Consider the following 144,179-nt stretch of genomic DNA (forward strand, 5'->3'; position numbering starts at 1 on the left):
TTTGACTTGACTTAACTGTTCAGGGGTCCTTTACCTTTACCCAGAAATGGAGAAATGTGCATCTGAAGTCTAATCTAGTTCTATTCTGTGCTCCAAAGCCAGTGTGATGCATATTATTTTATGTAGAGAAAAACCAATAAGCCCGCAAAAACAATCAATCTTTTAAAAGAAAATAACTCTATCAGGTTCATGTTGTCTTCACTTTCAAGCAGTTAATCAAAACGTTCATTGATTTCAGCGTTTCATTAAAAAAGCTGTCACTTGGAATGCTGTATTCCTCTCCACACAGGACCACAAATGCAAAAAAGGAAAAACTAGGCTGAAACCTTAGTTTGTCATTGTGGTTTAAAACTCATGGGGGTTGAGCGCACAAGTTTATTTATCACAATTGTATCTCACTCCTCTTGGGGCTACTTTCATGGGCTTGCCCTATTTGATCCTCACAACAATACTGTGAAGCAGCTTCAGCTGAGAGGCAGTGCCATGCTCAAAACCCACCTAGTGATCTTTATGATAGTGAAGGGATTTGTGAAACCCCTTGTGATATAGTGGTTAGAGCTTTGGACACAAAAAATATGAGTCATGTCTGGCTGAAGTGTTCGTTCTAGCCTTCTGGCACCCCAGTTTTCTATGTACAGTGGTACCTTGGTTTAAGAACAGCTTAGTTTATGAGCAACTTGGATTAAGAACGCTGCAAACCCGGAAGTAGGTGTTTTGGTTTGTGAACTTTGCCTTGGAATCAGAACATGTTTTGCTTTCTGTTGAGTCTGTTCCATTTGTAAATTGAGTCCCCCTTTGCTATGGGAAAGCACACCTTTGTTTAAGAATGCTTTGGTTTAAGAAGGGATTTCCTTAATAGATTAAGTTTCGTAAACCAAGGTAAAGGTAAAGAGACCCCTGACCATTAGGTCCAGTCGTGGCCGACTCTGGTGTTGTGGTGCTCATCTCGCTTTATTGGCTGAGGGAGCCAGTGTACAGCTCCCTGGCCATGTGGCCAGCATGACTAAGCAGCTTTTGGCGAACCAGACCAGCGCACGGAAACGCCGTTTACCTTCCCGCCAGAATGGTACCTATTTATCTACTTGCACTTTGATGTGCTTTCGAACTGCTAGGTTGGCAAGAGCTGGGACTGAGCGACGGGAGCTCACCCCGTCGCGGGGATTCGAACCGCCGACCTTCTGATCGGCAAGTCCTAGGCTCTGTGAGTACCACTGTACATAAGTACCTGAAGGACTGTCTCTTTCTGTACCTAACTAGACCCTGATAACAACTTCCGAGGTTCTTCTTCATGTGCCTCCTCCACAAGAGGTTCAGAGGGTAGCAACTTGAGAGCGGGCCTTTTCTGCAGTGACTCCCCATTTGTGAAATGCTCTCCCCAAAGAAATTTGGCTGGCACCTTCATTATACACCTTAAGGTGCCAGGCAAAAATATTCCTGTTTAACTAGGCCTTTGGCTGAAGGACATCTGATGCCCTTTTAAAATGTGTTGGGGAGGGGGCATTATTAGGTTGTTCTTGTTTTTGTTTTTATTATGTATATTGTGTTTTCATATTATGATTTTATCATGTGAACTGCCCTGAGACCTGTGGGTATTATTATTTTAACAATAATGCAGTCATACCTTGGTTCTCAAAGGGAATCCATCCCAGAAGTTCGTTAGACTTCTGAAAACGTTTGAAAACCAAGGCGCAGCTTCCGATTGGCTGCAGGAAGCTCCTGCAGCCAATCAAAAGCTGAGGAAGCCACGTCGGATATTTGGGTTCCAAAGAATGTTCGCAAACCAGAACACTCACTTCCGGGTTTGTGGCGTCCGGGAGTCAAAATGTTGGAGTCACAAGGCATTCGAGAACCAAGTTACAGCTGTAATAATAATAATGCTTTCAGTTGTAGTCAACATTAGTCACACTCAGAAAAGATATTAAGAATGTTAAGATATTATTATTATTTATTTGTTCCCTGCCCATCTGGCTGGGTTTCCCCAGCCACTCTGGGCAGCTTCCAAAAAAGATTAAAAATACATTAAAATGCCACACATTAAAAACTATCCTGAACAGGGCTGCCTTCAGGTGTCTTCTAAATGTCAGGTAGTTGTTTATCTCTTTGACATCTGATGGGAGGGCGTTCCACAGGGTGGGCGCCAATACCGAGAAGGCCCTCTGCCTGGTTCCCTGTAGCTTTGCTTCTCGCAGTGAGGGAACCGCCAGAAGGCTCTTGGCGCTAGACCTCAGCGTCTGGGCAGAACGGTGGGGGTGGAGACTTAATTAATGGGCATGACTAAATTAGGACAATTCAAGTAGAAATTATTTGGACACACTGGCGGAGGAAGAGGTGTGCAGGGGGAGCGCACCGCCCCCGGCAGCGTGATCCCAGTGGGGTGCCATTGCGGCTGCCCCCCCCACTCACGCTGGGCGCCACACCCCTATGGACGGCACACCACGCCCCCAGGATGTGCACCACGCCCCTACTGGCGGCGCGCCCCGCCCCCGGGACTCACACCAGCCCCACCCCCACCTGCTCTCCACCCCCCGGTGCTGGAGCATGAAGCTCCGCCACTGTTTGGACACAGACTTTTATTGGAGTAGCAAGATTCTCACTCATATGATAGTGCTGATTTTGCAGCCTTCCCCTAAATAACTTGAAAGAGAGTAGGACAACAAAAGTTCAAATAACCAGAAATGTTACATTCATTTGCTGCTTGAGAAAGGTTTTTTTTTTTCAGTTTAGTTTAGTTTTTTTATCAGCTGGGATAAAGATACGCTCAAAGGTTGCTTGCATGTTTTGTGGGCCTTGGTGTTCATGATGTTTGTGAACAGAGTTTCTAAATTAGTCCTTGTAAATATAATTAGTAACTTTAATTAGAGAGACCATTCTCCTGAATAATCATAGGGTGAATGCTATTCTCACACAGTATGTCTGCCCTACTTTTGGCTCATATAATGCTTATCACAAGAGCTCTCCCCTTTAAGCACTATTACACAGTGTTCTATTATTCAGGGAAATCATAGTCCAGCTGGAGGACCCAGTTTTCAGCACACAGGTTGCATGGCTCCCCTGCCCCTGTTCACTATTTCTCAAAACACCTTACCATATTTTTCACTCTATAGGACGCACCAGACCATAAGACGCACCTAGTTTTTGGAGGAGGAAAACAAGAAAAAAATTATTGGCTATCACAGAAGCCAGAACAGCAAGAGGGATCGCTGCGCAGCGAAAGCAATGATCCCTCTTGCTGTTCTGGCTTCTGGGATAGCTACACAGCCTGCATTCGCTCCATAAGATGCACACACATTTCCCCTTACCTTTTAGGAGGGGAAAAGTGCATCTTATAGATCAAAAAATACGGTATCTTCCCACCACATCTTTCCCAGCTGCTCATGTGCTGATCGAGCTATTGCAGCGTCACTTCCCTGTGGAAGTCCAAATGGCAGAGCATATCCGTCTCTAATGGTTACTTTATGTGATGGAGTACATCAGTGGTCATAAAGCTAGTATTTGAGTAGGTAATGACTGCTTCATCAAAACCTCTTATTTTTTAAAAAAGCCTGGACATCTATCTGGTAACATTAGCCAAAGCACAAGTATAGGTGGGCAGGGTGTGAACCCATAAGGCACAGAATGCAATTTAAAAATAAGATTGAATTTATTGAAGGAAATTAAAATTAAAATGGAAGGAAAAGTTAAGAATAACAGGGAAATTGTAATAATCACAATTCTATACACTATTTATCAGGTGAGGAGGGTCCTCAGGTAAATGTTCTTGATTGTGATAAAACTTTGACTATAACCAAAAGATGTGACCTTTGAATCTTGCTCAAAACCAGCTGGAAGTTCTCCCCAGTGAAATGGAGAGAGACAGCCCATTTATTAGTGGTGCTTGGATTTATTTATTTTTTCATTCTCTCAAGCTCTTCATGAACAGTTGTAGACTTTTGGTTCTTGCATGGAGAATGTCTGGTGAATCCATCTATGAATTTTGGACCAATGTGAAGTAACCAATCAGCTTAATTCAAAATACAGTGAGCAAAAGACTGCTGGAGACTTTTGTTCCTTCCTCAGAAATAACCGGCAACACACCCACCCACCATTTTGACACCTGCAAATAAAGTAGAGAATTTGGGGAGACAAATTGCACTTAGCCATACCTTACAATGAGCTTCTCTCACACTCATTATATCAGTTGTATGTAAGGGGGCGTGCAGAGGAAAGTCTTAATAGGTTAAAACAGGTTAAAAATGGTTAAAATTCATGCCTAGCATTAATTTTTCAGAAAAATTCATGCCTAGCATTAATTTTTCAGAGCACAACTAACACCCATTGCCACCACTCCTTGGGTGCTTTCAGATAGTAGTAGAAAACCACGTCCAGATGAGACAAATCATCTCCTAACACCTCTGTGTTAATTCCATAGTTCCTGTGGTATTTGCACAGCTCTCTCTATTTGGGTCATGGGCCTTTTCATAAGTCTCCATTCATGACAGTATGTTTCCAGGGCAACCAGAGGCAACACAGTCATAAATCCTGAGGTTGACCCATAAACAAACAATGCAGCAACCACAGATAGAATCTGCAGGAAGATGTGCTCAAGAACAGTCAGGTTAACATATTGCCCCAGGCCATTCCATGTGAGGCAGCTATTTGGTTAATCAACTGACCGTATTTTTTAATGAGAAGCTCCGAAAGCTCCTCCTAAAATCTGTCCTTTCATGTCAACTTTTTCCTTGCTCTAGGTCCTTCTCCCTATATACTGTATCAAGAAAGGCACCTTTTCTCATCTGACACTGTTCATTTTTTCACACAACGAACTAGGCCGGCTTCAGCGGGATCATCTCCTCTTCATCGCAATCTGGTAGTGCTAGAAAATACAATATCATGACATAATGGCGCCAGGCGAGCCTCTCTGGGGAGGACATTCCACAATCAGGGAGCCACCGCAGAAAAGGCCTGTTCTCTTGTTGCCACCCTCTGAACATCTCAGAGAAAGGTCTCAGATGAAAAGAACAGAGTCTGGGTCAGTTTATCCTGGGAGAGGGGTAGAGTAGTTGCTTTGGGAAACGATAATCAGTCATCCGCACAACATGACTCTAGTCTGAACTTTAAAAAGGTAAACGTAATGCTGGTGGTCAACAAAATAATAATAATAATAATAATAATTTATTTATACCCCGCCCATCTGGCTGAGTTTCCCCAGCCACTCTGGGCGGCTCCCAATCAGTATTAAAAACAATACAGCATTACATATTAAAAACATCCCTGAACAGGGCTGCCTTAAGATGTCTTCTGAACGTCAGGTAATTCTTTATCTCTTTGACATCTGATGGGAGGGCGTTCCACAGGGCGGGCGCCACTACCGAGAAGGCCCTCTGTCTGGTTCCCTGTAGCCTCACTTCTCGCAATGAGGGAACCGCCAGAAGGCCCTCGGTGCTGGATCTCAGTGTCCGGGCTGAACGATGGGGGTGGAGACGCTCCTTCAGGTATACAGGACCGAGGCCGTTTAGGGCTTTAAAGGTCAGCACCAACACTTTGAATCGTGCTCGGAAACGTACTGGGAGCCAATGCAGATCTCTCAGAACCGGTGTTATGTGGTCCCGGCGGCCACTCCCAGTCACCAGTCTAGTTGCTGCATTCTGGATTAATTGCAGTTTCCGGGTCATCTTCAAAGGTAGCCCCACGTAGAGCGCATTGCAGTAGTCCAAGCGTGAGATAACTAGAGCATGCACCACTCTGGCGAGACAGTCCGCGGGGAGGTAGGGTCTTAGCCTGCGTACCAGGTGGAGCTGGTAGACAGCTGCCCTGGACACAGAGTTAATCTGCGCCTCCATGGACAGCTGTGAGTCCAAAATGACTCCCAGGCTGCGCACCTGGTCCTTCAGGGGCACCGTTACCCCATTCAGGACCAGGGAATCCTCCACACCTGCCCGCCTCCTGTCCCCCAAAAACAGTACTTCTGTCTTGTCAGGATTCAACCTCAATCTGTTAGCCGCCATCCAACCTCCAACCGCCTCCAGGCACTCACACAGGACCTTCACCGCCTTCACTGGTTCTGATTTAAAGGAGAGGTAGAGCTGGGTGTCATCTGCATACTGATGAACACCCAGTCCAAACCCCCTGATGATCTCTCCCAGCGGCTTCATATAGATATTAAAAAGCATGGGGGAGAGGACAGAACCCTGAGGCACCCCACAAGTGAGAGCCCAGGGGTCTGAACACTCACCCCCCACCACCACCTTCTGGACACGGCCCAGGAGGAAGGAGCGGAACCACTGTATAACAGTGCCCCCAGCTCCCAGCCCCTCTAGACGGTCCAGAAGGATGTTATGGTCGATGGTGTCAAAGGCCGCTGAGAGATCCAGCAGAACTAGGAAACAGCTCTCACCTTTGTCCCTAGCCCGCCGGAGATCATCAACCAGCGCGACCAAGGCAGTTTCAGTCCCATGGTGAGGCCTGAATCCCGATTGGAAGGGATCCAAATGGTCCGTTTCCTCCAGGCGTGCTTGGAGTTGTTCAGCAACCACCCGCTCAATCACCTTGCCCAAGAATGGCAGATTTGAGACTGGGCGATAGTTGGCCAAATTGGCCGGGTCTAAAGATGTTTTTTTAAGAAGCGGTTTAGTGACCGCCTCTTTCAGCGGGTCTGGGAAGGCTCCCTCACAGAGGGAAGCATTCACCACCCCGCAGATCCCATCGCCCAGCCCTTCCCAGCTCGCTTTTATCAGCCAGGATGGGCAAGGATCAAAGAGACAGGTGGTCGGTTTCACTCGTCCAAGCAGCCTGTCCACATCCTCGGAGGTAACAGATTGGAATTGATCCCATGTAACAGGACCAGACAGAACTCTAGCACTCTCCCGCCCTGGCCCTGCTCCCACGGTGGAGTCTACCTCCTTCTGAATCTGAGCGATTTTATCTGCAAAAAACTTTGCAAAAGCATTGCAGGAGATCTTGGGGTCCCTACCAGGCCCCGGTGGTACAGGTGGTTCTGATAGATTGCGAACCACCTGAAAAAGTCTCCTGCTGCTGTTTTCTGCAGATGCAATGGAGGCGGTGAAGAAGGCCCTCTTCGCCGTCGCCATTGCCACTTGGTAGGCTCGACGTTGAGCTCTAACCCGTGTCCGGTCTGATTCAGAATGAGTTTTCCGCCACCGGCGCTCTAGCCGTCTCAACGATTGTTTCATCACCCTCAGCTCCGGGGAAAACCACGGGGCTGTCCGGGCTCCATGCAATCGGAGAGGGCGCTTCGGAGCCAGACAGTCAATAGCCCTGGTTAACTCCGCATTCCAGCGGGCCACCAGGGAATCAGCTGAAAGGCCATCAACTTGGGATAAAGCATCCCCTACCACTCTCTGGAAGCCAATTGGATCCATTAAGTGGCGGGGGCGGACCATCCGAATCGGTCCCACCTCCCTGCGGAGGGGAAGGGTTGCGGAGAAGTCCAGTTGCACCAGGAAGTGATCTGACCATGGCACTTCTTTTGTTTCGCTTTTAGTTAATGTCAGATCACCAGCATCCGTAGAGGTAAACACCAGGTCTAAGGCATGTCCGTGGCTATGAGTTGGGCCAGACTTATTCAGGGACAGCCCCATGGAGGCCATGCTTTCCACGAAGTCCCGAGCGGCCCCTTGTAAGGTCGTGTCGGCATGGATGTTAAAATCCCCCAGGACAACCAAGCTAGGTGTCTCCAGGAGCATATCCGCCATGACCTGAAGCAGCTCGGGCAAGGAATCCTTGGTGCAGCGGGGAGGTCGGTACACCAATAGGAATCCTGTACTGCCCCTATTGCCCAACTTCCAGAACATGCACTCAGAAAACTGGGTCTTCCCAATAGGACGCCTGGTGCAGACTAATGACTTCCTAAAAATCACTGCAACCCCCCCTCCCCGCCCACATGACCTGGGTTGCTGTGCGTAAGAGAAACCTGGTGGGCAAGCAGCGGCAAGGACAGGCCCATCTGCTGAACCAAAAGAGGTTCAACGACTCTCTCAAGGCAAATCTTTAAAAATGTAGTATAAACACTGACAACTGGGAAACACTGGCTTGCGAGCGCTCCAATTGGAGAACAGCCTTTACCAAAGGTGTAGTGGGTTTTGAAGACGCTCGAACTCAGGACAAAATGGAGAAACATGCTAAGGGGAAGGCACGTTTGGCAAAGCCTCACTGTGATCAACTCCCGCCTGGAAACCTATGTCCCCACTGTGGAAGGACGTGTGGATCCAGAATTGGCCTCCACAGTCACTTACAGACTCACTTTTAAAACTGTGTTTATGGAAGACAATCTTACTCGGCTACAAGTGATCGCCAAAAAAGAAGAACTGGGAGAGGCGATCCTTAAGGTATTGAGGTCCAGAGCCATGTAAGGCTTTACAGATCAACACCAGCACTTTAAACTGGACCTGGAAACTAATCAACAGCCAGTGCAGATGTGCCAGGGTTGGTGTTACATGCTCAAACTGCCTTGTTCTGGCCATTGCATTTTTCACCAGCTGAAGTTTCCGAACCATCTTCAGAGGCAGCCCCACGTATAACACAAGGCAGCAATCCAACCTAGAGGTTACCAGAGCATAGGCTACAGAAGTCAGGCTATCCCTGCCCAGATGTGGCACAGCTGGGTCACCAGCTGAAGCTGATAGAAGGCATTCTGTGCCACCAAGGCCACCTGGGCTTCAAGTGACAGAAGTGGATCCAGGAGCGCCCCCAAGCTATGTACTTGCTCCTTTACCATCCTTCATGGCCCATTTGGAAATTAGTGTGAGGGTCAAGTCTGCATCTGTATTGGAATTGCTTGTAAGATGTTTTTATTATTTCTTCACTTATTGTTTGCCACACTGGGTTCCTGTGGGAGAAAGGGCGGTATAGAAATACAGTGGTACCTCGGGTTACATACGCTTCAGGTTACATACGCTTTGGGTTACAGACTCCGCTAACCCAGAAATAGTGCTTCAGGTTAAGAAGAAGAAGAAGAGGAGTTTGGATTTGATATCCCGCCTTTCACTCCCTTTAAGGAGTCTCAAAGCGGCTAACATTCTCCTTTCCCTTCCTCCCCCACAACAAATGCTCTGTGAGGTGAGTGGGGCTGAGAGACTTCAGAGAAGTGTGACTGGCGCAAGGTCACCCAGCAGTTGCATTTGGAGGAGCGGAGACTCGAACCCGGTTCCCCAGATTACGAGACTACCGCTCTTAACCACTACACCACACTGTAGTAAGAACTTTGCTTCAGAATGAGAACAGAAATCGTGCTCCGGCAGCGCGGCAGCAGCAGGAGGCCCCATTAGCTAAAGTGGTGCTTCAGGTTAAGAACAGTTTCAGGTTAAGTACGGACCTCCGGAATGAAATAAGTACTTAACCCGAGGTACCACTGTATAAGGATGGTATAGAAATATAAGAAATAAATAAAGTAGAAGAAATGTAGAATTGTGCCCCGAATATTCTGCCCAACTGAATTCTCACCTGTTGAATCGAGTTACGTTAGAAACATGCACATAAACAATTGTGAACTTAAGAAGGGACAAATTAGGCAAATCTACCCAATGTTAGTAGTAGTTCGTGGAAAACAAATCTCTCCATCGCTCTCACACTGTGTGGGAGAGGAAAATGAGAGTGAGATTGTATGCTGACTACTGAGTCATTGCTTTGGTTTGAAAATTATTTTTGAGCTAATAATGTTTGATCAAAACAAAATAAAAAAATTCCTTCCAGTAGCACCTTAAAGACCAACTGAGTTAGTTCTAGGTATGAGCTTTCGTGGTATCTGAAGAAGTGTGCATGCACACGAAAGCTCATACCTAGAACTAACTCAGTTGGTCTTTAAGGTGCTACTGGAAGGAATTTTTTTATTTTGTTTTGACCATGGCAGACCAACACGGCTACCTATCTGTAACTGAATGTTTGATCAGTAGGTGTTGAGTAATGGTTTGACTTTGCAAACGCTTGGAGTAAAGCAATATGCATGTAAGTTTAATGGTAATTTACCAAGTGGAAAAGAAAACAGAAGTACAACGATTCTGTAATTATCTCAGGCTATAACCCTAAAAGCATTTACTTGAAAGTTAGTCCCTTTGAGGCCCGTGGCTCTTATTTCAGAATACAGGCAGCAAGTTTACACTATTTATGCACATTCGATATGTGCACGACCATGTATACACACGCATTCCACTGAACTCAGGAAACCGATGACCAGGAAACACCATAAAGATGTCACCAATTATATGTGATTTCACAGACACACACATTGCCTCAAAACAGGGGGCTGCCTGTATGCATTTATAGGATTGTGGTGTAAAAGTATAATGATATGCCTTTGGAATGAACTTAGAATCGTTTTTATTGGATGTAAAAACTGTAAATGGAAAATGACATTTGCAGAAGTGCTGTTAAACATTTCTTCGCGAACATATAGTCTGTAATAAGCCTTGTGATAATGCAAGATTTCTGGAGTGTATTATTGTTTGCAGGCGTTTCTGTTGCACTTAAGGGTGTTCAAAGTGCCTTGCCATTTTTGCCCAACAGCTCTGTGAAGCAGGACAAATGGTATGAGAATAACTTCCACCAAGTCATTATCACAATAGATATTGGCCTTTTCTTGGCATACACTAAGAACTTACAAAGAAACCAGATTGATCAGACCAAAAACCCATCTAGTCCAGCATTCTGTTCTTCTGGTGACTAATCAGATGCCCATAAGCAGGATTGAAGGTAACAACACTCTTCTGTACAGTGGTACCTTGGGTTACATACGCTTCAGGTTACAGACCTCGCTAACCCAGAAATAGTACCTCGGGTTGAGAACTTTGCTTCAGGATGAGAACAGAAATTGTGCTCCGGCGACGCAGCAGCAGCAGGAGGCCACATTAGCTAAAGTGGTGCTTCAGGTTAAGAACAGTTTCAGGTTAAGTACAAACCTCCGGAGCAAATTAAGTACTTAACCCGAGGTACCACTGTATCTGCAGTCTACTCACCTAGAAGAAAGCCCAACTGAGTTCGGTAAGGCTGGTTGAAGGCTGGTAATCTCCTTTGGGGGGAGGGTTTATAACTTTTTTTTATAAAAAGAGAGGACTTGTTTCCCTGTCTTATCGAACTTGTACCCATCAAAAGGCATTTATTCAAGCTCCTTTTTCTCTGATCAGCATCGCATAGAGATGATACGCTCTTTGATTATTCCCTTTTCACTAAATGCAAATCAAGATCTTCCATTAAAATCCACTCTGCACAGAGTGTGTGTTCTAAAGTGTTCCATTTAGTTCCAGATCACTGTGCCCTTTGGGTTATAAACATTCTGTAAAATGTATTTCAAACCTTACGTGGGTACAGACAGAGTGCTGCCTGCGTAGCACTGCTAGTGGCATTGTAAGAAATATTCACGATAGCACATAATCATTGTTATAACTGTCAATTTTCATTAAGCTCTTTACTTGTGCAAAAAGGAAGGTTTATTTCTGACGTATTATAAGGGAAAGGGAAGCAATAGTGTATAAAAACAGCGGCTCTGGGTATGTTTGGCAAAAAGTATTCAGCATTTGCAAAGGCAGCACTATAAAGGTAAAAGGACCCCGGACCATTAGGTCCAGTCGTGACCGACTCCAGGGTTGCAGCGCTCATCTCGCTTTATTGGCCAAGGGAGCCAGCATACAGCTTCCGGGTCATGTGGCCAGCATGACTAAGCCGCTTCTGGCAAACCAGAGCAGCACACGGAAACGCCATTTACCTTCCCGCCGGAGCGGTACCTATTTATCTACTTGCACTTTGACATGCTTTCGAACTGCTAGGTTGGCAGGAGCAGGGACCGAGCAACGGGAGCTCACCCCGTCGCGGGGATTCGAACCACCAACCTTCTGATCGGCAAGTCCTAGGCTCTGTGGTTTAACCCACAGCGCCACCCACATCCCTTAAGACAGCACTATAGTGTTGTTCTAAAAAGTTTCGTTTAAAAACACATGATGTAAACTGATGAAACCACTAGCAGCAGATGTGCTCCTTTATTCCTTTCACATACTGAAAATGTAACGTGCATTTACCATATATTTTGAATCATCCCTGCACAACTCAGCAAGTGGCATGCAGTTCCACTGGCTGTGAATGGGAGCAACCAGCACCTTGATAAACCTTGCTTGCCTACGACTGGAGGACTGATATGCACCTGACAGCCTATGATCCAAGGCTTGTGGACTTTATTCAGCTTGCTAGATCACTAGTCAAGCTTGATGGATACCTGTCAACTGTCCAAATCTGACCAGGACATCCTGGAATTACAGAAGCCATGAGTTGCCTTGCCCTCGCATGAAGTCTTGGGTTTACAATTTTGGGAGAGGGGAGACTGCGGCACTGGGGAGAGGGTACGCTGGTGAGGCCCCCTAGACTTAGAGGCCTGAGTTGCCCTGCCCTCGCATGAAGTCTTGGGTTTGCAATTTTGGGAGAGGGGAGACTGCCCGCTGGGGAGCAGGAGGGGTGGCGAGGCCCCCTAGTTTTAGAGGCCGTAGGCTTCAGCCTACTTAGCCTATACAGCGGTACCTCGGGTTAAGTACTTAATTTGTTCCAGAGGTCTGTTCTTAATCTGAAACTGTTCTTAACCTGAAGCACCACTTTAGCTAATGGGGCCTCCCACTGCCGCCACGCCACTGGAGCATGATTCCTGTTCTCATCCTGAAGCAAAGTTCTTAACCCGAGGTAATATTTCTGGGTTAGCAGAATATGTAACCTGAAGCGTATGTAACCTGAGGTACCACTATACATAAATCCAGCACTGCCCTCACCTCCATCCAGACGAGCAAGGAGCATTATCAGAGCTCAAGGACGTATTCTAGCCCAATGGTTGCCATTTATTTGATTTTGAATTGATTTTAGAATGAATTGATTTTAGAATGCTGTGTTACTTTTATGGTTGTTAGCAGCTCTGAGCCCGCCTTCGGCTGGGGAGGGCGGGATATAAATTATTATTATTATTATTATTATTATTATTATTATTATTATTATTCCAGCCAGGTGAAAACAGTGGCATAATACGACTTGTCGAGGCAGTAGCTCAGTTGGTACAGCATGAGATTCTTAATCTCAGGGTTGTGGGTTCGAGTCCCAGCTTGGGCAACAGATTCCTGCATTGCAGGGGATTGAATAGATGATCCTTTTAGTGCCTTCCAACTCTACAGTTCTATGATTCTACTTTAAAGATATAGTGCAGGCGGGGTGCTGATTTTGCATGCTTCCTCTCTTCACTTTCCTTCCATTCTTCTGTGTCAATTTATGGATTGAAGCCCCTTGCGGGGTAGGGACCTTTCATCTTTAACTCTGTGATGCATCATAGAAAGGTAAAGGTAAAGGGACCCCTGACCCTTAGGTCCAGTCATGGCCGACTCTGGGGTTGCGGCACTCATCTCGCTTTATTGGCCGAGGGAGCCGGCGTACAGCTTCCGGGTCATGTGGCCAGCATGACTAAGCCACTTCTGGCGAACCAGAGCAGCGCACGGAAACGTCGTTTACCTTCCCGCCGGAGCAGTACCTATTTATCTACTTGCACTTTGATGTGATTTCGAACTGCTAGGTTGGCAGGAGCAGGGACTGAGCAGCGGGAGCTCACCCCGTCACGGGGATTCAAACCGCCAACCTTCTGATCCACAAGTCCTAAACTCTGTGGTTTAACCCACAGCGCCATCCGTGTCCCTTTGTAAAGCATCATACACAATTGCAATTCTTTTTTTAAAAAAACCTCAACTTTTTAGCACCAGCTACATGCTACACACTATGCAGATTACTGTAATTGCCTTTATGTCACAGGTAGGTAGCCGTGTTGGTCTGCGGTAGTCAAAACAAAATAAAAAATTCCCGGCCCGAAGGTGTTAAAGAAGGACCAAACATTTTTCATGTATGCAACAACGGCAGCAAGGATACTCATCGCTAAGAACTGGAAGACTCAAGAACTACCCACACTGGAAGAGTGGCAGATGCAACTGATGGACTATATGGAACTAGCTGAGATGACTGGCAGAATCCGAGACCTGGGAGAGGAGAGGGTTGAAGAAGATTGGAAGAAATTCAAGATTTATTAAAAAATATACTGTAATTTGGTTGAATGCTAAGAAAGGATGCTAGATCATAAATAATTGTGCACCACTAAATTAGTGAGAATTAAGATGATAAGTAAATTTGAGAAAAAACTATAAACTTTTTGGAGAACTTATAGATTATATTTAAATGAATTTGACATAAGAGTGTAAACAAGATGATAAATTGCTGACAAGAATTGGCAATGATGTAAATGGGAGCGGGAGGCGCGAGGGAGTCCAAAGATGTTATGAAAAGATGTTATGATATATGTTATACTGTTTTTTTTATTTTTGCATTTATGTTTGAAAAATCCAAATAAAATATTATTTAAAAAAAAAAAATTCCTTCCAGTAGCACCTTAGAGACCATCTAAGTTTGTTATTGGTATGAGCTTTCGTGTGCATACACAATGTTTGTCCAGAAGGAAGTCTCACAGAAATCAGTGAGCTTTCCTCCCAGGTAACTGTGGTAGGGACTTCAGAAAGTTGCTTAAGCTGCAACTCTCTATTCATATACCTGGGAGTAAGTCCCACTGAGCTTAATGAGGTTTCCCTGATGTTGGGAAAGATGGAGGGCACAAGGAGAAGGGGATGACAGAGGACGAGATGGTTGGACAGCGTTCTTGAAGCTACCAGCATGAGTTTGACCAAACTGTGGGAGGCACTGGAAGACAGGAGTGCCTGGCGTGCTCTGGTCCATGGAGTCACGAAGAGTTGGACATGACTAAACGACTAAACAACAACGGGTGGTAGGGACTTCAGAAATTTGCTTAAGCTGCAACTCTCTATTCATATACCTGGGAGTAAGTCCCACTGAGCTTAATGAGGTTTACATTTGAATAGATGCATATTAAGGTTGCACTGTTAATTGCTGTAATGTCAAAATGCACAGGTTATTAAGATTTCCGTGCGCCCATGGATTTCTCAGCAAGCCGCCCACTGTTTCTCTGCTCCTCTGTGCAGATTTAGGTTGTTGTTGTTGTGAATTGGAGCAGAAGGGAACCCTGCATAGGTGTCCATCGTAAGCCTTTGAAATGTTCCACAGATATATCTCTGCAGCAGCTGTTGCAGTCTTTGTAACGTTATTAGCCTGTGACTCAGAGGGATTTTTGTATTAGTGGATTCTGGCACGTAGCACAGCCCCAATAATTTCCAAGACCGGGGAAATCACTCCCGCTAAAGAAATGAGGAGGTATAGTGTGTAGATGAATCGACCAGACAGAAAATAGTCTGCACAAGCCATTTTACAAGATTGGTGTCATTTTCAAGCCCGTGGAGGCACACGCCGCAGAAGAATGAGTAAGTTTTCATCTGTCTAGGCACACCAGACTTGGCTGCAGTTGAAAACACCGCATATGCAACCAGTCTGAGATTTTTAGGAGGGCGATTTTTGTCTCTAAAGCTTATTTGTGTAATTGTGTCAAAGCAGGGGATGTTTCTCTCATAACCTAGTTTGTAAAATTATGGCTGCAATCCTGTACCCACTTACCTGGGAGTAAACACCACTGAAAACAACAGGACTTACTTTTGAGTAGACAGCATGCAAAGGACAAGGGGCAGACAGCAACAAATTTGTGTGTTCCTCTTCCTGATATGCTTCAAATAGATCTCTAAAACGTCTTCATGTTCAAGTTTTTAATTATGTCTTTATGGATTACTATGTACTACTTTGTACCTTGGAAGCTGACTTGATGTATTTTATGAATGTGTAATAAATAAACGTCAGCATTTTCCAAGTGTTAACTAAGCTTCTGATTGTCAGGGAGGTTTGGAGACTTTTAAAACCGTAACATTTTTTAGGATTAATCACAAATATTCCAGTGAGACAGCCACTTCCCGGATAACAGAGTCTACCCCCTCTGTAGTACATGTTTTGCATGTACAGTGGTACCTCAGGTTAAGTACTTAATTCATTCCGGAGGTCCGTACTTAACCTGAAACTGTTCTTAACCTGAAGCACCACTTTAGCTAATGGGACCTCCTGCTGCCGCTGCACCGCCGGAGCACGACTTCTGTTCTCATCCTGAAGCAAAGTTCTTAACCCAAGGTAATATTTCTGGGTTAGCGGAGTCTGTAACCTGAAGCGTATGTAACCTGAAGCGTATGTAACCTGAGGTACCACTGTACTGTAATATGTAGCTATACAAGTAGCCCAGGACAACAAAGTCCAATTGCATACCCTCTACATTACTCTATTTCTACCTCCCTAAAATGTTGGATTTATGTTACATTTCAAATCGTATTACAACTACTCGGTTAGACAGGTGATACCAATAACTTATAGGCACCATAAATCACTTTGGAGGGTCCTTACTCAATGCATTTGACGGAACATTTCTTTTCAAACATATTTTTTCATAACTGGCAAAAGCTATATATGTCACACCAGAAGAAAAGTGCTTTCATCTTTTATGTATGTACAATATAAATTTGGTCTGCCCTGCATGAAGCTTATTTAAAAGATGGTTTCAAACACGTTGAGCTCACGTTAGAACTTATGCAATAATTCACGGATGTTCAGCCTGATCCTAGCCATATTAACCCTGATCATTCTCATTTGGACTTATTTCCAGGTAAGTTTATCTTGGATTGCATCCAAGGCCTAGTTGTGTCATTAGGCAGTAGATACTGGAGGGCAAAGAGCAATGACTAGATGCTGAGGGGACAGAGTTGCATGAACCCCAAGACTCATCCTTTGTCCCCATCACCACCACTGAAGTAAGATTCAGTCCTGAGGCCAGTCAGCATTTGTAAGTGGAGTAGGAGTTGTGTCTCCTTCTCTTCCACCTTGGGCAACAATATGGCATGTGCAGGCTCTGAATTTGCATCCTGAAAACTTTTTAAAGCCTAGATACCACGGTGTGCTGGTATGCGTATATGGACATGAATTATAGTGACAGCCCACATACTCATATTTTCAAGATCACAAATGTTTCTGTTTCCTTTTTTTAAAAAAGTAATCTTTATTGGTTAATAATAATAATAATAATAATACTTTATTATTTCTACCCCGTCCATCTGCCTGGGTTTCCCCAGCCACTCTGGACGGCTTTCAACAGAACATTAAAAGCAGAATAAAACTTCAAACATTAGAAACTTCCCTAAACAGGGCTTGCCTTCAGGTGTCTTCTAAAAGTCAGAAAGTTGTTTATTTCCTTGACATCTGATGGAAGGGCATTCCACACAGCAGGTGCCACTACCGAGAAGATTCCCTGTAACCTCATTTCTCGCAGTGAGGGAACCACCAGAAGGCCCTCAGCGCTGGACCTCAGTGTGCAGGCTGAATGATGGGGGTGGAGATGCTCCTTCAGGTGTATTGGGCCGAGGTTGTTTAGGGCTTTAAAGTTCAGCACCAACACTTTGAATCAATGCATAAAACGAAACAAAAGAAGCACGAAACATCTCTTACAAACAAAAAAACAATAGAACAATACATCACAAATTCACAACCATCAACTTGCAATGCTTCAAATGTTGCTGTTTCCATCCAGTTCTGAGACACTCGTTTTTAAGATCTGGCATACGTTAAATGTGTTTCCTCATGCCATCGACATTCTCGGCGAAGGCGATGAGAAGGCATAGCTATCTTGAAACACGCTGCCCAAGAGCAGAACGGTATGCGGAGGCCTGATCAGGGATAAGAATCTGTCCCTAGATCACTGAGATCTTTGTTCTCTCCCTTTGCTCATTTGTACTCTGGCAGATTCATATTACAACGACACATTCTTCTCCTCTCCCAGTAGAACTCTCTCCATAATTCCAGCTGCAACTGGAGAGAAGAGACATTATATAACAGAGAACTCATTCATGGATGGTTGTTCAGTGGAATCGTGTTGTCTTAATGTAAAACAATTTGACAGTAAGCTGTCACTAAAGAAGAAGTGTCGAAAAGGTAGAGCTTTGTGCCAAAGGCTGCTTGAAATTCTCCACCCTATTTGTGAACAGAGGAATTGGGGGACCACTTCAGGAAATCTCTCCATGGGGAGAAGGGTGTGGCTTGGAGAGCCAGTGTGGTGTAGTGGTTAAGAGCGGTAGTCTTGTAATCTGGGGAATGGGGTTCGTGTCTCCTCTCCTCCACGTGCAGCTGCTGGGTGACCTTGGGCTAGTCACACTTCTCTGAAGTCTCTCAGCCCCACTCACCTCACAGAGTGTTTGTTGTGGGGGAGGAAGGGAAAGGAGAATGTTAGCCGCTTTGAGACTCCTTCGAGTAGTGATAAAGCGGGATATCAAATCCAAACTCTTCTTCAAATCCAATAACAATAGAACAGGATTGTTGTGGCTGCCACAGAGGAGCTACTGTGTGGCAGCCTGGCAACCATTCACATCCTCCGCAATGCCACAGAACTAATTTTGTTCCAGGGTATTGGTGGAGAATTGTCAGAGAAAGTTCAGCAGTTGCCTTCCTTTTCTAGGAGAGAAAAAAAGGGGGGGTCAGAATTTTTCTCATAAAAACATGTCTTCTGAGAAAGCGTGTTCTCCTTCATGGAGAGCACGTGTTGCGGTGGGGGCCGCCAGGACACTCCAAAGTTGGGGGGCGGGCTAATTGATCGTTGGCCACTGATGCGATTGGGGCTTCCCTTGTTGTTGGGAAGAAGTTAATGTTGCCATTTATTGATTGACAGCCAGAAATAGTAAAACTCCTTGCACGAGGCTAGGGCTTCCTCTTTTCGCCCGTGCATTGGATTGCCCGTCCCTGCCTCCCTAGAATAGGGTTGTTTGCTTTGACCTTGCTATGCCTGTCATGGGGTCGTCTGCTCTTGGGGCAGGGGCCTGGTAGGAATTTTGTCCATCTGGCTGATTGGCTGGGGCCATTTGGTTTTTGCCTACTGCGTAGCAAATCGTCACAACTTGTAAGGTTCGCGGTTAGGCATTGGTTTATGGTTTGGTTGGTTGAGGGGCATGAATTGGCTGTGCCTGCCCCTCTAATGCTGCTGCTGCAAGGGATTCCGTTAAAGGAATTGGGAGCTAACTATTGCTTGTCCACTCGGACAAGGGGGCTCGGGCCATAGCAATGAGCTCCTGGTTGCATTTGGGGTGAGGGCAGGTTCCCTGCTCCGCGTAACCCCCAAGTGTATTCCCCCATTCTGACTTTCGCATCGTGCGGAATGTCAGTCTGTCCCCCATGGTGGGGGCAGATAGTCACAACCAATGCCTACGCAACCACTCACAAATTTGTATTTTAATAAAGTTGTGGCCAAAATTATGCCAAACATCTTAAACAAAAATTTCTGTGTGATGTGTGAGTTATTGGGGTGGACCTGGGGACCTCGATACGCAAATGTTGACCTTGAAAGAAAAGACAAGACTGGGAGAACTGACATGTAAATGGGAAAGACCCATTGCTGTATCAACGGAGTATTAGATAAAAGTATTTCAAATGCATGTTAACTGAGGTAGTGTAGGGGACAGGATGCTAAGAGATCAATAGAGGCTATGATGCTGACCTCTGCAGGAGGTATTTAATTCAATTTTCAAAAAGTCACCTAAGCAAAAACAACGCCATTGTAGATATAGGATAATGACACTTGACTCTGCAGATAGATTTGACAAATGGCATCAGCCTAACGCTGTGCGGCGTCCATATTAGCTGAATTAAGAGCAGCCATGATGTTTCCAGAACACAAAGATTACTTGCAAAGACACAGAGGCTCTGTCTTCTCCCTTTCCAAAAGAAGAAACCCATTATTGCTGAAGCATGACTGGTGGAACTGCTATCTGTCTAGGGTGAAAACAAGTCAGAGGGAAAACAGCCAATGAATTGCTTCTGAAAGAGCGTAGTCACTTTTCTGCTCAAAGAACAGCAGAGGCAGCAGCTGCCATGAGTCTGGCATTCTGTTCACTAGGACAATGCATTTTATCTCTTTAGCTTTTTGCAAAAGATTTGTGATAAACTCTGGCTCCCAGGGGCACCAACCTGAATAAAATATTGGGGGGGGGGGGTTAGGTAAGCCCTGCCCCGCATAATCAATCACATGATGAGGCACACACACACCATTTGAAAGGCAATGCCCGTCAACTTTTTGGGGGAACTACCCCCTCAAATATTTTATGGGGTGGGGGCGAAGACCCCTCAGCCCCTAGGAGTTGGCTCCTATGCTAGAGCCCTGAATAGAAACATAGACTAGAAACCTGCGGCCAATGACATGGATAGTTGGTTTAAGCCAACCTTCAGCAATCTGGTATCTACAACTCCCCCAGTCACTACAGCCAGTTGTGACTGATGCAGTTGAACTAGGTAGAGGGCCTTCTCGGTGGTTATTATTATTATTATTATTATTATTATTATTATTATTATTATTACAGTGGTACCTCGGGTTACATACACTTCATGTTACATACGCTTCAGGATACAGACTCCGCTAACCCAGAAATATTACCTCGGGTTAAGAACTTTGCTTCAGGATGAGAACATAAATCGTGCTCTGGCGGCGAGGCGGAGGCAGGAGGCCCCATTAGCTAAAGTGGTGCTTCAGGTTAAGAACAGTTTCAGGTTAAGAACGGACCTCCGGAACGAATTAAGTACTTAACCCAAGGTACCACTGCAGCAGCATTATTATTATTATTATTATTATTATTATTATTATTATTTCTATACCCCGCCAAACTGGCTGGGTTTCCCTAGTCACTCTGGGTGCCTCCCAATAGAATATTAAAAACATGATAAAACATCGAACATTAAAAGCTTCCCTAAACAGGACTGCCTTCAGATGTCTTCTAAAGGTCAGGTAAAGTCATACCTCGGGTTAAATATGCTTCAGATTGAGCGTTTTCAGGTTGTGTTCCGTGGTGACCCGGAAGTAACGGAACGGGTTACTTCCGGGTTTCGCCACTCGCGCATGCGCAGATGCTCAAAATGACCACGCACATGCACAGAAGCGGCAAATCGCGACTCGCACACGCACAGACGTGGGGTGCGTTCTGCTCAGGGTGCGAACAGGGCTTCGGAACGGATCCCATTTGCATCCAGAGGTACCACTGTAGTTGTTTATTTCCTTGACATCTGGTGGGAGGGTGTTCCACAGGGCAGGTGCCACTACTGAGAAGGCCCTCTGCCTGGTTCCCTATAACCTCACTTCTCGCAGTGAGGGAACGGCCAGAAGGCCCTCGGCGCTGGACCTCAGTGTCTGGGCTGAACGATGGAAGTGGAGATGCTCCTTCAGGTATATTGGGCCAAGGCCGTTTAGGGCTTTATAGGTCAGCACCAACACTTTGAATTGAGCTCGGAAACATACTGGGTGCCAATGTAGGTCTTTCAGGACTGGTGTTATATGGTCTCAGCGGCCACTCCCAGTCACCAGTCTAGCTGTCACATTCTGGATTAGTTGTAGTGGCAACATCCCTTCCATCAGATGTTCCAGAATTCACCAGGCTGTAGTTCTGGCACCTCTCAGGTGGGTGCTATTGCCATTATAAAAGAACAAGGGAGGCGGTCGTGGTGAGCTCAGCCACCTCTTTTTCTCAAAAAATAGCACTGGCTACTGGCCATTATGAACCAGGCCTAAGAAAGACATGCTAGAAAGAACATGTGTTGTAAATGAAGTAAGGGAGGACAGAACTCTACAAAACTGATTCTGAAGCATTTGATTGAAAATCATTGAAAATCATTAGGTGATGATGTAGCTAATGTAGTAATTGTGTGACTGGCTAAGCAGACAGTGTCTTTTACTACGATACAGATATATGAACTAAAGTGGAAAGGGAGTCGGGTATACATTTTGTCCTATGTTCCAAAACCACGGAATGGGACGCTAGAACCTATAACCTTTCTAAATACATAAAAGACTGAGGACTCAGCTACATTGGCAAAGAAAAAACGCTTTACATGTGTTGATTATGCATTCTAACACAGCGACACCAGATGGCGCCGTGGAGTTCCGTTACCCGATTTCTCGTGCAAAGTTTTGCAACACGTTTAACTGAAATGCTTCCTTGATGTGTCTAGATCTAGCCTGGGTTTTGCACTACCCAAAACTGGTCATCATATTTGCACGTGCCATTTTGTCAGAGCACCAGATGGGAGAAACTGATTGTGTTCATATCTCTCCCTCTTCCTTAAAAGCAAGAACTATCAAGCGCTGGAAAGTGACATGTTAGTGTATCAGTGATGAACTAATCAGTCATGCCATCAAACAATACTAGGTTTTGTTTTACCAGGCTACTCTAGATGCCTACCAGGCTTATCAATCTACTCAGTTAGATCTATTAGAGTTGTCAGATGTCACAGAAAGGAAAGCAGAAAGGCCGTGACTTATCTTTGAAGATATAGCAGTTCTTTCACCTCTGAAAGTAAGTTGGTGGACTGATGTAGCGGCTTGTATAACACTGATTTATTTATATTCCTCCCGTCTTTGAACGTGAGTCATCAGAAAGCAGTTAATCACAAGCTAGGGGTTCTCATCTTATCTCCAAGAAAGTGGCATAACATACTTACTGCAGCACACAAAAGCCACATAAACGTGCAAAAACAGTCTGAGGGTGAAATCAATTTAGTTTATTCTGTTTAATTAGTTTGACATCTCTGCTTCACACTTCCCCTTAAGCAAGAAACTATGACAACAGATTAAAGCCAAGGTCCCATTTTCCAACAGATCATAATTTGCATAATATATCGTTTTTACATCGAGAGAAGACTTTGGTCCTGGTGTAAACAAGCAAACTAGAGAAAGTTAGTTACCATAAATGTGTTTTTCATACAATTGTTTGTGCTTAAACATGTAATATATATATGAACACAAATTACAAGGTCTCATGGTACTCTAAAATGCATGGTTGTTGTTGTTGTTTTTTAAAAAAATCAATATGCCCCCAAATTAGATTTCCTGTTTTGCCATTAAACATGGAAATAAAATTTTATTCTGGCATATACATGATTCATGGTATTCCTCTGATTAAATTATTGTAAGAAACCAAGATGCTGATCAAAAGCACATGCTTACTAGATGATGCATACGAGCAAATTAACCCTTTGCATTCTTGTAGCAATAATAAATCATTGTATTGTTCAAGCCACCTTATCCGCAGGAATAGGATTTACCTTAGCTCAAGTGGGAAATTTGCCAGTTCAGTGGTTCCTCTAAACAGCTGCCACTGGCAGGGTTTTAAATTTAGACATGACAAATGCTCTCCTCTGAGTGTGGCCCAGCTGCTGCTCAGAGACACAGTCTGAGTATGCACCAGGTAGTCTCTGGATGATGGAATCAGAGCGCTAGATTGAACCAGAAGGCTGTTTAGTCTGATCCCATCACAAAGCACGTCCATCACCGCCACTGCCCTCCACAGATCGGACAGGTAACATTTTACAATCATTGTTCTCCTCACCTCCCTTCTAATAATAAGTATGACCTGTAGATCTGAATCATGTTGAGATCTATGAGCCTCTCTTGGATATTAAAGTAGAAGTGAGGAAGAAGCAATAATTGCTTGCATTCCTTTGAGAAATCTGAACCAGCTCAAAATGTACCGTATAACTACATGGGTGCTAAGCATGGGTGCTAAAAGGGTGAGCCACACTCTGGACATCAAAAAAGTCTTTACAACATACGCTAAAACATTTTTGTTTAGGCAAGCCTCTCCAGACATGTAGAATGTTGACATGGATCTTAAGTGGATTTTAAATGTTTTTTGAATATTTTAACTACAGTTGTTTTTAACTTTTCTTTACTGATATTACAACCAAGCAAGCTGAAATTTTGTGAAGTAAATAAATAAATAGATCGCAGTCATTCTAGTTGCCAGGAGATCAGTGACTGTTGATATTCATGTGTGATGAATATTGTCAAGAGATACACCAGTGAATGTTGACAGTCACCTACATGCAACATTCATGTGCACATATATATGAAAAATGGACAAATACATCTTTTTCACAAAATTAATTTGGGAGTGTTGGGACTCACATGTGAATGTCAACATTTCCCAAATTTTGAATATCTGCAGCAGATATACAGTGGTACCTCAGGTTTCATACGCTTCAGGTTACATACGCTTCAGGTTACTCCACTAACCCAGAAATAGTACCTCGGGTTAAGAACTTTGCTTCAGGATGAGAACAGAAATCGTGCTCTGGTGGCGTAGCAGCAGCGGGAGGCCCCATTAGCTAAAGTGGTGCTTCAGGTTAAGAACAGTTTCAGGTTAAGAATGGACCTCCAGAACGAATTAAGTACTTAACCTGAGGTACCACTGTAGTATCACTCATTCTCATAGCGATCTTTGGGGATTAGCGCCGGCAGAAATGGAGTCCAGATGGAGCCGCTGATAAACATGGTTTGCAGAAATATTAAAAAATTACGATGTGAGAATACATAATGTAGGGGAAGCAACAGCAGCCCTGTGAGGTTTGAGCGTGTCCAGGAGCCACAGAATTTTGAGTATTGTTTGGTTTAAAAAAAGGAAACAGAAAACAAAGAGAAGAAATGGGAGGCCCAGCTTGAGTTCCTTCCAGATTATAGCATCCTCTAAGAACGGTCTGGCAGGAACTCTTAAATAGGAGCATTACAGCCGGGAGGTGAAGATACTTGGCAACATTTTGTTACTGGCCCCACTTCTCCCCTTACATGAGAAACAAATATATGTCACATTGATTTAGTCTCCTCACCTCCCAGGTACCCTTTTCCTATTTCCTGCTAGGGACTGTAACAAATAATCACACACAATGCTAACATCTGTGGAGCGGCTAGACACAGAAGCACAGCCGAGCTGAGAATACTGCAGCCTAATGATGCAGAGAATAACCTATTATTTTCCGGCAGCAGGCTGCTACTAGCAGGTTTTCTGGCGTAAGGCCTGGGTGGAATTCACTTACCTTTCTAAACCGCAAACCTACATTTCACATTTGTGTAGCACACAACTTCTCCTTTCGTGATAACTGGGGATTATTTTTGAAACAAACCCAAGGTCTGCAAAACCACCCCAGTGTCAGTGCGTAATCTTTCACCTGGCACAGAATGTCACGTCAGAACTATTTCCCTTCACCGCAGAACATGCAAAGATATCTCTCTCATATCTAGTCCTGCCACTGAGATTCTGTCATATGGTGTGCTTAGCATATTCTGTTAAGAAAAGCATTTCCTTTCATTTAGAGAAAATGCAAGACATTCAAGTTTCAGTTGTGAAGGTCACAATGTTAGCCTTTGTCAGGCATATCTGAGTGTGATGACCTTCTCAGAACAATAGCGGTTATATTTGTTTCTATTTATTCCACTTCAGTTTGGCAGGCAATAGTTTGTGTTTTAATGGTATAACCGCCAAACACTGTGGAATCAAGAAGCCCTGCAGAATGAAAATTCTGTAGCAGCATTTATTTTAAAAACCTTACCAGAGCCCTCTATGCTTAAATTAGAAATGTTTTATTTTACGCCTCTGACATTGTGAATCGGCTTTTCTTTGCCTTTTAACCATTGTGCAAATTGTCAGAGCTAGTGTCAAAATAAGTCAGAAAGCAAAATGCTGCTGATGTTTCTCCCCCAGAGGAAACTATAGCTTGATCTTCCTTCTTTTTCTTATCTTGTAGGGGAAGAGGGCTTGATTTCACACTGATGTAGATTTGTCAATGTGTGGCAATCTGGGTGTTAGCTCACAGCTCTGTGGTTGAAAAGTCTGGATGAAACAAAGTGCTGAAGAAAGACTTATTTCCATAAACATAATGCTCAGAGTAATTGTTTAAAAGCCTTCTGTTAGCCGAGCTCTCACAATGACTAGTGGTCAACGCTATGCATATGTGTTGGGGGAGATTTAAATGGCTGTGTCTTTTTTAAAAGAAACTCAATTTAACGTTGTGTTAAAGAATCGAAATTAAAAATCAACTCGCAAACCAGGTTGACTTAAAAATGGTCATAAAAATAATTTACTTTTTGCTCATTTGTTTTGTTGGAGGTTTCTGAACCCATTTCAATAGGTTTACTCTGAGTAAAACTCGGATGAATATCATCCAATGGGTCTACTCTGAGTAAAACCCAGTTGAACGCTGCCCATTAAGTTCCATGAATGATACATGGCAAGAAATACAGTTAATTGTTGAGGGAGAGGGGATAATTGACCAAATAAGTTTTTAAAGCAAATATTAAAAGCAAACTCAGGTGTTGTATGCAGCTACAAGAAAACAGATGTTAGTGGTCAAATCAGCAAGAAATAATGTGTAGAAGATCAATAAAGTATTTATATTATCACCCATTGCCCCCCTCAACTTACGAACTTTGTTAAACAAATTTGATCCATCACTATAGACGTATGCATTTATAAGAGGCAGGATAAGTAGTGGGTAAATTAGTTAACTCAACCACAAGCTTAGCCAAACCACAAAAATTAGTGTAAGCTTATTCAACCCAATTTCAGAACATAACGCAAACATAGTTTCTCTGAGAAGAACCTGTGGTTCAGCATCTGTTCAGTTATACTGTATGGTAACTATAAATAATTATCCTAGACTAGTTCCAACTGCAAGTGCTGAACCAAACAGATACAGAGGACTCAACGGAGTAGCATGCAAAGCTACCAATCGTAAGTGTTCAAAATAGTTGGCTAATGTAATAAGAGGTGACAGCCATTTAGCTTCAGGCATACTTGGATGAAGCTGCTTATCCAGACCCATTTCAATTTGACTGCAGATGTGGTTTTGGTCACTTTGGTTGATTAGCTGTGTTGGAAGGAGAACAAGGAATATGTGACCCCGCTAATTTTCCTTTACCAGCCGCTTTTGATGCTTTCCTTCTGAACAGGCTCCATGGGCAGAAGTTAGAGGCGCTGTTACAGTTGCGCTCCTGCATACAGGACCAGTTTCAGAGAGCAGAAGTTTGAATTAGGGTTTTAAGGTTGGGTGTGATGTGACCTAGAGGGAAAACGAACAGAAACAGCAAAATAGGGTTAATAGAAAGATATTTAGCTCTCCCAGAAGCAGAGCGTCTCTGCAAATGTGGTAGGCAGGAACCTGATACGTTGGAGCATATTTTCTTTTCGTGTGATTTTGGCATTTATGCCAGAAGACAATTGTTAGAGGCCTTACAACTTAACAGGCTCGGTTCTATGCCGCCAACGGTTCAGGACCTGCTCTCGGGCAGGAATGATCAAATTATTTTAATAGTGGCTAAATTTTTGAGTGCTGTCCATGTGGAAAGACTGGGCCATTATAGAGAGATTTAGTGGTTCTTGATTGGTCGGTGATGTGGTAGTGTTATACTGTATTATTTATGCAAATTGTTATGCCAAATTCGTATTTTCCACAATCTGTATATGGTGTTTGTTTTATAATGTGTGGTTTGCTATGACTAATAAAGGATTGAGTGATTGATTGATTGATTGATTGATTGAGCAAAATAGGGTAAGTTCACCACAAGGTGCTTTTAAATAATAAAGTCGGGGAGGGGCGGAGAGAAACAGGAAAGAATGGGGGGGAATTCAACAGTATAGAAAGTCTTTTGCTTCTGAAATTCTTCAGATGTTCTGTCTGTCTAAGCATCTGACTCTACCTCAATGCCCCTAAAGGCATGATGTTTCCACATACCTAACCATGCCAAAGTAATGTGCGGGGCTTCTTTTCAGCCAGAACTCATTGGAACTGGGTTCCAGCACCTCTTTTGTGTGTTCCTGCCCCTCTGAAGTGCTGAGGTGCCATTTGGGGCTGTGTGTTGGAGGCTGGCAGCAGGCAAAAGAAGAGAAGTCCTTGCCCTAAAAATATCAAAACTCAACAGCTATGGCTGGTTGCTCCCCCTAAACAAAGCTCAACAACTTACCTCTTTTTCTAGGCAAAAAAAGCCCTGGTAACATGTGAAGTAAATCAACTATTGCTGAAGCTATGTGAAGTACCAGCTACACAGAAGTTATTTTCAGTGGCAGCTATGTTACTGTGGTCTGAGTATAAGCTTTCGAGTTCCCATGTTCACCACTAGTTGTGTGCATATGTTTGTGAGTGATCTCTTCCCCTACCATGTTTTGTTTTTGGTTTTTGGTTTTTTGCTTTGTTTGCCCATGATTAAGAGTTCTGAAGAACTCAAAAGCTTGCAGTTTTTCCACATCTTGGCTGACCAAATAAAGGTATTGTCCTAATGTTTTGTTTGCTTGCTTGCTGAATTTCTCTCATGGACCAACACAGCTGTTTTTCCTTTTTGTGTGTTTGGAAAGTGTTGATTTTAGGCATTCAGCTTCGGAATCCTGATCTGAAGGAAGACTATCTTGTATTACCTGAAGATGAGACTTTATCCTCTAATGGAACATTCCATAAAACTGCTAAGTAAACCTACCCAGTGTGGTTTATATTGACATTTCTACCAAGCACTCCACCTAAATTTAATCTCTTGTCTGTGTTGCCACAAGGGCTACTTGGTTTCTCTGTTTTCATTTTGTCAATCTCCAAAGAAACCTGGGCGTTTCTCCTAAACTCCTGGGCAATGACCGGTTTCTATATTTGCATAGAAAAGACAACAGCCATTGTGTGTTTTTACGTTCCAGCTTTCCAAGAGCTGATAGTAAATAGCACCCAATAGAGCCTCATTTAAAAGTCTGCTTCATCTCTTACTCTATGTTAAAACGGATGAGAAGCACACAGAGATGGCTTGACTACCTGCAATATTTTATTTTCTCCCCTGACGTAGGCACAGTATTGCTTTAATGCAGATTTTGAAATTTAACATAGGTCAAATATCTTTCTACTTTTTATTTCCATGATTGGGGGGGTCAGCTGCCCGCCCCCCTGCCTAAACCCATGACAGATGGCTATGGTCTCGAAAGTGGGTAGAGCACGAGACGCTTAAATCTCAGGGTCGTGGATTCGAATCCCACGTTGGACAGATGCTTCCTGCACTGAAATCCACAACCACCCGCTTTCCTCTCCTCCTCCTCCTATTGTCAAGCGAAGGGGTCCGCCTCAAGACGCGGCTCGTTCCATTCTTACCCAGTTTTTTTGGGGGGGGAGGCGATCAGAGAAAGGCTGGCACGAAAGGCGCGAACGAGGCAAGCCGCCCCACCCCCCACCCCGTTTCGATCTGCCGGGAATGGAAGGCAGGCCTTCATCCGTGGACGAAGCGGCGCCTGACGCGGGCCTGGTGTTGTCAGGAGGGAGGGGATGAACAAGAGCCACCTCCCGCGGAACGCCAGTTGGTACGTTCCAGGGCAGCTGAGCGGGGGGGGGGGGGAGAGCAGCAGCAACGAGAGAGGGAGCGTCGCGCGCCCGCTGTCAGTTGGCCCGAGCGGCGGGCGCGAGAGGGGTGTCGTCGCGCAGGTTCGCGGAGCTCTCGCGACTGCAGGCGTCGCTCTGGTGTCACAAGAGATCTCCTCCCCCCTGCCCCCGATATCTCCCGTTTTTTCATTCCCCCCCAACGGTGGTGTTTCGGTTTGTTTTGTTTTCCCCCTCTCGCTTCTTCTTCTTCTTTTTTTTTTTTTTGCGCAAGGCGAAAGGAGGGAACCGTGAGGGAGCTTTTGTGAGGGAGAAGAAGGGAGACCCGAGTCGCAGGCGGGCAGGCTTGTTGGCTCGCTGCCCTGAGAGGACGGCTGAGGCGCGATGCCCGTCGTGCAGAAAACCGTCTCCGAGCTGCGGTTCAGGGCGGAGGGTGAGTGGGGCTGCTCCGGCGGCTTTTTCTGCGTGTGAGGAGGGAAGGGAAGCGGGAGGGTTGGCGGCTCTCTTGTCATTTTACGGACCCAAACATCCCGAGTCCGTGCAATAAGAGACAAGGGAGCCTTTCGTGCTAATGGGGAAGGGATTCCTCGGCAGCCCCTCGTCCCACGCCCCCCCCCCCTTCTTGCTGCTCTTTTCTTCCGTTTTCGGAGGAAGGCGCTCTCTGTATTCCCCCGCCTTCCCCAGAAGCGCCCCTCACGGTTCCCCGGAAGCACCCCACCGCCTCGCCTGCTCCCATCTGGTTTTACCCACATATATTTCACCCCATTCCTGTCAGTAGAAGAAATGTTATAGAAAGGGAGCAAGGGGTGCCAACTTGAATAAAATGTAGGGGGTGGGGGCAAAGGTAAGCTCCGCCCCACATAATCCATCTCACTCACACACCATTTGAATGACAGTGTCCACCAACTTGGAGGGGGCCCAACCCCCCCTTCAAATGTTTTATTGGGGGAAGGGCTGAAGGGACCCCGGCCCCTAGGAGTGGGCTCCTATGAGAGGGAAAGAGAAGAGCCTTTTTTATCTAGCACCCCAACCCACACCCACACAAACCAGTTTAATTCTAGAACTACAGCCACATCACCTTGCCAACAAAGGTCCGTATAGTTAAAGCTATGGTTTTCCCAGTAGTAATGTATGGAAGTGAGAGCTGGACCATCAAGAAGGCTGATTGCCGAAGAATCGATGCTCTTGAATTATGGTGCTGGAGGAGACTCCTGAGAGTCCCATGGACTGCAAGAAGATCAAACGTATCCATTCTTAAGGAAATCAGCCCTGAGTGCTCACTGGAAGGACAGATCCTGAAGCTGAGGCTCCAATACTTTGGCCACCTCATGAGAAGAGAAGACTCCCTGGAAAAGACCCTGATGTTGGGAGAGATGGAGGGCACAAGGAGAAGGGGATGACAGAGGACGAGATGGTTGGACAGTGTTCTCAAAGCTAGCAGCATGAGTTTGACCAAACTGCGGGAGGCAGTGGAAGACAGGAGTGCCTGGCGTGCTCTGGTCCAGGGGGTCACGAAGAGTCGGACACGACTAAACGACTAAACAACAACACAGCCACTCCGCATAGAATCATAGCATCACAGTATTGTAGAGTTGGAAGGGAGCCCTGAGGGTCATCTAGTCCAACCTCCTGCAATTGGGGGGGGGGTTGAACCCATGACCCTGAGATTAAGAGTCTTGTACTCTACCAGCTGAGATGTTGCCCCGTTTCCAACTGTGCTAGCAGCATGCACTCTCCTTTGTTCAAGGTATACAGTCTGGACTATCCTCCCCATCTCCGAGTCTGTTCCTCTGCATCTCGCTTGCGTTCATCTGACTGTCGTTTGACTGTCCTCCCCTCACCCCCCCCAAAAAAAATCCAGAAAATAGTCAGCATACCTGACACAATGGAAGCATAGACAGTGGATATTCCACAGCTTTTGTTGTTTGCTGTATGTTTTGTGATCATCAGGCTGAGGGAGGAGAAAATTGCTATTTCATGTTCCTACTGTGGCAGGGATAGAAATAATAAAATCATTCTCATCAATACACTTAGGAGCCAACTCTAGGGACTGAGGTCCCTTTGCCCCCTCCCCCAATCAATGTTTTAGGGGGCAGCCCACTCACCCCCAAATTAATGGGCATTGCCATTCAAATGATGTGTGTGTGCTGTGTCATGTGATTGATTATGTGGTGTGGGACTTACCTGCCCCTCCAATATTTTATTCAAGTTGGCACCCCTGTCATTACGCAACCTTACAGTCAACTGTTGGTGGTCTTATACATGGTCCATGAAATCCACAGACAAAGATGACATTTCTACATATTCTGGGATTTCCAAGCAATGCAGGGAAAAATGCATTAGTGTTTTGTTTTGTTTTAAAAAAGGGAAAAAATCCAAAGAGAACTGGGTGTGCTCATTGCCCTTCAGGGGCTGCAAAATGTTGGTGGCAGTTGAGCAACGGGGCAGGGGGGGGGGAGGGTTGGCCTGCTCAAACCCTTAATAGTTTCCTATAATATCCTGAAGCAGGGTGAGCTTTGGAATGTATATCTCACAAGGAGCATCAATCAGCCATTATTCTCTCTCCTTACCAGTATGAGTTTTTTAAAACTGATCCTACAAGACACTGATCCTTTTGAAGTTAATAGAGTATAAGGAGGCTGATTTTATAGATTTGGAGGCAGAACTCCTAACTGTTTAAAGTGTCTTGTAAAAATAGGGATGTGTGCACTGAGGTTACACCTCTCAACCCCAACTCTCCTTCACCAGCTCTTTAGTACAGCAGAGGAAGGCGGGGAGGAAAAACACCTGCTTCCGTTCAGTTAGCTTTGGGGTAGATGTGGAGCTTTCTGCTCATCTATTCCTAAACCTAAGTCAGTACTATAGGGCAGTTGCATTACAGCACCAAACTGCTGAAGCTCAGGGCTAGATGCAAAGGAAGCTACTCATCTTGCCCTGAAGCTCAGAAGTCTCATACCATTGCACTATGGGGATGATTTCTTAATAATTTAACCTATCCCATAGCTCATTGGCCCATAAATTGGACATCCTACTTTATAGGATTTAGATTCGCATTTTACCCATAAGTTCCATAATAATAGCAACTAAAGTTATTTCAAAATGTTCAAATCATGTCTCCTCTCTAATTCAGCATGCAATCTAGTCTACTTTTTGTAATTTTTGAAGATGATTTTAAGGTTTCATTCATTTGCTTATTTATTTTTATTTATCTAATATGTAGCAAGAGAGACAAAACTTCACACATTAAGTCTCAGTGTTTGGTAATAAAAATAATAAACTGAAACCTGTAAATGAAAGTAAATTTTTTGTTTGCTTGGATTTTTGCTTTGTTTGTACTCTTGCATGCAGTTACAGACACAAAAATAAAAGGGAGCCCTGGCAGCCATTCATTCAATGATGTGTTTACATATTTAGTATAGCATTACTCATAGCTCCACAACTTTTGTATCGTATTTCCATATCTTGAATGCTTACACAATATTGGCACGAAGGCTTATGTCATGCTCTGTTTCAGTACAAGTTGTCTCACATTTTTGCATAGAAGAATTGTATACTTGTTAGCACTAATCAGATAAAAGCAGGCACAAGCAGTATTGCTTAACTTTTCATATTGGGAACGATGTGAATCAGTTTATAAAATGGATGGGGAAATATGAAGTAAGAAACTTGGCTGAAAATTTTGGATATTAATATTTGAAGATCTGTTGGGATTCATGAGCCACTTGATAAGATGAATAATGAACCAGTGTATTGGAGTAATAGTACAATAGAGGAGCATTGGTTTACTGGACTTAATGTAAAAACTAACACATTATTTGGCAGTTGTATGAATATCAAAACAATTTCCGCAGTAGCTATAATAAATGCTTTATATTACTAAATGTAGTTAGTATCCCCATGTTAGTTTATATGGACTTAACAGATAAAGGGTAAGATATGGAAGAAATAATAGTAATAATAATAATGCCAGTGGGAGCTATTTTAGAAAAGCTGATGTGAATTTTAATACGCATGTTTTAATGTACTGTAAATTTCTCCTGATGTTATAGTTTTATCTTTTTGTTAACCCCTTTGATTTTGATTTTTTTTTACAATCAAGCAGTGTATAATTTTTTTGAAAAACAGTGGTACCTCTGGATGCGAACGGGATCCGTTCCAGAGCCCTGTTCGCATCCTGAAGCGAACGCAACCCGTGCGGGTCGCGATTTGCCACTTCCACGCATGCGTGTGACATCATTTTGAGCGCATACGTAAGCGGCAAAATCCGGAAGTTATGTGTTCCGTTACTTCCGGGTCACCACGGAGCGCAACCCAAAAACGCTCAACCCAAAGCTACTTCAACCCGAGGTATGACTGTAATAATAACACTGGAAGATATAAATTTGAATGAATGACTGCCAGCTTTCCCTTTCATTTTTGCAAGCATGACTGGATGACATATTTATAAACCGTATTCACAAATAATATATTGCCTTGACTTGGCCATTCAGCAGTGAAAGGAATCTAAAGTCCCAATTAAACAACAACAATTTTAATTTCTCAGTTTTAAGAATTCTATTTTGGAAGCAAAAAATAAAATTAGGTATTTATTATTATATTTATATCCTGTCCTTCCTCCCCAAGGATCCTATTTCTTTCCTTGTAATTATTTCACTCTCCAGCAATGAGGCCCACAAAGTCTGCTTTCTCCTGAACTTATCAATCACTTGAATTAGTCATGCTCATTGGAAGGAATGGGAAATAAAAGTGTGCTCTCAAATGGAATAGAATAATTTTCTGCCATCCACATCAAAGGAGGATCACAGAAGTTACTCAGGCAGATTGTTTTCAGCCAAGAGAGCATGACTGAGCATAATTCCTATAGTAGAAGTTTAGGGTGGGACAAGAAATAATCTGAAAGTGTTTCTTTCCATAAATGGTATATCTTGTCCCTAGTCTTTGAATTTTCACAGATATCAGTTATGCAGCTAACCCCTGGTAAAAACAAGGTGCTATGTGAGTGAGCCATGAGATGCTAGAACTTTCTGCTGCTGTTCTGAAAGCTAACTTCCTTGTTTGTTACAGTAAAACTGTTTCTAAAACAAAATTCAAGCCAGTAAGGTTTGTGGGGTGTGGGTGTGCTTTGGAGTCATTGGAGACAGGGCTAATAAGGCTATTGGGAAATGATTTTGTAACATTTCCAAAATTTTATTGCCTCCCAAGACACAAACCTCTGTTGCATATAGTCAGAAGTGTTCTTCCAAAAATATTCAAACCAACCAGACTCTTCTCTCTTTATATTATGGCCTAAGAACCCTGCATCAAACAGTTTTGAGGAAACAAAATCTATTTTCAGTAAGGTGGATTGGCTAAAACAAATATCAATATATTAATAGTAAAGGGTGGGTTAAATTTGCTTTTTTCAAATGTTGTTTTTGAGTGCCTGCCAAAACACAGAACTTTAGTTTTGCAATAATTTTTAATCTGTCAGTTGTAAACAGTACTCCTAAAACCTTTTCAATATTCTTTTTTCTAACAAAAGTAACAGAATACTGCCATATTATCTACATATAGAACAATCAGTACTTTATAAATCTGAATTGGGGAGTGTATGTGTGAAATCAGGATTGCAGAATTATTTGACTACATTATTAATGTAAATGTTGAAAAGTAAGGGCGGGCAGACAACGTTATATAACATCTCTATTGGTTTTTATGTTCTTTATACTCAGAGATATTTAAAAAACCACTTTAAAAACAAAAGGGTTTTATTCTTATAACTGTGGAAATAAAGTTTGACTTAAAACATAGAGTATGTCTGGTAAAATATCAGAATCTATAGGAAGAGTAATCAGGAGTCTAATATTCAGATGGTTCAGTTTCAGTATTTTGCACAGCTTTGTGTTCCCTGCAGGGCTAATGATTGGCCTTGGAATTCCTAATCCTGTTACAGTGATAAAACTAAGAAAGATTGGACCTTGTCAGTGCATGAATGACGAAACCACCTTATATGTTCTTTTGAGTTTTTCAAACGAAGCAATGAAGCAAATAACATAGCTACCTGATAGCAGCCTCATACCCTTTTCCATTCAGTAATCTAAAAATATTTTTTCAGAGAGTGCTGCTGAAGGGCTACACCAAAGAGAAGTGACAAAGGTGAAATTTTAGAACCAGTTAACAATTTTAAAAGCTAACAAGTCACCAGGGCACAATTGGATTCACGAAGAATGTAAAATTGCTTATCTATTGACTGGAATGTGTAATATTGCTGACGCTTCCTGTTGGGTCTGTCAGCTGCTTTTATCCATAACAGCTAACCTGAGCCTCCTAGCAGATGCTGGAAATGAACAGTAGAACATAACTACCATTTTTATTTCCTGCTTGTTAGCTTTTTTGGCTGAGTTGGAAACAGAATGATGGACCTTGAATTATGTTCTTATGTACGTTATCTAGAGTACTAGTGAATCATGAGACTTTTTATGCTGTTTAATAGCTAATAGGTAGGTGTGTCATAAGAACGTAAGAGCAGCCCTGTTAGATCAGACCGTAGGCCCATCTAATTCACTGTTCTGTTTCCACTCAGATGCCTATAGGAAGCCCACAAGCAGAACATAAGCACAATGACACTCTCCTGCTTGTACTTCTTCAGTTCCTTCCTTCCTGAAAATGTCCATTCCTGCATGAGTATCTGCCCTACATTTTCTGCAGTGAGGACTGATGTAATCTCTCTAATCTCCTTTAGAACAATTTTCACACACTTTGGATTCAACAGTTCAACTGCTTCCTTATCCAGTTTCCTGCCTCTGATATATTAAGATTTTTTTTTTATTATTGGTCTTTAGCAATATGCTCTTCATTCATATATATATATATATATATATATATATATATATGCCTTCATCATTGCCTTCTTGCATTTCTTTAATACAAATCTGCGTTCCTTTTTGTTTTCCTCAATTGGGCAATCATTTAGGCTTGTTAAGCAAGGAGATGAGATGGGAACCTCCTTGACTTGATGGGACCTGTCACGATCTGTGATGTACATTTTAGCACAGCATCTAATGTGGTGGTTTTGAGTAACTGCAGGTGTTCTAGAGAGATTTAAATAAATAATATCTAAATAAGTATGTTCAATTTCCTTTTCAGCTTCCTTTTCACCAATCCCCTTACTTCTTCCCACTTTACTATAAGTTAAATTTGATACCACTGTAGTCACTGTTTCTAATTTGTGCCATTTAGGATTAAGTCCGGGGTCAGTATCCCTGTGGTCAGTTCCATGAGCAACAAATCCAGGGTTTAGTCATTTAAGAAACATATGGGGAACCTATGCCCTGTTGCTGGACTACAACTCACATCACCCCCTAGCACTGGATATGCTGATTGAAGCTGATGGAAGTTGGGAGTTCAGCAACATCTGAAGAGCCACAGGTTTTTCCACCCTTGATTTTGAGTCCCTAGAAATTTTACCTCTTTGTCACGACTGTAATATGCATTTACTCAAATCTGTGTGAAGGTAATTGAAATCTCCCATTACTCTCGACACCTCCTTTGAATGCCTCGTTGACTTCATTCTGCATCTCAAGATCACTACTTTTATATGTGCAGAAAGCTCATTTTAATATAAACCTGTTGTCAAAAATGGTTATGGTTCAGCAACGGATATCTTACATAAGGTTGCTGATCGGCTGCAGTCTCACAGCGCATGTGAAGCGTGCCTGGAACCCTCTACAAAAAAAACAGTGATCATGCTGATGAGTTGGCAGAATTAAATCCAACTCCCTCTCCCAAACAGCTCATAGATATGGCTACTGGTTTTTAAAGAGGGTTCTGTGTACGCAGGTAATTGCATTGGGAAGTAGAAACCCAAGTACATTGCCTATTAGCACACACTGTTCTTGTTGCAGCTAGGGATACATACACACATGGAAAAAAGTTTCCCTATGCGTCTGGCAACTAAGTGGATCAGAGCTTATATATTTTACATTTGAGGCTGTGATAAATTATAAATAATATGTCATAAGATCTTCAAAATATTAACATTTCAAACATTAACCTGGATAGAGAAAGAATTTCTACAGATATGTAAAGAAACTGATCTGGCTACAGTTAACAACTACTGTACTTCCCTCGTCTAATTTTGTACAGAATTAAGACAGATAATACTTTATGTTAGTAATTTTATTCTGATTACTATAACTTACTCGTTAGAGGCTTACAAGGCCTTTATGTGCATAGAGTCAATCAAAGAATGCAATTTGTAATGTGAGGAACATTGAAGAGAAATTAATGCAGAAAAGCTTTGTAAATAGTATTGTATTGCAGAGGCCAAATGTATATTTTTCTGTTGCAGAAGCTAAACCTGGAACTGAGCCTCAATAACTTTATCAACATAATCTACCCCATATTTTCAAGAAACATGTTTAAAACAGAATATAAATGATTAGAATGCACAATATTCACATTTCAAAGGAGAATTAAAATGACTTAAATAAGTTTACATTTTTTAAAATGAGTCTACTCTTGTAGAACTGATACTTGGCAGAACCCTCCATATATTAATAACAGAAAATGCAATGTGTATTAGTTTCATTGAAACAAATGTTACTTTTACAAGACTATGGCTTTGTGATTCGTGACCAAACAAGCTATATATACAGTGTCTCTACATTGTTTAAAAAACAGACCATGGAATAATAACAATATTGAACTTTCCTGCTCTTTACTCTTCACCACCCCACCATCCCTTCCCTTATTTGGATTTACTCATTAGAATTACGAAATATTTCTAGTATTTCTTAAGTCCTTATATGACAATGGCAGTATCTTTAAAGGAGAAAATCTTCAAACGTTTACTCAGTTAGATAAGCCCTCTTAACTGTCTCTTGATGCCAAACATTTCATTCTGTATAATTGTTCAGTTGATAAAGAATGACAATGAACCAAACCACTGCTTAATTTCTTGGGGGAGAGGGATACTGATATCAAGAATTTCCTGGAAGGCTTGTCCTTGAAATCTTTCTGCTAAAGCAGCATCTTGGAACTAACTTTGAGAGGGAGTAGTACTTTATTATTGGAATTCTTACAAAAATCTGCAAGGCCAACATTCCCTCAGTTCAAATTGGGGTTTTAATTCTCTGCTACAGCTGTAGATGAATTCCATTTTCCCCCTGTATTTTTTAGTGGAATGTGGAGATTCATTCTTTTGATCCCGTTTTAGACATAGAGTTAAAACCAGTGCATAAGGGTGTTGAAAAGGTCCAAAAGAACCCTAGACTTTCCTGAGGCTTTTCAGCTGGTGCATGCTCAGAAACTGAGGTGTGTGTACCTGTTGCCTCTATGTTGGTGTGGAAGATGTCCTCCAAACCCCATAAATAAGTGTAGGATGGTGGGGGCAGTAGGAATGGACCGTGAAGCACTCTTAGAAACCTCTGTGTGTTCAGTGCTTTTTTCTAGTGATACTCAATGGTATCACAGTACCGGCACAATTCCCCACCCCCCAGCAAATCTTGCAATAAGATAATTGGACGGTGGAGAGAACATGCAAGCAGCTGTGGCTAAGAGGGAGATTGTGAAAATCAGGAGGCTGAGGCAGCAGTGAGGAAAAGGATGTCCTTGTTCGGTGCTGCAGTTGTCGCTCTCATTCAACAGGTTGCACCGTTCCCCCTCGGCTGCCCCACAATGCATGCTCTCCCCCTGAAGGTGCTGCTATGCTGCTGCCTCACTGCGCCACAAGTGGCTGGGTGAGCACAAGGCCTGCTTGCCTTTTGTCTCTTCTCTTTCCATGACTTCAAGAGGAAGAGGGGAGGGAGGGAGAGAAAGAAAGAAAGAAAGAAAGAAAGAAAGAAAGAGGAGGCGGCGGCAGCCTCTGCTGCTAGCCATGCTGTCCTCCATGCTGTGGCTAGGGCAAGTCATAGGGGAGAGCACAAATGGTGTGGCTGGCGGCTGGGAGGAGTGGAAGGAAGGAGAAGGGAGGGCAGGATGCTGGGTGGGTTTGAAGAGCAGATGGGGTCAAGTTGGAGAGGAAGTTGAAGAAGGGGAAGGGGTGTGCAAAGGGGGGCTTTAATTAATTGAGGGGGAACAGGAGAAAGTGTGTGAGAGAGAAAAGAGTGGGAAGAGGATCATGATGAGTACCAGCAACCTTTTTCCTAGGGGAAAAGAAAGTACTGCTCGATATGTGCCTGATGGCATCATTGAGGTTATGTGAGGGTGACTCACTTATGTAACTGGTTTTCCTATACCAACTCTGATCTATAGATCTGTCTAGGTGAGTGTTTGTATTTTCCATTGAAAATAACGGAATGTGTTTCCCATTGATAATAATGAAAGTTGTAGTCTGTGGTAGCACTTTAAAAGCTAAAGAATGAGGCAGGCCATAAGAAGGGATATGAATACCAGAATTTCTCCATTTGATAAAATCTTCTTCATTCTTTTTCCAACCATTGCCAGCCAGATGCCTCTGGATGCTGACAAGTAGGAAGTGAAAGCTTAAATAATGCTCTCAGAACTTGATTTGTGAGCTTTTAATGATTAAGTATAAATGATGCAGTAATCTGAAATGTGGGAAGGGAAATCATTGAGATGTCCCATATAAAAATTAGGGGAGTCTTTGGGTAATGTCTTGGGAATGGCAAGGCAAGAATCTGGGTGAAGCTGAAACCAGAAGTGGGCTGGGTTAGGATGGGGGGGGGGCCTGTTTTAAAGTTGTATCGCACTTCAGAAACATACTGTCAACCAGTGCTATTTATGCAAGAGCCACATCACATGCTCTGACTGCCCTGCTCCACCAACATCTGAGCAGCCACATTTTGTTCCAGTTAACATTTCTGGACCCTTTTAAAATGCAGATCACATTAGTCTAATAAAATACATTACAGTGGTCTAGTCTGAATGTCACTAGTGCATGGGTAACCAAGGGCATAGCCACACTTCCGTTTGTCTCGTGATTTCAAGTCATGGGTCCAAGAGGTTCTTTTGTCCTGCCACTTTTCCTAGGAAAACCCATTGTTTACTGCTGAATCTGAGCAGACATTAATCTGCATACACCCTGATTGATGTTTGTTCAGATTCAGCAGTGGCTTTGCAACAGGACAAAAAAAAACACCCCACCACCTCTCAACCCGTGACTTGCCACTATGTGACAAATGGAAATGTGGATGAGCCCCCAGTTTAGATCTTCCTTCTCTAGATAGGGTTGCAATATGGTAAAATGCACTCCTCGGTAATGCTTTCACAGATAGTGCCAAGACTGGTAGCACACATCCATCCAGATACATCAGGTTTCTTGCCCATAGTGCTATCAGCTTGTCTGGATTATCATAAGCTTGTTTTCTCTCACCAAAAACAAAACTATCGTCAGATACCAATTCATTAAGTCCAAAGCTTCCTGGGATATAAGGCAGAGCTGCATGTCATTTGCATGTAAATAAATGGTGGTGCAACCCAAACCTATGGATTAGTTCTCCCAGTGGTTTTTTTGTAGGTCATTGTGCTATAAATATGTTTAATTGTATATTAAGTGGCTAATATTTTACAGGCTATGAGAAGACAGATGATGTTTCAGAGAAGACCTCACTAGCTGATCAGGAGGAAGTGAGAACTATATTTATCAATCAACCACAATTCTCTAAATTTTGTAACAATCACGTCAGGTATTTATAACTAACTCTTATAACCTCTTTATAATTTGCAGTTGTTAATTTTGTTTTTATTAAGTTACAATTTTATATTGTCATGATTTATGTACAGTTTTAAAGAAATGGGAGTGTTAAGAAAATTCTGGCAGGACATGGTACCTACTCTTAGAAAAAGTTAATTCACTCTGAATGGGGACTTGTAAAAAGAGATTCATGTTAGCAGTTAAATCAGTTAACTGGAAGTTAAGAATAATTGACACCTGAAATGAGAACATCTGTATTAAATTTTGGGATTTTTGTATTCCTAATGTTTTCCTAACAAAGCTACAATAAATTCTAGAGTGTTTGAGACTGATGTTGCTATTTTTTATTTTTAGTACCTAGGCACTAGTGCTAAACTGAAATGGTTATTATTCTTTATAAAAATCGGATGGGATCCAGAAAGCCATTCCTATAAGAATCTTTCCTATTCTCTGTTCCTCCCTGTTTCTCTGGAGGATCAGAGGAACCTGAAGAACGTATTAGCTCAGGGAGATGCAATGGGGTAGGAGAATATCTCTAAATCAGAGGCATATTGTGCAAATGGAGCTCAAATTGCCAAAGCTTTGGATCCAACCTGCTGTTGGATATGCCTTCATCTTTTTCTTGTTCTCAAAACGCAGGCATTCATTGTAGCTGGGGGGGGGGATGAGAATTTTGTGCAGCTAATTTATTACTTGCTTCCCTAGGGGGCAATGGGAAGATATTGAGAGTGCGTGCTCCCTGGGCCTCAGGTGGGATAGATCAAACCCTAACGGTAGCTTTATACAGTAGCTACAAATGCAATGGAGATGGTCAGAACTCTGTTGTGGAAGGAAATAGTATGCTGCTTTTCCTAATTGCAGCTGCTTCCAAAGTCAGCGGTGTATTAGTGAAACTGGTCAGATTCATTCAACAAGAAGGTTATAAAAATAAATCATTTTCCAAGGAAGGCTTGCTGAAATAACCAAGCCTTAAGTTGGTCCTTAAAACTTATTGTAGGGGGTGCCAGCTTCATATCATTAGGCATGCAACTCTCTGGAAGAAGCAAAGACCTGTCTCACTTATGCAGCAGTTTGGAGAAGGTTAGAAACAGCAGGGGATTCTCCCACTATTTCCTATGTACTTCAAACATCCACATATGAGACGAGACTGTTTCTTTGAGTTCTTTGGTAAGCACAGAGGACTTGGAAGAAAGATGCACTTTGGAAAAGGGAAGGGAAGGCTGCTGGGACACTTGCTCCTGGCATGCTGGCAAGTTATATTGTGGACACCTGCTCAAAGGAGAGAAGACAATATCCCATTTTTTCCCCCATCCAACAAAAGTGTAGTGTCTAATATGCTTACGCCATCTACTGGATATTGAAGGAAATAGAATGAAAGATTTAAAAACAAGCATTTGATGAAGAGCCATGGAGAGAAAGTACAATAGACTTTCTTATGCAAAATTACCTCAGATGAGATCTTGGGACATTGCAGAGTAGCATTATCTGAAGCAGCAACACCTTGAGGCTTCAGTATAAACACATAAGCCCAAGAACAATTTGAACTTTATGTGCACAAGTTGTTATGACATTAATATCACATGATTAAACAACAGTGTGTAGTTTATTTTGAAATACATTCTGGATTTCTTCCTCCATATATACATAAAACATAAGGCTGTCATCACACAGCTCCCACAGAAGGATTTGAGGTGCTGCATCATGATCCTGGATTTGCATGAAGTCAAGGCATGGGAGGGAAACAGAAGGGACGGTAGATTGCACAAACGTGGCAATAAGAGTGAGAAGGGAGAAGCACTGAGAGGGGGAAAGTGCTGATTTAAAACAACACAACAGTTTGAGCAGGGATGGAGGAAACTGCGAGGAAAACAGTGGTTTTAAATTACCTCAGAGGTTTGCGTAGAATACTTTGGCATATTTGATGGCCCTGCACCCTTGATCTCTCTCACATGAGGCAGCTGAGGAATAGAGGAGGCAGAAATTTGGATACAGCAAGCATGGGGTGGCAGTTTAAAATAAAGTTTGAGTAAAATGAGAAGGGAGTTAGGAAAGGCCCTATTTAAAGGCCTTTTGGTGTTAGCTTGTTTGTTATAGCAGAAATGGGTACAACCAGGGCCAGCCTGCACATGAAGGGGGCTGAAGCAGCCACCTATGGTGGCAGGATCCTACAAGGCAGTGTGAGAGTTCCTCAAGGTTTTGCAGGAGTTCTGCAAAATCTCATTGAAAGCCTCCATAGCCACACAACCCCAGTAACCAAGGCTTTGCAGCGGGGGCACTTTCCCACTTTGCCCCAGGCAGTGAAATGGGACAGACCTCCCCTGGATACATATCCTTGCTAAAACTTGTGGCTGCAGAATAGGAGAGAGGAGGAGCCATGGAAATGGAGGTGGCATGTGTGTAAGGGAGAGTTGAGAAAAGAGAGGAGGAAAGTGGAGTGGGGGGGGGGAGGGAATGAATGTGAAAATAGTGCAAAAAAGCAGGGAGTGGGAGGCATGGGAACTAGTTGAAGATGGAAGCAGAGGCATGAAAGGGTCTGCCAAATAGGAGGGGATTGTGGCTTCAAAATTGGGCAGAAGGTGAAAAGAGTGCTAAGTTGTTGCTATGTGCAGAAGGATGCAGGAGATTACCATAGGAGTGGTCTGTGTGCAAAAGGGAGTTGAACAACAGGAGGGCAATAAGGAGGTGGGAACGTGTTGCAAAGTAGGTCTGCAGAACAGAAGGGAGAAGTGGCTTCAAAAATGGGCTGGGAAGTTGAAAAGTGAACTTGGTAGTTGTATGGGGTGAGAAGGGCAAACTCTAGGAGGTTAAAGTGGAGGAATGGTGGTGTGGTTGGTGAGTAGAATGAGCAGGGGCACAACCTCTAGTATGCAAATATTTTTGTGTTTTGTATTTGATATATGACTTAGTGGAGCATTTTTAATTTTAATTTTTTAAAAGTATACACCATGTAGTTTTAAAAAAAAGTGTCCATGACATTCATACCAAAACTTATGCATGTATATGGCACTGAAAATAGCTGTGTCCTGGGCTCATTTTGAGTTTTCTTGGATACAATTTGAAGCACTGTGAGAAACTGCAAAATAGTTTTAAGCAGTGACCACAAAAGGAAAAATAAATAATTGTACATTGTGAGCATTGACTGTTCCATAATACTGCCTCCACAGTATTGAAAGGTATCTTATGGATTAGTGCATTCTGAATACAGGGTGCTGTGTGATTTTTATCTCTATCTCTTAACTACATACAGTTTTAATCTCTGTTTCTTAGCACTGCAAAATACAACTTAATCACATTCCTGCCGAGGTTCCTCTATTCCCAGTTCAGAAGAGCTGCTAATGCCTTTTTTCTTTTCATTGCATTGCTTCAGGTAAGCTAGACGAGGTAAATATATATTTAATAATATTCAATTGTTCTATGTCAAAAATAAAATTGCTTTGAATGTCCCTGAAAAGCCAGGTCCTCATCCATTCTGTTTGTGTGGTGTGGTACTACTTCACGGGAAATGTCTTTGAAATGCATTGTTTTAACACTGGAGAATTGTCGTGTTTATAAACAATGATGCTTTTACAAATGCATAATGTAATGCTGAACCAACAATATAGGTGAGCTGCAGAAAACTTGAGCATATTGGGCTCATATGCTCCCACTCCTCTCTTCTCCCACAAATTTACTGTCACTTCCAAAGAATGTTGGCTTGTTGTGTCATATGAACAAGGAATCCTGGCTCACAACAAACTGTTATGTTTAAAAACCTGGTGCATATGACAGAACAAGCTGACACTCTCTGAAAGTGAAACTGATCTTTGCCAAAGTCCTTCTTCTGCCACATGGGAAGAGGAAAGGGGAGCGGGGAGCATACAAGCCCAGCTCTTTGCTTTGGCTCACTGCAGCTTATCTACATAACACTAAACCATGGTTTAATGTTCTTACTGATGCAGTCACGTTGTTGTAATAGAAGCTTACTGTACACTCACTTTAACAGTTGTATTTTTCACACTTGACCCAAAATTAAGAATTACTAGGAGAAAAGGAAATTTGTGTGTCTACTCATCACACTGTTTAGGGACTTTGCCATAGTACCTAGAATTCCATAAGGGGTTGACATTTCTTTCTAGAAACCACTTCTCATTGCAGTTGCTTCTTCTGCAAGGAGTTGCAATAAAAATAATAGGGTACCTGGGGACAGAGGGGAATAAGACTGTGTCTGGGCAGCTGGGAGCAAGCCGATCAGGCACCTGGGGCAGCGCATGTGCCCTGCACCCGGGGGTGGGGCCAGCCGCCCCACAGGGCGGAGCAAGCTGGCACAGGATACTCTGCGGGGGGCCCCCAAGGAGTCTGCCTGCCTCCTCCCACTCAGCCATCCTACAGCTGAGGGGGAGGAGGCGGGCAGACCATTTGGGGTAGTGCAGAGCCTGCGGGTGCCCAAGCCACCGTGTCACTCCCTGGAGAGACACCTGGCTCGGGCACTCTGCAGGCCACGCTGTGAGTGCCGCCCAGCATTTTGTCCCCCCCTTCAGTGGTGACACCTGGGGCAGACCGTCACCACCGCACCCCCCTTCCTCCGCCGCTATGTCTGGGAAAGTAGGCTGGCAAACTGCTGCTCAGATATGGGTTGTTGGGAGAGCAGAAGAGTAGGGTGACAGGAGTATTTGGAAGCAGTAGTAATGTATGGCAGTGATGGGCAATTGGATAGTAAAGGTAAAAGTAAAGTGACCCCTGACCATTAGGTCCAGTCGTGGCCAACTCTGGGGTTGTGGCGCTTATATCGCTTTATTGGCCGAGGGAGCCGGCGTACAGCTTCTGGGTCATGTGGCCAGCATGACTTAGCCGCTTCTGGCGAACCGGAGCAGCGCACAGAAACTCCATTTACCTTCCCGCCAGAGCGGTACCTATTTATCTACTTGCACTTGGACGTGCTTTCGAACTGCTAGGTTGGCAGGAGCAGGGACTGAACAACAGGAGCTCACCCCGTCGCGGGGATTTGAACAGCCGACCTTCTGATTGGCAAGTCCTAGGCTCTGTGGTTTAACCCACAGCGCCACCTGCGTCCCCTAATTGGATAGTACTTGACATCAATTCTATTCCATGCTTCTGGGTGATGCTTGAGTCAGTTTTTCAAGGTATGTGTTGTACGAAGAAGCAGGAGACAAGAAATACCCAAGAACAATATGGGAGGTGCTAAGCATTACAGGGGCAAAGTTGGTTATATCCCAAGGTTCAGGAATCTAGCAAGATTTGTATGAAAAAGAAGCTTAGGTGATAGGAGGTACCGTATTGGCCTGAATATAAGCCTCACTTTTTCTCCAAATTCTGATTGTGAAAAGTTAAAGATGTGGCTTATATTCGCAACCATATGGTATGCAGCCAGGAGCATGGGACAAACAGCACTAGGAACCTGGCAAAGCATCACCCACCCCATGAGTAGTCTCCCGTCCTCTCCCCCAAGGCCAGGAAGAGAGAGAATGAGGAAGGGGAAAGGCCAATGGCAACGCAGTGCAGCTCTCCCCCCCCCCCCAGTATGCAGCCAGGAGCAGCGAGGAATGGATGGGCTTATATTCGGGTATTTAAAATGTTTTTATTTTTACCCCTCCAATTTTAAAGGTGCGGCTTATATTCGGGTGTTGCTTATATTTGAGCCAATATAGTAGCAAGTGGAAAAAGCTGAGTATTGAGCAGTTAGGAACAATAGCAACAGTATCCCAGGGTTTCCCATTTAAAAGTGAAATGCCTGTTGCTTCATTCAAACTTTCAACATGTATTTGAGAATTGTAATTTTACATTTAAAAGTGGGTTTTTGTATTAAACTGTAGGTTTTGTATTGTTATTTATTTCTGCTTATAATAACTAAATAGTATTTTTCGCAATGAAGTCTACATTTCCGTCCTCTCTTTTTCTTTAGCAAATTCCAGATGTTTCTCCAACTGGACGTTATACAACATTGGTTCCGCTCTTATTTATTTTAATTGTAGCAGCTGTAAAAGAAATAATAGAAGATATTGTAAGTATTTTTTCCAAATAACATTAAATCCTTGTATTTATCTTCAAATAATGTATATTCTTTAAATTATGTTGGGTTGAATCCAAAGGTACCCTTGTGCAGAAGGTTATATTTGGATCCAACCTACAAGTTTTTAAAAATGATACCGCCATGTTGTAGTATCTGTTTCAAAATACATTTCTCATACCCTTCTGATATCCTTTCTTTTCTGATATATTTAATTTTTTCATTTGAAAAGACCTATAACTCTTTTATGCCTGGGATGCTGCTTTGTTTTTATATTCATATTGATAAAATTTCTAGAAACGGGGGTGTTAATAAATGCTATCAATTCTTAAAGCTGCAATCCTAGATATAATATTGTATGTGCTAAGACCAATTAGATTAAATTGATCTTAAGTGTGACAAGCTACAGTACATATTTACTTGGAAGTAAGTGGGACTTTTGTGTGTGTGTCCCCATCCTAGGGTAAAAAGCTGCTATTGAAAAAACAAAAAGGTTGTTAGAATTGTGGATCCATTGACTGCCTTGTTCGTTGTACAGTGGTGCCCCGCAAGACGAATGCCTCGCAAGATGGAAAACTCGCTAGACAAAAGAGTTTTCCGTTTTGGAGGTGCTTCGCAAAACGAATTTCCTATGGGCTTGCTTCGCAAGACGAAAATGTCTTGCGAGTTCCTGCGGGGTTTTTTCCCTCCCCCCCCCCCTTTTTCTAAGCCACTTATCCGCTAAGCCGCTAATAGCGCTAATCCGCTAAGCCGTCAGTGGACTTGCTTTGCAAGACGAAAACACCGCTAGACGAAGAGAATCGCGGAACGGATTCTTTTCGTCTTGCGAGGCACCACTGTATATGCGTGTGTGAATATGATGGATATGGGCAGGTGTATTTGTTCCTATGCAGTCAACTAGGAGAGGATGACAAGATGTAGGTTGATGTGAAGTTGCACCATCAGGTTTTCATTGTTGCATTGGATTGTTAGTTGGCAATCAAGGAAAGCCAGTGGTGTGTAACCTCTTTCAGAATGAGTACCTTATTCCCAGCTGGACAGGATGGGCAGCAGAAATATAAGCTTTGCAATCACTCTCTACTGTCCTGGAAGGATGCATTTGGCCCTTTATCTAGGCAGTGGAGAGTGATTGCAGAGCTTATATTTTTGCTCCCCATCTTGCCTTAGGGCAGGAATCTAGTGGCAGTGCTGCAAATGAACCATTGTGTGACAAGAACCCCAATCCCCCACTCCCAGACACAGATTCCTAAACAAACGGCTTTCACTTTTAGTTTCTACCCATCCGCACCCCCAAAATAGCGCAGCATTCTGGTATTTCAGTACAGTAGCTTCTAACATTGTCCAATTTTGTTTCAGAAAAGGCATAAAGCTGATAATGCTGTGAACAAGAAGAAAATTCAAGGTAAAGACATGCCACAGCAATTTTTAAAAATGTACAGTGAAGAAAATTGAAGTCATATGAATTAATTTGGCTTCCATTGTTACTATGACTACTTTGAAAAGCAGGTATAGATACAGGAATAATATGAACTGTGCTCTACCTAGAAAGTTGGCTACTTTAAGCCTCATTTGTCATCTCTCAAATGTGGTTGTGGATAAAAGCATCTGTGTTGTTGAGAAGAGTGCAGTCCTAAGTGGGAAGGAGAGGGAATGAAATGATGGGAAATCTACCAGCCAGGTCAGGAAGTGTCCCCGCCCCACCCCCGAATCCATTGGACAATTAGTTACACCACCTTCAGGCTGGTATAGATGAGCAGCCTGCTCCTGGGGCCTCATTGTCTAATGAAGGGTCCCCATTCCATTCCTAGAAAGACCTAATCCTGGCTATTGCCAGCAGGAACACCACTGATGATAGATCTATGCCTGCGGGGCTTTTCTTGGGCATAATGTAGGCCTCTACAGCAAACGTGATCACCCACCCACCAGGGAGCATTTTCTCTGCTGATAGCAGGACAATTCCATAAAACCCTAACCCCCTCCAGCCAACCTGTGATTTAGGATTGCTCTGTAAGTTCTTTGCTCCATTCTTGAAAGAGAATTTTGTGCGAAAAAAAAATAAAAATAGGTGAACCACAAACATTTTCTAGTCAATAAGCATGGTCTCTGTGTTGACACATGTTAAGTATAGGACTGCTTTTATTGATAGTGTGACATGGTTATGATGCATTTTTGTAGTTATTTATAAATTGTTTTGTTAAACCGTGCCTATAGTTTGGTTTTATTTAATATCAACATTTGTGTTTTCACTGGTTTTTAATTTTTTAGTACTGAGAAATGGAGCTTGGGAAATTGTGCACTGGGAAAAGGTAGGTGATCTCTTTAGTGTTCAGCATAAAAGTGTAAATACTGGATTTGATCCAAAAATAGAAGAGATGGAAAATACCTGATGGTGCTGTTCTACAAATTTCTGGCACCAGATTAGGCATAGTACTAGGGAGGTTGTTTGAAGTTCTAGTCTTATGCAGGAGCTTACACAAGCTTTTGTGCAAAGGGAAGAACATCTTAGGATTTCATTTCAGTCTTCTTGTGCAACAACTCTGATACATGCAGAATACAACTTCAGCACAAAGAAAGGCACCAACAATAGAAATAAAGTAAATTAGAAAAGAAAAGCTACTTTTAAATGTGAATTTTATTTCTTTATTTAAGACCATTTCTGTATGGCTTAATATGTGAAATATGTAGATTTTCATGCATTTCCACATAGAGGCAGTTTAGTACTGAATCTGACACAAATGCATCCCAGTGCCTCTTTAAAAAGATAACGTGTGCCTTTCATAGTGCTGTGAGTTGGACCCATTCCCTGTGTTGGAACAGCAGTAGTAATCAACACTGTGAGCATTCAAAGAAACCCTACTGCAATGTTGCTCTGCCGCCAAAGGTCTTTGAGGGAGGTAATGGTTCCAACGGTTCCTTGTCTCATTCCAAAGTTGGTCAAAGTGGCCTCCTCCCCTTAGTGTCAATGCAACTTTGTGCTAATGAAACACCACAATAATGAATTTATTGCCTCACTTGCTTAACTATTCTGGTACAAGCCAATTCTGTTGTCCATTAAATGAGTCATGTAACCTGACTGCAAGATATATTTAGGGAAGACTAAGAAGTGGAATGCTGGAATAAAATTAAAAAGGGTTACGTATTTTTTAATTTCACTAAATATGATTTAATCAAGTTTACATAATCACAAGAGTGATTTGATCTCTCCTTCAGAAGTTTCAGCTGGGCTTTCTCCATTATATGCTTTGACTGAAGCCAGGAAAGATCTTTCTAACCATTATCATAATTATCCTGCTGGGACTCCAATACAGTAATTTTGCTTGGAAGAGCCCATAGCTCAGTGATTGTAGATCACATGGTTTGCATGCAGAAGGTCTCAGATTCAATCCTATCATTAAAATGATCTGAAGTATTACTGCTGGGAAGTAATATCTGTTTGAGGCTTTGTAGAACAAATGCTAGTTGAAGTAGACAATACTAGTCTAAACAGACCAAAGGTGTAATCATTTTGCTCCTCCCTGGTCTTTATTTTACTCCTGTGCCATGCAGAGGAAAACCAATCTGTTAAGCATAGAAAGAATATAGACAGATGAGATTTTACTTCCAATTTATTGCAGTGGAACTCTGGTACAGTGGTGCCTCGCAAGACGAAATTAATCCGTTCCGCGATTCTCTTCGTCTAGCGGTTTTTTCGTCTTGCGAAGCAAGCCCATTGACAGCTTAGCGGATTAGCGCTATTAGCGGTCTAGCGGCTTTTAGCGATCAGCTGAGAAGCGGCTTATCAGCGGATCAGCTGTTAAGCGGCTTAGCAGCTTAGGAACAGGGCGAAAAAAGCGGGAAAAACCCCGCGGGAACTCGCAAGATTTTTTCGTCTTGCGAAGCAACCCCATAGAGAAATTCGTTTAGCGAAGCGCCTCCAAAACGGAAAACCCTTTCGTCTAGCGGGTTTTCCGTCTTGCGAGGCGTTCGTCTTGTGGGGCACCACTGTATTTTTGGAACACCTTTGCAAGTTCCAGTTTAAGTAGTTTACCAGTTTTATTAGGCAACACATATTTAAATATAGTAAAAAGATTAAGAGCTGTTTGTTAGTCTCAGATTATTAACCAAATCCTAGTTTTCTTTCAGGTAGATGTTGGAGATATAGTTTTAATTAAAGGCACAGAATATATACCTGCTGATACTGTACTACTCTCATCAAGGTAGAGAATACCCATCAACGCTTCTGGTGTAGAGGCTGGTTTCTCTACCCTTGCATTGACTTTATAAATGCTTCAAGGAAATAAAGAATAAACAGAAGCACCTTTTACCTCTATTCCCAGTTTGGCTCAAAGTACTGAAATACTGCATTACTGAAATTATTGATTTACAAGCTAAACAAAATTAACTTACAATGACTGGATAAATAGGCCTTTATAGGACAGAGGCTTCCAATCAGTCTGATGCTATTTACACAAAAAGTATTTTAATACTTAAAGTTATTTAGAAGACCAGAAAGCATGCCATTGGGGGTATTCTGAGGTGATTGTTTTCACACATGAAAAAACATCCAGTTTCTTCATAACATCAGCATGCCAAATATTACATTTAATATTTGAAAGATTTAATCATGGAGGTTGTTTATCTTTATTTCCTTGAAAAGCTTTATTTACAAGTCCAGACCAAATATTTAGAGGATGCACTTTTTTCAAAATCTATTAGACCATATCATTATATGAACTTTTAATAACCTTAAAAGAAGATTTTTTTAAGATGTTAAGTGAACAATTTGTCATAATGTTTACTTGGTTTTTTGTTGTTGTTTTTGTTAAAATGGGGCATCTATTATTTATACTTTGCAGTATGAATTGGCTTGTAAGGCCAGTATATATATTACCATATTTGCTCAGCTTACTGTCTTAATGGCCGTTCTTTTTTCAATACAAGTCTCAGTGTTTTGGGGCTGCAGTTCTAAAGTGCAGGGCGAAGGAATCAAAGGCCTCATCCAGAGCCCTGCTGTGTTCTCACTGGCAAGATAGAAGTGAGAACGTCCATTTGCTGGATTTTTTCCTCTCCCAGTAATTCTAGTATGAGGGAAAGTGATGAGAAAAGTCTAGACTCAGACAGCCACCCTTACTTTGGAACTCCCTGACTACTGGCATCAGGCAGGCAGCTTCACTGTAAAAGGTAAAGATAAAGGGACCCCTGACCATTAGATCAGTTGTGGCTGACTCTGGGGTTGCGGCGCTCATCTCGCTTTACTGGCCGAGGAAGCCGGCGTACAGCTTCCGGGTCATGTGGCCAGCATGACTAAGCCACTTCTGGCGAACCAGAGCAGCTCACGAAAACGCCGTTTACCTTCCCGCCGAAGCAGTACCTATTTATCTACTTGCACTTTGACGTGCTTTCAAATTGTTAGGTTGGCAGGAGCAGGGACCGAGCAACAGGAGCTCACCCCGTTGCAGGGATTCGAACCACCGACCTTCTGATTGGCAAGTCCTAGGCTCTGCAGTTTAACCCACAGCGCCACCCGTGTCCCTTAGCTTCACTGTATTATACCGTAAAAACACTTTTGTTTAGCCAAGCCTATCCAGATATATAGAAGCTGTCATGTGTTTTAATCTGGTTTCAGTTTATTGTTGTTTTCAATTATTATTTTTTAATCAATTCTGGTGCCAGACTGTGCCTAGCAGACAACCAATTTTGGATTTACTATCCTTTAATAAGTGGACAGTCATTGTTCCACCATTGTTCCATTTGATGCTTGTATTAGGAGATAGCTTTTATTGATTGGCCTTGCCAACTAGCCCAATAAATAGAGAAGAGGTTCTTCTGGTACCCATCCCACATCTCATGCAATAGAAGAATTGCTTTATGTTTTGTTTCTTAATGGATATTTTTAAAGAAAAAAGCTGCAGAGGAAATAACTACTTCAGGGACCATTCTAAACTGGAAGCGTGTTTGCTTTAATTGAACATGAATCCTGCTCATTTTTAAAAAGCCAATGCCCAGAATTTTGGCAACATTATTATTATAATTATTCTCCTCATGTCCTATTCCATTGCTAAAAGAAGGTGTTAATTTCAAAATAAAATCAATTCTTAGGAGAGATCAAGCGGGAGTTTTTATTTTTACATTTAGTGTTCATTTTAATTTCTTGAGAAAATGTGGGAATACTTTTCTGGGAACCTTGGGGAACCATGGATTCCAGTAGTAATGGAGGAATCCTCCAGAAGTGACTCCAGAAGTATCCATAGCCTTTCCCCATAACTCAATATAATTATCAGAGCTACAGTATCTTGACTTTGCCACTGCATATCTTAAATAACCAGATGCTTACATTTTAACTATTCTAAGGGTTGTTGTTTTTCCCTTAAGAGTTTGTACCTAAATATATATATTTATTAAATAATATTTTAATTCTGATATGTCTATATCATTACCATATTTTCCTGGATCCTATTAAAATAGATTTTGAAAAAAAAGCCATCAAGCATTTATTAACATACTTTGTATAGTAATTTCCAACTTTTTGTCTCTTTTTGTCTTTTGTCCGTTTGATTTCCTGCCCTTTACTTGTTGTGTTATAATCATTTTTAAAATTTTAAATTGGGATATGTAGGTTGCAGTAGGGGAAATAGTGAAAGTCACCAATGGGGAACACCTCCCAGCTGATCTCATCAGTCTGTCTTCAAGGTTAGAATGAACCAGTTTCAGAACAAATGTGTATGTGGGTCCTCTTAGGCCAAAGCAGTGTTTCTGCCATCAACCATTTACATATTAATTGTGTACAGAAATTGAATTATAGAAATAATGCAGCATTCATATAAAATAGGAGAGCAAGAGAGGTTTACCTGGGCTTAAGCAAAAGGACTATTTTAGCTTGAGTTCTTAAAGACTATTAAGACTGCAATTCTTTCCATGTTTACTGTGGTATATACTCCATTTAAATAAATGGGTCATACTTCTGAGTTAACATGCATAGGATTGCGGTAACAAACACAAATGCAAGCATATTTGAACATCCAGAATTTGCTTTTCTTGCCTTCCTGTTACGTATGTAATTACACCATACTTAATAATGCTATATTATAAAAGAAACTGTTTCTTTGAAATGGTTCAATGTGCAGCTGCCTGTATTGAAATTAGTTAAATCTTTACATCATTAAATACATTCTATTTAAAGTTTTAACTAATGTCCATATTTATACTCTAAAGAACCTGATTTCGGTAACTTGATATAACACTCAAAAATTAGCAATTATACTTGAGCTTTTGTAGTGGACCCTCAATACAAACGTAAATGTTGCACATTTTGTACTGCATGCAGTTAGCAAATAGTCATATTTTTCTTTGTAGAAATATTGCACGATACTTGGTATACTTCAGATTTTGAAAGTCTTTGTGCTGTGATTGCATCTTATTTTGATTTCACTAATCAAAATCCAATCTGATGTCTCTAGTGGAGCATGTGTCCTTTCTTTTTAATGTTTGTGCTGCCTTGTTTGTTTTTTTCCAAAGTCCATACAAAATATGCAGCCCCATGTTAACTCAGAAGTAAGCCCACTGACATCCATGGGACTTACTCTGTGAATGTGATTACAGCCTTACTTTGTATTTATAAAAACACATGAAGTACGGCAGAATGTAAATATGTATCAACTAATTAGTATAGTGAAATAGTCTAAATTCTAATCAGTATTCAGTCATTTACACTTAAAGAAAAGAAGGCCAGAAGATAGCTAAATATCAAATTGAGAAATGTGGTGTGGAAACATTTTGTAATTCAGCTAAAGGTTGGCACCAACCACACTGCTAAAGAGGATATTCCACAAAAGACCCTCTTCGGTGTCACCATATAATTCACTTCCTTTAATGATGAGGCATAGAGAAAAGCCCCATTGGAGCAGCTTAAGATATGGCCAGGCTAGTATAGGTTCATTCAAGTAATTGGTCCCCAAGCCGTTTGAAGCTTGTCTTTCAGAATCAGATTAATAAGAATATTTCTTTATTAACTGGTTGATTTTAAAAGACTTCTAAACCGTTTAACATTTAGGAATTGCAAAGTGGTGTGCTATATAGTAAATTTATACAATAATAGTAAATATAATAGTAAATTGGAAACAAAATAAAATACAATTTCCACAGTTACCAGCAATATACACCCAATAGTCAGGAAATGCTTTGGGGAACTGAAAGGTCTTCAGCATACACTATCCTATCCATAGTGCATACATAGGATAGGCAGTGCATCTGGAATAATGGTTCTGCTTCTGTCAGTTTTTTTTCCATATGTGCTTCATGTTGCATAAATTCAAAGTGCAAAAGTTTGGCTATCTCTGCAGAGTGCTTTATTGTTTTGTGGTATGTGATTCTGCAGATTGTAGTATTAGCATGGTGTCAAATATGTTTATTTGGCTAGCATTCTTTGCTTAATATTTTTCTAAGAATCTCTTAAGACCTGGAATATTTTCTCTACTTAAAGTATAAGGCAGTATGATCACTGATCAACTTTGTGTGGCTTACTATATATGGATTAGTATCAAAGCTCATACATTGATAATCATGTTCTACAAATGTGAATGGCTGATTATAAACATAATTTATTTTTGAAAATAACATACTAAAGAATGGATATAACTTTTAAAGTGATCATCTCACAAAAATGAATCTTTTCCCCCCTCTAAGTGAACCACAAGCTATGTGCTACATTGAAACATCAAATTTAGATGGCGAAACCAATCTAAAAATACGACAGGTAAGTTGCTGCCTATCAATTAAAAATGCTTATGTTGCCATAAAGTGTTGCTTCTGTTGTCACTAATGGATAGTGAATGGGAGATAAGATATATGAACGAACTGCCATTCAGGACCAGAGGTGTGCATGCAATTCTTCTGGACTGCATAATGCCAAATGATTGGGTATCAAGTGTTCTTCTTGTCTCCATTTGAGCAAAACAGGAGGACAGATTTCAGTACCACCCTCCCAATTATCTACGCCGCAAAAACTGGGACTGGGAAAATTGTATTGTGGAACAGCACATGTACCCTCAGCTATAAGACGCTTATAGTTTATCCACCAGTTGTTGACAGTGGGTAAAGGGATTGTTACTTTCAATCCCATATTTTAAACCATACCACTCCTTTGCAAATTGGGTTGTAACTTGCTAATATTTTAGTAATGAAAGGTTAACAAATAAATGTGTGTTAAGCAGAAGTTGGGTTTCAATATAAAGTTTGCGTCTTTGGAAGCTTTGGGGTGTGAGCTCTTGCCAGCTGCCCTGGTGGTTTTTCAGGTGAGCAGCACACCTGCAAACAGAAGTCTTTTACGGCAATATTTGTGTCACTCACTGTTAGTAATCAGTGTGAGAAGGAGTAACAGTCACACAAACCAGCAATTGTAACCCCAGGGCACACACACATACACACATACAGTGGTACCTTGGGTTAAGTACTTAATTCGTTCCGGAGGTCCATACTTAACCTGAAACTGTTCTTAACCTGAAGCACCACTTTAGCTAATGGGGCCTCCCACTGCTGTTGCACCGCCAGAGCACGATTTCTGTTCTCATCCTGAAGCAAAGTTCTTAACCTGGAGCATTATTTCTGGGTTAGCGGAGTCTGTAACCTGAAGCATATGTAACCTGAAGTGTATGTAACCCGAGGTACCACTGTACTCTGAGAAATAAGTAACTTGTTACATCTCCAGATTGAGGGTTAGCATTTCTGGGGAACCTGATGCTGATTACATGTTTTTCAAAAAGCATGAAGAAAGGTTGTCAGAAAGCTACCATAGTTACTGTCACTGTTTAATTTAGGAATGTTTTGGTGTTTGCCCAAGGAATCTTATTGTCTAAGGCTTGTATCTAATATTTGTGAATATTTAGATAGGCACTTGTGACAGCTTTTTTCAGAATACAAGTAGGAAAACATAGTAGTGTGAGCAACTCTGGTTCAGTAACATATCATATTACTGAATACATTAATACGTTGTATTAATAGAATTTAACTCTGTGTGCTCTCTAAAGAACTCACTTTTAAACCAAAATGCCCCTTCCGATCTTCAGGAGGAGGGGGGGGTTGTGGGATCACGACCCCGCCCACACTCGCTCTCGCGAGGCTGGCGTCAGCCTCGCGGGAGACAGGGATTCCCCCAATTAGCATACCCTGTGGCGCCAGCCAATCGGCTGGCGGCAGGGGCGGGCCTTCATAGGGCCACTTAAGGTCAGGGCAGCCCCTGGCTCGCCCCCTTTCTTCCCTGGAGACGACGCGGTTTCCCACCCACCCGCCCTTTAGGTTTTGCCACTGACCTTGCTATGGGCTTCGGCTGGTCGCCGCAAGGGGCCTGGTAGGAGTTTTTCCATTTGGCTAATTGGCTGGTTTTGTGAGCCACTTGGTTTTTTCGCCTACCTCGTAGCAAATCATCACACTCCCTCGGTTTTGGTGGTAGGCATTGGCCGGGGTATTATCATGCAGATGAGGTTGGGGGGGAGGAACGCCATCACCTCCCCCAATGCTTGAAGGGTAGTTCGTTAAAGGACTCCGAGGGGCGACGCCTCGTCCGAAACCTACGGAGGCTAGGGCCTAAAGCGCGCCCCCGAGCGGTAACCCCTCGGGGAGCGCCTAGGGATATGCATCTCGGGTGGCTCCCCCTGTTGGTGTTTAACCCTTCCCGGTCAGACCGGATAGTCGGTTAGGGCCAATGCCTAAAGCCAATACCCTTCTTTCCTGTAATCAATAAAGTTGTGGCCATTTTCGCCCATTAACCTAAAACTCTGTGTCCGTTGTCTTCATTTATTCCACCTGTGGGGGGGAGGGAATAGCCACACAAACAGTTTCATTTGAGCCAAATTACTGAAAACTGTAAGAAATATTCAAGGTAACAATTTTCAGATTATTCGGGCACAATTTAGCCACAAATTTCATAGCTGGCAACTTAAATTTTAATATTTCAAGAGCACTTCAACAGTAAAAATAAGATTGGAAGCCATCTGTTCTGGCAAATGGTGGATTAATGCTATAGGAATGAACTCTTTGCATCCACGGTAACTTCCTTTTTTGTTTGCAGCAATGCGTAGGTTCTTGTTATATCAGAGATTGTAAACTCTGGTTTGCAAACAGTATTTTGAAGCAGATTTGTAATCCTGGTTTGGAGGAACAAAGACAAGCCATTGTTTTTCTTGGTTAGCTACAACAGCAAATACAGCTCTTCATTCATTCTCTAGTCATGCTACTAAAACAAGTGAGTGGGGCAGTACAGTTGTTCTGTGTTGATATAGGAAGTTGTCCCAGACTGAGAAAGCAAATACTGCTGGGTTGAATGTTTCCTGTATTGATTTGGTTATAGTGTTCCATAAAAATTTGTTGATTCAGGGTTTGCCATTGACATCGGATATCAAGGACATTGACAGCTTGATGAGACTTTCAGGAAGAATTGAATGTGAAAGTCCTAACAGACATCTTTATGACTTTGTGGGAAATATCAGACTAGATGAGCATGGGTATGTAACCATCTAAGTATCTTTTCATCATGCCATTAAAAACCTGTAGAGAATATAAATGATATAAGTATAAATGTATAAATGATATGAAAATATAAATGATATACCACCCCCATCATTCAGCTCGGACACTGAGATCCAGCGCTGAGGGCTTTCTGGCGGTTCCCTCATTGCGAGAAGTGAGGTTACAGGGAACCAGGCAGAGGGCCTTCTCAGTAGTGGCACCCGCCCTGTGGAACGCCCTCTCATCAGATGTCAAGGAAATAAGCAGCTATCCTATTTTTAAAAGACATCTGAAGGCAACCCTGTTTAGGGAAGTTTTAAATATTTAATGCTGTATTGTTTTTAACACTCGATTAGGAGCCGCCCAGAGTGGCTGGGGAAACTCAGCCAGATGGGCAGGGGTATAAATAATAAATTATTATTATTATTATTATTATTATTAGTGAATTTTTTTACAGATAATAAGCAAACATCAAGTGTTAAGTTATATATACTTTATGAATACATAGAAGAGGTATGAGTCTTCACAAGGCTTTGTGCTTTCATGGGGAACAAGCTGCTTACCATATGCAGCTGAATTACAAACCCTTTGAAGTAAATTAAATATTCTGGTTCCCCTTTATAAACTTTAGCCAAAGGATCTCTCTTAAATCATTTAGGCTCCACCTTCAGGGCTGGGAAAGCAGGGCTGAAAACCTTACTTCTTGCTGGCTATAAGCTACCCACCAGCCTTGCAGATTATCTTCCTACCTGAGACAGAGAAGGATGTTTTCTGCAGAACTCAGTGCTTTGTTTCAAACTTTTTAAAAATAAATAAATAAGTGATTCTAGGAGAGGCTGAGACACATTCTGAGAAACTGTATGCTAGGCAGATTCCGTTTCCAGCTTCTTTTCCTTGTCTCACCTGTGAAGAGCATCTTCTTTTACCTTATCAGTTCTTTTCTATTTCACAGCATTTATATGCTGCTTGATCATAATAAAACCTCTAAACCATTTAGAAAAACTAGGATGTGAAAGTTGCCGCGAGAGAGAATGTTGGATAAAATGGTCCAAGCTCGTACCCTTAGAGTACTCAATGCCTTCCCTTGTGATCTTTTTCTTGGCTAACAGGCTGCCTTATGTTCATTAGAGTTATTTACTTAGCATCTTCCAGCAGGGCAGCAGATCTCTGCTTGGAGAGGTTTGCGTTGTGTAGGTTTTTTGGAGAACTTGAAGATGGTTTTACCTTGCAGTGGAAGTTAGACTGCAACTTTGTGCTCCTAAGAGTTTAGTGTGGATATGAAGCTGCTTGTGCCTGTTGTGTCTGTGTCATCCGCATAATGTTCTCTTCATCCAACTAGCAGCCCACACTTCCCCACCCCATTAAATATAGATTGTTCAAATCAAGATGATCCAATAATAGAAGTAAACCCAGCATAAAATTGCATGTTACTTAGATGTGGATTCCTTGAAGTGTATTGTCTTTTTCTTTTTACACTTTTCATCTAAGCGTTCTTCAGCGTAGAATGCTTTTTCAAACCTATGGAGAGGGAACATATAATTTCTTTCTAACTCCTTATTTTTCCATTACTATATTGTGGTGTCTCAGGTTGATAATGTCAGAAATTGAAATAAAATAGGCATTAGTTGGTATTTCCCCAAGTGGGTATTTTACTTAAAACTCAACCTAAGTCAATGTTTATTTTATTATTTTTAGCACTGTTCCACTGGGTCCTGATCAAATTCTTCTGCGTGGAGCTCAGCTAAGAAATACACAATGGGTTCATGGTATAGTTGTCTATACAGGGCACGATACCAAACTCATGCAGGTTTGTCTTATAATTATGAATAATATTTATTTTTGGTTTGGATATTCTAATTCATGAGTACTACCTGTACCAATTTCAAACTGTACATTTATGAGAAAGCTAAACACAAGTAGCAAGGACCATGGTCCTGTAGCATAGGGTTATACCTAAAATGTAATTACTGCCTATAGTGCAGTGCTGTTGAAGCTCAGTAAACTAAAGACCAATCCATCACAAATCACAGGAGTTGTATATGTAGAACTGTGGTACAAGCTAATGTTGTAGACTTTATAGTATTGGTCACCAATCCTATTTGGCAAATACACCATATTTTTCTGTGTATAAGACTAGGGTTTTTTCCTTTAAAAATAATGTCCAAAATTTGGGTGCGTCTTTTACACGGATAGATCTCTTCCCCCCATTTTCTTAAATTGGAGTCCCCAAAAATAGGGGGCATCTTATACATGGGGGCGTCTCATAGACGGAAAAATACGGTAATTGCATTAATTAAAACATGTGAAAGGAGTTCTTGATTTGCTAGTTATAAATTAATGGTTAAATGTACTTCATGTGTGTCATAGCAAAAAAATGTTTTTCTGTTCTTGTATGCCTTCATTAGAAAGTACTGTATAGGGCCTAGGCAAAATGTTGTTTCATGGTGTAAAAACTGGTAATCACACTTATGGGATGGGCAATACATATGATTGTCTTTGATTTCCAATACTATCTAGTGGGGGGAAATCACATGCATATGTCTTCTCTTATTTATGAACTCTTTTTATTCCATCCACAGAACTCAACAAGCCCTCCTCTTAAACTATCCAATGTTGAAAGAATTACAAATATTCAAATTCTGTTTCTGTTCTGCATTCTCATTGCAATGTCTTTGGTTTGTTCCATTGGTTCAGCTATATGGAATAAAAAGCATGAGGAGCGGGACTGGTATATCAATTTAAACTGTGAGTACAGTGATAGTTATATTAGCTTGTGTTCATAAAATAAGATAAATGTGTTATATTGTTAAGGTACAGTTTTGTTCATATAGAATAAGGGTTTTTACATCAAAATGTGTATATAAAATATACTTGCACTCACTGCTAGAAATTAACAAGAGAAAAGTTTTGTTCAGGACCAAATTATGATACGGGAAATGTCTGATTACATTTCATGTATCTGTTTTCTTTGGGGTTAAAAAGCAGCAGGCATGGAGGAGAAGCTTTATTCCTTTACACTCATGCCATGGTCCTTGTGAAAGGTGTGTCCCCAAGCTATTTGCTGTTGGAGGGAAGACTCAGAGAATACTTCCAGGTGCAACCTTGTTTGTCACACTAACCTAAGGAATATTGCTGGGCAGCCATGTGGGTGTCTGAGGCAATTTGTCTCTTCCCCTTTACCCCTGAGCTGATTTCCTCCCAGAGAATATAACAGGGATGATTTTGTTGGGACTATAGATACCACAGGTTGAACTTGGTTTATGGTTTTTTTTTTATTTTCAAACCTTAAACTTTCAAAATGCCACCTGAGAAATGAACTTTTGGCATTACTGCTGTTAATTTCCTAAACTATAAACATATTCTTATTATCTTTCTTTCTTTCTTTTTAAACAGATGGTGGCGCTAATAATTTTGGACTGAATTTCCTGACCTTTATCATTCTTTTCAACAATCTCATTCCAATTAGCCTGTTAGTTACACTAGAAGTGGTTAAATTTATTCAAGCATATTTCATAAACTGGGTAAATACAAGCAATTTTTGTGCTATTTGCAGAGCTTTGATAAGTGCTTTCAATAATAAATGTTATATATGTCTTCCCTTTGCTATGAAAGGGAGGCTTTATTAAAGTAATGCAAACTTAATTACAAGATTAAATGTTTTTTATAAAATTTTAAGTTTGCAACATCATGCACCTTTTCATATATAATTTCATAGGCTTTAAATTCTATGGATTGTTGAAATCCCTTTCAACCCAGCATTGTGAATCAGTTTTCTGAGTTTGCAGCCTAAAGGAACTTGCATAGTCCTAGTACCACCTGATACACCATACTAATATGGAATTTGAGGCCAGATTGTGCATTTTGTGCAAAGGAAGCACATGCTGCCCCAGGGTCCACCTGTGAGATTTTATTTTGCCCATAGAAACTTCAGAAACAAGTGCAATAGTAATGGCATTCAGATAACTCCTCCACACATATACTGAACGTGTGGAAGGAAAACTGTGCCCTCCCCCTGCCCTCAACTTGTCCCTGGCCCCAACATTTGTTCATTGAGTGGTATCTTGGTAAGAGCTATATGCCAGCATTCAACTAAACCCACAAAGTTTGGTGGCCTACCTGGGAACATGATGATGTCAGGGGCAGATGATGTCGGGGCAGGGCCAGCAGGGGCAGTTCCACTTCCTCCTCCGTTTGCTATATGCAGTGTGGGAGATGCACAGCCCTTACATGCTGAGCACAGCTGATAAGTGAATAACACTATGCAGTATACTGCATCTACAATAAGATTTAGATCCAAATAAACATGCAGCTACTTTCACATGCCCAAGGGTGTTTGGATTTGCCTTTCTAAACAGAATGGAGTTTCAAAGCAGTTTTTAATTGAGCAAGACAGTATGTCACTTGAAGGGGGGAAATTAACAAGGGATCCAGAGAGCTAACTTTGACACTTGGGGACTCTTTTCTTGCATCTTGAAACTGTTGGTTTGAGTCCTACCCTCCAGGGCAGGAGAAAACAAGCATGCTCCCTCCTCCATGTGGCAGCCCTTAAGATATTTGAAGGTGGTTACCATATCACCTCTTGTTCTCCTCTTTTCTGGGCTAAACATACCCAGCTCCATGTTAAGCTTGTGGTCCACCAAGACCCATAGATCCTTTTCACATGTATTACTGGCAAATCAGGGGGGCCCCACCCTATATTGTGTACCTGGTTCTTCCTGCCTAAGTGCAGAACCTTACATTTGCGCCTATTGAATTCATTTTGTTAGCTTGCACCCAGTTCTCCAATCCGTTAAGTCATTTTGAATTCTGATTCTGTCTTCTGTGGCATTAACTACTCCTCCCAGTTTGGTGTCATCTGCAAATTTGATGAGCATGCCTTCAATTCCTTCATCCAAGTCATTTATAAAGACATTAAACAACAACGGGCCCAGGACAAAACCCTGCGGCACCCGACTTGTCACTTTTTTCCAGGATTACGAGGAACCATTGATGAGTACTCTTTGGGTTGGTCAGTCAACCAGCTACAAATTCACCTAACAGTTATCTCATTCAACCCACATTTTACCAGCTTCCTCGCAAGAATATCATGGGGGACTTTGTCAAAAGCCTTACTGAACAATATACACTATGTCCACAGCATTTTTCTGATCCACCAAGTTTGTAATTCCATCAAAAAAGAAATCAGATTGGTCTGGCATGACTTATTTTTGAGAAACCCATGCTGGTTCTTAATAATCAAAGCATACTTTTCTAAATGCTTACAGACCAACTGTTGAATTATATGTTCTAGGATCTTCCCTGGTTTCGACGTCAAGCTCACTAGTCGGTAGTTACCTGGGTCTTCCTTTCCCCCCTTTTTGAAGATGGGGACATTTGCCCTCCTCCAGTCTGTCGGGACCTCACCTGTCCTCCAAGAATTCTTAAAGATAATAGAGAAAGGCTCTGAAATTACATCCTCAAGCTCCTTTAGTACCCTTGGATGCAGCTCATCAGACCCTGGAGATTTGAATTCATTTAAAGTGTTCCCTTACTACCTCTTTTCCTATCTTGGGCTGCAGCTCCCTCCTTACATCATTCTGTTATCAGGGTGGACATCGCTTTCCTTTTGGGTGACAACAGAGACAAAGTAGGTGTTGAGTAGTTCCGCCTTTTCTTGGTCACCCAATAGCATTTCTCCATGTTCCCCATGCAGAGGACCTACCACTTGCTTGTTCTTTCTCTTACTTCGGACATAGCTGAAGAAACTTTCATTATTATTATTAACCTCTCTTGCAAGCCTCCTGCCAACCTAGCAGTTCGAAAGCACCCTCGGGTGCAAGTAGATAAATAGGGACCACTTACCAGCGGGAAGGTAAACGGCGTTCCGTGTGCTGCGCTGGCTCGCCAGATGCAGCTTATCACGCTGACCACGTGACCCGGAAGTGTCTGCGGACAGCGCTGGCTCCCGGCCTCTAGAGTGAGATGAGCGCACAACCCTAGAGTCTGTCAAGACTGGCCCATACGGGCAGGGGTACCTTTACCTTTACTTTACCTTGCAAGCCTGAGCTCATTCTGAGCTTTAGCCAGCCTGACTTCCCCCCTGCAACTGTTGGCTACTCTATTTCTTATGCATGTCCAGTAGATTTTTTTTGCTAAATGAGATCAGCATACATACGGAATTCTGGATAACTGTATCTACATGAAATACGTCACACTGACAACAAGAAACATTATTTTCATGTAAGAACATGAAATGGTGGGTTATCAGCTTTTTAAATGTTGCCTTTTCCTTTTGATAGGATATTGACATGCACTATGAACCTACAGACACTTCTGCCATGGCTCGCACATCCAATCTCAATGAAGAACTTGGGCAGGTATGTTGTCCCTCCTAACACTTAATGGTTTTGAAATTCATGGAAATTGGTTATTAAAAGTTTCCATGAAAAATTAATAGGTTCCTAGATTTCAATATTTTTCCTTAGAATTTTTTTGCTATATTTTGCTTCGAAACACCCTGAAACATTCCTCTGGTTTCTTACATCGCCTATATTTATTATTAATAATAATGACCTTTCACTCTTAAAGTCCTAGGGCAGGTTACAACCATTAAAACACAACGTTAAAAACAGTTTAAAACTGCTTACAAACATAAGGTGGGTCCTAAAAATAAACATATCACATGGCAAAAACCAGGGTAAAGAGCTGTGTCTCCCCACCACCACCCCAATGTTGGTAAAGCAGTACCAATATTTGCCCTAGTCCTAAAGATTAGAGACACTTCATCTGAAGGCGTGGCCCAAAAGAGACACTTCACCCCATCCCTGTCCTGATTAGACGTCTCTATGCCCTCCTAAGAGAATGGAGAACTCTCTTGATAGAGGGTAGGGCTTTTTCAAGAGTTATGTCAATAGATATTTAGTGAAGTGTAAATTCCACACGAAAACCCAGCAATCTGTTGTGGCATGGCTGAGAAGGGGAGGCGTCCTGTTTATCAGCTGCATGCAGGCTTTTCTCCACATCTCATGAAGAGACATCACCAATGAGCAAGACAAAAAATGAACATTCGGTCTCCCATTTTTTTGTGAGAAGGGCAGGCAAGGGCTACATAATCCCAAACAGTAAGAAGCCTCGCTCTCTGCTGTAAAAGGGCTTAGAAGTGCAGCAATCCAGTGGTATCCACTAGAGGGCATGAAAGAACAAGAAAAACAAAACAAGCTCTTTTTAGCTGGGAAAAAAGGATTGGGAGCTACTTCACTCCTAGACTAGGATGCAGAGGACTCTATCCCAGGGATCAGCAAACTTTTTCAGCAGGAATCTGGTCCACTGTCCCTCAGACCTTGTGGGGGAGCCGGACTATTTTTTTGGGGGGGGGGTGAATGAACTCCTATGCCCCACAAATAACCCAGAGATGCATTTTAAATAAAAGGACACATTCTACTCATGTAAAAACACTGGGCAGGCCCCACAAGTAACCCAGAGATGCATTTTAAATAAAAGGACACATTCTACTCATGTAAAAATACACTGATTCCCGGACCGTCCGTGGGCCAGATTTAGAAGGTGATTGGGCTGGATCTGGCCCCTGGGCCTTAGTTTGCCTACCCCTGCTCTATCCCTTCTGAATCTTCCTACATGCAGTTTAAATATTGTGATAAAAGCTCTGGAAAGACCTCCATCTGAGCATGGGGGGGCGTGTCACTTGTTTAAAAACATTAACTCTTGTCTTTATGGTAGAACAGAACTGGATTAAAAGGAGAGTTGTGTGTTTTCTATCACATATGATTGGAAATCCATTGGGTAGTCTGAGCTTGTAGGCATGTAGGCTGCTGCAGAAAGTTACATCCATACTGAACAACTGGTAGCATTGGAGGTGAAACAGGAGTTCTGAGGGGACACAGTGATTAGAGGAACAAATGACAAACATTCCATCCAAACCAGCCAGTAATACTTCTTTTTGCTAAGGTTGTTTAGCATTTTCAACATTTATTATTTATACAGCATGTTAAAACATGAAGAGTTTTTAACAGTTGAGACATTAATAATAGGAATGTAGGCTTAATGAGAAGTCTTAATCAGCCTTATCATTTGTTTAGGTCAAATACATATTTTCTGACAAAACTGGCACCCTGACATGCAACGTAATGCAGTTTAAGAAGTGTACTATTGCAGGAATCGCTTATGGGTAAGTTTTTCCATAAATATAGTTGCATTTGTACTCTTTGCTGCTTTAGTGAAAATAGTTTTTATTATTTGGGGTTTCAATCAAGTCAGAATTTAAAACATCAATTCAAATTGGAATATATCTTTAGCAGTTAAAAACAAAATGCAATTAAAAAGGCCAGAAACCTATGAATTACTATGATTTCAGCAATATTTTACTGGTTCTTAAGCAATTTAATAATACCTTCATTTTATAGCACATGAACAGGCATCTGGATGTTTCATATATACATATTATACCTATGCAGAAATTATAATTGAGACTTTGAGCAGTTGGGTTAAGACACCTCATAGTAACCATAAGACTAATAAGTATCTTTAGAAGTCCTAGTTCAGAAAAGTAAAATAAAAAGGGTCTTTTGATTTTAAAATATTTCCTATTTAACTGCTAAAATGAATTGTTGTTGCATAATTGAGGACTGTGTAGGTCCTTGATGCTTCTTGTGAAAGTACCTTTAGGCTTTTCAAGCAAAGTGGAATATTTTCAATTTAGGAAACCTGGCCATTGAGATCTGCAGTGAAATGTTGCAATGTTGAATGCTCTTATTTCGGGTACAAGCCAGCCCACAAGCGATGCTCTCTTCCAATATATTTTCTTCCATTTCTTCATCATACCTGGCATATTAACTCAAACTTTGTTCACTGAACTAATTAGCTCTCGGCAGACTTCCACAGTGTGTTTCATATCACAATCCTTCTTTTTGTTTTCTGTGTTCATTTTATTTTCATTTCTTTTTCATTAAATTCTCCTTTATGTGCCACCTGAACTTGACACCTTTCAGAGCTATTTCCTATTTCTTTACCTCCTTTCTTTCCACACAGCCATTCTCCTGAATCAGAGGATTATGGCTATGCTACAGACGAGTGGTAAGCACTAACCTTCTTCTAGCGTCGTTTGTTTTTGCTTGGGCGAATGTGAGTAGGATTCAAGTGCAGAGCAGGAAAATGAAATCTGCATGTTTAAAACACTCTGTGGCCCTGGCACAATAAATCTTCTTTAAGAAAGAAACAGACTTTTTGTGGTTAGGAAAGTGACAGGGAAATGAAATGAAAAGTGTAGAATGAAGGAATGATTGATCATGAGATAGATAGATTAGATAGATAGATAGATAGATAGACAGACAGACAGACAGACAGACAGACAGACACCCACCCACCCACACCCCACAAGCACTGCAGGATGAATGCTCATTGTCATTTAACCTCTTGACAAAAAAATAAATCAGAATAAACGCTCAATAAAGACTGGATGTAATAACCTCCAATCCTAACCTCCACATAAGCTTTGTAGAAGCAAATCAGTAAATGGGTTACCTGGAGGATGAATATGAATGTGTATCTTTATTATTAACTATAGAACAACTTTTTAAATTAAATAATAATACTTTAATAATAATAATTTATTATTTATACCCCACCCATCAGGCTGGACTCCCCCAGCCACATAGAGAAATTGATAGTGTACATAAGTGGCACAGCTCCTGACTCTGAAGGAGAGTACCTCTAAATGCAATGTCAAAGTTTGAATACCACAGGTAGCCACAGGTATCTCCCTGTTGAGGATATAGGCATTGGAAGCTTTACTGGTCACGCAGGTATTGGTTACACAGTAAAATGTGTATTTTTCTCTAAACCTGTTAAATTTCTAAACACATAAATACCCTGAGCTTACAGTTCCCTTGTTAGCAAAACGTTCATAAATGCCAGAGTCCAACAAAGTGAAATTCTTGCCTGATAGAAAACTTGGTAATAGCAGAAGTTGCTTTGCAACTTGCACATGCAAGTCATGATTTGATGTTGTAGTCGTCAAGTTATTAATATGCATGGATAAACTAGCAAAGTTATAATTTGTTTATTATGTGTATTTGTATATCAAGATCCTATCTGGAACCCGCATATGGGCATTTCTTTTGTTGAAGTTAGCTGAACTATGCAAACAATCACTCAAATGAAGAGTAATTAAAATTTCAGGATTCCTTAATAAATACAGATTGCATTCCTGTATTAGTTAATACTATATTAGTTGATACTAACACAGTGTAATCAAGCCCTGTGTCTGCTCTATAGCGTGTGGTCCTAGGATGTGTATTATTAAGAGATAAATTAAATGTTTGTATGCTTTCATTTTTCTTTTATTTCTTTTAGGCAAGGCTCACAACCTGGAGATGAAAAAATGTTTAGCGATTCATCATTACTGGAAAACCTCCAAAACAAACATGTAAGATATAGAAATAAATACTACTGTTATATGAAGAAAAAACGGAAATTCATCAAAGCAAAAGGAGCCTATCACAAACAGGAAACTTAATTCGTATTCCAGTCATCTGCACATGTACTTTCAATAAAGCCACATCGATTTAAATAAGATTTACTTTCATAAGGGTCTAACTAAAAGTTCCAAGTAAATGTGTGTAAAACGCTGATGGCCACTTTTGTAAGAGGAGGATGTGGTTTGGAGCAGAGAACCAGTGATCAGAGGGGTAGCCTTTTCTACTACAACACCCTATTCCCTTCACGGCTTTAGGTGCCCATCTACCCATGCAATCTGGATGAGGCTCCCATGCCTGCCTGTTATTTTCATGGAGGAAAGTTCTCATTCACTCCAGCAGGATATTCCACCCACCCACACACACACACGTAGCAGGTTCAGGGGCTCCATTACACTGACTCTTTGTGAAAAAGTGTCTTGAACTTAAAGACAAAACACATGACCAACACAAAACAGACCCTTCTGTTTCATTAACTTGATCCTTTCTCTCTTGCTGTCCACTTTTATTTAACTCCTTGCACATCCAGACATCTTCCCTTTAAATATTTAAATAGTATTTTAAAGTATCTCTTCTCTCAAGTTCTTAAACCCTGAACTTCCCTTATCTTTTTCCTTTCCTTTCATTTGTGTCCCTTTCCTATTCCTTGTCTTTCTTAGATTTAAGCCTGCTTAGGGGTTTATTATGTTAAATTCAATTTATGTTCACGTTCAATCTGTTAAAATTATTCCAGTAGGAATCCTTTAACTGGTGCATCTTGGGAGCACTAGTCCCCTGTATTAGCTTGCTTGACTCTCTGTTTTCCTTGAATAGCAGAAATATACCATATGCCCTGAGAATATACTGTTTAAGACAATACACTGTTTAAGACAAGTCTGTGTCCCACTAATACCTTCCCATGTCTCCTTGTAGTTGACTGAAAATAAAACAAGTCTTGAGTCTGATAAAAAAATAATATACTCTCCACAGCAACGGTTTGAACTATTCTTATATGCTTATAGCTTTAAATTTTGGAATGAGGCATAATTCATTTGTATTGTTTTATGTGTGTCTGTTTTAGCCAACTGCACCTATAATTTGTGAGTTTCTAACTATGATGGCAGTGTGTCATACAGCAGTTCCAGAAAGAGAGGATGATAAGATCATTTATCAAGCAGCTTCTCCAGGTAAGGTCATTGAAACCTGTGAAGAACGTTATACCCTTGTTGAGCAGATTGACTAAGTTGATCCCCCCAAAAAAAGTTTTTAAAAAAAGTGACATAAAGTCAGCATATTATTAATGAGCAGGTTACGCTCCTCTATTGATCATAATGCATTTCTGTTGTAAACACGTAAGATCATAGTGGGGACTCACCTGGTAAATCACTAGAATAAAGGATTTTCTTAGGTACTTAATACCAGTGTTTTTCTTCTAGGAAAAGGTGCCGGTACTGCTTACCCTTGAATACCCCCAGAAAAGAAGCACTGCTAATTACAACTTGATTGTGTCAAGTTAGTACAACTGCAAGCAGAAGCATAGTGTAAGGGCACAAAAAATTAGTTTTTTGTGCTTCCCCGGCTGCAGGTGCTCCCCATCCTGCCCGCCTGCCTCACCTGAGCAGCCCGCCATACAGTAGCTGGGAGAGGATGGGCTCTTGCATCTCTCAGCTGTGTGGCATCCCCCACCAACAGGGGAAGCGAGCAGACAGCGCAACCAGTAGCAGTGGTGGAACCCACAAATGTGACACCGCTGCTCCTCAGCTCTTTCCCACAGCAGGAGTGCTACATGGAGGCACCTGTTAGGGCAGAGGTAGGCAACCTAAGGCCCGGGGGTCAGATGCGGCCCATTCGCCTTCTCAATCCGGCCCGTGGACGGTCCGGGAATCAGCGAGTTTTTACATGAGTAGAATGTTTCACTTTATTTAAAATGCATTTCTGGGTTATTTGCGGGGGCCTGCCTGGTGTTTTTACATGAGTAGAATGTGTGCTTTTATTTAAAATGCATCTCTGGGTTATTTATGGGGCATAGGAAATCGTTCATTCCCCCCCCCCAAAAAAAAATATATAGTCCGGCCCCCCACAAGGTCTGAGGGATGGTGGACAGGCCCACAGCTGAAAATGGTTGCTGACCCCTGTGTTAGGGAGTGCAATACTTTCTTTACCCTGGACCCTGGCAACCCACTCTATGCCACCAACAGCAAATTCACAAAACAGTCTCTCTATATATGTATATGAGAGAGAGAATCTGCCATGAACACAGACTACCAACAGCATTTCACCATATGTATGCTCTATTCTTGTGGGGGATGTGAACACAAGGTTAAAAGTATGGATCACTTCCTAAGCAGTGCTTCATGTGCAGGAAACACCCTTACTTGCTGGAACAGCCTTTGATTTAAAAGCCATTGACTCACTTTCAGTTCAGAACTGAAATAAGCTAGTTTAGAGATGCCAGATAAGGAATTTCTTTCATATACAGAAGACAAAGGGGAAACTGAGTAACAGAGGTAGGAAGAAGCTGAAAGGCTTTACCAGGAACATTAATCACTCGCATTAAAGAGTAAATACACCAGGAAACTTTAAATGTGTAATTTTTCTTTGCAATATTTAAGACATGAACTGCAGAGTATATAAAAATCGAGATTTCAGTGTTTTCACTTTTATCAATTTGCTAGTCAAATAACAGGGAATGGTTTGTTACAGATGAAGGAGCATTGGTTAGAGCAGCCAAGCACCTCCATTTTGTTTTCACTGGAAGAACACCAGACTCTGTGATTATAGAATCTGTAAGTACATCTAAAATAGTAAAGATTAGACTGTTGTTGCTAATACTGTAGTTTTATTAATACAGAAAAAAACTTTTGGAAAACATTTTTAAAAGACTGAATTAATGATAGTTTCATTTTTCCCCCTAGCTTGGACAGGAAGAAAAATATGAAATGCTAAATGTGCTAGAATTTACAAGGTAATTAAACACCTGTGAATTTTTTCTTGTTTAGTATTTAAGAAACAGTTTTTTCTAAGGTAAAGGAAGGCTCTTTTTGAAAAGGAAAAGTTTGAGAAAATGGGCATTCAAAGCGTAATTTAATTCATGAAACGTCCTACATTTGGGCTTTTAAGCATAAGCAGAACAAAATAACTCTAGAAAACTAGAGTAGGACATTGTGTGTGAGATAGAGAGTGTGTAATATAGCAATAAAGTACAAAATAAGATTTTTAAAGAGACTGATAAAAGCACAAAGAAATTAAAAGAAAAAAATATCAAAGTATGCAATTCATTGTCCACAGAAATAGTACAGCTGTAAAGTCCATCCTATTTATCATTTATTAATTATTAAATAGCCCTTAACACCTCATATTGCTAATTTTCTCATTCCAACAACATAAATTTAAAACAGCATTATATTGAATCTTTTTAGTTACTCACCCTTCCCAGTGTTGCTTATAGTACATAATTTATAAATAAATTATAATTCTATTGTCATATACCATTTCCCCCAGTCTTTTAATGTTGAGCGGGGGGAGTTCTGCCCTTCATTTTTTAAAATAGAAAACCTATGTGTGAAAAGACCACTCTTATTTTATCAAAACTTACATTGTTTCATAGATGGAATATTTTGCAAACATTTGTAGGGCGGGGAGGGGGTAGGCTTCATATTTTAGAGGATATTTATTTTCTCTCTCCGGTAAACATTTTCTCATTTCAAGATATGTGGAATCAATGCTTATGCTCCATCTTATATATGTTTATTGTATAAGTCTATCACACCCCACTAAGTTGCTTAAAACCTGTTTGAAATGGAACATGCCTTTCATTCAGTTCTAGGAAAAGAATGTCTGTGATTGTCCGCACGCCTACAGGAAAATTAAGACTTTACTGCAAAGGGGCTGTAAGTTGTTGGCAATGTTGTTGTTGTTGTTTTCATTTTCCATTTCTTTGCACTATTTGCTATCAAGGATTGGCTGTGAAGTGTTATGTTAGACATAGGCCCAATAGAGGTTGCCGTTTTATGGAGTGGAAAGACGTCCCCGCATTTACAGTGGTGCTTATTTGTATTATTAATACATGGCAGGTGACATTAAGTGGGGAAGATAATTCCTTTGAACTACAGATTCTCATAATACAGTTTTAGAGACTACATCCCAGCATCCTTAGTGCATTCCAGCAACACTGAGATGGTGGCCCATGGGGCCTACATTTCAATCAGCGCTATGAACTTGATTTCTCACTGAAAACCTGAATTACAGTAAGTCAATCCCATACTCACATGCGTGTAAGATGTTCTCAATTGGGATGAGCTTCCCCTCGTGGATGGAGGCAGGAACACTGAGAGAGGTTCTGAATCATTCATTCATTCCTGTCTTTGCATGAAACAGGTGCTGGGTACACTCTCAGTCTTGTCTTCTGTAGCTCAGGCCTGAATACAGTGGTACCTCGGGTTAAGTACTTAATTCGTTCCGGAGGTCTGTTCTTAACAGTGTAACAGTAACCTGAAACTGTTCTTAACCTGAAGCACCACTTTAGCTAATGGGGTCTCCTGCTGCTCCCGTGCCGCCACGGCACGATTTCTGTTCTCATCCTGAAGCAAAGTTCTTAACCCGAGGTACTATTTCTGGGTTAGCGGAGTCTGTAACCTGAAGCATATGTAACCTGAAGCGTGTGTAACCCGAGGTACCACTGTAGTGTAGTGTGCATAATTATGTTTTATTGTTTCAATTTTCTGTTATTTTGTGGCATTAGTCATTGTCTCTGTTTTCCTTTGGTCCTGTCTTGGTGACTGTGGTTTAAATGCTTCTCCTCCATGTCAGTGCTGTTAGTTCCCTCGCTCTTGGTCCTGGTGTTATCTACCCTCATCATCCTGCTACTGTATTTTTCTTATTCTAGTACATTCCCCATTTTGTAGAGCCTGTGTTTTTAAAGATTTTTAAAAGTAGTATATTGTTGCCTCCCTATTCCTTGATCTCTCCATCTGTCTTTCTACCTTGGCCCAAGCCCTTCTAAGTCTTCATCCTGTTTCCTAGTTTCCTGTGTGCTCCGAGCTTTAGACTTCAGCAGCAGTGAGCACACATAAACACCTAAAGCAGGACTGGGAAACTTTTGGCCTATTGGACCACAACTCCCATCATCCCCAACCTTTGGCCATGCTCTAGATGGGGCTCATGGGAGTTGTAGTCCCACAATATATTGAGGACCAAAGGTTCCCCATCCATGCTATCATAATGGGGATAGTGTGTATTATCTGTGTTTTACAGGATGCTAAAGGTTTGTACGCTAAGGTTGTACGCTAAAGGTTTGTACGCTAAGGTTGAATTACACATGTGCTTTGCATGGTCTGGTCCTTTCCCTTTTCTGGCATCTTAAGCTTTTTAGTTTGGTTTGGTCTGGTTCTTTTGCCTATCCTGCACTAAGTTACAGCTAGGATTTGCTTGTCTGTCAACCACCACTTTAAAAAGAAATTCATTATTGTGTACTGATGAAATATCAGACCAGTTGGATAAATCATCAAATATATGAGAAGAAAGGGTGATAAAGGGAAGGCAAATGGCATAAATGACAGCTAAATGGCAGGTTTAGGGTGTGTGTCAATTAGAGGCACTACTGTGAGTTAGAGTCCTGTAGACTGTACCTATTTAATAAGGAAGTATATAGCCTGGGACAATCCCGCAGTGACATAAGCACCAAACATTTGCAGTACAGATCCCATAAATCAGTTACATATCAAATGTGCAACTGACCCACATACTACAGTAAAGGCTGTGAATATTGGCTGTATTGCACTGGTGCAAATAAAACTGCTATAGAATTTGTTGAGTAACAGGGATCAAAAGTCCATTTTTCAGTCATAACCTTAAAAAACATTTCTGTGTGACTTTTTGCTGAAAAGCGTTATATGAATATTCTGCATAAATAAATAAATTAATAACAGTATGTTTATTTACAGTCGGACTGTAGTTATTATAGAAATGCATTTCCTCTTTTAATCCCCCCCCCCATTGCTTTGTGAAAGAAATCTTGCTTCAATTTGTTTTGTGCCATTATAGGACACAGTAATTTATGATCGCCTGGCTGAAAATTCAAGATACAAGGAAATTACCCTGAAACATTTAGAGCTGTTTGCTACAGAAGGTATTATTATTTGCATATTGGTTGGTTATGTATAAAACCATTAATGTAATAACAATCCTATGATTTTGTAACAATTGGTGGTTATTGTAAAAGAGCCCTCACTTTCTTCATTAAAGTTAGTGCAATGTAGTATAGTGGTTCTTCCTTTTTCATCGTGACTGAGAGATGCCTTCACGCATGTACATAACTTGATTCCTCTAACGTTGATTTCTCTGCCTTTGATTACTTTAGTTTGGTAGATGAATGTGTGAAATGATCTCAAAGAGAAGCATAGTGTTTGAGATAATATGAGGGAATGTGAAAGGTCTGTCTGTGGGTATTATGCTCATGTTGGTCCGTTCACACATGTAAGTAGCAATACAATGCAACAGTTATCAAAGGAAAAAGAGCTTGTGCGAACAAATACAAAATTTTAGTTCATCTTGAAATTTAAGATTTTGATTGGTTCAAAAACATCTGATACATTTAGCAATTACCTATACCCCAAACCAAGAACACTTCTCTTATAAAGGAGGTGGTGATTTTTCATGGAAGAGTAGCAGATTGGTGGCAAATGTTTGCAATTATGTTGTCAGATGCTCACATACAAGCTGGCTGTCCTTTAAGATGGATACTATGGAGTGGTCACATTCTTTTGGATTCATTATAATTAATTATCCAGACGCAACACAGCATTTCTCATTTCCCTATGTTGGTGTATTAATCAAATTAGCGCAATACTTTTGTGTTTATTTTGTATGGTTTACTTTTATGTCTTTATTCTGCTTTCCTAAATATTTATTTTTGTTTTAAGAAGAATAGTTTGTGCTTTGGTGTTCTGAACATCTTTCCTTGACTTCAGTTGTAATACTGTATAGGAGGAGGGGTGGGGTGGTTTGAAAGTTATGGTAGTTCCCATTGTTTCTAATGTTCCTGAATACCTGTGAACATTCGGATTGAAACACTAACATGAAGCTACTATATACTGGAAGAATCTGGAGTTATGATGTGCTGTTTTTTGGAAGAAGCAGGGTGTGCATCATATGAGGTATACATGTTGCTTCTGTCTGGATATCAGTGTAAGATAAAAATGGTTCTGTGGCTTCTGCGGCTATTTTATATATTCAGGAAGCATTCTTTTGTTTCCAGACTCTAAACTCTACTACAAACTCAGATGATAAAGGATATTTGTGATGCGAGGTACCATATGAAACCAATATTGTAAAATGATAAAGAAATGAATAATTATTGAACCTTGTATCACCATTTTATTTCTTAGGTTTGAGAACACTTTGTTTTGCTGTTGCTGAGATTTCAGAAAATGACTACCGAGAGTGGCTAAACATCTATCAAAGAGCTGCAACTGCTGTACAAAATAGAGCACTGAAACTTGAAGAGAGTTATGAACTAATTGAAAAAGTAGGTGTTGTGTGTTGCCTGGATATGTTACTTATATCTGGCATAACTTGCATCTTTTGAAGCTAATGGCTGATCATGTTTAGAATTTTATTGCATCTCAGTTCGCTCAAACAATTTAAAAAGAAGTCCAGAGCCCCCTTATACTGGGCTGACAGGTGGTGAATTATGTGGAGGCATCCCTCAGTCTAGTTCTCTTGGTTGAGACTGGTGAACAAATGATCAGGAGTTCGATCAGTGGGTTGCCCGTCATCAGTAGCCAGCATAAAGCCCCCAAATGGGGTGTTCCATGGTGGGAAGGCAGCAGAACTGAGCCAGGCTGGATCCTGCGAATCAGACCTGATTTGGACATACTGTGCTAGCCTTGAGCTGGCGCAGAGATCAGTCCAGATCCTGCCTCTCCACCTTCTACTAAAGAGGTGGGGAGGGGAGGGGAAGTGGTTTGAATTGTGCCATAAGTCTATTTTGGAAAACCGAAAATATAGCCAACACACCTATTTGAAACAAAGCCTTTTTAAATTTGTTAAGCTTCATCAAATAAAGCTTTTTATGCCTTGGGCTACTGGACCTATATACTTTGGCCTAGTCAGTTATATACAAGAAAGCTTTTCCCTGCTAAGGCCATCCCTTCCCAAATGTCTTGCCCATGTCCTCAAAAATACCACTACTGATAAAATGCCTAATGCCCCATGGTTTTGCAGAGTAGCAGGAAAGAGAAAGAATTTTCTCAAAATGAATGATCACTTCTAAAAAATGGTAAGGAAGCCAGAAAGATCCAGATGATTTCCTCCTGCTGCTATTGCTGCTCCCAGAAAGAATGAATGTAAGAACAAATCAAAATAGACATGAAGAGCAAAGAGTTGCAAATTATACATTAAGGCATTCAGCCCAATTCTAAGTAAACATTGAAAATAAGTGTCACTGAAATATTTCAAAGTAAATGCTTCTTTAGATTATGCTTTTTTGCCCAGAGTCCCTGATTCTGTATTTATTTATTTTTTTACATTCAAAACTGTATTTGTGATGGTGGTGGTGGTTGTTTAAAAATCTCTCTGATATGCTCTTTTCAAAGAACCTTCAGCTACTTGGAGCTACAGCCATAGAAGATAAGTTACAAGACCAAGTGCCTGAAACAATAGAAACTCTAATGAAAGCAGATATTAAAATTTGGATCCTTACTGGAGATAAGCAAGAGACTGCTATTAACATTGGTAATGCGTAAGACTTCAGTCTTCATGCTACATTGTTCTTTTACGTCTTTAAATACAGTGGTGCCCCGCAAGACGAATGCCTCGCAAGACGAAAAACCCGCTAGACGAAAGGGTTTTCCGTTTTGGAGGTGCTTCGCAAGACGAATTTCCCTATGAGCTTGCTTCGCAAGACGAAAATGTCTTGCGAGTTTTTCCGACTTTTTCCCCCTTCCCCCCCCCTTTTTCTAAGCCGCTAATAGCGCTAAGCCGCTAATGGGCTTGCTTCGCAAGACGAAAAAACCGCTAGACGAAGAGACTCGCGGAACGGATTCTTTTCGTCTTGTGAGGCACCACTGTAATAGTAAAATAATAATAATGGAAAGAAATATGCATCTGTGTACTGGGAACAAGTGAGTGCTGCTCTTTCTGACCTAGACCTGCATTTACCCTAAGGTGCCCTGAGATGCAGGTGTCACTTATGAGAAAGCGCTTCCTCTTGGCTACAGGCTAGGACGCAAAGATGAGAGACAGGGTGCCCTTGCCAAGCTAGAAAGCAACGGGATATTTCTGGCTTGAGAAAGAAAAAATAATGCCATTCATTGTGCTGCCTCTCCTCTCCCCTTTACACCCCCCACTGAGGTAGACACATTGCTAAGGCACAAGCTTAACCCCAAAGTGGCTTTTTCTCTTGCCACTTCACCATAAAGAGGAGCAAGCAATACACTCTTCACACTGCCCCTCCCTCTCTCCCCTCCCTGGGGAAGGCATGATCCAGAGAGCCTGACTACAAGTGTCAAACCATCTTTTGCCTGTTGGTAGCGGCAGACATTCATTCACAGGGTCCAGGTTCAGAATGCCTTTCTCCTCCTCCCCAGGAGAAGGAGTTACTCTGGCCCCCAGTGTGACCCTCCCCATGGTCGAAGACACCGTATTTTTCACTCCATAAGACGCACTTTTTCCCTCTTAAAAACTAAGGGGAAATGTCTGCGCGTTTTATGGAGCGAATGTGTGGTCCCTGGAGTTAATTGCCGGAGTGTGGCACGCTCCTGAGCTGCTCTTTGGGGCTGGCGGGGGAAACCCCAGGTGCCAGCAGAGCAGCCAGGGCTTCCCCCTCCAGCCCCTACAAGCTCTTGCTTAGCCGCGCGCAGCCTCCCCAGCCCAGGAGAGGCTGCGCGTGGCTATCCCATAAGCCAGGAGAACTTGCTGTCCTGGCTTCTGGGATTCAGAATATTTGTTTTCTTGTTTTCCTCTTCCAAAAACTAGGTGCTTCTTATGGTCTGGTACGTCTTATAGTGCGAGAAATACGGTACTTGGGGTCCTTTCAGGTCCTCAGGTGCCCTGTGTTTTCCTCTGCCCTTTTCATGAGTTTCATATCTGTCCTCTCCTCTTGTTGTTGTTGTTGGTTGTTATATTAGGTGGATATACACATTTCTGAGTTTTCAGATCCCTTCCTTCACCTTTTTCTCTCTCCTTGCTTGCCCACTCCATCTGGTGTGTCTGTTTGATTTCTTTTGTCACTGTTTCCCTCTCCCTTTTTTGCTTTTGTGGGTTTGGGAGATCAGGTTGTTGGTCACTTTACGGGGTAGGTTTGGTCAGTCAGGGTTTGCCCTGTGTCCTTTGGGGCCATTACTGTGATCAGACCAGAGGTATGCTCAGCTTATGCTGCAATACTTGCAATACAGCGCAAGTCTGTATTAAGAGACATGTTTTTCACAATTCCCGTACTCTCTGGAATACGGGATCACATTTGTGACAGAGATTGGAGAGGTGCGTTCTCTGATTCTAGCTCAGAGAGGAGCATGGCTCTGTCAGTTTTGTGCCTTTTTTGGTCTGATGCACAGCATCTAGCTGTTCTCCTTATGGCCGCCCCTGCTGGCTCACCACTTTACAGCATGACAGAAAGAGAGCAAGAGATTAGACTGTACTGTCTCCCTCACCCAGAGTCTCACAAACAGATGCTTTCCCCCTTCCCCTGCAGTGGGAACTCCCCATATTCTTATCAAGGATGCACACATGAATATCATTGAAGATCCAATGGTGCAGGTGGCTGGCCCTGCTGGCAGGGATAGGTCAAAGGGCAGACAATCCCATAAATCCAGGCATAAAAGTCAAACACCAACACTAATTTCTCTTAATAAAATATTGTATTTCTTTCTAACAGGCCACTCATGTAAACTCTTGAGAAAGAACATGGGGCTACTAGTCATAAACGAAGGCTCTCTCGATGTAGGTATAATGGTGGGGGGGGGGGGGAGTGCTAATGCCTATGTGCTATTATTTACAATGCATGGGTCTCTGGAAAAACTTTAAACCGTCAGTATGTGTTTGGATCAAATTACTAAAAATATACAATATGCAGAAAAGCATGTATGTGGCTGACACATATATCCCCTGGTAAAGGTAAAGGACCGCTGACCATTAGGTCCAGTCATGGCCAACTCTGGGGTTGCGACACTCATCTCGCTTTATTGGCTGAGGGAGCCAGCATACAGCTTCTGGGTCATGTGGCCAGCATGACTAAGCCACTTCTGGCGAACCAGAGCAGCGCACAGAAACGCTGTTTACCTTCCCGCCGGAGCAGTACCTATTTATCTGCTTGCACTTTGACGTGCTTTCGAACTGCTAGGTTGGCAGGAGCAGGGACCAAACAACGGGAGCTCACCCCGTGGCGGGGATTCGAACCGCCGACCTTATGATTGGCAAGTCCTAGGCTCTGTTAGCATCTAATAAAAGAATTCAGCTTTTTCTTGCTGCTGCTCCAGTTCTTGTTCTTCTTGGAGAGGGCAGGATAACACTGAATGCAATGAAGTTGTGTCATGCGTTTATTTTACTAGATTTTATCAGAGAGAGAAATATGGGTTGGTGACAGCGATGCATCCTTGTAAAGTCGAGCCAGTCTCTGACTCGTCTCTCCTCACTTCAGATGCTTCCTAATTTGAGATTCAGTGTAGCTGACTCTTTGTATGCCACCAGAGGGTGGTACTGAGTTACTGAACTTAAATGACATACAAAAAGAACAAAAAGACAAGGGCAATATGTAAAAATAGCAAGTGATAAGTGATACAAATTGAAGTACTGATACAGTATATTGGCTAAGAGTAAGAGCTATGCATCCATTCAAATCTCACCTCCGTAATAAACTTTATAGGTGGCCTTAGGTAAGCTATTACTCTATTAGCTTCATCTCCTCAATCCCCATCTGCAATATAGGGATAATAATAATAGCCTACCGTACATGGATGTTGAAGATCTTTTAAGTGACATACTTTTGAATTGCAAAATGTTAATGTTGTACAATAAAGTGAAAATGCAAAAAAAGAAGAAGAAAGGCTAGGCATAGTTAATACTTGGAAATTCTGTGGATTTCCGTAACATTATTCTTCATAATAGTAAGGTAAAGGTAAAGGGACCCCTGACCATTAGGTCCAGTCGTGGCCAACTCTGGGGTTGTGACGCTCATCTCGCTTTATTGGCCGAGGGAGCCGGCGTACAGCTTCCGGGTCATGTGGCCAGCATGACTAAGTCACTTCTGGCGAACCAGAGCAGTGCACAGAAATGCCGCTTACCTTCCCGCCAGAACGGTACCTATTTATCTGCTTGCACTTTGACGTGCTTTCGAACTGCTAGGTTGGCAGGAGCAGGGACTGAGCAACGGGAGCTCACCCCGTCGCGGGGATTCGAACCGCCGACCTTCTGATCGGCAAGACCTAGGCTCTGTGGGTGCTATAGAAGGTACTGGTGGGCGAACCGCTACAAAGTGAAAATCCAGCAAAGTTAGTACTAGGATGTGCTTAAAAATTGAATTCCTTGCTGTGGGTCCCATTATACTGAAATGGCATAATTTGATCAGTTCCTGAAAACGGAGAGCACCAATGAATACTGAGAATCTGATTTTAAGATAGCTTGCACCCATACGGTTCATGGCTAAAATAGTAAATGCCATTCATCTGATGGGGGAAATGAAAGAACTACAAATGTTATAAATCATGGAATTTACATTTCTGTAGGTCAGTGATCACGAGGCTTTCTGGGTCAGTAGGCACTGGTAATAATACTCCTAGCTAATGAATGAATCTGTAATAAAAGGCAACAGGTTACATCAATGTAATCCCACTGAACTTGATAGCAGTATTCCTGTGTACGTGGTAAAAAAGTCATCCACTAAATATCACCCCAAGAGGGTCTCCTCGCTTTTACAGTGGGATTTTTATTTTCCCTGGCTATTTTGTGGCAATACTGATGTGGCCCTTATTCATCATTGTTGTTTTAAAAGCTACTGATGTATTAGTTACATCAAGGCAGAATATAATAGTTTCATAGTTAATTGATAAATGTATATCAAAAGTATAAAACTGTTCAACAGAATTGAAGTGATACATATTTTTGGTGGTGATTTTTTTTTACAGGCAACAAGAGAGACATTAAGCAATCATTGCAGCACTCTTGGTGATGCTTTGAGAAAAGAAAATGATTTTGCTCTTATTATTGATGGTAAAACACTGAAGTATGCGTTGACATTTGGTGTAAGGCAATATTTCCTCGATTTGGCTCTGTCGTGTAAAGCTGTTATTTGTTGCAGGTAAAACTTTTTCTTCTTGAAAACAAAGCATTCATACAATTTTGAGATGTATAGCTCCTCAAAAAGTGTTTTCTATTTTTTGAATAATTTAGGTTATTAAGTAGCATAGCTGCCAATTTACAGATTTGAAAATAAGGGACCAGCAGCCAAAATAAGGGACCTGCAGCCTCACCTGTTCCAGTCTTCCTGTCCTCCTGCAGTCTGGTCAAATTCATGCTGGTAGCTTTGAGAACACTGTCCAACCAACTTTGTAACCAGAGGTTCAACTGAATAGAATCTGAATCACATGCACCACAAGGCCTATGCAGCCTCAACTTAAGATGGCTCCCCGGCCTGGCTTTGCACTGCAAAGTTTGCAGCAGCATGTGCAACAAAATGGTGTCCAGCATTCAAAAACCCCCTCAGCTTGCATTAACTAGCCACACACAAGGCATGCAAGCTCCACCCCCCAGTCATTCTTAGACTTCTTATTGGGTGAGCAACACAGCCAAGCAACACAGTTGGAGCCTCCCTCCTCCCTGGCGGGCAGGGAGGGAGGGAGAGGAGCTGCTTCCTTTGAAATTTAAGGGACATCATTTAAGGGACATTTAAGGGACATCCATCAATAAGGGACAGCAATGGGACATGGCGCTGGAATAAGGGACTGTCCCTTCAAATAAGGGACACTTGACAGCTATGTTTTTGGAGTGGTTTTTTTTTTTAAGTACAATATGGGGGGGGGAGGCATAATTTTAACAGTCTGCTACAATGCCATGTGTCCTCTTTTTCCAGGTAAAATTTGGAACAAACTGCATTTATTTGCTTTTAATGGCCATTTTGGTCTTCAAAATATGGCAACCCTACACTTAAAAATATAGTTATATGAAACATTTGTTCTTTTGCATTGCATGTGATATGATCGACAATATCGTAATTTCTTAGCAATACCATAACTGGATGGGCTTTCCTAAAGCCTGCCAACTAATTTGGAGAATGGCCTCAGTTCATGCTGGTGCCAGGCTACCATAATTTACTGATTTTGGTTTCTCTTGGCTTCTCAATTTTCCAATCAGTTTCCTCCATTTCTTTTTCAGTTTGTGAATCTTTTTTTTAAAAAAAAACAACATGAAAAAACAATGGCTTCCAATGTAATGTGAAATCATAGAAGTTACATAAAAAGCATGCAGTAGTAATTGTGATTTTCTTTGCTGCCTTGCATTTAGAAAAATAAAATGGTAAAGTGGAATTTCTCAAAACATTTCTTTTATAGAGTTTCACCTCTTCAGAAATCTGAAGTTGTAGAAATGGTCAAAAAGCAGGTAAAAGTGGTAACACTGGCAATTGGAGATGGAGCAAATGATGTCAGCATGATACAAACAGCACATGTTGGTGTTGGCATTAGTGGCAATGAAGGGCTACAAGCAGCTAATTCTTCAGATTATTCAATAGCTCAGGTAAATCCACTGATAAATGAACTTTTAAAAGACAGTTGTTTCAAGTGATAGATGCTGTGTACATATACCTAAACTTATTTCCATTATCCTTTATAGTTCAAGTACTTGAAGAACTTACTATTGGTCCATGGTGCCTGGAATTATAGCAGAATTGCTAAATGCATCCTATACTGCTTCTACAAGAATATTGTCCTTTATATTATTGAGGTAATTATGGCATCCTATGCCAGAATATTTCTTTTCAAATTGGAGCGATCTGTGAACTTTTAAAAAACCCATCTATGAAGTGTAGAATTATTCTGTGTGTATTTTTGTGCATTTTACGGGGTCGCCAGCACTGTGTTTGCAGGCTCCAATGTGCTCCCTGTCCTCACAAGTACTTCCTCTTGGCATACCTAGCCAACTTTGAATAGTCTCAGTAAATCTGATCAAAAATCCACAGTGCATGAGGCTGCTTGCTCTTCCTGCTCTGCTCCTGTTTGCACTGACTTAGCCTCTCCTACATGCCCCCATGGCAGCCATCTTATATTATGCCACACCCCATGGCAGCCATTTTATGACTGCTGCCCACAGCTCTTTCTCAAAATTCTACATGTACTGACTGGTCCATGAAGATTAGCAACCCCTATATATATATATATATATATATATATATATATATATATATGCAGGTTTTGGTGTCCTCGGGTGTCTTCCCGTGTAAAAGTTGGGGTGTCTAGGTGACGTTTCGACGAGGTCTCACTCGTCATCTTCAGGCTGGTGCTTTCGGCTTCTTGTTACTGGAACAGAGCAGGATCTCAGTGTTTGAGTTCCTATAAATACTGTAGAGGGGGTGTGGTGTATAGCCTCCAATGTTCTGGGCAGAGAGGAAGTTCCCAGGCTAGTGTGCCTTTTCTTCTTTTGTTCCTTAATTACTTGAGAGATATCTTGAGTGATTTCTTGAGTGATATCCTGAGTACCACTTAGGTGGGTCATTAGGTGTGGATTAGTTGTTAAAGTCTTTGTGTCTTGACCTCTTGAACTTTGTGAAGAGTTTTCCTGAGAAGATGGCTGTACTGTACTTAGTTGTGCTCTGGCTTGGCTTCGTGTATAGGGGCGAGCTGTGGTTTTGTGGCTTGTGTCAGCCAGATCTGTGTAGGGATTGCAGGGGGGTGCAGCATCCGGAGGTGCCACCATGGATTGGCTACTGGATGGTGTCTGTAATTCATCTGTGGAGAGGGTCTGGGTTTGGCTGACACAAGCCACAAAACCACAGCTCGCCCCTATACACGAAGCCAAGCCAGAGCACAACTAAGTACAGTACAGCCATCTTCTCAGGAAAACTCTTCACAAAGTTCAAGAGGTCAAGACACAAAGACTTTAACAACTAATCCACACCTAATGACCCACCTAAGTGGTACTCAGGATATCACTCAAGAAATCACTCAAGATATCTCTCAAGTAATTAAGGAACAAAAGAAGAAAAGGCACACTAGCCTGGGAACTTCCTCTCTGCCCAGAACATTGGAGGCTATACACCACACCCCCTCTACAGTATTTATAGGAACTCAAACACTGAGATCCTGCTCTGTTCCAGTAACAAGAAGCCGAAAGCACCAGCCTGAAGATGACGAGTGAGACCTCGTCGAAACGTCGCCTAGACACCCCAACTTTTACACGGGAAGACACCCGAGGACACCAAAACCTGCATTCCTGTACCCGTGAAAATCTACGAAAGCAAATATATATATATATATATATACACACACACACACACATACATACTCTATTTTGATATGTAAAACCCAGTTCAAAATAGAAATACTAATTTGTTGTTGTTTAGTCGTTTAGTCGTGTCCGACTCTTCGTAACCCCATGGACCAGAGCACGCCAGGCACTCCTGTCTTCCACTGCCACCCACAGTTTGGTCAAACTCATGCTGGTAGTTTCGAGAATGCTAATTACTGGGTGCTAATATGAAAGCAGCACACATTTTTACATATTTGTTTTATGGTATATTGTGTCTAAGGCACATCATAATAACATAATTAAAATAATTAAAATGAATAAAAATAAATATATATACACTGTGCTTCATCTTCTAAAGATCATGAGCTACTTCAGCAGGAAATCAGTTAATTTTCATCTCCAGCAGGACACATTTTTCACAAATGTGGGAATTGTGGTGCTTTCGTTCTCTCCACCTACCTCAGGCATAGGCAAACTTTGCCCTCCAGATGTTTTGGGACTACAACTCCCATCATCCCTGACCACTGGTCCGGTTAGCTAGGGATGATGGGAGTTGTAGTCCCAAAACATCTGGAGGGCAAAGTTTGCCTCTGCCTGACCTACCTCGTGGAAAAGGCCTGGCACACAGTTGACATGTGCAGAGCCTTTAAAAAGTGCATAGTTAGAATCAAACCACACCATCTCACTGAGACCTTGTTTGTCTCCTTCCATCCCACTACTCTGAGCATCCACAGTCATACCTTGAATCCTGAATGCCTTGCGAGTCGAACATTTTGGCTCCCAAACGCCACAAACCCAGAAGTGAGTGTTCGGTTTGCAAACATTCTTTGGAACCCGAACATCCGATGGGGCTTCCAATTGGAAGACGCACCTTGGTTTCTGAACGTTTTGGAAGTCGAACAGACTTCTGGAACAGATTCTGTTTGACTTCTGAGGTACCGCCGTATATGGAAAACTTTAATAGGCCCTTGCCTATTTAAATCAAATAATCCTTACATTTTGTTAATCCTTTAGCAATTTGAATTCCTTTGTGTCTGTTCAGCGTCCATGAGGATCAGAAATGTACTATTTTAAAAATAAAATTAGAACCAGGTTCCCTTGTGGCCCCCCAAAATATTGTGCATTAAAAGACCAAATTGTTCACAGAAACCAGTCACATTCTTATAAACTGAGAATTTATAACAATTCATACAGCTTTGACATTAAACAAAACATGGACCACAACTAAGTCTGTGTCACACTGGTTGCTAATTTCATTTTACTAACTTGCTCTTTTTAAACATATATCAATATTTGTACTCTAACATATTTTAAATAAATATAATATATTTTGAATTCAAAAGAGAGAGAAAAATGGACAATGGTAAGGTATGCTTATGAGTGGAATTGTCTTTTTGTGAGTCATTACTATTGTTATATTTTAAATTTATAAGGATCTTTAGTGCTTTTTCATTTAAAGTGAGTGTGATTTGTTACACATTAAAAATTTAGTTTAAATGGATGTAGAATTGACCCCTCAATTGTGTTTTATTGTATAGTCTAATTAAATACTAAACTGTTATTTCCCCCTGTTTTTCTTGCTGAAATTGAAACTTTGATCAGATTTAACAACACATTTTAAGAGTTAACACCAAATGTGTCCAAATAAGACTGACTAGCTTCAAAAATTTCTTCCTCAGATATGGTTTGCATTTGTTAATGGATTTTCTGGACAAATACTGTTTGAAAGATGGTGCATAGGACTTTACAATGTGGTAAGATATTGTACCTTATTTATTCTGACATTTTAATTACTGTTAAAATTCACTGATTTCTTAACAAATTGATCCCATGATGTGTTTTGTTTATATGTTAGATGTTTACAGCCATGCCCCCACTGACTCTTGGAATATTTGAGAGATCCTGTCGAAAAGAAAATATGCTAAAATACCCTGAATTATACAAGACTTCTCAAAATGCCCTGGATTTCAACTCTAAGGTAGAAAATAGTTTAGTTATCTTTAGAATAGCATCATATGAATGTACATACTGTTACAGTTCTGCATGATTAAAAAGGATTAAATATATGATTAATAATGAAATTATTTTACATCACCACCAGGCTATAAAATAATTGAATCAAATGTCACAAAAATGCAATCCACAAATTGCTATGCTGCACTAACTTTTCCCTCCATCTTAACGACTGCATAAATAGTAGAGACCCAGCAAGCCTCAAACACACCTTAACTCTGGACCTGGTAGCATACATGAATTTTGTGCCAGGGCTGTTTGCAGCCACAATGACACTAGACTATGCAGTGTCCTGGAGGCCAGGTAAGCCTGCAGCTTGACCACAAGACTGGGTGAAATAGACTTCAAATTCCTTTCTTCTGCTGCCGGATGGATTCTGTCTGTCAGTGGGGAGGAAGTATTGAATACCATATTTAAAATGAAAATGGCACATGTTTTCATATTTGTCATTCGTGGTATAGGATTTTTTCTTTAAGATGTTTGATACCATATTTTAATTTTTTGTGTTTTATTCCCATTTATTCTATGGTATTTTGGATTTAAAATGTTTGAAATTTAAATTTCCATATTTTATTTTAAATATTTTTTATTAATTTTTCAACAAAAATAACAAAAATAAAAAACAAACACAACAACAAACAAAGAAAACTATAGATAGAAGCAATAGCAAATCCATAAAATGGGATTCTCCAAATCCCATGACTTTCCTCCCCCTGCCCCCATTCCTTAATTTCCTTTTCAACTGCATATCATTTCTACTCCAAATTATTTTTCTACCCCAAATTTCTTACATTATTTTTAAAATCCTGCCAATGTATTAGCCTGTTTATAATACTTTTGTAAGTAAATAATAAACATTTCCCATTCTTTTTTCAATTTCTTGTCATCTTCATTTCTGAGCTTTCCAGTTAATTTAGCCATTTCCGTGTAGTCCATTAACTTGGTTTGCCAATCTTCTTTGGTCAGGACTGCTTCCTCTTTCTACCTTTGGGCTAACAGTATCCGGGCGGCCTAAACTTCCGTATTTTAAAGCTTTTTAAAATTGCTTTTTACAAAGCATGTCGAAGTGACTTAAACAATCAGCACAGAGCAGAAAACGAAAACAAATAAGGCAAACTCGGTTTTTTATTCATAGAGTATGTTTTTGTTCTTTGCATTTATTTTGTTGTTGGTCAATAGTCAGTTGCTCATAGTCAGGCCTGGTTAGTACTTCTGATGGGAGAATAACCATATAGACTAAACATGCCCCAAGTAGTGCAACAAATAATGTGAAAGCTAAATAAACTTTTCCAAACTTTTAGCAAATTCGGATTAGGTTCTCATATTCATATGATAAACAGTGTTTTTGCAGAATATTTGAAGATTCTTTTTAGTTGTGCAAGTATCTCCGTTGTGATGGTTTTAATTCTTTGTTAGTTTTAGAAAGCTTTTGATTTTGCTGGGTTTATTTTGAGTAAGTTTTCTGAATAAATGCTTACAAGCTACCTGCGGAGACAGAATGGTTGAGTCAGGCTTGATGTGCAGAGGATCTGGAATCATTTGTTGCATGGGTTTGTTATGTTAAAAAGGGTCAGAGTTTGTGGAGCCACGACGGAGGTTAAAGGATTAGCATGTAACAATAAGTACTGGTCAGGAAAATGGAAAAGTAGGCCTAATTTTCTTGCATCCACCTGTGCCTTCTGTCAAATAAAACTTGTGGCAATGGCATAGCAAGGAGGAGAGATAAAGGTTAATGAACAACACAAGTTCAAATGTGCTAAAGTATTGTGGCATAAATTGGATCATACAACCTTACCTACTTGGGAAAAGTAACAAAGAAGTTGGAGACATAGTGGAACATTTTTTGAGGCAGGCAACTCAATTTCTGTTGTTTGAGCAACTTAAAACTATTAATGCCCTTCTGTTCAACACAATAAAGATTATGTTTTGGGAAAGTATATCTGATTATAAAACATGGGTATCTATTATATGAAAGAATTTACCAAAAGTTCTCTTCTTACTTTGTTTTTATATAATGTACAAAATGCTGGGTTTCTGCGTTTGACTAGACTTGACACATTTTAGCAGGTGTTTCTAACACACATATAGTAAAAAGAAACAATTATAGAAAAAAATGTGTAATGAAGAAAACGTCTGTGTGTTTGTGTGTGCCAACAACTAATTTGTTTCTCTCTTTTTTCTTTTCACTCTGTATTTTGAAATTGTTGTTTTATCATCTGTCCTCATGTTATACTGATTAGGATATAGAATAAAACCACAAACACGTAATGCTTAATGCTAATTTAATGCATAATCAGTTAGTAGAACAAAGATGGTTTTACAATTTGGCTTTGCTTTTTCTATAGAAGGCATTCATTTCTTTAAAAACTAAAAAATTAAAAGTGAAAGATAGTGAGCATCTTTCGAGAAACATAAACATAAATAAATGACCCATGAAGGGCTGTGAGGCAGAAAATGCATCAGTTATATTAGTTCTTAGCGGTGGTTCTTGGCGGTTTGAAAAACACATTTTCTGAATCTAACTAAAAGATAAAAAGAAGGTCAGAGTTCACACAGTTAGTTTTACCTCAAATGGTTCTCAGGAATGTTTGTTTTCCCTTAGGTTTTCTGGGTTCATTGTTTAAATGGCCTCTTCCACTCAGTAATTCTGTTTTGGTTTCCACTAAAAGCCATCCAGTATGGTAAGTAAATGAAATACAGAATTTGAAAATACTGTATGTATTTAAAATGGCAATATCCAGGGTTACACTAAAGCAAATTCTGTACTGTGATCTTAAATGTGGTCTTCTAACAGTTGATCATTATACAATATCGTCCCTTTTTCAGTTTGGGGAGCTAAAACATCTTTTTAAATTACTAGTGTCATGTGATTTGGGGTATAATTGTTATGTAATAATGCAACAATGTTACACTAGTCTTATTTTAATACATATCAATAGAAGTTCTTTTCGGATCTGTCTTCTTTCAAACTGCATAGAGGGTCTTTTTCCAAACTGTGTTGCTGGAGAACTAGGAGTTTATTCAACTTGTAGAGGTTAATTTGGAAGTGTGTTTCCAAATACAAGTATGTATCTTCCCAAGTTTGAATTAGTTATAAGCCAAAGGAGATAAACTAAGTAGATCAATAGGTTATAAACCAAAAACCTCAGCTTTATATCAGACTAGTGGTTGGTAAATTAAAAGAAATTATTCTGGCAGAATAAAAACCATTGAGTTTGATGCAATTGTTTTCTTCAGTGAATGGAATTAACTTCTTCCAGCAGAAACGGGCTCCTGTCAGAGAAAAAGAACTCTTGGATCTAAGCCATAAGATGTCTTTGGAAATAACGATAAACTGGTTTATTGTTACAGGAATGAGCCTTGGGTTCACATGCTCCCCTCTCCTCTGTTTTCTAGCACAGCTTCAAGGAGGAGATAGGAAGATTTTGCTACAGTTTAATGTTGAATCCTAAACTGTGGTTAATCTTAACTGCGGTGTGTTGAAACAAGCTATAAACATATTGAAACAAACCATACACTATGGTTTGAAGGTTTCCCCCCCTGTAAAACATAGTTAAGGTTAACCACCTTTGTTCTGGTTTGGACATAACACTAATCTTCAGTTAGTTAAAAAATGGAAGTGAAAACTTTCAATATCATCTGCACAGCCACCTAAGACTTATTCTAGTAACGATAAACCATATTTTATTATTACCACCAAACACAGCCATAGAGTCTAACAGGAGAAGTGCAGTGACCCACACATTTTTGCCCAATGAACTTTACCATTTGTACAAGGAACTTCATAGACTCATAGGATTCTAGAGTTGAAAGATACCCCAAGGGTAATATAGTCCAACCCCCTGCAATTCCGGAAACTCAGCTAGATCATACATGACAGATTCAATCTCTGCTTAAAAACCTCCAATGAAAAAGAGTCCAGCACCTTCTGAGGGAGCCCGTTCCACTGTTGAACTGCTCTCACCATCAGAAAGCTTTTCCTGATATTTTGTCCAAATCTCCTTTCTTGTAACTTGAAACCCTTGGTTCGGGTCCTAGCCTCCAGAGCAGAAGAAAACAAGCTTGCTCTATCTTCCACATGATAAAAAGGTAAAGGTAAAGGGACCCCTGACCATTAGGTCCAGTGGTGACCGACTCGGGTTGCGGCGCTTATCTCGCTTTATTGGCCGAGGGAGCCGGCGTACAGCTTCCGGGTCACGTGGCCAGCATGACAAAGCCGCTTCTGGCAAACCAGAGCAGAGCACGGAAACGGCGTTTACCTTCCCGCTGGAGCAGTACCTATTTATCTACTTGCACTTTGACATGCTTTCGAACTCCTAGGTGGGCAGGAGCAGGGACCGAGCAATGGGAGCTCACCCCGTCGCAGGGATTCAAACCGCCAACCTTCACATTGGCAAGTCCTAGGCTCTGTGGTTTAACCCGCAGTGTCACCCGCGTCCCTCTTCCACATGATAGCCCCTTAGATATTTGAAGATGGCTGTAATATTTCCTCTCAGTCTCTTTTCCAGGCTAAACGTCGCCATCTCCTTAAACCATTCCTCATAAGACTTGGTTTCCAGACCCTTGGTCATCTTGGTCACCCTCCTCCAACTTGTCAATATCCTTCTTAAATTGTGGCACCCAGAACTGGACACAGTACTCCAAGTGTGGTTTGACCAAGGCAGAAAAGAGCAGTACTATTACTTCCTTTTATTTGGACGCTATACTTCCATTGATGCAGCCTAGAATAACATTAGCTTTTTTTATGGCTGCATCACACTACTGACTTGGGTTAAGCTTGTATTCTACGAAGACCCCTAGGACCTTTTCACATGTGCTACTGGCAAACAAGGTGTCCCCCCCCTTACATTTGTGCAGTTGGTTCTTCCTGCCTAAGTGCAGAACCTTATATTTGTCCCTACTTAAATGCTTTTGGTTGTTTGAGCCCAGTTCTCCAATCCGTTAAGGTTGCCTTGAATCCAGATTCTGTCTTCTGTGGCATTGGCTACCCCTCTGAGTTTGGTGTCATCTGCAGATTGGATGATCATAGCCTCAGTTCCATTGTCCAAGGCATTTATAAAGATGTTGAACAACAACAGACTCGGGAAAGAACCTTGTGGCATCTGACCTACCGCTGTTTTTTCCAGGATGATGGGAACTCTTTGGGTTCAGTCAGTCAAACCACCTAACAGTTACCTCATCCAGCTCACATTTTACCAGCTTCTCTGCAAGAATATCATACAAAAGCCTTACTGAAATCAAGATACACTAAGTCCACAGGATTCCCCTTATTTACTCAGCTTGTAGTAAAAACAAAAACAGAAATGAGATTGATCAGGCATGACTTGATTTTGAGAAACCCACAGCATCCTTTTCTAAGTGCTCATAGACCAACTATTTAATTATCTGATCTAGGACCTTACATAGTATTGACGTCAAGCTGACCGGTCAGTAGTTACTTAGGTCTTCTTTGATGGGGACAACAAACTGACCATATTCTGCTTCAAATTAAAATAGTTTTGTCCATGGAAAGAAACCCAAGGGAACAGTTCTTTGGCAATTTAAGCAGAAATTTATATTATAAAATCATTTTCATAAATAACTCCAGTTTTAATATTTCTGATGTTGTTATCTTACAGATACTGTATTTGCCAGTGGTAAAACTTCAGACTATTTGCTTTTGGGAAACACAGTATATACCGTAAGTATTGCTAATGTGAATGTAACTTGTGGCCTAGGTAGAAAAGTACGCTAGAAATTTGATACTGGGTGATTCTTTATTCCAATCTTAATATTATTATTTTAGCCTGTGGGTTGGTTGGTTGGTTGGTTGGTTGGTTGAATGATGGATTGATTTAACCAATTTATATACCATTTAACAAGGTATAAGCACAGTCTCTAAGCAGTGTACAATAAGGTTAACACAAAAAACCAATCAATACAATACATAAAATTAATTAAAATGAACTATAAAATCAGAAAACTTAAATTTGTGCACCCTGGGCAATCAGAGCAGGGTGTAAAACAACTTATCATAAGAAGCCTGTGTAGCCTCCCTTCAGCAACCCGTCAGGTTCAATGTGCTACATCTTGGCCAGCCCATTCCTCTCCAAATGGAGAGTCATCCATACCTCTTAAGACAGATTTAACCTGTTCACCTTTTGCATGCCATTCCAAAAGCAAGTTTTGAAACGGCATACTTCACTTGGAGTTGAAGCACTGTTACATTGGTTAAGGAAAAGTAGCTAATTTCTCTCTATCTCTCTTTAGTTTGTAGTAATAACTGTGTGTTTAAAAGCTGGATTAGAGACTTCATATTGGACTTTGGTAAGAAATTATTTTTAAAATAGCTCATGTTACAATACATAATAAAGCGATAAGTGTAAATTTACTGTAATTTATTTAACAGAGTACTGACCTATATAGGTTGACGAGGGGTTAACTGGGTTGGGTTTATTCAAAGAACACCTGCATAGAAATTGGCAATATTAATAGACAAAGTAGGCATGTTAATCTGCAAATTCTGATAGCAATAAACCAAGGAAAAGAGGGAATGGGTTAGAACTATAATCCTGCCTACCCAAAAGTAATTCCTATTGATTTCAGTGGGGCTTAATTCCCAGGTAAATAGAATGCAACCTTAGTCTGGCTCTAACCATAAAGGAAACATTTTTTCTCCTATTGACCTATTTTGCAGTTTTGACTGTTTGATTTTTATTCTTTCTTTTCCAGTTCAGCCACATAGCAATATGGGGCAGCATTGCACTGTGGGTAGTATTTTTCGGAATCTACTCTTCCTTGTGGCCTCTAATTCCTATGGCCCCTGATATGTCTGGGGAGGTAATGTTCGCCTTTTAACTAATTTCTGAATCTCTATGTAAAACCATACTTTTATTTTTGTTTGAGAACTGATTGGTCTGAGATTAATGACGTGCAGCCTATTATCTCTTCAGAACAAGCAGACTTTGGACATTTTGGCTTTGAGGTATCAGGTTTTCACAAGTTCTAAAAGCATTGACAAGTCTTTTGTTTTTTGTGTGTGACCAATAACACCAGCTAATTGTAATTTGCATTTAAAATTGTTGGCTATATATCCCTGGCAGCCAAGTTTGCATCAGATTCCTTTTGGTTTCATAAGACCAAAAGGGAAGGGTTAGAACCAGAAGAGACTTGGCATAAACCACGACTCTCATACATTAGTATAAATTTGTAAACCACCAACTGAAGAAAACAGAATCCGTCCTCAGAACAGGCTGCCCCTGTTAGCGCCATTGTCTAAAATGGATCAGTTTGCCATTTCCCAGCTGACCTGCCTATGTGCAGAGAGATGTGAAAAGTTTGAGACAAAAATGCTGCTACTGATCAAGGAGGGAGCTTTCTTCTACAGAAAGGAAGGAAATACCTCGGTGGGATTTTATTTTTTCTCCCTCTTCATCCAAATATACAAAGAGGCCTTCTGTCTTTAATGCGAATGTCGGCTTTAAATCTTTTAGTTTTGGATTAACTCTGCAAAAGAAAAAAATGTGACAGGCTTTCAAATATGATGCAGAAAAACTTTTTCCCCCTTCAATTCATGTTCTTCGTTTGTAAAGCCAAAGGCTGGATTGACTGAATGGTAGGCGCCAGTTTGTTCCTTCTTTCATAGTTAGCATTACAATGGTAAGAATTAACATCCTAAGACCTACATTATCACTTCTGCTGTTTCACCAAGGAACGTTTAATAGCGGGTGGCTTACAGAACGATAGCTCTTTGCTCTGTCACCCTAATCTTAAAAAGTCATTAATTTAAAAATAAAAATATGTTGCTTAAATCGCATCTAGATCCATTTTTGCCTCCCTTTTTCTTATTCAGAACTTACTGTTTATTAATTACCTATCTGTAACTGTTTATTAATTGCAATCTATAAAACTTTTACCTCACAGTGTTTGCTTGGGAGTGGTGGCTTTAAGAACTGGCTATGACAAAAGTCACATTTTCCATTATAACATTGTTTATAAGTTAAATTATGATCTTTATCTTGCTTGTAAATCCACTTTTCCTTAAAATTGAAACAGTTTTCGAAATTGCTCTATTTAAATTTTCACTTTAGCACTTGTGACATTAAATTAATCCTGCTTTACTTTTATATATTGTTGTCTTAATGCTGCGATCTTCCTTGCACACAGGTGCTTGTTAAAGCATTACGTTCAAACTTGGCCTTTTTTTTTGGTGGAGGGTGGGGGTTAATTGCCAAATAGCCTCCCTCCTAAAAGAATCATAAGCTGCTCTTTATATCAGATGGCATTTGAGTAGAATAATCAGCATATTGGTATTTTCCCTGAGCACTAGGAACAAGGCTCTGAGTGATAAGTCTAATAAATAAAAATTGCTTTAGAGCCAAATGCTCAGTGCATGGAACATGCTTCTACTATTGCCTGCAAAAGTGTTTAATATGAATTTCTTATGCACATCTCTCGATTGTCATTCTCCTGTGTTTGGAACTGTAGGTTAAGTTATTTATATATCTGTTTCAAATGCAGCCAAATTGTAAGTGACTACAGGTACCTGTTTTCCGCCCTAGTCACAATTAATAGGGTTAGCAGTTCTGATCACTTGCCCCAAGACCCCTTGAATTCTCAGAGTTTCTGGGAAAGAGATTTTTGTAAAACATCTCCCTTGAAATGAGGACATCGCTCTTTAATTGGCCTTTTCCTGTAGCTGAAGGTGAAGAAGGGATTGTGAAATTTAAATTGATAAGTGCCAGTCAACCCAAAACCCGTAGTGCCTTTATTTATTATTTGCTTATTTCATAAAATTTAAATGCGGTTTGATTGTAAGGAAAAATCTCAAACCAGTTTCTCCTGCTCTCGTGTGCATTGGGGGATGAATAGTGATATACAGCTGCTGGCAATTGTTTTTCTACATAAGTCTATAAGGAATACCAACATTCCCTCATTGACAACCCTTACTGAACGCATTCCCAGTGGCTGAATTTTTCAATAGGTTACTATTTTTTTCCCACCATATTACCTAGCTTCATCTGAAAAGTTTCGTATTTCTTTTCTAAAAATAACACCGTTTAAATCCATGTAGGCAGTTATGATGTTCAGTTCTGGTGTTTTCTGGATGGGCTTACTAAGTATTCCGCTGACAGCTTTGATCTTCGATGTAGCATATAAAGTGTAAGTATAAAACTCTTTATATATATTTTTAAAGAAATTAATGCATTCATGTGTTAGTAACCCAAAGTTGTATTTAGAATGCTATCCTGTACATGGGGCTTACTGTCAAGTAAGTGAGGATAGGGTTGTAGCCCAACAGCTCAGTCCTGTGCATGTCTACTCAGAAGTAAGACCCTTTAACATCAGTGTCTTCATTCCCATGTAAATGGGTATAGGATTGCAGCCTTTTCCTACTAAATTATGATTCACCTTTATAGAAGGTTTATAGACCCATTAATGCAAATTTGTGCAGATGTTAATTCTTTAAAATAATTGTTTTTCATATAAATTATAATCTGATAGTTAATATAAAATGCTAAAACAAAGCAGACATGGTTTCTGAAGTATACACCTATGAATTGAATGCTTATTTTTATAACCTTTCTCCAACCATTAATTCTAAAATTTTATTTACAGTCTGTCCTCTGTGTAAGCTACTGAAGTGTAACATGTATGTGCATTCTTATGTAGCATTACTTTGAAGCTTAACTTTATATTGGTGTATATTTTATACTGAAGATTTCTGTTTTAGTTTCTCTCAAATTTCAGCTTTGGTATGAGTTACCCAAAAGCATTTTTCATTGCAGAGTGAAAAGAGCAGCATTTAAAACACTGGTAGATGAAGTTCAGGAGTTGGAAGCAAAATCTCAAGATCCAGGAGCAGTTGTTCATGGGAAAAGGTACTATAATACCTGTAAATAATCCACATCATTGCACAAGTAGAACCCCATTGTAATGTTGTTATGAAGCATTGCAATACCTTAGGGCTGATCCACACTTGCCAGCAAAATCTTGACTTTCATTGTTTCCTTTAAGATACTCTACTCTTTCTTAATTGTGAAGCATTCAAGTCATAAATGTCACTGTGGAGATCCCATTCGAAAAGCAGAGGTTACTGGCATATCTGATGGTTCTCTGCATTCATTGCTGTGCCTTAGGTTCTCCCATAAGTAGGAATTTAAAGAGCCTATGATGAAGAATTGCAATTGCCAATAAATCTATTTTACAGTGTAGGCATATTCATGCATAGTCAGAAGAAAATCCCACTGAGCTCTGTGAGACTTACTCCCAGGAAAGTAGGTAGACCACTAGACAAAAGTGGTTATATCCACTAATCTGAGAGTAGGATTCAGTGAACTCAGTTGGACTTAATTCTTATGATTGTGCTTTTAGTTAACTTGCCACACCCTGCTTGATAGCCCCTGCTGAACACTGAATATTGTTTCACAGCGCTGGGTCATTACTTCAGATATTAGTGTGTTGACATTTTATTTTATTTTTTAGCTTAACTGAAACAGCTCAGCTACTGAAAAATGTCTTCAAGAAAAACCATGTCAACTTGTACCGCTCTGAGTCTCTGCAACAAAACTTGCTTCGTAAGTATTCAAGATTTGACAGAAATAAGTACAAATCCAAAAGACAGAAATAGCAGAATCACAGAGCATGAATACACTTGGTTCTGCTTTCATATTTATGTTTGGCCCCGTTAAATTACATTTCTTATTGCATAGCTTTAGTTACACGCACCATGATTTTTAACGTTGGTTTATTATTGTTATCTTATTGGTACTTATTGTGAGATGCTTTGAAGACTTCAAAATGAAAAAGAAGGATACAAGTGTTTCCAAAAAAATATGCCAAGATGGGTTTTAGAAGGCTATTAATAATAGATCCTGCGTGCTTGGCTCCCCTTGCTCAAGATTTAATCACATGAAAGAGAGTAAATAGGAAAGCAAGAAAGGACCATAATTAGAACCATAAGGTTGAATCCAAGAATGCCTTGCACAGTGGAAAGGCAGGTCTCCTAGCAAAGGTAGCTGCTCTGAATTTCCCCATTTCTCCCCTCCCACTACATGCCGCACACCCCCATTCAGAGAGTCCCATGTGGCTCCAACTCATAATTTTAAATGAGTAATAGAATTTGAATTTATTCTTTCAACATTGCTTTAGAATAGAGAAGATATATCAGTTATTTTAGGTTGCAATCATATACCAACTTTCCAAAAAATAAGCACTGTTGCACTCAGATGAAATTTAATAGATATGTATAGTATTGCACCAATAGTTCTATTCATTTTGTTTTTGTTTTATTTCTTGATTGTGTTTTTAGTTGTTTTATGTAAAAAAAAAAAGTCTCGAAGCAACTTAATAAGCCAAAATGTAAACAAGTAAAATCAATTAAAAGCCAAATAAAACCAACACCAATGCTATGTAAACAGGGCTGTTTTTCAGCCGGAACTGAGTTCCGCCACCTCTTTGGTGCGTCCCAGCACCTTTTTGTAGCATACCAACTGCCCAGAGCTGTGTGTGGGCTGCATGTTTCTTGTGGCTTTGTGTCAGAGGTTGTGGGACAGTCTCCACCCAAAAAAACCTCAACAACCTTAAAGGTAAAGGTAAAGGGACCCCTGACCATTAGGTCCAGTCGTGACCGACTCTGGGGTTGCGGTGCTCATCTCACTCTATGGGCCTAGGGAGCCAGCGTTTGTCTGCAGACAGCTTCCGGGTCATGTGGCCACCATGAGTAAGCCGCTTCTGGTGAACCAGAGCAGCGCACAAAAACGCCATTTACCTTCCTGCTAGAGTGGTACCTATTTATCTACTTGTACTTTGACATGCTTTCGAACTGCTAGGTTGGCGGGAGCAGGGACTGAGCAACGGGAGCTCACCCCGTCGCAGGGATTCGAGCCGCCGACCTTCTGATCTGCAAGTCCTAGGCTCTGTGGTTTAACCCACAGCGCCACCCACGTCCCTCTCAACAACCTTGGCTCCCCCCTAAAAGAATAATTCCTTCACCTCTATTTCGGGGGGGGGGGGAGCACTGGATATACCATTAATCATATCCATCAATGACTATAGCCTTCTTGGTGTTCAGCCAAATGCAAGAAGGCTTAAATTTGTCAGCTCAGTCAGTAGAGCAGGAACCGCTGCATCCCTGTGCACAGCATCTAAGCTCGTTCCTTTCCCAAACTTTCCTGAAGAGTCTGAAGGGGGCTTCTAAGAATGACTGAACATGCTAAAAAGCTCCCTCACAATTGACAAACCCAGAACAGGGCTTCTCTGTAATATGTCAGGGCTGTGCTTAGCCATTGGCTTATTAGCATATTATTATTATTATTATTATTATTATTATTATTATTAATACCCCGCCCTCCCCAGCCAAGGCCGGGCTCAGGGCAGCTAACAAGCAATAATAAAAACAAGTTGAATGAATACAACTTAAAAACAAGATTAAAATACAACATTAAAATATTGAAATAATAAAATGCAGCCTCATCACAGGAGGAGAAAGGAAAAAGTAAGAGGGGGAGGGAATCAAACTGGCTCCAAGCCAAAGGCCAGGTGCAACAACTCTGTCTTACAGGCCCTGCGGAAAGAAATCAGATCCTGCAGGGCCCTGGTCTCATGAGGGAGAGCGTTCCACCAGGCCGGAGCCAGAGTTGAAAAGGCCCTGGCTCTGGTTGAAGCCAGTCTAACTTTCTTAGGGCCCGGGACCTCTAGAGTGTTGCTATTTATGGACCTTGAGGCTCTGTGGGGCATATTAGTATTTAAACTGAGTGATTCTTTTTGAAAATATTTCAGCCAAAGTAGAACTGTAGTCCTTGTTCCTCATTCCAGTTTGGCTTTATAATTGCAGATGGTTATGCCTTCTCTCAAGACGAAAATGGGATTGTTTCACAATCTGAAGTAATAAGAGCCTACGATACTACAAAGCAAAGACCTGATGAGTGGTGAAGAACTATGACACTGAGCCCTAATACTTGCCATAGTATGGCAAAGTAATATATATTTCCTGGGTCTGCTAGCAAGGTCCAGCAACAGATTAGAGGAAGATGTGTGTTGTTACTCTTATTCCCTGAAGTTTGAGTTCACATACTGAGTAGACATAAGCACTGTGCAACTATACTGTAATACACCATCTCCAAATTTTTCAACAAGTGTTACTTGGATTTTGTAAGCAGAGATTGAAAATAGCTTTCAGCCTTTGCCAACTACTTATTTACAGTGATGCTGAATACGTAACGTTCCTATATGTATATCCGGGACATAATGAACAGCCAGATTACTCGACATAGCATACATTGACAACCATCGCCTTTGCAAAGATTTGCGAGCGGTGAATTATTTAAAGTACCTAGCCTTTGATTTCAACAAGTGCTAAATAACAATTTTTAAATATTCATTTCTTTGTTGAAGTAAGATTTCAAAGCAAGACATTTAAAGGTACACGTGTCAAACTAGCCTAAAAAGTTTGCCAAAGAATTTCCATATTTCTCATCTTAGTAATCATTTGCGGAGAAATTTTAAAGGGTGGCGACGTCAAGTGTGATATAAGAATTGCATGCTTGAAACTCTGTACTTGAAAAGTTTTACAATAATGTGAACTTGATACTGTTTGCTTTGTATTGCATTGATTTTTCAGATCTGCGGTCACTTTCACCTTTGGCCTTATACAAGCCTTTCATTCATGTTCATTTAACAGAAATGTGTACATTTAACACAGCAGCCATTTTCTATGTAAGGGGCATGTGTCTTTGAATTATAGACAAATGCTGGTCTGCCTTATATCCCTTCCATACACCTAAGGACCTGATCCAGGGGAACCTGTACACAGAAACGGGCTGTTTGCAGAAGTGTTGCGTTTCCCTGCCACCATCCCCAACATAGCACACTTTTCATTTTAATGGCACTGGTTACCTGTAAGGCCAGACAGAAAGGAAAAGGTGGTGACTTGATTCCAGTTTCCTTTCTGACAAACAGAGAGGAAAGAACCAGCCATGTTGCTCATTGTTCACACCTAGTGCCAGAGCACCATGCATGAATCCCATGTGAGTTTTCTTTCCCAATATGCTTTTGCATTTATAGGACCCAAACCCAAATGTTGTATCATGCACACATGCAAATGCTTGCTCTTCCTGGATTGGAGCGGTAGTGTACTTGAAAATGCTGGTTTTAATTTACACTTAAGTTGCCAGAGCAACTTGCTGCAAACAAAGTGATTTATTTTGGTGGTTTTTCACAAGAACGAGTCATCAGCATTGCACTGCTTTCTGTTTGCACTACAAGACAGTTATTTAGTCTTGCTGTCAAATATATGTGTACAGTCCCAAATTTGATTTAAAGCAGGCTATGCTGAAGTTTGAGGATTTTAACCAATATTTCTTTTTTTAGGTGTAGATCTTGAAAGGTATAAGATGTAAAACTGCTAATGAAAGCAAGGAACGTAAACTAACAAAAAAGGTTTCATACTCTAATCAAGAATGTAAGATTTCAACTTCTCACCCCCAAAAATATTGTATTTCAGTATTTTTAAATAAGTTTGTCTAATGAGGATGAGAAACAGAATCTGATACAATACTGCAAATTAACATGTGCTCTGCTATGAAGCCATTTCAGTATGTCTAATTTAAAATATATATTTTATATAGTAGGTTTCACCTCTGATTTGAGTGCACTGTACAACTGTTCTACCTGTAGAAAGACAAATATAAATATTCTTATAAATGAAATATTTGTATGCGATGGTCCAACTTTTGAAAAGCAAAGTTTAATAGGAACATTGTGTTTATTAAATGACGTAGAACATTTTATATACTTGTGATACACAGTTGCACTCATTCATAATGGCAAGGACACTGTTCTTTTTCACGAGTGACATTTAATCAAAAAATAAAACTGAAGAAAAAAGGAGTCCAAAAGAGAAAAACAAACCCTTGCTGAAAACAGCCTTGCTTCCCATCTCGCAGCCCAAAATTGCCTTCAGAAAAGCTACTTCAGGCATAGATAATGAATGAATCGGCAAGGATGGCCAAATCACTTGACCTGGAGCACACACAAAAATTTGGGGCTTGTCCTTTCTCAGTGAGACGTCTCCTTCAACAGATTTCCCAAGTGAACGATTCAAAATGATAATCTTTTTAGAATACTTAAGTAAAATTCTAAGCAGTGCATATTTCTTTTTAGAATCAATGAATGAAGTTGATCCGTCGTGATTCAGCAGAAACGATGTGCTCATTCATATAACCTGATCTTTGCTTCTGGCCTATGCAGCTTCTTAGGGCATCTGAAAGGAGTAATCAGGAAAGAGTGTCTTCTCCATTCATTTCCGCACCCCAGCTAAGCGGTCAGAGTTGACATGCACCATGTAAATCGTGGGTGCTGGAAGCAGGTGTGTCCCCTTCCTCCTCTCCCTGAAGCATGAAATGGCAGTTTGCATGCAAATGACCCAGGAGAATGATCTGCATGCAGATACTTACCGGTATTTCAACACACACGCAATCCAGTTACCTCAAACAGATCTCCCTTGCTGGATCAAGGTGAAGGCATAGGTGTCACATTAGCGATAGTTCAGGAAACTCTATGATCACCCTTATTTGCAAAAAACAGACACAATAGGTACTCATTTTGGCTGTCATTGCTGCCTAAAAGTAGACTGTTCTTTGCACATTTTCTTGATCATGGGATTTTAAACTCTCAGTGATTATGTTACGTCTTTTATTTTTTTAAAAAAAATGTTTAGTTTTCTAAGGAAGATGTAGGCTTATTCAGCTTATCTTGGCTATTCTGAATAAGTGCTCCACATCTTAATTTTTCATTCTTGCCCTTCTGAATTAATCTTTGTTCTGATGTCATTTAACTTTTTAAAAATACTATTTCTCACACACTGGATGTCATTTTTCTAACAGCAGTCATTATCACAAAAGCCGATGATTGTGTGTTTGTTCTGTCTTTAATAGTTTGCTCCCCCCAATATTAAAATCTAAATAAAAACTCAGAGTTCCTAAAGAACATAACACCCAAGTAAACTATATTTATTTAAACAAAAGTCAGGACATACAATACATATGTTATTGCAAACGAACACATTTCATAACAAAAGGCTATATAAGTGGTTTATTGCATTATAATATAGGAATATATTATAATATATATATATATTGGACTACTGGTTGGTAAGCAAAATGTTTTAGTAAACAATACTCAAGTTACAGTACTTTACTATAATGTACTTGTTTTGAAATTCTAAACTTTTACATTTCTCTTAATTAAATCCGGAAAGGAAGCTGTATGTTTTGTATGTATTAGGTGTATTGTGCAACAATTTCACGCTAATGTTTTTTTTTTAAAAAAAAAAATCATTAATTGAATGAAAAGGTGCCATTCAGAGATCAACGCCTACATATAGGTATTATTTTAATTATTTGTGAGAATGTAGTAACCAGAACATCAGCTAATTGGAATCACTTTGAGAAGCCATAAGTGGACTTGTTTTTTCTTAGTATTAGATTTATTTTTGCAGAGAAATTTTGACAAATTTATAAGCAACTTTCTAGTTGTATAAAAATAGAGGAAATATTTAAACAAATGCAATGGTGAAAGATTCCTGTTGCACTGTCTCACATGGAAAGACATCTGTTTTCATCAATTAATTAATTTTGAATTGTTTGCTTAGAGTCTTGGACCGTGTATTTAGCTCCCCTCTTTTTCTGCCCATTTATGTATTGTGCAAAAAACAGGTGTCATTCTAGTAAGTTTTATCAATCTGTCTGCATGAGTTAAAATGTCACAGTGTGAATCTGAGCTGGTGCATGTCTGTGCTGTAAAGCTCATGATTTCTTTTTCCTTCGGTTCAAACATGCATCGAACCATGTGTGTATTAGTAAGCAAAAGCAAGTGTTGGATCAACAACTGAATTAACAACTTCACTCTATTAGTACTGAATGTGAACTCGGAAAATCTTACACAAGTTGACCAAGGGTAGCATTCCCAAATTTGTGCACAACCCACTGAACTAACTGGACTACTCAAACAGTAAGAGAACGGTAAAAAGAGGCAATCGAGTCTCCTTGCGTTTTATAGGTTGTTCCAACACAGACTTTTGCATCCCTTCAAATATTTTGTAACTACGAAACTGTGGCCCGAATGTGTAAAAGTAAAATCATGTTTCCGTGTTTTTTCTTGTTCTACAATTGAAGCCATAATACATGAATATTAGTTTTCTACTGCAACTTGATTTCCATGCTGTCTTGAAAGGCACTGTATCAAAAGACTGCATTCAAAGCAAAGTAGGACTTTCCAGCTCCACTGAACCATTACTGCTGAAACTGCTGTGGAATTTGTGAAGCTGCATGACTGAAGAGATTTTGACTCCGTGTTTATGGTAGTTTTTCTCAGGTTTCGTTTTAAATGGATGTCAAATGCACTGTTTTATAACGTTATTAAATTTTAGTAATATATTCAGTTCTATGCAGTGTTACATGTCATTGGCCTTTTGTGAATGTGCATGTTTTGAACTGCAAATTTTAAATGTTTTGTCTTCTAATTGTTCAGAAATAAACCTTGCCATTAAATAAACTCTGAAGCGTTGTCCGCATCTTAAATGCAACCCTCTCCCAGAAGCACACTCCATTAGTCCGATTTTGAGCAATTAAAATCCTCTCGATAATAGCTTCGTTTTGATGTCCCTTAGTTAACTAACGTGACATTGTGCAATTTTTACTAAATAATTAGAAACCTGAGATAGCATGGGCAGTAAGAATGCTTTATCAAAAACATTATTCAGTGAAGGCATTCATAGAAGAGCGTAAGTCGGTATAATTAAGACAAAATTTTAAAATAACACAGTTTGATAGCCAAAGGATGACACGAGAACACTATTTGCCTAAGAATATGTAGACTTTTAAAAGCATGCAACATGAACATACCAGAGTAAAACAGTCAGAAACCAACATTTAGAAGAGGTAAGAAAACAAGCTACAGCATTAAAAAGTCAGTGCTGCTAGAAAAGTAAAATACAAATGGATATACCTTCTAAATAAAAATAGTATGCATATTCCTTAAGGATTTCCTTTAGGCAATGAAGAAAATGTAAGCAAAAAAACACCAAAAAAAGCCTACAATGTCTCCACAGTCCTACATTTGTGCAATACAATGTAAACACTGGAGCTTATCCTGGCATTGAAAGTGCTCCTCCAGGAAGAAAGTTATTACTGGAGCTGCACAACAGAGAAACAGGTACCAAGTTTGAACAAAATTATCCGTCAGAGCCATTCCTGGCTTTCCTGCATTCTTGAATAAGCTGATCATCAAAGTACTAATTCCAAATTCTACCAGTATGCAGTACAAGCCCCACTGAAAACCGCAAACCACTTACTACAATTGACTGGTAACCGCAACTTGCTTTTGCCTGACAGGTCTAACGCACCCTGGAAGTTACAGATGATTTAGCTGGTGTTCTGTTGAGATTTGTTTTATTATTATTCACATGTGCTTAAAGAATTGCAATGTTTGGCCAGTATCCCAAGCCCACTCCACCCCAAGGCATTGCTCTGCTTACTGGGGACAGCTCTTGGAAGCCGAGCTCTATTATCTGGGCTCGCAGGGAATTCTCCATTTGCCCATTTCATGCTGTGCTCTGGGTACCACAGCAATTTTAAGAGCGTGGCTGCTGAAAGGAGCAGAGAACGCAGCAGTTGTTTGGCTGTCCAACAAGGAACAAACAACTTCCTGGTCGGAAGGAAGGTGGTAGGTCTCCTCCCCCCCCCCCCAATTTTTTTTATTCATTTTATAACACAAATAAAAAACACAGACAGAAAAGACAAACAATACAAACAAATTCTTGTCATATCCTTATTTTTCCAAACATTGTTAAGGTGATTTCCCCAAGTCCCACCTATCTGATTTTCATTTTACTTCATCTTTAGCAGTTTACATATACAGTGGTACCTCGGGTTAAGTACTTAATTCGTTCCGGAGGTCCGTTCTTAACCTGAAACTGTCCTTAACCTGAAGCACCACTTTAGCTAATGGGGCCTCCTGCTGCTGCCACGCTGCTGGAGCACAATTTATATTCTTATCCTGAAGCAAAGTTCTTAACCTGAAGCACTATATCTGGGTTAGCGGAGTCTGTAACCTGAAGCGTATGTAACCTGAAGCGTATGTAACCCGAGGTACCACTGTATTATAATTTATAACCATTTTTTTAAATTATACTTAAAATAACTTCACATTTTATCACTTACAAATACTATTTTAAAATACCCTATCTTCTACTTCTAACCCTACAGCCTATAGCCACTTCCAAAGCTATTCTAAGGTTTAAATATTAACATTTTTTTTTCAAATATTCCTTAAACTTCTTCCAGTCTTCTTCCACTGTCTCTCCTCTCTGGTCTCGGAGTCTCCCGGTCAGTTCGGCAAGTTCCATAAAGTCCATCATCTTCATCTGCCATTCTTCGATAGTTGGTAAAGCTTGTTTCTTCCAATTCTTTGCTAACAATATTCTTGCAGCTTGTGTGGCATACAGAAAAAAAGTAAGATCCTTTTGGGGGATTTCACCCCCCACTATACCAAGTAAAAAGGCTTCTGGTTTTTTATGTGTTTTTCAACACTTTTTTCAATTCATTATAAATCTTTTCCCAGAAGTCTTTTACCTTGGGGCACGTGGAAGGTGGTAGGTCTCTTGGCCCAGCATCTGCATTGTATCCCTTACTGAGGGCAAGGAAGGGAGTTCATGAGTGGAACCCGCCCTGGAGGCCTCTCTGGCTGCCATCTTTGATTTGTATTGAGAGATCTGCTGAGGGGAGCACTTACATCATGCCCAGCTCTGAAATGCCCTGCCTAGTTTCTCTGGAGATAGGCAGCCTTACCCCAATTTCCTTAAGCGGCTGAATAAGGAGGTAGTTGGGGATGTAACCTGACACTCCAATCAGGGATAAAGTTGGTGGGGTGGTTCAGCTCATCCTCATCGGCGTCTTCGGCACCCCCTCATCCCAGCCACTCCTCCGAGGAGCCCTGGGAGGAAGTGCAGGCCATGATGAAGCCACATGATGAACAGCTTCTTAAAAAGCAGAGACATCACCCTGCCAACAAAGGTCTGTATAGTTAAAGCTATGGTTTTCCCAGTAGTGATGTATGGAAGTGAGAGCTGGACCATAAAGAAGGCTGATCCCCAAAGAATTGATGCTTTTGAAGTATGGTGCTGGAGGAGACTCTTGAGAGTCCCATGGACTGCAAGAAGATCAAACCTATCCATTCTCAAGGAAATCAGCCCTGAGTGCTCACTGGAAGGACAGATCCTGAAGCTGAGGCTCCAATATTTTGGCCACCTCGTGAGAAGAGAAGACTCCTTGGAAAAGACCCTGATGTTGGGAAAGATGGAGGGCACAAGGAGAAGGGGACGACAGAGGATGAGATGGTTGGACAGTGTTCTCGAAGCTACCAGCATGAGTTTGACCAAACTGCGGGAGGCAGTGGAAGACAGGAGTGCCTGGCGTGCTCTGGTCCATGGGGTCACGAAGAGTCAGACACGACTAAACGACTAAACAACAAAAATTCCCACATAGCCAGGAAGAACCTCAAGGACCCTGGGCATGAGCAAAGTAGGACCATTGCCTCCACATAGGAGCCAACTCCTAAGGGCCAAGGTCCCTTAAGCCCCCCGATAAAATATTTGAGCCCCTCTCCCCAAGTTGATGGGCATTGCCATTCAAATGGTGTGTGTGTGCGCCGTGTCATGTGATCAATTATGTGGGGCAAGGCTTACCTGCCGCCCCCCCAATATTTTATTGAGGTTGGCATCTGTGGTCCCTCAGGCCAGGCCCAATGGCAGAGGGGCCCAAAACTTCTCTCTCCTTCAGGCAGAAAGGAAGAAGCAAAAGAGGTGGGTATGCACAGGCCTCCGAGTCCAAATTTGAGCCAGATATGGAGAAGAGACAGCTGCCAGGTTATGAAACTTCTCTTTTTGTCCGTCTGTTATCTGACATCTGTCACCCAATATTGGGAATGTCATGAACCGAGCATTGCTTTAGTCTAAATCTGCTAAAATCCAAAGGTCCGCTCCACTTACAAGTGGGAAGGAGTTGCGGTGGACCACATGGCCACCCACTCTCCTCCGGGGGCGGGAGACGAAGTCCCGCGTTGCCCTGGGGAATCCCGGCCACGTCAACAATCAGCCAGCCAATCCGCTGGCTGGTACCATTTAAACTGGGGTGCAAGCCGAAGAGCTTCCTCCTGGTTTGCGTCTTCAATCTCCCTCCCTCCCTCCTTATTTTGCAGGTTTTTTCTTCTTTGGCCTTGCTATGGACCTCGGTTGGTTGCCGTTAAGGGGCCTGGTAGGAATTTTTCCACTTGGCAAAATTGGCACAAGGCCATGTGGTTTTCGCCTGCCTCGTAGCAATCGTCACAACTTGGTAAGGATTTGCGGTTAGGCATTGTTTGATCTTATGATGGGGGAGCGAAGCTGTGGCCATCACCCAAGCTCAAGGGTATTCCAATAAAGGAATCCGGGGGTGTGGATCTTGTCCGAAGCCCGGGGCGGGGCTAGGACCATGACACGACCCCATCAGGAACACCTGGGGGAGCTCAAGTTGGTCTGCGTCGACGGGGCTCCCCCTTCTGGTGGTTTACCCTTACCAGACTCCCTGCGCAACGGGCAGGAGTCAGATATAGTCAGGTCCATTCAGTGCCTAAGCCAATACTGCTCACATTCTGTAATCAACAAAGTTGTGTCCAAAATTTGCCCAATAACATTAAGCTAATCTCTGTGTCCTGGTGTGTTTTATTCCTCAATGAGGGGTGGTTGTGGGGTCTAGACATGCAGCTAGTTATATAGCAGCAGCAAAATGCTCTCAAATAACAACAGCTTGGTTTTTGATTTGCTTTTACTCAAAAGTAAAAAGAAAATGCTCTCAGGTATCTTCTATGGCTCTCAAGCATCTTCTATGGCCAAGTCCACAGGTGAACAACTCATTGAGAATTTCAGGATTTGTTTAATGATTGTCACTCAGCTACTGCAATCCTAAACTATTAAGATATAGCTTGTGAGGATTCAGTGGTATAGCATTAAGTTCACCCTGTTGTAACAACTATTTGTCCAGTTCTGGTATAGGACTGAGTAGCTGAGATTTGTTTCTCAAGGAAGTGTGAAAGCTCTAAATATACCCGTATAAGGGAGAATTCTTGTAAGTTAATATATAGATGGCATTTAACACTGTTATGATACAGGTACATTAATAAAACATCCTCACCAATGTGTTGGAGAGGGTGTAACACAGTTGGCAGAACATTCCACATGTGGTTATGTGAACATGCGCGGTCATTTTGGGACAGAGTATCTGCAGAAGCAAGCAATATTACAAACCAACATTTCCAGTGTACTCCAAATCTGGGTTTATAGATAATATTCAAAGAAGACCAGCTCAGTTTACGATACAAGGAACCTTTTCTTTTAGTGGTGGCATGCTCTGAACAGCAAACGTGATGTGGAGGACTTCGCTGAAATTCAGCACGCTTTTCTGAAATTATCTAATGAACGTTCCAATGACTGGCATCCGAGTTTACAAACAAGGTTTGGGCGGGACTTGATAAATTGATCATCTCTTCTGGGAGGAAGGCAGAAGGGGCACTTCTTTGTTGTGTTTATATTTTTTGAAAATCAATAATAATAACAATAATAATAAATTGGGGAAAGGGAGAAGTGTCAGTGCTCAAATCCAGACTCTTGAGTAGAAAGTCCTGTTGCTAATGCCATCTGTGCAAGATCAGTGCTGATAGCTTGATCAGTGCTGATAGCATTTCCCTTTGTTCACAGGTGCTTACCTTCCAAAACTCATATTGAAAAAGATCTAGAGCCGAATCCTGGGTCAAACTAAAGCTCTTCTTTTGCATGTCAGACACAGAAGCTTATCAGAAATGCAAGTAAAAATCCAGAGGAACCTTGTGGAAGATGCATGCAAGACACTTCCGAAGGACGTTCTCCAGCTTCTGTTCCTGCCCCCCAAACACCAGCATCTACCTTCACCTCTTGACATGTCACTTTGAAGGGTCACCTGACTCTCAAGGACAACTTTGCAGGTGATATCAGGAACTGCCGGAGGAAGGAAAGGCTGTAGAAATCCTCTTGGGACACTGGGTTCCCCAGATCTACATAGTGGTGTGTTTATTCTTGATCAGACTGAGGGCTAAAGAAATGAGACATGTTTGTTGGTTGCTTGGTTAAGCCAGGGATGGGGAAGTTTCTTGGCCCAGAAGGCCTCACCTTTAGATCCCTCCAAAACCCAGAGGCCAACTCTTGATACTTGTCCATCATCTTGTGTCATGATGTGACTGTTAAGTGGGAGGTCCTGCCCATCTATCAAAGTTGACCTGTGGTTCAACTCCCTTCGAAGCAGCACCCAGCAGGATTGAGTCCTCTCCTCACTAGCTGATGAGCAATGGGTTCAATCCTGCTAGCTGCAGGGGTCTGCATCACAGCACATTTCCCACAGGGGAGAAAAAACCAACTGCACAAACTGTGCGAGATAACGATCTCTGAGCTAGATCGATGGAGCCGCGATCTCAGACAGCTTTACGATCCCAATCAGTCATTTGCAGCGTCCGGCACGCTTCCTTCTAGCTGCGCACCAAAGTCTGCTGTCTCTTTGGCCACGGCTCAGCAGAGTAGCTTACAGCGGTGTAAAACAGTCTTTTTCTCCCTTGCTCCATGCAAGCATACACAGACAGATCCGTCTATTTACAGCTTTTATTCAAACATTTGTCCATCACTGCTTGCAGCCATGTTAAAACATGTCCGTCTCTCTTAAGACACACAGAGAGAACAACAAGATACAGTCTCCTCCCAGACTCCTCCCAGCTTCTACAGCTGACGTCAGAAAGTGACGCACAGCTCAGAACACTTAACCAGTTAAGTTCTGAACTCCCACACACCCCCTTGCGTTGCTTTCTGACAAAACCTGTGTAACATCTTCAGCAACACCTTGTGAGATCAATCCCTTCCCCAATGCCTTGCACCCTACCTTGGCGTACCTGTTGGGCATCTGTGGAATCACCTCACAACTCTCAGAATCGCACTGTGCGAAACTTACCCACGTACCTGTGGCCTGGTACCTCTCAGGTGGAATACCCTTGGTTGTGCGACTTGATCGCCTAGGCACAAACTCTGGTGTTTCCTCTGGCTCACTGTCACCAGCAGGTGTGTCCTCTGCATCACGGGTTTCCCCCTCTGACTTAAAACGTCTTCGAATCCTCTCCATTACACTTACAGGAGAACTAGGCTCACTCTTGGGCTGTCCTCTCCTAACAACTTGTGGAGACGCCCCACCCTGCTCCTGACCCTGGTCAGTGACCTGGTCGTCATCAGCAGACTCAGCCTCTTCTTCCTCTGCCTCATCAGAACTGTCTTCTGGGTCAGAGAGACATTCTGAAAGAACATCACGCCTGACAGGAGTCTTTGACTTTACATCCTCCTGACAGAAATCAGCGTGTTTACTGATCAGCACCTTACTCTGATCACCTGACGGATATGCAAATCTCCATGCACGAGCATCTGGCTCATACCCACAGAAGATCATTTTCTGGACTTTGGCTCCATCTGGCCCTTGCAAAGCCTTAGGCACAGGGACAACCGCAGGAGATCCAAACTTGCGCAGAAAGTGAACCTGGGGTTTGCGGCCATTTAACAACGAGTACGGTGTGTCACCTACCAGTGAGTTGTAGACACGATTCCAGGTGAACGACACACATCGGATTCCCTCCAGCCAAAACTTTGGAGGTAACCTGGCGTCTTTCAGCATCACCTGTCCAGCCTTAACCAGAGCTTCACTTCTCAGCTCTGCCACCCCCCTCTTACTGGGTGAAGTAACTGTGTGACGTATCCCTCTTCTGTGAAAGAACTGCTGCAAAGCAGAACCAGTGTACCTAGCATTTCTGTCACTGACGATCGCTTGAACCCTGGTGGAGAATCTCAGTTCCACCCCCTCAACCCAGCTCTTGATCAGCTGTGCTGCATCCTCCCTGGATTTGAGGCCGTGGGTCCAGGTGCTCTGCGAAAAATCATCCAAAAAAGTTAGCAGAAACCTGGCCCCTCCCAGACTTGGTTCCTTGACAGGACTGGCCAAATCTATATGAACCAGCTCAAAAGGTTTAGTGGTTACCCGTTCCACCTTTGGGTAACTGCACCCTCCCACCTTTGCTTGCTTGCAAGTGTCACAGTTAATGGCACTTCTGCAATCTCGAATCTTACAACCTGTAGAAACCTCGGGTAGAACCTGCAAGTCTTCTACAGAACCATGAATGGTTCTCCCATGCCAAACACAAGCACATGACACATGAGCGGGAACTTTAGCACGCTGGTTGGGAACTGTAGCACGCTGCGCCTGTGCTCTCTCAACCTTCCCCTCACCCCCAAGAGACGTTTTAAGAATGAAAAGATCATTCTGCCCCTTCTTAACCGTGGCAAGTAACCTCCCTCCTCTGGAGATTGTGCAGACATCATTTTCAAAACAAACTTTGAACCCCTTACTTAACAAATAAGGCACAGATAACAAACAATGATGCGCCTCCGGAACAATACAAAACTCCATCCTTTCCTGCAAAACAGAAAGGAAAACGTTAGTGACAGTTTTAATCTGGGTTCTCTGTCCATTTGCGAACATAACAGTTTGTCCAGCCGGAATTGCCGTGCAATTCCCCATCTTGACTGCAGATGTCTCTGGAACCATGTTGCGGTTAGCTGCAGAGTCGATTACAAAAGCCATTTTCAAATTTTCCATTCGGCCGTCTTCGAACAATGCCATACTTGCAGAGACTTGATAAGTCTCTTCCTGTTGTTCACCACGACCACCTGGCTCAGTTCCACGCCTGCCTGTCTTCCCAGGCCTGTTGCCATGGAAACCCGCCTGGTTCCCATGAGAATTGTCCTTGAAAACATCCTGTCTTGGCTCTGTGCTCCGGTGGGGGCAGCTGCCATGCAGACGTTGTATTCCAGTGGAAAAACACTGCCCGGGGCTCCTCCCAGCTGGCCTGGCCTTCCTTCTCCTGGAACGGCACCTCCCACCAGCCTGGCCCCTGCTGAAGTTGCTCTCCGCTTCAGCAACAGTGGAAAGTTTCTTAAACTTGCCTTTGGAACTCTCCGCCCCCCCGATCTGCTCAACAGTGCTCCTTGAGACTGAAGTACCGGGAACTGGGGCCGCAGCCATCTTGGGGCTCTCCATTTCTTCTCCAGGGCCCTGGCCTCCTGCTGCAGTTTCACACAAACTTCGCAGCACATTCCAGGCAGCCCCTGGTGTCTGTACACCTTCCAAATGAGGCCTCAGTGAAGCATCAACGCATGCTCTGAGCATATTCAGCTCTCTTTGCATTCTCTGCTTGCCATCTCCAGGCACCGCAGATTCACAGCCTGCTTCAGCTGGCTCTGACTGGCTTCCTTCCCAAAGCCCAGTGACCAAGAACCAGCCCCTGACTCTTCTGCTCCAGGTTGCCCAACTTGTTAAAGTGAGCTTTTCCACCGGCATATCTTGGCTCTCTGCCATTTTCTTCCCGTTCTCCCAAGGGGGCCCAAGCTTACTTACGATCAGGTACAGCTTCTCTGCCTCACCCTTCCGTGGAGAAACGATTTTTCAGCTGCGTCTCAGCTTCCAGCTCCAGCCAGCTTTCTGTATCAGAAGCTCTCACTGTCTCTCGGAAGCAGGCAAAAACTCCCTCTGCTTCCCGGCATTAGGCTAGACTCAAGGAATGCAGCTTCCAACCTCCAGCTAGCTTCCGTGCCGACTTCAAAGCGTTCCTGGAGCTCACACCGACTGTTTTACGAGCGTTACTGACCTTCCATAACCTGTGCGAGATAACGATCTCTGAGCTAGATCGATGGAGCCGCGATCTCAGACAGCTTTACGATCCCAATCAGTCATTTGCAGCGTCCGGCACGCTTCCTTCTAGCTGCGCACCAAAGTCTGCTGTCTCTTTGGCCACGGCTCAGCAGAGTAGCTTACAGCGGTGTAAAACAGTCTTTTTCTCCCTTGCTCCATGCAAGCATACACAGACAGATCCGTCTATTTACAGCTTTTATTCAAACATTTGTCCATCACTGCTTGCAGCCATGTTAAAACATGTCCGTCTCTCTTAAGACACACAGAGAGAACAACAAGATACAGTCTCCTCCCAGACTCCTCCCAGCTTCTACAGCTGACGTCAGAAAGTGACGCACAGCTCAGAACACTTAACCAGTTAAGTTCTGAACTCCCACACAAACAACATGGATAACCCCACATCCAGGTCATGCTCAGCCCTATATTTACACATGGGGAAATGGAAATGCCAAACTACTTCAGGCACACTGAATTTAAGTAGCTAGAATCAAAAAAATTGAAAAATCGTTATCAATGCAGAAATGTGGGTATGTTTCACCCGTTTCCTTCTTATGAGAGGTATTCAACTATGCTTTACTCACAACAGACCTACGGAGATTAACAGGCCTAACTTAGTCATGTTCATTTATTTCAATGGGTCTACTTTGAGTAAAACCACCCTATATTTCTGCGTTTCCACCCCCTTCGTTCAGCCCAGACACTGAGATCCAGCTCCGAGGGCCTTCTGGCGGTTCCCTCACTGCAAGAAGTGGAGTTACAGGGAACCAGGCAGAGGGCCTTCTCGGTAGTGGCACCCGCCCTGTGGAACGCCCTCCCACCAGATGTCAAGGAAATAAACAACTATCTGACTTTTAGAAGACATCTGAAGGCAACCCTGTTTAGGGAAGTTTTTAATGTCTGGTGTTTTATTGTGTTTTTAATATTCTGTTGGGAACCGCCCAGAGTGGCTGGGGAAACCCAGTCACATGGGCAGGGTATAAATAATAAATTGTTGTTGTTGTTGTTAGCATTAAAAACAGGAAATCATTGCTTTAATTGGCTACTCAACAGATTCAGAGGTGTACAGTGGTGCCTCGCAAGACGAAAAGAATCCGTTCCGCGAGTCTCTTTGTCTTGCGGTTTTTTCGTCTTGCGAAGCAACCCTATTAGCGGCTTAGCGCTATTAGCGGCTATTAGCGGCTTAGCGGCAAAGCTTAGAAAAAGGGGGGGGGAGCGAAAAAAATCGCAAGACTTGCAAGATGTTTTCGTCTTGCGAAGCAAGCGCATAGAGAAATTCGTCTTGCGAAGCGCCTTGAAAAACGGAAAACCCTTTCGTCTAGCGGGTTTTTCGTCTTGCGAGGCATTCGTCTTGCGGGGCACCACTGTATTCAAAAACACAACAGAACACAACTGTTTGCGGTTGGACAAAACTCTGTCACATTTGTTATAACGGAGCTTGCTTCTACATATATTCTTAAATTAAAAACACATTGCTTTACCTGGGCTCCTTTGGGAGGAAAAGGCAGGATAGAAAATTTAAAAACAACAAAAGATTTCTTAAAATTAAGATGCAGCACAAGAGATGGGAAACCTGCAGTTCTCCAGCTGTTGTTCAACTCCAACTCCCATAGGCCCCAACCAGCATGGCCAGTAGTCAGGGATGATGGGAGCTGCAGTCTAGGAACTTTGGGGGGGGGGCAAAGGTCAGCCACCCCCAGTGTAAATAGTTTACACACCTGTTAATTTTGATTTCTGACCATTTTAAGTTGTGCAAAAAGTTTTCATGTACTCTCAGCAGGCCAATAAATTCAGCAGTCTTACAGGCCATTTTGCCAATTCAGAAATATAAGCAATTGTAGGAAAGTAAACTACTTATGCTAGTGGGAGCCAGCATAATGAGTCCCACTAGTGCCAGGGGGGTTTCCCTCCTCCCCACAAGCTCCATAAACAGCTCTGTGGAGGTCAGGAGAACCCCCAAAACAGCTGACAAGGGGCGGAGAGGGGATATTGCTCTAATCAGAGGAAGCATCTCTGCTGGCCTAATGGAACAGTCTCCCTAGTGCGACTCTGAATTCCACCCCATGTTTCCATCAATTCAAAACAGAAACATATTGGACAACCAAAATATTGTTTCAGCCGTGGAGCATTTTATTGGGAGAAAACCAGTGGCTACAAAACATTGTCAAGCTTGTCAATACATTTTAAGTTACAGTTCTTAAACATTATTTTAGATAGTGCGGATTTTACAAAATAAAACTTTTATTTACCCAGCTTTGTCTTCTAAGTCACAGGACAAAAACTCAATAAATAGGCAAGGCTACTTCAGCATTTTAATGTTTTATACGCTGCACATTTGTGAAATTACTGTATAGCTTTTAGATGTTATTACAACTTATTCTCCTGACTGTGAGAAATTTTGTACAAACTCTTAGTTAAAGCTTGCATATTAGTGAAATACCCAGCAATCTCATCACATGTGAAACTGTCCTAACACAACGGTCTATGCTATCACACATTCAAAACAGTGCATCACTTTTTTCCTGGCCCTACAAATGTTGGCATTGGTTAGTGTCTTTAATTCAGTGTTAAGATATCCTTTTTTAAATAAAAAATAAAAAATGGGGCTTATAATCATTAATTTTCTTTCATTTTATTATTGTTCTTTTAGTGACATGATCTTCCAATATCTATGAATAAAGCTATTCCCTTTATAATAAGTGAAACTAATTCTGGTGAATTTTTTTAAGGTAAGCCTATATTTAAAACACACACAAAATGCAGGGCAAGATCCAGTCAGATATCCCACTATCTGGAGCTGATATGTTCACATTGAAACCATCACTAATGCTACCTATTGCCTAACAATGTGGTTGTTTAATATCTTGTTTTCCTTGTATCCGCCAGAACTCTGCTCATATTAGATCACAAAAATCATAGAATTGTAGAGTTGGAAGGGATCCTGAGGATCATCTAATCCACCCCCCTGCAAGGCAGGAATGTGCAGCTTTACTCACACAATGACACACATTAGTCAGGTGACACTTTCTGAATGCAGATATGCTCCAAATTGACATCAGTTGGGAATGTGCATTTTATTCCAACAAGTCCAAAGGTAAAGTAAAGGGACCATTATGTCCAGTCATGACTGACTCTGGGGTTGAGGCGCTCATCTCGCTTTACTGGCCGAGGGAGCCGGCGTACAGCTTCCAGGTCATGTGGCCAGCATGACTAAGCTGCTCCGGCGAACCAGAGCAGCGCACGGAAACGCCGTTTACCTTCCCACCTGAGCGGTACCTATTTATCTACTTGTACTTTGATGTGCTTTTGAACTGCTACGTTGGCAGGAGCAGGGACTGAACAACGGGAGCTCACCCCGTCGTGGGGATTCGAACCCCCAACCTTCTGATCGGCAAGTCCTAGTACCAAACAAAAATTCCTGCAATAATTGACACTTTTTCTAAACGGTAACTCACCCATTCACGTTATTTTCAGTTCCGTAAGCAGAGAACACCACAATGAAAACCACATAACACAGGAGTCCATTGTGCTTCTTAGCGAAAGCGCTGTTTCGAACGCTTCGTTCAGCTCTGGCTAAGTTTCCAGAACGCTCTTCCCAGTTAGAGACGGCTCGGAGTCCAAAGGATAGGAGAAATATGGTCCCGACACCAAAAACCCAGAGGGCTGAGAGAGGCTGACGGAGTGGCCCATTTGCAAGCAGCCTGGTGTGTAAGGTGGAGGTGAAGGTGCCGCTGTACAGCTAGACTCTGGCCTGGCAAATGAAAACTTGCCGAGAGAGCCGGCCGTGCAACTTGAGCTGGCGGCAGAGCTAGATTGTCTCGATGGAGTCCTTAAGCTAGTGGAGGTCAAGATCATTGGCAAAGTCTCCATCTGGTAGCTTCGGAGAGCAAACCGGATCGGCTGTGGCAGCGTTTGCTTCGGCCTTAGACACGTGCAGCAATAAACGGCGACAAAGGAGCCCACGAAAAGGAAGGCGAGGAATATTGATCCGACGATCAGGAATGGCACATAGACTGGTTCTGAGCGAGACAGGAAAAGGAAATTATGAACAGAATATAGCCAGGCTTTGTGCATTAGAAAATCATTGCTTATATTCTTCCGTTTTCGAACAAAGGGCTTCGCAAAGATGATGGCACAATAATCAGTCTTAATAGCATACCTGACACTAATTCTCTGGGTCACTCACTAATGGGTTGGAGCCAGACTAAATTAGTTCCACTTCATTTCCAATCAAATCAATGGGACATAATTTAAGCTAAGATGAGCTTGTCCGATTGATTTTGATGATGCCTACGTTCAACAAACTGAGTCTGGATCCAACCCCAGCTAAAATTCTAACTGGTCAGCCTCCACTTTCTACACATGGAACAAAAATCTCACTGGACAAGTTAAAAAAAAAAAGTTTGCGATCAATGATTCCACCCTCTACTAGAATTCCCCAGTTAGTTCAAGCCGCCATTCTAACCCTGTATTTCCATTCAGGAAACTTTCCTTCCTTGAAAGTTGTTTGTTGTTAGAAGAGTAACTATTTCCAACAATATTTTTTTCCACTTGGCATGTCTGAACCTACTTTGTCTACAGAATGCTTCCTTTTTCTTTGCTCCCCATTTCCTCTCCTTTCTGTTTAACACCGACCCTGAGAAAAACTTTTGCGAAATTCACAAGGCTATCACACTGCTTGTGGTTATTATTTTTAGATGGTCCTAAGAAAAGTACTGCACTAGAGAACCTGGCATATTTTTCTTATTTTCAAGAGTGAAGGAAGTGCTTTTGGTTTCCAGCAATTTCCCCCTCCTTTATATGAAATGAACACGTAAATTCCAAAACTGGAAATGTCTTAAACCAAAACACTACAGCTCCAGAGCTCTAGAATGCCTTTTTATGAAGACAGTGAAATAAAGATTTTGTTGCAGAGTTAGGTCTGCAGTCCTGACAACTGCTGAACTCAGTGGAACTGGTGAATGGAGCTGCAAACCTAGGCACACTTTAACTTGGGAATAAGTCCCAACGAATTCATAGGAAGTCGGAGGAAAGATGCCCCAAATTTGGCTGCAAATAATTTGCTGGCTGTATTTGCAAACTTCTTCAATTTTTTTACAAGATGCAGAAAACGGGGCAGCGGGTGCACTGACTCGACAGGGATTCTGACTCTGAAAAGGATAGTAGACCAATTCTGCTCTTTTGAATGTTAAGGTTACAGCCTTGTGCACAGTAACTTGTTATGGGGGCTTAGATCTGATGTCAATCTTTGTGATTTCAGTGGGGACTGTTGTATATTTTGTTTTTGTTTTGTGCTTGGGAGTTTCTTTTCAAATTAGGTGGGGCAATTGGGTTTTTTCCTACAAAACACCAACAATGTGCTTTGGGGGACATTTACAATAGGAAGAACATAAGAAGAGCCTGCAGGATCAGGCCAATGGGCCACCTAGTCCAGCATCCTGTTCTCACAGTTGCCTGTGGGAAACCAGCTAGTAGTATTCAAACACAACAGCCCTCTTCCCTCCTGAGGTTTCCAGCAACTGACATTCACAATGTGACCTGAATATTTTCCTATTTACCCAGTGATCCAATTCTGAAGATCTAGGAAAACAAAAAGGAAAGATAAAAGTTGCAATAATGTTGTATTGCACCTTCTTTTACTGCAGTATATTTGGGGTGGGCTTTAAAGGGATTCTATTTTATTTTATTGAAGTTGCTTTCCTGGACTGGACAGCAGCAAAGTTTATGATGGGTTGAAGTTTTTCTAATCCAAGTACTGACCGCCCAAGATAGCAGCTTTGAAAGTAGTAAGTCCATACTACGTACCTGAACAAGAAAGGTAGTGATCTCTCTGTAATATGTTTGTGTCCCATGAAAGGGCTGCTTTCTACCCCTTTTTAAAAGTCTAGGGAGTCAGTAAAGTTCTCCCAAGCATCGCCCATGAGCTCTGCTATTTATCTGCGACTCTGATCCTCTCTCAGTGGATTAAAAGCATGAAATAGAAAGGGGGGAAATGCTTGTCAGACTTTATATTTTTGAGGATTTACCAAGCCCACCTGCTTGGCTGGTGAATAACATTTTGAACACAATCGTGTGCAAGTTTACTCAGAAGTCCCACTGTGTCCAATGGGGCATACTCCTCTGTAAATGCACACAGAATTGCAGCCTTTGTCCCTTAATAACTGGTGAAAATAGCAGTGCCACACATGACCCCACATCTGATTTGGGGCAGATCCTGACCTCCTAGGATAGGTAGCAAATGCCCTTCACTTCTAGACAGACTTAAAGACACCCCCACTTTAAAAAATAAAAAACTTTTACAATGAATTCAGCTAATTAAACAGTCCTAAAATTTTGTTAAAGAAAGAATAGCTAAGCGCCAAGGACTATGCAATGTAGAGGCTTTCTAAAACACCACAGTGAGCTTTTTGCTAGAAAAAAGGCATCAGGGTTTTCTTAAGATTAAAGGTAACCCTGCAACAACTGCTAGAATGCGTTCCGGAAAGACAGGCGGATTTCAACGCTACCCAAACTCTTCTGAGCAGCCACTCTCAGGGCTTGGCGTGAAAAATAAATTTAGCCCAGCAATTTTCCTTTCATCAAGGCATGTGGTGGGGACCCATACAGGAGGAATATTTAAGGCTGCCAACCTGCGCCCACTTTCTTCGCACTAAGTTCCGCAGAAATTTATGCCCAAGGAAATACACACATAAGCTGCCTGCTCTCCCTGAAGGTGCTTGTGGTTCCACACAGCCTGAAGGGCAAAATCGAAACAGGCGGTTTGTAGTGGGATCCATAGGCGCCAGGGCAGGAGGAATGGCCTGTGAGGAGATACGACAGCCATCTTCCAATATCTAAACGGCTGCCCCATGTTTTCTCCTGCTTTGGATGCTACTAACCAACGACTTCAATTTACAAGAAAGGAGATTCCGACTCAACATTAATAGTAACTTTTGGACTCTATGAGCCGTTTGACAGGAGAACGGCCTCAAATCTTGGGAGATGATGGGCTCTCCTTCCTTGAAGGTTTTTAAGCCGAGGTTGGACGGCCACCTGTCATGGATGATCTGGTTGAAATTCTTGCATTGTAGAGGACTGGACTAGAAAACCCTCGGGGGGTCCCTTCCAATTCTGCGATCCTAACACATCACATTGATTCCTGCCATCACAAAGGGTTCGACTAGATGCCTCTCAGGATCCCTTCCAACCCTGCCTTTAGTTCTGCATTGCATGGAGGTGGACTAGATGATGATGATTCTTATTCTTATTATTAAATTTTATTTATACCCCGCCCTCCCCAGCCAAGACCGGGCTCAGGGCGGCTAACACTAGGTATAAAACAATTAATTGAAATACAACTGAAAAACAAGATTAAAACACAACATTAAAATGGTGACTCTTGGGATCCCTTCGCACCCTGCATTTCTTCTTGCATTGCACGGGGTGGACGAGATGATGATGACGAGGATGCTGATGCTGATGATAATATTTTATTTATACCCCACCTTCCCTAGCCAGGACCGGGCTCAGGGCAGCTAACACCAGGAATAAAACCATTAATTGAAATACAACTGAAAAACAAGATTAAAACACAACATTAAAATGACGACTCTCAGGATCCTTTCCAACTCTGCATTCAGTCCTGAATTGCCCCGGGGTGGACGAGATGCCGCGCAGGGCGCCCCTTCCAACTCCGAGTCCGCGTTTCCACGCCACCGGGGACCCGCTTCTTTCCCCCGCAACCCACTCCCACTCCTCCCGGCGGTTCCCGGCCGACACTCACGGGCGCTCCCGGCCGGCTGCTCCGCTTGCGCCGGGTCGTTGGTGCAGCCGCCCTGCTCGAGTCTGGCGCCGGCGTGGGCGCAGCAGTAGCGCAGGGCGCACGAGCCGCAGCAGATGGCGGCGTCGGGCGCGTCGAAGCGCTCGGGGCAGGCGAAGCCGGCCGAGTAGGCGCCGCGCGCGTCCACCCAGCCGTGGCAGTACTCGCCGCCGCCCAGCGCCGCCGCCCCCGCCGGGCCGCCCCACCGCCCGGCCAGGCAGCCCAGCGCCAGGCAGCGCAGCCACGCGCCCGGGCCCATGGCCGACCCTCGGGCGACTCCCGCTGCCCTCCCCGAGGCGCCCCCTGAGGAGGGAGAAGGCGGGGACGGCCCCTCCCGCTCCTCCTCGCCTCTCCCCGCCGAAGCCTCTGGGCCACCGGCGGCGAGGCTCCCCCTTCCGAGAGCGCCTCAGGGAGGGCTTCGCGCCCTTCCCGGGGATGGTGGTTTTCGCCTTGCCCTCCGGGATACGTTAGAAGGGACCACGAGGGTCCTCTAGCCCAGTGGTTTCCAGCCTTTTGGGGGAGGGCCATGCCCCACCTAAGCATCTCTAAAATCTTGATTGACACCCCCCCATGTGACATATAGTGCTTATTATTCAAAAAGTGAACTCCTCTTCAAGTGGAGGAAGCCGAAAAAGCCATTAACTGTTGATAACTCATTCTGGAATTGCCCCCCTTAAAAATCAAATTACCCCACGTTGGGAACCATGGCTCTAGCCAAACCCATTCTATGCTGTTATTATGGTTACATATACAGTGGTACCTCAGGTTACATACGCTTCAGGTTACAGACGCTTCAGGCATAGCTGTCAAGTGTCCCTTATTTGAAGGGACAGTCCCTTATTCCAGAGCCATGTCCCGCTGCTGTCCCTTATTGATGGATGTCCCTTAAATGATGTCCCTTAAATTTCAAGGAAGCAGCTCCTCTCCCTCCTTGCCGGCCAGGGAGGAGGGAGGCTCCAACTGTGTTGCTTGGCTGTGTTGCTCACCCAAGAAGAAGTCTAAGAATGACTGGGGGGTGGAGCTTGCATGCCTTGTGTGTGGCTAGTTAATGCAAGCTGAGGGGGTTTTTGAATGCTGGACACCATTTTGTTGCACGTGCTGCTGCAAACTTTGCAGTGCAAAGCCAGGCCGGGGAGCCATCTTAAGTTGAGGCTGCATAGGCCTTGTGGTGCATGTGATTCAGATTCTATTCAGTTGAACCTCTGGTTACAAAGTTGGTTGGACAGTGTTCTCGAAGCTACCAGCATGAATTTGACCAGACTGCAGGAGGACAGGAAAACTGGAACAGGTGAGGCTGCAGGTCCCTTATTTTGGCTGCTGGTCCCTTATTTTCAAATCTGTAAGTTGACAGCTATGGCTTCAGGTTACAGACTCCACTAACTCAGAAATAGTACCTCGGGTTAAGAACTTTGCTTCAGGATGAGAACAGAAATCGCGCGGCAGTGGCGGGAGGCCCCATTAGCTAAAGTGGTACCTCAGGTTTCAGGTTAAGAACAGACCTCCGGAACTAATTAAGTACTTAACCCAAGGTACCACTGTATTATATACCCCGCCTTATTCCTTGAAAGGCTCAAGACGGCTTACTAATTATTAAGAGAAAAGAGAACCGCTAACGACATGGAATGATAACTTGAGGGTGTAATCACAATAAGTAAATGTCATTCTTTCCATCCAGCCTTTTAAGCAGACCCAAGCATGTGAGAGCAGCAAGAAGGCCCATGGAGCCACCTGTTTCCCTTTCCCAAACAGGCGTTGAGGGCAGTGCAAGGGGGCACAAAATAATAATAATTAACAACAATAAATAAACAAACAAGGAATTGTCCCTATTGCCTAGGGGCAGTCCCAGATTTATTTGTTCCAGTTGTGGCAGAAGATGATATTAAATTAAAAAGTTTCCACCACGTGTGGTGAGTTACCCTGGACACCCTTAAATTTTTAATGTTTTTCCTTTTCTTCTTCTTGGGCTCTGATCCCCCCCCCCCCCGGTGATTTGTTGGTATGTGATGAGTCCCAGATTTACGTAACCTCCAGCATGAAAATAGGGACGTCCTATTCCATCATCATCATCATACATTTATTATTTATATCCCTGCCCATCTGACTTGGTTGCCCCAGCCACCCTGGGTGGCTCACAACATACCGTACATAAAAGCATAATAAAACATTTAAAGAACTTCCCAATATAGGGCTGCCTTCCTGTCTTCTAAAGGTTTTATAGGTTACTTAACTGCTTGGCTTGGGGGGGTCGCATAACTCCATACCCTCCAACAGTTCACCAATGAAAATAGGGACGTCTGATGGAAAAGTGGGGCATTCTGGGATCAAATCAGAAACCGGGATGTCTTCTGTAAATCTGGTACTGTTTCTGGGTAACAGGGACACTTGGAGGGTCTGTAATAAGGACAATGGTGCCCACCTGATGCCCACTTGAGATGTGCTAGAACTGAGTTCCCATGAGTTCCAGCTGGGGAAAAAAGTCTTGCTACCTACATAGAAAACTGTAACTGAGGGTGTAATCGTTGTAAGTAAATGCAATTCTTTCCAGCAAGCCTTTAAGCAGGCCCAAGTGTGTGAGAGCTGTAACCAGGCCCACAGAGCCACTTGCTTCCCTGACCCAAGCATGCCTTTAGGGCAGTGCGAGGGGGCGCAGAATAATAATAATAAATAAAAACAGAATTGTCGCGAAAACAATAAAGCGGTGGGGTTTTGTCCTCACTCAGGGCACTTGCCATGCCTCCCTCACACTGAAACACCTGTGTCAGACCTGCCTAGAGGCACCTCATCCAAAACTGTATTTGTAGCCATTTCTTTAAAAGTTTGGTACAGCCAAAATGGGATGAAAATGTTTAAACAGGTATGATTAAAGGAGGGGGCAGAATTATAAGATCCAAATTTTGCCTGCAAAAGGTCCCCTTGCAAAACATGTCCATAGACCAAGGAGCGGGGATTGGCATGTGCACAGTATGTATGCATGCACAGTACAAACATTCATTAGCTTGTTTGCAATGTGTGAAACAATTCATAGAATCATATGTAGAGTTGGAAGGGACCCAAGGGTCATCTAGTCCAACCCCCTGCAAGGCAGGAATCTCAGCTAAAGCTTCCATGACAGATAGCCATCCAACCTCTGCTTAAAAACCTCAAAGGAAGGAGGCCCGAGACCCCAGGGGGAGAAATCCTAGCCAGAAGTCCATCAAAAACAAGTGGCCATTGTGGTATCAAGCTGTTTGTTCAATGACATATCTTACGATCCTTTTTTCTTATTTATTTTTTAACAGTGTCGGAAGACTCTTGCATCCCCCTTCCCACTTGGAACCGAATCCATGGTTGCATTTGGCTTCTGAAATCTATGCAGACTGAGCCAACACTTTTATTTACAAAAAAAAGTGGTCTGAAAGACTAGAAACTTGCTTTAATAAAATTAATCTGCTAAACATGACACTTCATGAGCCTGGTATTGCACAACACAACCAACAGGTTATGGAATGCATACAGCTTCAAGCATGACAGGCCATAAAGGTAAATATTTAGGAAAGCCTATTTCTGTATGTTCCAGATAAATTGTGAATCAAGTCAAAAAGTGCCTAGGATGCTTATCACACAGTGGGAACCCTTGGATGAAAGCTCTCAGTGGTATCTGACAAGCTAAGCTGTCTTCCTCCTGACAAAGTTGATGTTCTATTTACCTCAGTAAAAAGATGGAGTTAATTCTGAATGCCTGCCTGGTCTCTCTTCAGCTTTCTGTTGAGAAGAGGGGAGTAGAATAAGAAAAAAGAAAATATGCATATATTAGGAACTGGAGCAATGCAGACATTGTGGGGCCAACAATTAATTGCAATGGACCATCTCCCATTCTGCCCTTTCTCTGCTTGTTCTCCAGTGCCTAAAACAAATCTATAGGACAGTTAGAAAGGGCAAGATGAGTAACTGAAACTTAATGATAATGCTAGTGTTTATAGGTATACAACAACCCACTGTCAAGATTAGTTTGTGGAAACAGACTCTTGCATAAAGGTTCTTTGCAAATCTGGGAAAGTAAATGAGGTAATGATTAAAAGAAATGATTGGGGGAGGCAGGGGGATAAGGGGGAAATCAAAAAGGAGATGCAAGCAGGAATGTATTAATGCAAATTAACCTATTATATTTTGTAAGTCTAAGAGAGAACATCTTGTCCATTTTCAGTTTTGTTTTGTCTTTCTTCCCTGATTTGGTCAATAATAGGTTTGCAATTATGACGGGGAATGTCCCAGTTGATTCCTTTGGCTTCTTCTATATTTTCACTTTTAGAAATTAAATAGATTGGCATTATAATGTCGTTCAGGTATTACTAATGATATTCATACTAATACCAGTAATTAGTATGCCACACATACTAATACAGATAATTAACAAAATGCAGCTTTTGTGATAAAAGTCCAGTTGCCTGGATTCTCTTTTTAGCTTTGTATTTTCCAATAACTTAGGAGATCTCATAAGCATATTTCATCTCTCCCATCCCCCCAAAAGAGAATTTTATTGGAGTTTGAGCTTGGTGATTTGCTTTGACAAATAATGGAAAGGGGAAACACCCTTTTATGAGTTACAACATACATACATAAAAATACATGCATACAATCAAATCCAGCCTGAAAATTGCTCAGAAACCAAGAGTTAGAGCTGTTCTGTGTTTCCAATATGTTTTCTGTCTCCTGTTTGGCTGTCCTGAGTAATTGTCACATACAGCTGTCATACAAAGAGCAGTGTTGTTAACTGGGCAGGTTCCCAGTCACTTCCTATTTGCAATGCTCTGATGCTTACATTGCTATGCACTCTTGTCACAGTATTTCTTCTGTCATTGCATCTCCATAGATAAGCCTTTTGTAATGATGACTTAAGGGCTATTTGTCTCTTTCCAAGGCTCAGGCCTAGTGATCCTGTTAAACCATCAAGAAGAGTTTTGCAATATTAACAAAGCAAAGTATGACATATTTGAATTGGCCGATTTCCCCGTTCCATGCATTTTTAAAACAAGACATCTTTCCCACTTCTGCCAGCAACTCTGTCAGTCCATTTTAAGGCACGTTGAGTCAGCGGCGAATTGTTTTGTTGTTTTATATGGATGTCCACCCCACGCCAAAGACTCAGATAGGGAACAAAGGAAAACAATGAAGTTCCATCACATTCACTGAAAATTCACCAGCCCGCACAAGTAGGTCTTGTAAGACTTCCCAACGGTGCTTAAGCCTGTATTTCAGCAGGTCTGTAGCGGGACGCCCTTCTTGTCTGAACCTGATGCACACCAATGTATTGCTACAGAATGCTCCAAACAAAAACACCCCTCGATTTGCAAGTTAATCGAGTGGGAACTGAGCATTTTGCGAAAGGCAAAGTAAGATTGGGAAATCCTCTAAGAAGAGGGGTTGGTTTAATAAACTAATAAACTATATCACCCTCAGCACCCAAGCACTGTGTCCAGTGTTGGCATTATTATGCAGCCTAGATGATGCTACATCTAAGTTGTTACCTCCTGCAAGCATCCTCTGTTCACAGCGGTTCTCAACCTGTGGGTCCCCAGATGTTGTTGGACTACAACTCCCATCATCCCTGAGCTCTGACCTTGCTAGCTAGGGGTGATGGGAGTTGTAGTTCAACAACATCTGGGGACCCACAGGTTGAGAAAGGCTGCTAGTGCTTCCACACTTCTTGGAAATAACTTGTCTGCCTTGAACATGTATGTGTGGAGCAGAATAGGAGTACTCTGAGCATCAGGTAGAGTTGGGGTGAATACAGAGATGTGAGGACCTGGGGAAAGCTACTTTCCCTCCTGTTCCCTGACCCAACAACATTCTAGAATTAATAAAGAACTAATGGACATACCAAGAAATCTGGGTCACCTGCGTCTCCACTATACATTCTTGAGAAAAGGAGCAATAAGAGGACACTAGAGAAAAGAAAAATAAAGACAGCTATTATTGCCTGTTGAGTAGTTTTAGACTTTGCATTTAAGGGGTCACCCTCTTTACGCCACCCTTGCAGCGTTTAAGAACTCCTCATTCTGCTGAGCTGGGATCTGGACTTCTGCCTGAAAGCTCTACTCAAATGGTACCACTGGTTTCCAAGGGATTCCTCTGTTGCCTGCTGTCCCATGCTCCTTCCCCAGAATAAGGCTTTTGTGGCTGGGGAAGGACACTAGCAGGAAATGGGAAGCACTGGCCAAGGAGCGTGTTGTAAATGTTCATACTGAACAATTTTACTGCCTTATGGTTGCTTTGAAGAAGGCATGGTGAACTGAGCCCCTGCTACCTCTCCCCCCAATGGGCTATTGGCAGATTCCAAGACCACGCCTACTGTTTTCTTCATGTACCCCTCTTGCTTCTGGGATGGCAACTGTGGGGCAGAGCTGTCTCTCTCAAGGGCCACTGGTGACTGATCATTGTTTGGAGTGTGGAATAATTCCTTCTGGAAAAGTTTCAGAGTCTGTTCTGAAGGCTGGTTTGGGAAACCTGTGAACTTAACCTGGTTCACACTTTCTGAAACAATACATGAGATACAGCCAAGTAATGTATGCAGAACATTTCTGCTCAGCAGAAATTCCCATGATGCTCTTCACACGTCTTCAGCACCCACATCCAGTTAGAAGCACAGGAATTCCTTGTGAGTTAATAGCCTTGTATTTGCAACATCTTTGTGAGCGGCAAATTGTTTGGCAAGCTAATCCCCAGGAGGCAGGGGTCCACACAGAGCAAAGCATTAAGGTCCTTCTCACTGGTAGATGCCCTGGCCTCCTATTTTAAGCTTGATAGAGGCAGTGCCATTATAGGGGGAAGTGAGTTTCTCTTTAAGGAGGTCACTTCCCAGCAAAATAGTCTTTTACCTTTTCTGTCATCCCTTGGCCAGATTTGGCCCTCTTGAGACACTTTTATCTGTTTTTTGGTGGACTGACTAGGTTTCAATAAAGATGTAGTTAGAAGCCTCTTCTAGCCTCCCAATCGCCTTCTGGAGAATAGCCTGGTCCCTGGGAATATTATCTTTGCTGTTATATCTGTTAGTAAAATAGTTTCAGTAAACCGCTTAGAAGTTTTACTCTTTAAGCGGCATACGAATTATGTCAAATAACAATGTATTGTTTTAGTAAAAATAATATAAATATTCAGATCATGCTTTGAAATATACCCACAAATGTTCTTATTACCAGGACTCATGTATATGTACCTTATTTCCTGGTGATAACATATGTTCTTTATGAAACGTTTCCCATAATCTCTTTAAGATTGCAGCAGATGTGTCATCTTTACTTTCTAACCGAGGTGCACAGAGAATGAAGCTAAGGAGGACTGACAAGTCTGTTCTAGTGGCCCCTTTGATCCTTTTTTTCTCCTAGAAAAAATATTAGGAAAAACCAAGCACTAAGAAGAATCACAGCGAAAATGTCCCATTCCTCTCTCTAATTGTAAAATGCATGTATATATTAATTAGAGCAAGAAGAATGAAACTTGCCAAAGGCTGATGCAGATTTCAGCACCTTTGGTAGTTTATCACTGAACTCCACTGGATGGTTTTAGTTCCTGTGTGCCGTGTTTTTTAAAACCCTGTCTGGGGGAACAGGGGCAAATGCATTTTATTTTCATTTCCTCTTAAATCTCCTCCCGTCATTTCACGGTGGGAATATGGGTGTGGATCTCTCCATCTGACCACTTGTCAAACATTTCAGACGCCTGTGTCGCTAATTCGAACCACCAGCAGGTTAAGGGAAACAAAAAAGAACAAAGTGTGCTGTGTACCAGCAATAAAACTCTCTAGACCAGCAGCATGTTTGTCCAAAAAAAAAAAGTTCGGCTGTTTCTCAAGCTCCTTGCAATGCGAGGGCTACTTTCTCTCTCCATCCTGCGTCATCATAGAAATAAGGAAAAGTTTGCTTTTCTCCTCAAATGTTAGTTTTTGTTTTGTTTTGTTTGCAGCTGATAAAGAGCTGTTCTAATTCGTCTTGCCATCGCTTTTCCTTCACAAAGATAAGCATACGATGGGTTTCTAACCCACAAATAGCCTGGACAAAAAGGCAGTCTTATGATAATGAAAGTCTAATTCATTCCTGACCCTTTTAGCATGAGTTGAGGTGGTTGTATAGAAGCCCCACCGTGAGAAATTTTGCTAGGGCGAATGAATCTTTTTTTGCATCTGAAATTCTGCCCATGCTTTTTCGAATGCCAGTGGAGGAATATCAAGTTCCCTGAAATTTCACTTCAAGTGAAACTGGAAGGAAAATGGTATTGTCAAAAATGAATGCAAATTGGTATTTAAGGTGCTGCTGTAGTAAAACAAAGACACATCAATCCCTGGCAGAAATGGATGAGTAATTGTCTGCTGATTTGGGCAGCTGGGTCAAGAATTATAGACCAAGCAAGACATTGCCGCTTCTTGGGCCAACTGGTCTTTCATGTTAGTGCAGGCAAACTTTGGGGTTATGCAGAGCTCTTCCTCTTCATTGCTTTCTCCAGCTCTTCTTGGGAATCCAGGTAGTACAATGGCTAAGAACGAGAGCTGTTACTGAGCCTAAAAGCCTTCCATTCAAATCTTACTTCAGCCACAAACATCTTTCTGCATCATTCCCACGGCTGCAATACTTAGACACTGGCCTACCTTATCAGGTTGTTCTAAGACAGGGCTCCTCAACCTTTTTGGGCCCGGAAACATTTGCAAATTTCTTTTAATTAACAGAATTTGTGTACCTCTAAGCCTTTAAACGGTTAACAAAAGAATTTAAAAATAGATTAAAATAGTCAAAAACCGACACTAAAAATAGGTTTATAAAAAAGCAAAAGAATAAAATCAAAAGTATACGTGATAAGCTAAAATTACAGATTAGAGTATACATCAACTTTACATGTCAGGTTAAACTTTTGTGGGCACTGCAAAATACCCATTTCACATAAGAAAAACTGCTGATGCTCAAGACTCCTCCCCTTCAAACAGGCAAAACACCCACACACCCCAAAACTAATAAAACAGACCAAAGAACGTCAACCCAGCTGCCAAACAATCCCTGCAAAGCTGTTATTCATTCATTTTAAAGATAAAATATGGTAGAGGCAGGGTGCCTGAGGGTGCCACATTGGTGACTGCAGGAGTAAGGGAATAATGATACAAATCAAGTTAAGCACCTTTCAATTTCATTGATTTCAGCTAAAAAAAGTAAGCGCATTCTGTATCACATTGAAATCAAGGGAACATAATAATAATAATAATAATAATAATAATAATAATAATAATATATTTATATCCTGCCCTCCCCAGCTGAAGCTGGGCTCAGAGCAGCTAGCAACAGTAAAAATAACACAGTTTACATAAAATCACAATCAATTAATTGAAAGACATTCTAAAACCAATTCATTCCAAAATCAATTCAGAGTCAAATTAATGGCATACATACTTTTGGCCTGATCATATCCACATATTATACATAACATTTAAGAACTATGTAAATGCTAAGTATTATTCTGCATTTGGCTTAAATAGCAAAAATAAAAGCTCTGCCAACTGATGAACCTAAGAGTCAGAGCCCCATTGAACACAGCAGGATTTAATTCTGAAACAAACGTAGATAGGATTCTGCTGCGTATGTTGCAGGGCTGCATTTGCTGTGTTTTAAGGAGGTTGTTTGAAACTTTGAAACTCCTGCGTTAAAATTTGTGCAGCCCCCCCCCCCCCATCGCCTTCATTACTACAGTGCTAAAGTGGCTTGGACTGAGCTGTTGATTATTATCAACGATGACAGAAAGGTCTGCTGCAAAGTTGCTAAGAATTGCAGTTTTGGTGTGACACTCTCGATGAGTTTAAGGCATTGTGGTGCATCCATATATCCACGGTGAGGAATGGGGCTGACCTCACTGGTGACAATGGCATCCCATACACAGACCATCAGAAATCAAGAAGTTGCCTGATAAGTGGGCAGGTATTTGTGGATCCAATGTTAGGCTAGCCATTGGAATGTCTTCATGGGCTAGACTAAAAGCCTTTAAGCCACAAAGCAGCCACAGTGATTCTAATGACTGCCCTCATGAATGGCGCGAGAATAGGCTTTAGGCTCCCAGCTCAGGACACAGGCTCATTTGACTGCCCAAAAAACAGCTGGGGAGGCTTAGGCACTCCCAGCAAAAGAAGCTGGCCGGGTGCGAGCTAACCAATGAGCCTGTTCTTCTCTGCAGCTCTGAAAGGATGGGGCAGCCGATTCAAACCCCAGTCATTTTTCCAATAATAAATTGCTTGTTACAAAAGTTGGGTGCCTTCCCCAATCTCTGCAAGATTCCTGGGGGTTCCAGGCACTCACCCCAGGCTTGTGTTACTTTGGAGAATTGAGGCACAGCAGAGACTGTTGTAGCTTTAAGAAAGATGGTTTATTTCCCTATTTACACCTTCAGTTTGCATGGAAGGAGTCCAGATCTTACAGCATGGCCCTTTCAAGAGGGCCTTGTACCCCCACAGCAGTGCAGCCAGCCTTCAGCTAGCCTGCCCAAGATGATGGCAATGGTGATTATATTTATACCCCACCCATCTGGCTGCATTTCCCCAGCCACTCTAGGTGGATCCCAGCAGAATAGTAAAGACAGGATTGTTATGTTGAGGGTGAACATATCAGACGACAGAGTGGTTCTTCAAACAGCTTTTCTTTACTCACAGGCCAGAACAGAACCAAACTGAAGGGTTCAGTCAGCCTGCTTATATAGAGCTCCACTACAACACAACTGTAACAACTTTCTGTAACTATCCAATCACTGAATGTCACTTTCAATCCCTTATTTGCATATGTGGACCTGAGTGAAAACTACCTACAGTATCCCCCTGCTGGCCCAGGGTGAGAACTTCAGTACATAACAAGGATAAAACATCAAACACTAAAAACTTCCCTAAACAGATGTCTTCTAAAAGTCAGATAGTTGTTTATTTCCTTGACATCTGAAGGAAGGGCATTCCACATGGCGGGTGCCACTACCGAGAAGGCCCTCTGCCTGGTTCCCTGTAGCTTCACTTCTTGCAGTGAGGGAACTGCCAGAAACCCTCAGAGGAGGACCTCAATGTCCGGGCTGAGTGATGGGGGTGGAGATGCTCCTTTAGATATACTGGTCCGAGGCCGTTTAGCGCACGGAAACGCCTTTACCTTCCCACCGGAGCGGTACCTATTTATCTACTTGCACTTTGACGTGCTTTCAAACTGCTAGGTTGGCAGGAGCAGGGACCAAGCAATGGGAGCTCACTGAGAGCCAGTGTAGTGTAGTGGTTAAGAGCGGTAGTCTCGTAATCTGGGAAACCGGGTTCGCGTCTCCGCTCCTCCACATGCAGCTGCTGGGTGACCTTGGGCCAGTCACACTTCTTTGAAGTCTCTCAGCCCCACTCACCTCACAGAGTGTTTGTTGTGGGGGAGGAAGGGAAAGGAGAATGTTAGCTGCTTTGAGACTCCTTAAAGGGAGTGAAAGGTGGGATATCAAATCCAAACTCTTCTTCTTCCTCTACCCTGTCACAGGGACTCGAACTGCCGACCTCCTAGGCTCTGTGGTTTAACCCACAGCGCCACCCGCATCCCTAGTTCCTGCGATATACAGAGGGACAAAACTGCTTGTTTGAAAAGTGTCTTAACCTAATGAGCTGATTGTGCCTTTGGTTAAACTCACTTGCATGGAGTGTGTGTCTGTGTGCTTGTGACACTATGCAGTGGGAAGCCATCCTTTTCTGCTATGTGCATAACCATGGGTATAGCTGGGGTGGGGCAACTGCCCCCCCCCCGTAAAGTAAAACAATAGAAATACTTAACTAACTGACCAATCACATCGGTTCTGCCCCCTCTAACAAAAGTCCTGCACCCCCCCCCCAACAAAAATCCTGGCTATACCCATGTGCCATGAAGATCATGGCTACTGGTCCCATCACCTCCTGGCAAATAGAAGGGGAAGAAATGGAGGCAGTGAGAGATTTTACTTTCTTGGGCTCCATGATCACTGCAGATGGTGACAGCAGTCACGAAATTAAAAGACGCCTGCTCCTTGGGAGAAAGGCGATAGTAAACCTAGACAGCATCTTAAAAAGCAGAGACATCACCTTGCCAACAAAGGTCTGTATAGTTAAAGCCATGGTTTTCCCAGTAGTGATGTATGGAAGTGAGAGCTGGACCATAAAGAAGGCTGATCGCCGAAGAATTGATGCTTTTGAATTATGGTGCTGGAGGAGACTCTTGAGAGTCCCATGGACTGCAAGAAGATCAAACGTATCCATTCTTAAGGAAATCAGCCCTGAGTGCTCACTAGAAGGACAGATCGTGAAGTTGAGGCTCCAATACTTTGGCCACCTCATGAGAAGAGGTGGACTCGTATGGGTCGGAGACATGTTATTGTCGGCCATCTTCCAATGCGCCATCTGGTGGCCCCCCGTCCGTTCGACTTCCAAACGTTCAGAAACCAAAGCATGGCTTCTGATTGGCTGTAGGAAGCTCCTGCAGCCATTCGGAAGCTGCGGAAGCCCCATTGGACATTCGGCTTCCAAAAATAGTTCATAAATTAGAACAGTCACTTCCAGATTTGCCATGTTCAGGAGCCAAAATGTTTGAGAACTAACCAGTTCGAAAACCAAGGTACGGCTGTAGTTCGAATTAGCCAGGATCAGATTGTGCTTTAGAAAGTTGGCTTGGTTATGACTAAGAGTTTCAGCAAACCGATGGTCCCCGAGTTGTTGTTTTTCTTCCATTAGGGAGCTCTTTAAATGCAACAGGATTCTAGTTTAGAAGTAAGGAAGCTAGTAAAAGTAATTGGATATTGCCATCCAGTGCTCAGTTTGTGTCATTGCAACTAATGCTTAATAAAAGATTGGTAAGGTGATTTCCACACCACAATGGTGCCTCTGAGGGCTCAGCCGCACTCCTGCTTTCCCAGTGCCTAGAAAGCACAATTCCAAGTGGTTTTTTTGTTCATCCGGTGCTTCCTAGGCACAGATGTGAGCAGTTTGCCCCTCTGCTTTCCCCTGGAAAACCCACCCTTTAGCTCTAAACTGGAGCAAACATCAGTGTGGAGAAAATATTGATGTTTGCGCTGATTCTGCAGTAAACAGCGGGTTTTCGGGGGGGGTATAGGGCAAGCAGAAGTGTGGATGAACCTAGTCAATGCCAAATTTGGGTTCTGTGCAGCACATCATTTATTTCCCTAAAGCATCTTTCCAGGAAATTGTATTACATAAGATTGATAAAAGCAAGAGAGTCCTTAATGGTAAAGGTAAAGGGACCCCTGACCATCAGGTCCAGTCGTGGCCGACTCTGGGGTTGCGACACTCATCTCGATTTATTGGCCGAGGGAGCCGGCGTACAGCTTCCGGGTCATATGGCCAGTATGACTAAGCCGCTTCTGGTGAACCAGAGCAGCACATGGAAACGCCGTTTACCTTCCCGCCGGAGCGGTACCTATTTATCTACTTGCACTTTGATGTGCTTTCAAACTGCTAGCTTGGCAGGAGCAGGGACCGAGCAACGGGAGCTCACCCTGTCGCGGGGATTTGAACTGCCAACCTTCTGATCGGCAAGTCCTAGGCTCTGTGGTTTAACCCACAGCGCCACCCACGTCCCTCTCAAGAGAGTCCTTACCTATAGGCTTATAACCTAAAAGGTGTGGCAGAAAAGGAAGAAGGTGTGAGGATGGAGGAGGAAAAGGAGGAAACACAGGCAGCATATTAAAAAGTTATATAGTATTTCTTATAATGGCTGGTGGGAATGGAAAGTATTTAGGGAGAGGAGGAACAAAATATAGGTGATCTCTGAGCTGAGCAGATGGAAGTAAATGTGCCCCTAAGGACCAGGTGCACAGCCTGGGAGTCATTCTGTGTCCAGGGGACAACAGCTGAACCCTACCTGCCTGTACCCTGGTCTCACCAGAGTGGTACATGATGTGGTTATCTCTTGTTTGAACTACTGCAATGTGTTCTATATGAAGCTACCTTTGAAGGTGACTCGGAAACTACAACTAATCCAGAACGCAGCTGCCTGACTGATGACTGGGAGTGGCTGCCAGGACACCGGTCCTAAAGGATCTACGCTGGCTCCCAGTACATTTCCAAGCACAATTCAAAGGGTTTGTGCTGACCTTTAAAGCCTTAAATGACCTCGGCCCTGTATACCCTATATTCCCATCATCCCACACTGAGGTCCAGGTTTGAGGGTCTTCCGGCGGTTCCCTCACTGAGAAGTGAGGTTACAGGGAACGAGGCAGATGGCCTTCTCAGTAGTTCCCTGTGGAACGCCCTCCCGTCAGATGTCAAGAAAATAAACAACTATCTGACTTTTAGAAGACATCTGAAGGCAGCCCTGTACAGGGAGGTTTTTAATGGTGTTTTAATATTGAGGGTTTTTTGTGTTTTAATATTTTGTTGGAAGTCGCCCTGAGTGGCTGGGGCAACCCAGGCAGATGGGTAGCATATAAATAATAAAATCGGTGGTATTTTTCTAGAAAATGAGGTGCTGGAACACACTATGAATGCCTCCCTCCTTCTCTTAGAATTGCAATGGTGTCCACCTGAGAGCTCCCAGAACTATGTTCCACTGAGATCCAGCTGAAAAAAGCCCTGAAAACAACAACAACAACAACAACAACAACAACAACAACAACAACAACAACAACAACAATGTCCCTGACCTAGTTAGTACATCTATTTTTAATGTGAAGCTATCATCCATCAGAAGAATAGGCTACCTCTTAGCACTAAACGCAGCTTCACAACTTACCAGTGCTGACACAATGCTACTTCTGCTCAGCTTCCTGTGAAGCACTTCAGTCATTCTCCTGCTAATCAGCATTTAGTTCAGCAAAGAGTAAGCCTTCATTTTCACAGATATGTTTTCTTTTAGCTTGTAATCAAAGCTTCGGTTGCGTCGTCTTCAAAAGCCAATTACCAACTAATGAGGGAGCACTTACAAATTATTTCGTTGTCAAAAACAATTTGGTTTCGGCTTAACACCAAACCTTGCTTGACAAGGTGCAGCAGCCCAGGTAGGATAAGGCTGCTCCAGTGCCAGAAACTGAACACCACTGGATTCCAGTTTCGGGGGGGAGCAAGTGGGGAGATCTCTGTGATGCGCAGCGTCTCCAGGTAAGGCCCTGTCTGAAATCCTGCAGTGCCACTGGCAGTCAGTGCAGACAGCACCAAGCTAGTTGGGTCAATGGTCTGCCTTGGTTTAATGCAGCTTCCTATGGCAAACTGAACCACAAAACTGAGAGAAGTGTACCTTTCCACAGATAGCTGTGCTTTATTCATCTATCGATTCGGGAGAGGGGTATCACACGAGTCGCTTCCAGGCCTGTGATCTTGTATCAAGCAAGTTTAGAATCTAGTGCAGGGGTCAGCAAACTTTCAGCAGGGGGCCGGTCCACTGTCCCTCAGACCTTATGGGGGGCCAGACTATATTTTTTTTGGGGGGGTGAACGAATTCCTACGCCCCACAGATAACCCAGAGATGCATTTTAAATAAAAGCACACATTCTACTCATGTAAAAACAGGCTGATTCCTGGACTGTCCACGGGCCAGTTTTAGAAGGCAGTTGGGCCGGATCTGGCACCCGGGCCTTAGTTTGCCTACTCATGATTGCGATCTACTTTCAGAATTAAAATCTGCCAGTGATCTACCCTCATGTTGAGCTTTTTTGGGAGGTGTTTGTTGGGGTTCCGGTTTTTTTTGGGGGGGGGGTTGTAAGGGGGAAGGGGATTAGTCACTCACAAAAACAGCACTGTGAAAGCATTTTGCCTCACAGCAAAAACTCCGTCTTCCGTTACAGATATCAGGGGGAAATCCAGGCAGGGGAGAGGGGCTGGGGCTGAGTTCTCTTAAGCAAAAGCAAAAGAAAATGAGCCCGCGATCGACTGCAACCTCCCAGGGATTGACCAGTCGATCCCGATCGACCTGTTGGACATCCCCTGATCTAGTGGAAGAGAGAGGCCGCTTGAACCAGTCAGACCCAGTTTCTTTGAAAGAAGCAGTATGGAGAGGATTCTGTAACAAGGAAATTCTTGTGCCTTCCCCATAAGGCCAGCATGGTTTCACCCAGGATATCTTTCCATCGACTAAAGTAACTTTCTTTGGAACTCGCCATCTATACCTTGAACTGAGGTGGATTTAGAGAGGAACGACTGGTTTGGTAGAATGGACTGTTGTAGGATGGAAGGCGAGAGGGGGAGGGGCAACGAATTTGGGCATCGCACAGGGCACTGGTGAAATTTGAGACCCCCAAGGTCCATGAACTTCCATGAACTTCACTTGAGTTCTTTGGCTGCATCAGGTGTGTGTGTACTCTGCGTGCTTTAAGAGCCATGCTTGCCCAAGTGCAGAAACTGAGCCTGCACAGAACTGAATGCAAGGGAAACAGCTCTGAAAATGTGAAAGTGAGATCTTTTCTGTTAAGTTGTGGGTGAACATATTAGACGACGCAGCGATTCTCCAAACAGCTCTTGTTTATTCACAGGTCAGAACAGAACTGAACTGAAGGGTTCAGCCAGCCTGCTTATATAGAGCTCCAGTACAACGTAACTGTAACAACTTTCTGTAACTATCCAATCACTTAACGTCACTTTCGATCCCTTATTTGCATATGTGGACCTGAACTATCTACGGTATCCCCCTGCTGGCCCAGGGTGAGAACTTCAGTACATAACATTTTCAAATGCTGACAAAGGTATATGAAATGACGGATCACGGAGGACAAAACTGTGGGTCGGTGTGGTGATCACACAGGATTCCTGAACATTTAACGGTCTTTTGATCCCTGTGCCACCACTGTGCTCGCTTCTCCGCTGCCACCAACCCGTTACTCTCGGGTACACACTGAATCCAGACAGTTGCTAAAATTGAACCAAATAAACAAGTTTATTTTATAAGTATTAACAAGCTTATGGTTTCTCAGATAATATTCTTGTCAGTTTCTTAACTTTAGTTTCTTTACCAGTCTATACCTTCCTAATACCTTCTGATTATCTCAACTGTTTGACTGACTCCTCTTAACAGATTCTTTCACTCTCCCACATCAGACTAGCCCAACCCACAGACTTATCCTCTCTCTCCCTTCTCTAACTCCAGACTGACTTCTCAACAACTCTAACTCTAACTCCTCCCCTTGGGTTCCTATTGGTTAGTCATTTTACACTTAGTTAACCCTTTCCTTATGACCCAGTATGATGTCACACACCTAGAAGGGCAAACGCCACAGTCGGTTATCTGTCTTTTCCCATATGAGACCTAAGTCATTATTTTTCTTCACCTTGGTTCAATGGTCTCAATGTGTTTGCCATTTTCCCCTGGTAACATAAGCAATGTGGCCTAATTTGGCACCCTCAGCCTAGCATAGGTCTCATAGTTTTTGTGTGCCTAGACTAAGTCTTAGCCCAAAACACAATGTTTAATGTGAAAGAAATGTGACCTAAATCCAGTCCATCTGTGGTCCTTATCTTTGCAAAATAATAATAATAATCCTTGAATAACCTCAAATAATATTAATGAAGTTGAATAAAACAGGAAACTGGCATGCACGATGGTAAATATATCAAATGCAGGGAGGGGGAGGGGGAACTGGACTCCAAAAAGAGAATATGCTTAGGGTAATTATTAATAGCCAGTATCAACACTTAAAATACTCAGTAGATGTCATTACCGTGTGATAAGGAAGCACTTCCTTAATAACAGCCTTCAGTAAAATAAATTATGTGTATAATCAAACCATAGTTAAGCAGTTTGAAATGGCCTTAATTTCGGTGGGATGACTTGGCACATGGAAAGTATCTCCCCCGTCAGAATTAATGGCATTTAGCAATGCTTAACATTGTGTGTTCTGGGCAGCTATGCTGACCTTGGTCTGGGTGGCACTATTCATACTGCCTTCACTCCTGGCTTGGGAGGTAAATAGGGCTTACTTCCAGGAAACTGCGTTGCACTCCTGTTTACTCTGCACCCAGTGCCCTCCCACAGCTGCATTTGAGAAGCGTTGTCCATACATTAGCCACAACCCCTATTTATCCTGCATCCATCCGGTCGCTTCTTAGGAAACACTGTGTTTTACTGCATTTCCCTTGAAAACTAGCTTTGATCAGAACTGAGAAGAATGACCTAGACTAGGTACACAGTAGTGCTTAAAAGGCCACGAGGCCATTTCCTTCCCTCTGTCTTTCCAAGTCGCTTGCTTTGACGTCACTACGAACTCCAGAGAGGCATTACCTGACTTGTTTCGCTGCACCAAAGTCCTCTTCAGTGAAACTGTCGCCTGCACGTGTGCAGCAGCTGTCTCAGATGCACATAAATGTGGCTACTGTTTTCAAATCAGATGGAAACTGGCTGGAGGGAAAACAAGTCAATTAGCAGTATCCGTTGTGGCTAAAGCCGTGTGTACTTGCCTTCAAACACCAGTAGTGGGACTACACAGGAGCCAGAGTAAATTGCATACCCTCCAACATATCGCCGATGAAAATAAAAAGGTAAAGGTACCCCTGCCCGTACGGGCCAGTCTTGACAGACTCTAGGGTTGTGCGCTCATCTCACTCTAGAGGCCGGGAGCCAGCACTGTCCGCAGACACTTCTGGGTCACGTGGCCAGCATGACGAAGCTGCTCCGGCGAACCGGCACCAGAGCAGCACATGGAACGCCGTTTACCTTCCCGCTAGAAAGCGGTACGTATTTATCTACTTGCACTTAATTGTGCTTTCGAACTGCTAGGTGGGCAGGAGCTGGGACCAAACGACGGGAGCTCACCCTGCCGTGGGGATTCGAATCGCCGACCATGCGATCGGCAAGTCCTAGGCGCTGAGGTTTTACCCACAGCGCCACCCGCGTCCCACCCGATGAAAATAGGGACGTCCTATTCCATTTGTGGGTTGTGAAACACAAGAGCAGTCAAGTACAACATTCCTAGAGTGAACATGTTTACACATGGGGAGGAATGTTTGTACAGCCAGCAGGTAAACTTCCTGTTTCCTTCTGGGCTGGGACAGACTTCCTCTGCATGTGACTACAGGTGGGCGTGGTCTCACCTGTGCAGGTAACAACAAAAGCATAGGACTGGCCGCCATCTGTCTCTTAGACTACATGCATCGAAGAAGCAACATCTGCTTAGCCAAAGTTGCTGTCTTCCAGCCAAGAGAGGACAGAGGGACTGTCTCCTTATGAGATAGTTTCCAGGTGTATGTTACTTTTCTAAGATAAGTCTGCTTCTGTGATCGAATTGTGAACAGAATGTGAGTAAACTCTTTTTATACTTTTATAGAAGACTGTGTTGTGTCTTATCTTTTATGAGGGAATAAGGGGGAAATACCAGAACAGTTATTATAGAGGCTTTAGCGAGCCTGAGCAAACACATCCGCTGTGAGTTTAAAAAGGAGGATGTTACTCCGCTAAATTGTGAACTTGTTAACACAAGTTGGAAAGGCTATAATCAAACAATATATCCTCTCCTGCATCCCTGAACATTCCCACACCGTTATTGTTATTGTTATTGTTATTGTTATTGTTATTGTTACTGTTATACCCTGCCCATCTGACTGGGTTGCCCCAGCCACTCAGGGCAGCTTCCAACATATATAAAAACAGAATTAAACATTGAATTTTAAAAAAGCTTCCCTACACAGGGCTGCCTTCAGAAGTCTTCTATAAGAGAGTTTGTGTACTGGTCCAGTAAACGCTTCCGCTGCGCAACCAGCAACAGTTCTCTTTGCAGAGCATTAATTAAGTCCAGTGCAGAGATTCTTGTTGCAGTACAAGCTTCAGAGTCTTAGCAGCAAAGAAATAACGACACAGGGAAGCCTGTCTTTCCAAAGACAGGTTTATTGCAGAAAGATAACAGAAACACCTCCGGAGCTTTCAGACATTTTTGCTTCACGCCCCACAGGCAGAGAAAACAAACACTCTTTATATACTGAGCAACTTAACAACTTAACGAGCTTGACTACTTAAAGTCACATGACATTGCTAACTTGCCAGCGTCTTAGGTTTCACACCCTAACACCCCCTCTCGCTGGCAATACAAAAACAAAATTACTTCAGACCCATTTCTTCACAAAAGTTTTCATGCCGCTGAAACCCAAGCGGTTTTGTAAAACCATCAGCTTGATTTTCATGACTGGGACAGTAATTTAATTTAACAATTCCCGCTTTTACCGTTTGACAAACATTTTGAAAGCGGATATCCAAATGTTTAGTACGACCTTTAAACTGCCCATTTTGTGCTAACTTAAGACACGGTTGATTATCACCCCATACAGTGATTGGAGTGATGGCCTTTTCATACATCTCTTGTGCCAAGCATTTGTAAAATTCCAGATCTCTACATAACTCAGATAAGGCACAGAACTCAGCTTCTGTTGACGACAAAGCAATCAGGTTCTGTTTCTTGGATCTCCACCCAATCAGAGAGTTACCAAATTTTATTACACAGCCAGACACTGATTTTCTATCCTTTAAATTTGCCCAATCACTATCTGCCCAACAAGTAATCTGTGCTTGTCCTTCAGAAGATAATTCAAGGCAAAAATCTTTGGTGTATTGTAAATATCTTAACACTCTTTGAATTCCTTTCCATGCATTTACACTAGGTTTTGAAGCTTCTCTGCTGAGTAAGTTAACAGCGTAAGCAATGTCTGGTCTACTCCATTGCGAAAGATGAAGTAAGCTTCCCAGTGCTGACTGAAAGATTTCAGCACGCTTGAATTCAGCACTATCCTTGAACTCATTGTCTTTTACAAAACCCATTTCCATTGGTGTTCTAACACCTGCACACTCCGTCATGCCAAACTTTTTCAACATTTGCAATATCTTGCCTTTTTGATTCAGTAGAAAACTGCTATTTTTGGTCCTATCTATCTGAACACCAAGATAGACCTTTACATCACCAAGATTCTTAACTTTGAAGTGTTTATTTAACTCTTTGGCTAGTTTTTTTACTTGTTCTTGTGTCTTTGAAGTATAAATCAGGTCATCTACATAAACAAGCAAAGATTCTTGAGCATCTCCAGAACCTCTGAAATATAAGCAATTGTCAGCCTTGCTCCTGCTAAAACCAATGCCTACCAAAACGTCATTCAAACACTCATTCCAATTATGAGCAGATTGCTTGAGTCCATAAATAGATTTATGTAGTTTCCATACCTGATTTGATTTACCAACTTTCAATCCTGGCGGTAGCTCCATATAGAGCTCTTCAGCCAAGTCTGAATGAAGATAAGCTGTAGAGACATCAAATTGATTCACTTTGAACCCTTTCTGAGCAGCAACTGCTAATAGTGCCCGAAGGGTTTCACTCCTTGAAGTGGGTGCATAGACTTCGGAATAATGTAACCCCTTTCTTTGAGTAAAACCTCGAGCTACAAGCCTTGCTTTGTACTCTGGTTTCCCCATCGCTGTTGTCTTTATCCTGTACACCCACCTACAACTTACTGCCTTGGTACCTTCTGGCAGTTTGGTGATGGAAAACACACCCAGTTCTTTCATAGAATTCAACTCTTTTTGCATGGCCTCACGCCACCTACTGGCCTCCTCCTGGGGTAATTGCTCAACCTCCTCAAAACTTTCAGGTTCGCAATTTGCCAAACCAGCCCAAACACTAATAGCTTGGTACCTTTCAGGAGGTATACCTTTGTTGGCACGCTTGGAACGCCTTAACAGTTCCTGCGATGTTCCTTCAGTTTCCCCCTCTGACCCAGAATCACTAGTCGTCACCTGTTTGTCACTAGTAGTTGAAGAACTTTCTGATTCTGACTTTACAGACTTGGGTGAACTAGACGATTTCTCACCCTCGTCCTCAGACTCAAATTCCTCAGCCTGTTCTGGAACTAATACCTGCCCTGGGGCCTGAGTTTCATTGTTACTGTTCACCACATCAAATAGTATGTCAGGATTTCCATGAATTTTATTCCAACCATCCTGTTCACAAAATTCCGCACTTCTGCTGATTGTGATTTTTGTTTGATTGCCTTCTACATTCACAAATCTCCAACCTTTTGTGTTTGCTTGATAACCACAGAAAAGCATCTCTTTAGATCTAGGATCGCCTTTCCTACGTTGTGCCCTAGGCACCAGCACATAAGCACGACATCCAAAAACTCTTAGATGATCAATTTTTGGTTTTTTCCCAAATAGCATGAAGTAAGGAGTGTTGCCTACTGTGCTATTGTACACTCTGTTAAAAGTATAATTCGCATACAGTGCAGCTTCAGCCCAAAACCGCTGTGGAAGTCCAGAATCAAACAGCAAAGCAGCAATGGCTTCCTGTAATGTTCGAAATTTTCTTTCGGCAACTGCATTCTCCTGTGGTGAATAGGGATTGGTAAGTCTATGAACTATACCTTTCCTTTTTAACCACGTCTCCAGCGTTTGGTTCACATATTCCCCACCACGATCTGATTGTATTTTACGCACCCTGGTGTCAAATTTAC

General features: G+C 42.0%; 2 protein-coding genes and 1 long non-coding RNA gene across 8 annotated transcripts; 1 reads left to right on the plus strand and 2 right to left on the minus strand.

Annotated features, from left to right (window-relative positions):
• Positions 1–22,494: 22,494 nt before the first annotated feature.
• LOC309349744 lies at positions 22,495–27,308 on the minus strand. The gene is made up of 2 exons (XR_014160158.1): positions 26,707–27,308; positions 22,495–25,636 (listed from the first exon to the last, which is right to left on the minus strand). It is a non-coding gene; the product is annotated as an uncharacterized lncRNA (long non-coding RNA).
• Positions 27,309–29,440: 2,132 nt separating this feature from the next.
• On the plus strand, positions 29,441–104,689 carry ATP8A1 (ATPase phospholipid transporting 8A1). 6 transcript variants are annotated; one of them, XM_081875662.1, is made up of 37 exons: positions 29,441–29,560; positions 40,640–40,754; positions 44,030–44,129; positions 46,662–46,760; positions 48,123–48,168; positions 49,032–49,072; positions 50,889–50,962; positions 55,428–55,497; positions 58,113–58,240; positions 59,940–60,051; positions 60,824–60,989; positions 61,638–61,765; positions 64,523–64,600; positions 66,320–66,408; positions 67,269–67,313; positions 68,592–68,664; positions 69,774–69,879; positions 71,396–71,478; positions 71,608–71,657; positions 72,513–72,582; positions 74,735–74,819; positions 76,078–76,217; positions 77,287–77,425; positions 79,566–79,630; positions 81,811–81,983; positions 83,233–83,416; positions 83,513–83,623; positions 86,824–86,898; positions 87,000–87,122; positions 89,760–89,838; positions 92,776–92,837; positions 93,407–93,463; positions 93,869–93,976; positions 96,210–96,298; positions 96,925–97,017; positions 97,622–97,713; positions 99,972–104,689. In XM_081875662.1, the coding sequence occupies exons 1-37, from the start codon at positions 29,512–29,514 to the stop codon at positions 100,067–100,069; spliced, it is 3,495 nt and encodes a 1,164-aa protein (XP_081731788.1). In that variant the 5' UTR covers positions 29,441–29,511; the 3' UTR covers positions 100,070–104,689. The 6 variants fall into 6 exon arrangements, with proteins under 6 accessions (XP_081731788.1, XP_081731787.1, XP_081731789.1 ...); XM_081875661.1 differs by lacking the exon at positions 50,889–50,962 and adding an exon at positions 53,362–53,435; XM_081875663.1 differs by lacking the exons at positions 50,889–50,962; positions 67,269–67,313 and adding an exon at positions 53,362–53,435.
• A 12,537-nt stretch (positions 104,690–117,226) lies between these two features.
• Positions 117,227–122,030, minus strand: SHISA3 (shisa family member 3; the record flags this gene model as incomplete). Its single annotated transcript, XM_081876010.1, has 2 exons — positions 117,227–117,992; positions 121,736–122,030. The coding sequence occupies 2 exons, from the start codon at positions 122,028–122,030 to the stop codon at positions 117,547–117,549; spliced, it is 741 nt and encodes a 246-aa protein (XP_081732136.1). The 3' UTR covers positions 117,227–117,546.
• Between the last annotated feature and the right edge of the window lie 22,149 nt (positions 122,031–144,179).

This window comes from Podarcis erhardii (genome assembly GCF_964252035.2).
Source record: "Podarcis erhardii genome assembly, chromosome: 9".
NCBI classification, from domain to species: Eukaryota; Metazoa; Chordata; class Lepidosauria; order Squamata; family Lacertidae; genus Podarcis; species Podarcis erhardii.

Coding starts and splice junctions, on each gene's coding strand:
- ATP8A1 (XM_081875662.1), top strand. CDS start 29,512: ATGCCCGTCGTGCAGAAAACCGTCTCCGAGCTGCGGTTCAGGGCGGAG. Junction 49,073..50,888: donor AAATTGTGCACTGGGAAAAG/GTAGGTGATCTC, acceptor GTTTTCTTTCAG/GTAGATGTTGGAGATATAGT. Junction 60,052..60,823: donor ACGATACCAAACTCATGCAG/GTTTGTCTTATA, acceptor TTCCATCCACAG/AACTCAACAAGCCCTCCTCT.